The 137,618-nt window shown below is 41.0% G+C and overlaps 2 protein-coding genes and 1 long non-coding RNA gene across 7 annotated transcripts; 2 read left to right on the top strand and 1 right to left on the bottom strand.

The window, feature by feature from the left end:
• The first annotated feature begins 2,831 nt into the window (after positions 1–2,831).
• Positions 2,832–4,561, top strand: MYF5 (myogenic factor 5). Its single transcript, XM_040062499.1, has 3 exons — positions 2,832–3,432; positions 3,924–3,999; positions 4,142–4,561. The coding sequence occupies exons 1-3, from the start codon at positions 2,926–2,928 to the stop codon at positions 4,333–4,335; spliced, it is 777 nt and encodes a 258-aa protein (XP_039918433.1). The 5' UTR covers positions 2,832–2,925; the 3' UTR covers positions 4,336–4,561.
• Positions 4,562–24,405: 19,844 nt separating this feature from the next.
• On the bottom strand, positions 24,406–79,606 carry LIN7A (lin-7 homolog A, crumbs cell polarity complex component). 3 transcript variants are annotated; one of them, XM_058420373.1, is made up of 6 exons: positions 79,480–79,606; positions 54,109–54,227; positions 35,087–35,158; positions 32,513–32,722; positions 28,036–28,244; positions 24,406–26,495 (listed from the first exon to the last, which is right to left on the bottom strand). In XM_058420373.1, exons 3-6 carry the CDS (start codon positions 35,144–35,146, stop codon positions 26,453–26,455), a joined length of 522 nt encoding a protein of 173 aa, XP_058276356.1. In that variant the 5' UTR covers positions 35,147–35,158; positions 54,109–54,227; positions 79,480–79,606; the 3' UTR covers positions 24,406–26,452. The 3 variants fall into 3 exon arrangements, with proteins under 3 accessions (XP_058276356.1, XP_039918944.2, XP_039918945.1); XM_040063010.2 differs by lacking the exon at positions 79,480–79,606 and adding an exon at positions 78,767–78,877; XM_040063011.2 differs by lacking the exons at positions 24,406–26,495; positions 79,480–79,606 and adding an exon at positions 78,767–79,046 and having other exon boundaries at positions 28,032–28,244.
• Positions 79,157–109,037, top strand: LOC120752232 (uncharacterized). 3 transcript variants are annotated; one of them, XR_005700643.1, is made up of 4 exons: positions 79,157–79,219; positions 88,202–88,362; positions 107,299–107,450; positions 108,645–109,037. It is a non-coding gene; the product is annotated as an uncharacterized LOC120752232 (long non-coding RNA). The 3 variants fall into 3 exon arrangements; XR_005700644.2 differs by lacking the exons at positions 79,157–79,219; positions 88,202–88,362 and adding an exon at positions 106,984–107,188 and having other exon boundaries at positions 107,329–107,450; XR_005700642.1 differs by lacking the exons at positions 79,157–79,219; positions 88,202–88,362 and having other exon boundaries at positions 107,200–107,450.
• The last annotated feature ends 28,581 nt before the right edge of the window (positions 109,038–137,618 follow it).

Genomic DNA, 137,618 nt, shown 5'->3' on the forward strand with positions numbered 1-137,618 from the left:
CAGCATGAAGTTACACGCTCCCGCCGCCCTGCACGGGGCCCGGGTGTGCGCTCCGGGAGGGCCGGGTGTGCGCTCCGGGAGGGCCGGGCGGGCACAGCGCAAAGGTGCTCCGGAAGGCCGGGGCTGGGGGTGCGCTCGGGGGGATCGCAAACACCTCTCACCCCCTCGGTCCGGTGACTTATGGTTTCGGTAGAATTTTCTTCTCTTAAATAGAAAGGCGTGGGACTTGGGAAAAGATGGCACGCTCTGCAAACGGTGCCCACATGGGATGGAATCCCTCCAGGAATAGGTACGGCGCGGCGATTCCTGAGGAGTGAGGAGGGCTGGGGTGAGGAACACCATTGAAAAACGGATCGTGACACTTCGCCACTTTCTCTCTACCAGCCCACAGGAGCAGACACTGATGCTAAGGCTGTTCCCGCTTTCCAGACTTGAGCCTTCTGAAATGCAGCACTATCCTCCCCCTTCCCCCCACCCCACCCTTCGCCAGCAGCCTCATTAGCCAGCCTTGTAGTTCGTGTTTTCTCCCCCCCCGTCTTAAGTTCCACTTGCCTACTGCATTTTTGAAATTTTGTTTTGAGATCGCTTTACCAGCGGGGCTGGGGGCTCCTTAAGGGATACTAATTACTGATTTTTTTTTTTTCTTTTTTTTTCCCAAGTGACAGGCCCTTCCATGGTTTCTTCTATTTCCCCAAAAATATTCAAGGAAAAAGGAAAGAATTTTTTACAGCTCTTCAAATACTTTTTGGGAAAAGCTCGTTTCTTAGCAGCCCCAGCTCTGATGAGTTAAGAGTCAGATCTGCGAGCTAAAGCTCTGCAAGCCAGGAGAGCGGGACTGAGGGGCTTGGCGTTGTGCGCTGGGAGATCTACAGTGCATGCCTGGAGAGAAACCAAGCATGCATTAGCCCAGAAAGGTGATCGGAACTGCAACCGGCGCTTTAAAAGATAAAGTTTATTTGTGCACGAAGCATAAATATGTAAACAGGTCTATTTTAGCCAGCGCAAACGTGGTAAATGAAATTGTGTGTGTGTGTCTGTGTGTCTGCCTGTGTGCACGCCACAGCCCAAGAGTTCACAGAAGAGTTCAAATTACTGCCGAGCAGAGCCCCTCCTGACTGATGCTGTCTTAGGAAAACAATAGGGAAACTGTCCTATTTCAGATGTGGCCCAACAAACAGCAACCTGCACATCAGAGCGGCAGAAGCCTGAAATTCTGAGCTTTCCCAATCTGTAACTTTATTCCTTTATCAGCTCCCTGCTTTTCATACAGTATTCACTTCAAAGGGGGCTCCCCGTGTTTATGACCCCAAATAAACCAAAGATGTAACCTTCCCCAGCTTTTAGATAATTTTGCATCCTTTCGTAGGAAGACGGGTGCGGTTGCTTTTTAGGAAAAATTTTAGCTTAAGAGTGGAAATCCGCCTCTGGGGACTCGAGAGTGGCGGCAGTGGGGAAACAAGGATGGCCTGCCCCCGGCCCCAGCACAGGCCGGGCTGCTTGTATTTCTCCGCCTTGCCCGTGCGGATCGGAGGGCTTCCCGGAGCATGTCTCTCAGGAGATACTTCCCTACCCGCCTTGCTCACTTGATCAGCGGCTCCGGGAGACAAGCGGCCTGCCGTGCCACCTCCACATTACCTCTTCCTGAAGGGAGGCTAACTGAAAGCGCCTTTTTCTTTGCACACAAACCGGCTCCGTAGCGTCTGAACCGCTGCTGGGTCATTTGCTCTCCGTTTGAGTTAGCCGAGGTCACGTAATTTTATTCCCAGGTAGGGAAGGTTTCCTTTGCCTTCTCATAATATTTTCCTCAGCTACAAAAGCCGCCTGGATGAAACCAAAGAGTTCCTGCGCGTTAGCAAATGCCTGTTAAATGGCTTCATTACCACTCTAATGACCCTTGCACCGCTCCGCTCGGCTACTACTGCGGCTGGGGCTCTGCAAGGCTTTTGTCCCCTTGTGTAAAGTTACTTAGGGATTGCGGGGTTAGAAATTTTACACTTCCAGGAGGGGTTTGTTGCACTGGCAGCTGGGACGCATCTGTAACGGTACAAGTTTGCCTGAAAGCAGAAAATTACCAAACCCAAGGCACTGCTTGGCTGTTGTGTCCCTAGCAGCTCCAGGTCACAAGAGCAGGAGAAAGAATGGGAAGGGGATTTGTCTCGAAGCAAACACATACACTTTTCTTTTGTGAATACCTTTCCTTGTGATCCATCCGACAGCACTAAAATCTGGTTTCCCCCCTCCTTGTCTCTCCTGGCCACAAGAAGCCGTGCATTGTTGTCCCCCAATTGTAAATTTGAGCACAACTGTAATTACTGGACAAAACGCACCTGGAGATAAATAAACACATCTTAAGCCAAAGAAGAAGGTTATAAATTTTCAGGTTAGACCTGGATTACGGGCTGTGGGAAGTAAAGATATGCAAGTAGAGAGTGTCGGTGACCCTCCCGAGGAAATGTGTGATGGGAAACGGGAGATGGGGGCATCGGGACTAGGAATGGCTCTGTAGGAGCCACTGACAAGTGGTCCCTGCGTGCCCACTGCCCCTCTTTCTCTTTCCATACCAAACTGCAAATTCACAGGCTTGGTTGGAAATTCGGAGATCGCAATCAGTTCTTGGGAGGTCGTTCATTAGAAAAGTGACCATCTCTCGGCGCTCCTAAGGAGCGGTGCGGAGCAAATTGTCTCCTGGGGACTGGAGGGGGCTTGCCCAGACAGCTCTCGGCAGGGGCTGTGGTGGGATATGCTAATAAAGACTGGCCGCTGCAGACCAGCCTCCCTTTCCAAGTATATATAAGGGCCCCCCGCATCAGCCGAACGACATTCGGTCTCAGGTCGCTAATTACGGAGGAAATTGCCCCAGCGCGCTGCGGAGCACCTCGCCAGAGCCGGTGGCCGCCGTCCCGCACTGACGCCTCCGCAGCAGGGATGGAGGTGATGGACAGCTGCAAGTTCTCTCCGTCCGAGCTCTTTTATGACAGCTCCTGCCTCTCCTCCCCGGAGGTCGAGTTCTCCGAGGATTTTGAGCCCAGGAATCTGCCTCCTTTCAGCGCCCACGAGACCACCGAGCCGGCCTGCTCCGAGGAAGAGGAGCATGTCCGAGCTCCCACTGGCCACCACCAAGCCGGTCACTGCCTCATGTGGGCTTGCAAAGCCTGCAAAAGAAAATCCACCACTATGGACCGGCGGAAGGCAGCCACCATGAGGGAGAGGAGAAGGCTGAAGAAAGTGAACCAGGCTTTTGAGACCCTGAAGAAATGCACCACTGCCAACCCAAACCAAAGACTCCCCAAAGTAGAAATCCTGAGAAACGCAATCAGATACATCGAAAGCCTCCAGGAGCTCTTGAGGGAACAGGTGGAAAACTACTATCACCTGCCGGGACAGAGTTGCTCCGAACCGACCAGCCCCACTTCCAGCTGCTCCGATGGCATGGTAAGACAGAGGCAGGAGACACAGGGCTGTGGGGACCCCAGGATGGCCCGCGGGCAGGTCCCCCTCGGCCTAACGTCGTGGGACCAGTCCCGTGGGTGTGGGACGGGCCCGAACGCATCCGGACATCGGGAAAAGGCGGGCGGTTTGCCTTAGAACAAGCCCCTTCCCAGATTTTCCGCTGAGCACGCACGGGGGCTTTCCGGGGATGCATGGGGGGCGGCAGCGCTGCTCGAGGGCACCCTGCAGGCGTCCCAGCCCCGAGGTCCCGGCGTCCCCTCCCTCTGCTGCCCTCTTAGCGCGGCCTTAGAGGGGAAAGGCTGGGGACTGGGCGAGATGGGGAAGGCGCTGCCGAGCGCCAGCAGCCTGGCTGGGGGGCGGCTGCTTCTCTCCCTCCCTGCCAGCCTTTATGGCTCTTTCCCTTCTCGGGGAGCGTCCCGCTGGCCCCTGTGCGGGGGCGGCAGGGCCGGCACTCGCCCCTCGCTGTCTTGCAGGCCGACTGTGGCAGCCCCGTTTGGTCGGCGAGAGGCAGCAGCTTCGACGCCGTCTACTGCGCCGAGATGGCCCACGGTAAGCCCGACTCGACCCGGTGCGGCCTGGGGGGGCAGAGACGGGGCCCGGGGACCCCCTCGCCCCCCGAGGCATTTGGGGAAGACAGCGCGGCACCCCGCGGTAACGCGCTGCCCTGTCCCCGTCCCTCCCCTCGGCACAGGGTACGCCGCCGATCAGGGCAGCGCCCTGTCCAGCCTGGACTGCCTCTCCAGCATCGTGGACCGTCTCTCCCCAGCGGAAGAACCAGGGCTGTCCCTCGGCGACGCCGACTCCCTCTCGCCCAGCGCCAGCATCGACTCGGGGCCGGAGACGCCCGGGACGCCGCTGCCCCGACGGACCTACCAGGCGCTATGAGGGGCCGGAGGGCCGGCACTCCGCGCCTGCCGCCGGGGCCGCCTCCTGCAAACGCATCTCGGGCGAGAGAGGCAGCCCCGGAGCCCCTTGGGCCACCGCTTCCCTCTGGGGCTGCAGGCAAAGCGCCCCGCCGGCCCTCGGCCCGCAATCGTCTGCACCCCGGCAGGGCAGGCAGACCCCGGGCTTCGGGACACACCCACTGCCCTGGAATCCCCGCTGCAAATAAAACGTGCTGTGAGAGAGCTGTCTGGCCGACTGGTTCTTTAAATGCATTCCCTGGCATCGGGGAGGGCAGCGAGACTCGGGTGCGGGGCTCCTGCCAGCATCCTTGTAGAGCCCGCATCCAGCCTCGGTCGGCCCTGGGCTCCCGCCTGCGGGGGGCATCTCCCCGCCCCCCCGCCCCCCCCCCATCTCGGCAGTCCCGAGCCTGGACGTGGAGTGCCTTGCCGGGCTGGGGTCTGGGAGCTTGTTTCTCAGTCCACCAGTGTGTATTATTCTGAAGCCACTCATGGAGCGACAAAAATGTGGAAGTTTCGATCGTCTCTCACACTCTATGTCCCGTTATGGGCAGAGTTTCCTTTTTTTTTTTTTTTTTTTTTTTTTTTTTTTTTTTTTTTTTTTTTTTTTTTCCTCCTGCAAAAGTTAAAGTAATATTTCAGTCATATTTTTCTATCCTCTCCTCCCCGCCTTCCCTTTCCATCCACCCCTGCAAAGCTCATGTTTCTTTCACTGGTATGAAGATGGACTGTGTATTCCAGAATTTGACCCTAAAATTGCATGGTGACTCTGCTCTTAAAACGACCGTATGATCTAGCTCTGATGCTGTGCTGGGGAATTTTACTTGTTGCTCTGGCAGAGACAAATTTAGTAAAGTTAGTAAGAATAAACCACATGTATCTGTTTCACAAGCCACGAAGTATATTTCACAATATTCAGAAAGCAATATAGATTTATTTGTTCCTAATAACTTTGGTCTTACCAACCAGGATGCAAATTCATTACTCTACATGGCTCTAGAAATAACAAGGTCAAATCTCCATGTGTTTTCAGATTTAACAAGTATTTCCTTCCAGGCACTAAATTAGGTCTATCTACCATGAAAAATTAACAACTTTTTGCACTCCTCTAGGTATAATTTAAAACTTTCTTAACCAACATTGCCCACTCCCCGGGGGAAATATATATATATTTATATATTTATATATTTATATATTTATATATTTATATATTTATATATTTATATATTTATATATTTATATATTTATATATTTATATATTTATATATTTATATATTTATATATTTATATATTTATATGTGTGTGTGTGTGTATATATGTATGTGTATATATATGTATATGTATATATGTGTGTGTGTATATATATATGAGATGGAGAGATGAGCTCTTACAGTTCATCCAGAAATGTTTCATATGATAAATACTCTAAGTGGGAAGGGATATATACACCTCACTCTTGTGGGATAAGGATGTATTTGCCATTTGTGTTTGTGTTGCTAGCACTCAGTGGCCAAGGGGCCTGGCAGTGGTATTTCACTTCTGATAAATCTTTCACTTGAACCCAGCCCAGCTGAGTCATGTCACCAAAAGTTATCACCTGACTGGCCTTTGGCAGCATCTCTGAACCAAAGATAAAAGAAGCCTTTGGTTAGGGATAGCTCTGTCCCTGTGGCACACTGAGGGTCTCTGTTCCCCCACAAGGGGCCACAGAGTAAGAAGAGGTGGCATTTGCCTTCCTGAGCCTGCAGTGGCAGGTGTGTGTCTGACACAGGGCAAGGCCAGCCCACCCTTTGGGCACATCTTCCCTCAAAATTATTTTCTGGCCTTGCCCATAGGTTTGAGGGAAGTGTTCTTTTCTTGGAGAATATTTCAAGAAGAGTCTTGACCAGAATGGGCTTTCTGTGTATACAAATATGTCTAAACTAATCATGGAGTAGGAGTGTATTTCAACTCGTGAGTTGCAGTCATGCAGAGGTACAAACAAGGAATTCTCACACTCCTGTCATTGCAGATGCTTCAGAAGTATGCAAGTGCCTTAACACAGACATAGTCTTGGCTCTGGGGGATCACTTCCCAAGCCTTCTGTTCACAGGAGTCCCTATGCAAGACCGTGAACGTCACTGGTTTTATTTCCTGGATTCTCACACGCTGCTTCAGTGTTGCAGTGTTCACTCCCTTCAATCAAAATACCATCCCAAGGCTACTTCTTATGCCCTGGATTTAATAGAGTTCAGATGATTTTAAATGATATTTTAAAGTGAGCTAAGCTAGAGAACTTTCAGCATTTCATTCTGCACTGTGCTGACCTTGGCAAGTGATCTCGGACGAAGTATGCAGAGTAACACTAGCAAATCACATGTGGTAATGTACACCTCTCTTTGGCTGGCAGACATTTTAAGAGTTGCAAAAAGGTCAATACTTCTGAGAAGTAGCTTTTCAGAGTGTGAAGAGAAGCATTCCGTCTGTGGGATGTTTGCCCATAGCCTCCTATGTCCTACTACGGTAGTTTAACCTGTAGGTTTTCTATACACATCTGGGAAACAAAAGCTTAATTACAGGACACCTATGAAAAAAGATCCCGTGAGCCAAAAAGTGCAATAATCCTTGTAAGGAAGGGAAGTGAGCACGATGAAACTGCCTTTAGTCTGTGGATTGCAAAGAACAAAAAGGCTGATGCGATATACACCATTCTGCTCAGATTTTACATATTTAATAACAATATTAATAAGTGGAACTGAAAAGAAAGATTTGTATTCTGTATGAAACATGTTCATTTAAGGAAGGCTGTGGCCAGGAACAAATATGAAAGTGATGGTCTTGAAAATCTGAGCTCCAGCTATCCCAACTCGTGTCTGATTGCTTACGGCTCTGGGGCAGCCTGTAGTGGTTTCACAGGCAGGCAGGTGCAGTGATGCCTCATGGTGTCAGAAAAATGAATATAACACAGAGGCTGTGTTACAGCGAATTTTCTGACTATCACTCACTGCAAGGAAGGGCATAATTCTACTTTTTTTTTTTTTTTTTTTTTAGAATACAATTAATGTTGTATTTTACCTCTGAAAACCATGCTTATTTGACTTAAATTATGGCTGAGGGAGGCAGCTGAGTTTTGGTGTTTTTTGTGTGTGAAATCTCTTGTATCTTTTGTTAATAAACCAAACAGAGACCTTGATCTTAGTGAAATACATATTTTGAATTCAGATCAAAGGGGCATTTGTACATCACAAAACTAACATAGAAACCTGGAAAAGATCTCTTAACTATAAACATCAAGACAAAAATCCTGCTTTCTTAATGTTCAAATTTCTTGAGTTGCTTGTGTGGAAAATCACTCATTTTGCCTGTAAGAAAAGTTCAAGCTCTTTCTTTTCCTGTGGTAAGGCTTAAAAGTGATACATTTTTAGTAATTAGTTCTTGGAGGATGAATGGATCTTTATTTGCAGTGCTTGTCTAAATATGCCCAAGAGCACCTCAAAATCACAGCTACATTTCAGCGGAAATTCAGCAACTCTTCTTCCCAGTTCACCCTGCTTGTCAGGAGCAGTCAGACTTTATCATAGCAGGCAGCTCACCTCTCCCCACCCTAAACCTCCTCCCTCACTCCCTTCTTCCCTCCTTGCCTCCTCCTTCTCCACCTTCTCCTCTGCAGAACCCTTGACTGGCTCATAGCTTCTCCCTGCTCCTTTCAGCTGGACCTTGGCGTGCTGGAGGACTCACAGCTGGCCATCTGACTTCCGACCTTTGGCAGATTCTGCATGGGGTATCAGTCTTATAGCTGGCCACGACTGCCTTCCTCGCAACTAAAGGCCTAACGAGCTTGGCCAGCTGGAGACTGGGCTGGAATCCTGCTGGCTGATTTGTCCCTGCCTGAGGGATTGAGGGGTTCACCCCCAAATGTGGAGGGAGTGAGCAGTGTGTCTATGTACTGCTGCCCCAGGGCATTAAGAGCCAGGCTTCTCCTACAGCCAGTTAGATTAGGGGATGACTTAAAAAAGAGACAGCAGAGCTGGTTTTACTCATGCTTTTTTTGAGTTTTCTGTTGAGTATTAGGCTTCATTATTGGCCATTACCCTCACTGCATCTCACAGTGTTCGCAGAGTCCAAGAGATACACCAGACCAGGACTGCACTGAGGGAGATATTCGCCTTCCCAAAGACAGTAACATACATTTTCCCTTTATCCAGCATGTGCCTCACTTTCCTGTCTCCAGGAGGTTATGCATCTTGGACACTTGTAGATATCATAGTAGTACCTGTACTACTACTTTCTCAAAAGTCTCCTGCTTTCCACTCCACTGACCAGCTGAAAGGCAGCATTGATCCATGGAGTATGTTTTCTTCTAGAGCATAAGTAACATTTATGAACTGCCTGGAAATCTGCTGAAAAAATGTTGCTGGCTATGATGCTATGATGGCATGGCTCATCTGTGCCTGAGAAAGGTGATAACTGTGATATATGAGGGTCAGCAAGACCAGAGAGAGACCAGAAAGGTGTTTCAGTATCTGCATTAAATCGGGTGAATTTGGGTCTGATGCTCTTTGAAAAGGTTTCAGGCCTGGAGTAGCAGCAGTGGGAAAAGTGTGCATTTTTTCTCATTATTTCTCTGATCTTCTGTCAATATATGCTTTTGAGCTGATACTATTTTCTGTTTTAAAAATCCATATAACGTGACTTGAAAAAGTAGCTTTAAAAGCATTAAAACCCTTTCCAGCTGGCTGGAGTCAGTCAGTCAGTCATCTGGAAGTGGGTGTCTTTGCTCTGGTCCTCACTGTTGTGGTTCTGTGTCCTTTGGATAGTATCAAGCTGATATCACACTCCCTTCTTCTCTGGGTCTATGCTGTCTTTCTGATCCTAGGACTCCTACGTTTCATTAACATTGTGTCTTGAGCAGCTGGGAGTCCTTCTGGCATTTTTTTCTCAGGTTGTAGATAATGCTGTGAACTCCCAAAAAGGAATAGTTCGGCTGTAAAACTTCTTCAAATGGATGAGCACCCTCCTTTTGGATGCCTGCAGTAGTGAAGACATAAGCAGCACCTAAATAGTAAGATTTGAGCTCATAATCCCTGCATGATTAAATGGGGATTTTTCTGGGCCTTGTCCCGAGTTTAAGCAATCACCCTCCTCTTCCTTGCATGCTCTGTGGGACTGTTCACCTTGTCACAGTGTAATGAGTGAACTCCAGAGAAGTTAGCTCCTGTTGTGCAACTGGCCAAGGAAGACACATTCCATAAAGGTGCTTCATGCAGTGGGAAAGCAGACACCCCTCTCATCTGAAGCTGTTTGATTGCTGGAAATATGGGTGAACTAACACCTGGTCTGGGAGAAAGTGTCTCACATTGGGAATTTGCTTTGAAAAACACACCTGATGACAGGAAAAAAAGGGGTTCCTGCTGAAGCCAGGAAGGTAAGCACAGAAAGCAGGGAGAGCAGTGGTCACATAGATGTATAATGCAGCTACTCAATATGGAGGAAAGGGATGGTGACTCTGGGCAACTGGGAAAAGTTTAATAACTCTAAAATCCCTTATGCTGAGCATGAAATAGAGGATAAACCAAGTAAACAAGGGCTGAGTCAGCTGTATCCTATCAGTGCCTGAAACATACATTTCTCACAGGGTTTCACAAATTTCTCGCGTGTTTATTTCCTAGGTGAAATACAAAATGACTGAACTTTGAAATATAAAATTTGTTATTTCTAAACTTCCTAATAAAAAGGGAAGTGAAAGTCTTTTTAGAAAAGTGCTCATGAAATTAGACTTCTCAAGCAAAAGTGGTCTTCTCTGAGGGGTGTCCTGACCATGTCTGCTTCCCAGAACCCACATCCCCATTGCTCTCTGTTCTGTGGAAGACAAGGACTATGAGAAAAAAAGAAGCATGTATTATTGGTGTATAGTCTTGCTTTAATGCATTCTTTCAATAATACCATGATTACTTTCATTCCTTTTAATAAAGTGAATAGTCCTATTTTTTACTGCTTTTTATTTTCCATTTTTTTCCATCTATATAGAGTTTTATTGTTGATAAGCAAAGTGCTTGTTTACATGAATAAATTTGAGTTCTATTTGGGTTGAATATGTAAAAAACCATCTCTTTATCTTCATGTAAACTCTCCTTTAATCAGAAATAACGTATTACAAAGCACAGCTGGACACCCAGGTTTATTCTTGCTGCAACTCCACTGAAACCCCTGGAGTTTCACCAGGAACAGATTTGGGCCAGAAGGCCTAGAATATAGTTACAATGTATTCATTTGCTCATGCTTCAAAAGTGGACTGTTTATGCGCCAAGCTGTAAAGTTATATTCATGATGACTGAAGCCTGAACAACATTAAAATATCCAGATCCTCTGCTCCAAATCCTCTGGTGTCTGAAACTGTTCCTTTGCTTTCAAAAGGAGGGGTTTACTGCTGCTGAGGGTAAACAAGGGCAGTAAGGGGCACAGCTTTGGTGCTCAAGCTGAAATAAGGACTAGCTTAGCTGGTATAGAAGCTTAACTGTAGTGAGCCTATGTCTCAGGAGCTGTCCCAGCCCCACAGTCTGCCGAGTGCCCTCTGCACCAGCCCAGGCTTCCTGCTCCTGTGGCAGGAGGTTTCCGCTGATCCTTTCAGCTCAGAAACCCTTGCGAGACTTGCTGCCCTGTTCCCAGAGCCCCCTTTTCAGCGGAATTTTTCTTCAAATGAAAAGCACTGTGGAAAATTGCTTTTTATTGCAATTATAATGGATAGAGTGATTCACATAACTTGCAATGTGCTTGAGAGCCAGAGCCCACACTGTTCACACACCGGCATATCAAGTATGATCATATTTTTTTGTTTAATTTGGTCTTGATATCTAGAAGTTGGAGCTTGAAATTGTGCTCATAGTAACTGCAGTGTTGTTTTGATGGTTTTGAATGCAGTTCAGCTCTTACTGAATGGGTAAGATAAGGTAGGTACCTCCTTACCTAGCACAGTAGTTATTGATAGGGAAAAAGTGCAAGGAACTCTTGAAGAATGCTTCCTCTGGAGCCTAATTTTTTTTTAAAAAAACCTTGCCCCTGTGTATAGTTAGAAATTAAGTCAGAGAGAAAATGTTGCTGAACACATGATAAAACCCTCCACATTTTGAAATTTCAGACTCCTTAAAAAGAAATCAGTATGTATAAAATATTGGAGTAAGAAGCAGCAAAGTTTATTTTCACATCCTTTTGAACCAGTAGAAATTCCTGTGCACAGGCATACTTTATATATGCAAGTTTTAGCAAGTTCAAAGCCTAAAAAGGGAGTCCATTTGGGGAAAGGGAGAAAACCAATACAGCAGTGTTACCAAATTCTTTATTTAAAATGACATAGAAGTATTTTGGGGGGGATTGGTCATGTGGTGCTTGACTGAGTCTTCAGCCCCCATATAATTTTTATATTATATGTAATTCTGGTATGTTAGATGTAGATGTCTGTAGTGTCCCAGGCAAAGTCTTTGCCCATAACTTTATCATCATGCTGCTACAGGTGATTTTTTCAGAAAGCTCAGGGCCTTTAGAGATGTTAGAAGCTCTTGGCAAGCAGCATTTCTGCAAGGGGGACATTCTGCATCTTTTAGCTACCTCAATAGCTCTGTTTAATTCTGATATTGAAGGTCACTTGGTTAAAAGCTGTGAGCAACACCTACAACTGTTCTTCCTCTAATTACGGGAAGAAATGTGTCTGGCAAATATTTTGTGGTTTATGAATGCTTTTACGTTCCTGTTTCCTGTTTTCTTCTGAAAAGGAGAAAAGCAGTGTATAATCCAGTTGAAAATGTGGGTTATCTGAAAACTGCCTATGCTGTAAGAATTAGAGTATTTCCCCAATATTAAACAGTCCTCAAAACTTTCTGATGACATGCATGCTCAGACAGGATTTGGCAGGTCAGAGCTGATGTCGGTGCTGTTTGGCATGGCAGACACGCAGACCTGGGCTCTAACTTTGATCTGGAAGTAGGGAGAAGTGCTTCTGGATTCATTTTGATGCTGTAATTCTCTCACTGCAATTAAATAAAATGAAGCACTTGATAAGAGGAAGGGAAAAAAACCTGAATCCATACTGAAAGCATATGCTGTGTGTCTGAGCCAAATGTGACTTAAATAGCCATAGCCTGAAAACTGGAATTTATAAGCATAACACGAATCCAGCAGAAAGTATAACACACAAATACTTATAAAATAAAATAAAATAAAATAAAATAAAATAAAATAAAATAAAATAAAATAAAATAAAAAAATCAGCAGCACCCAAAGATAAGAACACTATAATATATATTCTTTTGGTCTTAATAGAAGTGCCTACCTTCAAGTGACATCCTGCACTTCTGTGAGCTTTTACTCCCTCTGCCTTCTCCAGAGAAGGCTGCTGCAGCTGAGGCCCTTGTGAGTGCAGAAGTTCAAAGCTGAAGAATCCTTCTTCCAGTGAGATTATTCTTTTTGTAAAGCTCTCTGTGTGTGCTGGAACAGCAATTTATGTTGCCACTAATGTGGGACAAAGCATCATTATGCTACTCAGTTGTCACTGGGGAGTATTTGAAAGTGGTAAATCTATTTTGGACCCAGTAGTAGTTCTAATCATTCCAGTCTGAATTTAAAAAAAAAAAAAAAAGAACTACAGGACAAGGGCTGAACTCTGCATCTCTACCCCCGCCCCCTGCCCCCCCCCCCCCATTAAAAAAAAAAAAAATCTGAAATTTAGGGGACAGATTTTCTACAAAATGTAGGATTTTTTAAAAATGCCATTTTTCTAAAATGTTGAAGTACAGAATTTTAAACATATGATAAAAAAAAGTCAACTGTACTATTTAGAACGTTGAAATATACAGGAGTTAGGCACTTTACAAAATCCTATGGCGGACGAAGGCTCAAATTCTCCAAGGGGATTAGATGTTTAAATATAGCTTAGAATCAGAGACTCCAGGTCTGCAAGCTGAGTTAGGGGTCCCCAGTGCCAAGGGCCTTGTCCTTGTAAAGCTGTACAGAACACTGAGAAAAGGGGAAATGTTCAACAGATGGGGAGAGGCACCTGGGCCCCAGTGTAGTCTCTGGGAATACATAGTGTGGAGCAGGGTTCTGCCTAAATAGCATGAATTTGATGAAGAACATGTCTGACTTAAGTGTCTTAATCTGGATTGGAACATATTGTCTTTCCCCAGTCAGGATCAATCTGTCCCTCTTTCTTTCTGTCTGCCTTTTCACCCTGTGCCCAAGCCCTGTGTTTCATGGTCTAAGCAGGGATAAATACTTCATTCACAAAGTAAAAGGGGATGTGCAATTGTTCCTCTTTTATTAACTGGGCTGTCACTTACAGTGCACTCGTGATGTGAGAAGATGAGTTCATGCCCTTTTCTGCCTGTGTCAAAGGGACTGTTTTGATTAGGAGAGAAGACTCTTTCAGGACATGGTGACTCCGGTGCATATTTGAGTTGCATTACTACATGGACTAAACTAGATGGTCCTTCCTTCAGTTTGCATGATGACTTTGGCTTCTCAGACATTTAATTTGCCTCTAAATCAGATTTCTGCTTCCTTTTTCTCCAGGTTTTGGGGTGGATAAGTTGTGTGGCATATGATCCTCTCTTTCTGAAGGGCTCTGTCATCTTTTTGGTCACGTGTCAGAAAGCACAGTTACTACATGGCTAAACTGTCGGTGATTTCCTGCAAAGAACAGCACATTCAGTCTTGTGACAACACCTCTCGTGTGTGCTCAGATGTGATGGAAGCAGTCTGCTTGCACTCATTTTCATGGGCATCCCTTGTAATGTGTATTTTGGTCACAAAGGAGGCATACTTCTCATTGAGCACAAATAGGGAGGGTCAGGACCTTCAGCCCATGCCTCTTCTTCAGAGTGAGTGGATATCCTGGAGCAAGAGCCTTGTAACCACTGGGCTGCTGCAGAAGTTGGATCTTTGTGGGCTGTGAACTGGAGACTCTGTGACTGGAAATTCCATCAGTTCTGCTGTGGTCTGGGTAGAGTATGAGCACTAGTAACAGTGAGGTCCTAATCCACCACAACTGTCTGCTGTGTGACTTGAGTACTTCTTTGGGTATTTCTAAACTTCTTTGCCTTCTAGGGGAGGTCTTCTTGCCAAACCTATTCCTCTTAGGACAAGCTGGAGCTCTAGGACAATTATAACAAGGTTTCTGATAAACATACTGTTTTAACTGCTTAAACATAGTGTCAAAGTATACATACTGGAACAGCAATGTATAAGAACTTACTCTCTGCCTTCATCAAGTATCGGAGGAAGTTTCTTTCCAGTGGTCACTGTGCACTTTAAATAGTTATGTCCAAGAATGATGGTTTGCATATTACTTGTAGCAACTGAGAGCACTGAATGAGAAACAAAGAGAAATCTGTGCTACCTGCAGGTATTTGTAACCTCTGTTGTTGAATTGAATTATGACTCTGCAGGGAAGAAGGTTATTGAATTGAGGGGAAAATGGCAGGACATTTCCTCAGGCACACATCTGGAGCAGGTTGTTGCATTATGTCTCTTATATTTCTGAGAAAATTCAGTTTCAAAGTGCACTGCCTTAAGGACTGCTGAGTAACCTGGGATCTTGCAGGAGATCATAGAGTGTGGGCCTCTTTTTTCCAATGCTCAAGTTGTTCCTGGCTTGAATACCCTCAAAATGAATATGTGTGTGGACAGTGACTCATGAATAATGCTGAAAGATACAGCAATGTCCAGGCAGAACATTTTTGTCCTTCTGCTGCCCCACAGGTGGTAAAATTTTGCATGATTCTTTACATGCTTGTACTGTTCTGTGACCAGCATTTGTCACTTGGTTGCTTTTTTTTTTTTAACCTCCCTAAAATGCTGTGACTTAGAGTGACTTAAAGTGGTGGCAGTCACCCATGTCAGATTCCTGTGATTTTGCACATTAAAGGATGCTAAAGCAGCAAGGTCCATCTCACAGTACATAGGATGCATCTAACTCCTTACCCTGATTCAACCTGCTTATCTCTCCCCTGAAAGGAAAAACTGATCAAAAAGTGTGCTCTGCCTGAATAAACCCATCTACTATTACTAGAGGATGACAAAGAGCCAAGATGCTGTTTATTCCTGTCAGAAGTTGTGATGTGGAGTGGCATCAAAATGCACAAAACCATTTTCCATCTGGGTTTCTGGGGAAATATGGATGCTTTCCTTATGCATTTAAACTGAGATTTTTTTCTGCTGTTTCCCAAGCTTCTTAGTGATAAATGATGCTGATTCTGCTGGTCTACTCAGTCCTAGTGAGGTCACATCTGGAGTCTTGTGTCCAGTTCTGGGCTCCTCAGCACAAGAGGGTCATGGAGCTCCTGGAGCAGGTCAAGCAGAAGGCAACAAACATGATTAAGCGACTGGAGCACCTCTCTTATGATTGATGGGCTGAGGTAGCTGGGTCTGTTCAGTTGAAGTTGTTGATTCCGCATCGTCTGTGTGCTGCGGACATGCACAGACACTCTTCTTTGTCTCATTTACTACCTACCACTTCATACAGTCAGAGCTTGCTTGGCTTCTGTGTGTGATCTCTGGCAGTCACTGTCCTGTGGTAAAACTTTTTGCGCTCGTCAGCTAAAATGTTGCAATCTGCAGCATCTAAAATTTAGACTTCTTATCTAATATATTCTTCTTATAAGTTCCCTCTGTAGTGAATTAAGGAAAAGAGGCATTTCCCATTATTAAAATGAGATGGAAGAGATATAACTACCCGGTATATTTTCTTCAGTGACAAGATGGGAATAGGATGCTCCTACAGACAAACCAAGAAACCACAGTGCTTTCAATGGGGAAGGTGAGACAGTGGTTTTATGTTGCTACACTGGCTGAAGGAGAAACATGTTAAAGCTGAGGTGGGAATTAGGACTGGCAAGGGAGAGGGATGGAGGAGGATCATTAGAAAATTCTTCTGTCTTCACTGAGAAAAAATAAGGTATTATATTGTGTCAGTCACCATTACACAGATGAGGTGAGTCACTTCTTGGAGATAATTTTTCCCTCCATTAGCTGCAGAGAGATAGTAGCTGCAATTAATTGCACCTTCACTGACACTGGCCTCTGGAAATAATGTCAGGTGTTTTGTCTGACTTCTGAGTCACTTCAGCCGCTTCAACAGCAAGTTTTACAGTCGAAGTAACCTGCCAAATCTTCATCTGATTTGACACTTGGAACTATTCTTTGTTTCTCTCCTATTTTTTTCTAGCTCTCAAGATTGTCATTCTCTGACTCTTGGCTTACAGAGCAAATTTGCTTTAAGACTGCATTTATCTCCTTGTAAGCCAGATCACCTGTGTAGTTGAGCTGAATAATTTAATAAAGGCAAGATGACTGCTTCTAAAACATGTTTTGGAGGTATACTAATTGTAATGCAGACAGCTGCAGAGGGTTCATTAGTTCAGCAAAGACTCTGGTTGGAAACTCTTTTGTACCACATGAAAATCCCTTGCATGTCATTTGAGTCAATGACATTTCTCACATACTTGCTCTATGCAGATTTAAATAATCATCCCAGAATTAGCCAGGGATATGGGGAAGAAAGCAGCCTCAGCCACGCTAGCATCAGTGGAAGATTTGTTTACAGATGTCAGGGGATTATTATTTGAAGCAATTGGCGTGTATTTTCACAAAATCTAAATAGATTTTGGCCTTACCTTGCCTTAAAGTCTAAATTTTGCAAACAGTTAGGTAGTCACACCAAACAATTCCAGGATGAGCATAGGTTTCCTGTTACCCTTCCTTGCCTAGGATTGTAACCCTTATCAGAGTCAGGGGGTTTCTAACAGAACTGGAGAATTTGGGTGATGTTAAGCACCATCGTAAGAATAGGAAAACTGAACAGGACATCTGGTACTTAACAAACAGTGAAGGCTGTCAGGACCTGGGTTTGCCTCTGGAGCTTGCTGAAGGTAGGACTATTTTATAATTTTGACTTCTTTCCTCTGTCCTTTCTTCTAAACACTGGTGCTAGTTTTCAGAGGGCTCCTGTATTTGTCAAGCTGGTGCTTCTTGGGGTTATTGCCTTCTCCCAGGCCTTTCAGAGAGGAACCTGCCTGAGAATATAAGGTATGGTATACAAAATTTAGCTCCTAGTTTGTTTTCACTGCTGAAAAAAAGAACTTTTAGATGCCTGCATACTTTGGCTAAATATCAAAAGCCTTGATTAAAGTTGGTGGAGGAAGAGGAAGAAATTATAGGAGTATTTAGAAAGGGAGAAATAAAAATGCCTCTAGAGATAATCCACAGATCGACCTGGAACTAATGATCCAGGATTCTGTTTAGGTGTCCCTCTCAGGAGGGTAATGCCAGGCAGTGGTACAGACTGTTATCATCCTTGAGAAAATCACAGCTACAATGGAAACAAAATTTGGTGGCTATCTTTGGCAAGTCCCTCACTAAAAGCAGAGCAGCTGCTGCATTGGGAGATTCACAGCTTACATTGATTTGTTACAGCACCTGGTTTACATGGCTCACTTCAGCAAAGCATGGACATGTGCTTTATCTATCATTTACTTCAATGTAATGATACTCTTGCCTAGTGTTTGGGACATTTTTTTCATCAGCACATGTATAATCTTCAGCAGCAGCAACAGCAGGTGAAGTGTGATCAGACCCTGTGTGTGGTCCAATAACCATGTTAAGCAATAATTACATTGACCCTAGATATTACCCAGGTAAGAGTATTGCCTTTATTGCCACAATCCTATTGCTACTTCCCATTCTTAGCACAGAGAGTATTCACTCTTGTGGTGTTACTCTACATGTAAATCGAGTTCAGGTCTGAACGATCCACTCACTGTAAAATGTGTGGCAATATGCTGAATGAATTCTGCGTACATCACTTTGTGCAGCTCTTTGACGCTAGGAGAAAAGAAGCCCTCAGCAGTGACAGCAGAATGAACAGCTCTCGGTGCCATGAGCATTGTTTCACACTAGGCGTCTCCCTTGGCGTATTTATTCAGCTGCGAGCTCCACCTCCCATGCCCACTGAACGGAGTCACGCGGAGGTAGGGACACACAGATTCGTACAGCAGGGCTGTAAACCTGATACAGTGCCATACACACAGTGGAGACAAATATTGCTGAAAAGAACCAGTCATCATGCACACTTTAGTCTGTGTTAACCAATGCTTAAACCCCCTTCACATGACCAAGTTTATGTTTAGAGGTACTAAGTCCCAACAGTGAATAGTTTAATTTCTGTTTGTCAACCCTACAGACAAGATAAGGACAACATGCACAAAACCAAAGCCTGAAAGGTGATGCTGGTGTAAGTTCTGCACTTGAAGCATGGTGTTAGAAAATAAATTAATAGTTTGTTACATGTTTGATCCCTGGGACTTTAAGAAAGGCTTTTGCTTTCTCATTGCTTACTGTTGGAAACTAACTTTGAAATGGAATTTCAAAACAAATGAAACACGGGTTCCGGGATGTCTTTTTATAATACACTTTCAGACTGGATGGCTGAAGGAACTTGAATCAGCATTAGGATGCTGCCAGGAGTTAGTTCCACATTTTCACCTGTGAAATTCCAGACAGGCATGGGTCTACATGCCAGATATGATGGATTTTCTTCACCTGTAAACCTCACTTGTTCAGTGTGTGCACAGTCACTCTGACCTACTGCATGTGTGTGAATTCACGGTGTAATGCCTCAAGCAGGTCTAGGTGTCCATTGGTTCCAGACAAGGAGCTAGTTTTTAATCCAGAGGAGGGTATGTGGTTGTTCCACAGTCACTGTCAGCTTTGTCAGTAGAGTGCTTTGTCAGCAGTGAACTAAATGAAAATGAAAATTGTCACCTGATGAAAAAGGGGTGACTCAGGAAAGAGGTGACATTTGTGGCATGTCTGGTTTGGGTTTTTTTGTTTTTTTTTTTTTTTTTTTTCCCAAGGTTTATCTACTGTTGTAGTGCATTAATTTGGTTTATATTGTATTTCATTTTTATATTGGGTTTTGTAATGGTTTCTTCTGTACCACCCTGTTCCCCTGGAAAATGTATCATGAGGTTTGTCCCTGCTCCTTCTCCCCACCCATCCTCCCACACTGGAATGTAATCCAACTCTGTTCCACTCCCACATTATCCCTGCTTGGGTAGTGGCTTATCCCTGCCTCTAGCCCCTTCCCCCCTGGGAAAAAGCCCTGGGACAACGTGGAGATCCCTCTTGCTCTTGGGACTGGAATGGGGACTGGAGTGAGCTCTGGACCCTGTGGGGGCAGGACCCCAGAATAAAGCCGTGATTCCCCCTGGACCAAGGGCAGACTCTTCCCTTTTGCCATCGACGGATGCCTGCTTTCTCTAAAGGAAAAAGGTTCTAGCAGCCCCTGGGATCTTTAAGGCCCTGAAAGGAAAATTCCTTCTGGCTGTGGTTTCTCTCTCAAGCTAGCTGAGGCTAAAACAGAGCACGGGCTCCGGGAGAGAGAGAGCCATATCAATCTACCATTTTTCTACCCCCTCAATATATTTGTTCCCATGTATCCTTGAGGGCTAGTGCAATTATTTCATGTAAGGCAAGGAAGACAGCTGACTATGGTGGCCATGAGAGGGCAGCTAATAGATATGGAGTGCAAGTGAAAAGCAGAGCACTCCAGAAGGTAGACATGGCAAAGCCTAAATGCCATATTTGGCTGAAGAGACTGGAGGTGATCAAAAAGTGTCATGGCTCAGCCAACAGGAAACTCACATGGAAAGAAGGGCAAGGAAATACTGCGGTTGGAATAGCTTTGTGGTGACTTTTGGGGTCTTGTCAAAGGGAATTTGTGAAGCCAAAGGAATGATAGGAGAAAGATCAGTGAAGAAGTACCTCTGAGTTGTTCTCATATGAGTTGCGGCCACTCTTGCCCACCAAATTGTTCATGGCTACCTTAACATACCCAGAATTCTTCCCATGCTGTTTTAGCTAAGCATTTTGTCTTATTCTTTCCAAAAAACCTGTTATAAGAGACATGGTTTATCCTCCCAACATAAAAGATTATATCCAGGTGGGAATGCTTGGCTCCTCCCCCTGGGCGGAGCATCTCACAATGGGCTGATATCATTTTATGAGTCTTACAATGTGTCCTTGATTGCCCATTAAACAGAGATAGCTCCTGGAGGGAATTATCTATGAGTCATGCAGCAGGGCATTGATGGCCCATTAACAGAAGATAGTCTGGAGGAGGGGGCAAGGGAAACACTGCCCAACCTAGTTTCAACAGCTCATGTAGATGGTGATAGAATACATACTTTGGGCGCGTCTTACATTGTAACCTAGGACACAGTTTCTCCCCAAAAATTTAAGTATCTTCCCTTTTCTGTAGTGCTGCATTGGCTACTCTGTGCTTTGTCTTTTATGCTTCTTCGGATTCAACAGAAATGTTACGGAAGTGTATCCCGAGATCCAGTTTTTAATTGGGCCAGTTCACAAGCTAATCTCAGGCTTCCAACTGGTCATAAGTGCAATTTATGTTGGTCTGTTTTAGGATGTCAATTAAAAGATTAGGCAAGATTTACAACTTCAGGCTTAATAGAGTTTTCCTTGAAATGAACATGAATTTGTGTGTCAGTATGTCAAACATACTTACTTGGAGAAAACACGCTTAAGAGTTCTCTCAACTTGAGAGTTGCTGGTGGGGAGAAACTGTGTCCTAGGTTACAATGTAAGATGTGCCCAAAGTATGTATTCTATCACCATCTACATGAGCTGTTGAAACTAGTTTGGGCAGTGTTTCCCTTGCCCCCTCCCTCCTCCAGACTATCTTCTGTTAATGGGCCATCAATGCCCTGCTGCATGACTCATAGATAACTCCCTCCAGGAGCTACCTCTGTTTAATGGGCAATCAAGGACACATTGTAAGACTCATAAAATGATATCAGCCCATTGTGAGATGCTCCGCCCAGGGGGAGGGGCCAAGCATTCCCACCTGGATATAATCTGGGATTTGGGACAGCACAGGCAGCCTTACCCACTGGACTCCCAAAGGACAAGAGTTACCAGACCTTTCTGCAGGAACACTGCTTCAACAAGACCACTTCATCTGGACTACCACCATATTGCCAGGGTGTATTCTGACTCTGTCAGTGATCTTTTGTACTATTGCATTTGTTTTATTTTATCTTACTTTTTTCCCCTCTCCTATTAAATTGTTTTTTCTGACTTGGAGTCTCTCGCTGGTTTTGCCTTCAAGCCAGCACAAACTGTAACAGAACCAATGAAGAAAGTCTCTGTAAGACTGGGATATGTTTGGGTATCACCTTTTTGCAGCACAATCCAGCTTCACACATCTCAGAGAGAGGAAGGAAGAGAAGAGGTAGTCCTCCACTCCATCAGCTCTTTATGATTTTGACAACAGGAACTGCAATTGCTGAATCATATGCTTCTCTTGTGGTTGATGAGTTGACAAGAATGTATGAAAATAACTGTAAGAAAGTAAATTGAAAGCTAATCAGAGATTAAACTCATGTGACTTTTTTTCCTCTTGGATCTTGACTGTTTCTTTTAGTCATCTGCTTTTGTAATCTTTTTAATTAATCCTAGATAGCTGCAGGTTGTAGATTTCAGAACTGGGCAAGTTTTGCTATGACTTTTGTTGTCCCAGATCCCTATGGTGTGTCTTGGTTTGAAAAGACAGGTATCTGCTAGGGAGAGGAGGGGCCTCTCTAGGAATGGGGAATTCCAATCCCTTCCCTCCAAGTTATTATAATTTAGAAGATTAAAAAGATTTTTCAGTCAGAGGTATGGGGAAAGGAATAACAGTTCTTTACCAGCAAGTATAACAAGGCAAACAAACAACAACTACTACAGCATTAATAATAAACAGAACCAGGAACCTTGAGGGGCTTTGTTCCACAAAGCCCGGGGCAGTCTGATCCCTTGGGACCCTGAGAGCACCAAGCTGGAATGGTGGAGAACTCCCAGGCTGGTGGATGGAACGGCAAGGGTCCCCAGCAGGCAGGGGGGTGTCCTGGCAGGCAAAGGCGGGGGTGTCCCAGCAAAGTGAGCAGTGCTGAAGAAGCCGCGATGGCTGGGCAGGGCTGGCCCAGCTCCAGCAGGGCAGGTGAGTAGCTCCGAATTCCTGGGCACTCTGGCAGATGATGGATGGTGGTAGAATTCCCAGGACCGGACACTCTGTTAACAGTGGACTATTCAGGCAGCTAGCCGTTGCCCGACCGTCCTCTCCGAAACCGAGAGCAGAAGAAAACACCCTCAGCTCCCGGAGCCCCCGAGCCTTTCCCTCATCCCCAAACGAAGTGATATACTTCTTTTGTGTGGGTCAAGTACCCTTTAAGCATCAGCATTTAGTCTCTTAGCAACTTATGGGGGGGGGAAATTCTATAGAACTTAACCCCCTACATGGCGGAAGTTCAATGGCTGTCATTTTTGTGCATCTCTATTTGTAACCAGAAATCAAAAGCAATAGTTCATCTTTCTGGTTGTAGGTTTTGAAAAATGCACACATACTGGCCCAGTGTTGGGGGTGGCAGTACAGACTTCTGCTATTAGCAATCACAGGCTAAAGCTTGTTGCAATCAGCTCCTGTATGCACCACAACCAAAGCATTTTGCTAACAATACCTGTGCTGAGTTCTTAAATTTCTTAGAATGGTTCAGAACAGATATCTGTAATGACAGGAACCTCCTTACAAGCCAGAATACGTGCAAGGCCTCTTGGTCATCTTAGCTATGAATGCAGAGATTTAATATTAGGGAATTCAAACATTGGGGACTTTTTATTTATTATTTTGACATTGTGTGAGTGTAGCAGCAACACCCCCTCAAAAGCCACTATTTATTCCAAGCTAGTAGTTTAAGTTGTTTAGTAGTGGCTCTGCTTATGATCTTTTTAACAGAATGCCTTACTCTATTTTAAGCTGTATGTCAGAGACAGGTGCAATGAATCACATTTAATGGATACCTCTAACTCCTGGATTTGGAAACAGTCAGTATAAGCTCCACTGCTTGATTTTGGACAGCTGAAGGTAGAGACAATGAATTTATCAAACATGTATCTAAATCCTTCTGCTTGTTCAGACGGCATTCACTTCATGGACAAGCAGGGTTAATATGGGTCTGCTTGCAAGACTGTTTGAGCACATCCCTAATTCATCCTGACCTTCTCATGGCTAAGCACAAGAAGCCATATGTTTCATCAGATGTGCATTGCAGCAGGCAGCATATTCTTGCAAACTGGCCCAGAATACTCTCAGATTTAGAAATCTGTTTTGTTTTATTGAATGCTAGATATGGAAATGGTCTCACTAATATTTATGGAGGGACAGTACTGCTTCCAGCTAATAATCCACCGCTTACACACGGAAAGGTCTTTAGTACTTCCAGACACTTTTGCATAATTCTGAAATTCAAGCTGGTGAGTTTTTTGCTTCATCAAAGACTATGGAATTCTTCAATACCTTATAAAGTGCCAGTCAGATCAAATATCACAAACAGAAAAACTATGGCTAGCACAGCAGAGCTATCAACTTCACTAAGTAAATGCCACCAACCCTGAATCTCTATTATTATTATTAGATCCCGCATCTGGATCTTTGGTGTGAGCATGATGCAAGAGTGTGTGAACAGTCCTTTGGTTACTGTAATAAAGAGACAAAAAAGGCATCTTGGATCTCCTACCTCAGTTTGCTGCCAGTGCAGAGAAACATGAAGGAGCCCCAAAGGTAAAGATAGGCAATAAAACTCACTGAGTTGACTGAAAGAATATCAATTTAGGGTAGTGTAACAGCAAAGGCCAGAAGACCAAACAGTTAAAATACAATGCACAAATACCTGCAGACCTACATGTGGAAAGGGTTGTCTTCCCTGCACTTCTTCTGGATACTAATTCAGCTGTACAGATGTGGAAGTACCATGTTGACTCAGGACTAAATACATTTAAATCACAAATGAAAATACCGGTTACTAGCAAAACCATATCGTAGACTTAAGGACAGTGGTTATTCTGTGATTAAATAGCTGTATGTTTTTACTGTTCAGTAAAGGGCATGAAAAGCAACAGGAAGTTGTTTTTTCCTGTTTTCACTTCAAAGTCATTAACTGTTCCTACTGTTAAATGTTGGCAAAGACTAGAATGTTAATTTTAATATGTATAAATAATTTATTGAATAATAATAGATGAAAATGAATTTTAAAAGCTTCTCTATATGAATGACAGTCTATTATTGAAATTTATTAATCAGCACATTCCACTCAAATTTTTTGAGGAAGAGGAGGGGAAGAGGTGGAGAGACAGTTTGGAAAAATGCAGTACAGTGGGCTGACTAAATCTGAATACTTGGTCTCTGAAAATGCAGCTATCAGTGTAATTCAAATCATACAGTTATATGCAGTCATAATAACAACTGATATACTGTCAATATTAATAGCAATACCTGTTTGGGAACAGTTTTAAAATAGGTACGTACAATTTTATTAAGTATAAAAAGACACCGTGCAGAGCACAATACAATATATTTCATCTTCAGTTCTGTTAGTTCTCAAACTCCACTGTCTTAATTGATATTGTCACCAATGACCACTGAATATAACTACCTCTCTGCATAAAATGACACTTCTCTAGATGAATTCATGCAGTTTGGTTTTAAAAACACAGTAAATTCCTTCCAATGGCTACTTACACTGATCAAACACTGTCAAAATGTTGGCTAGCCTGCATTTGGTTTCTAACATATGCTATGATACTGCCAATTTCCCTCTGTTTTGTCTTGTCTCTGTTTAAGAAAAGATCCTCCAATATATTAATTGTTTCTGACTTTGCTCAGAAGTTCACAACCAAAGCACTGTTTCTGACCATTTCTACATTCCATTCCTCACATTATTAAACTTTCACTGACATCAGTGGGAATTTTCAACATGCGATGATTGTATGGTTTTCCCCTAATCTCCTTTTCTCCCCCAAGTCTTTTCTAATGAAGCATAAAAGGCATGTAAAAATTATCTCTTTTTTTCAGGATTTGGGGGTCCATTTTCTTATTTACTTGAAAGCAGATGACATTTGTAGCCTTCCAGCTTGGACTATCTTCTTTGGAAAAGCAGACATGTAAACTTAAGAACTTACAGATTTTGCCTGCACATTCCAATTTGGTTTAATAATAATAATAATAAAAAGTCAGAACTCTAATTTAAAATTGATTTAAATGATAATGTGTGAGTCTCAAAAGAAATAACTTACACTTCCTCCTCTCTAAAATATATTAATATTAGACTGAAAAATAAATTACACAATATAGAAATGCAGAGATTATGCTATCTCAGTAATATCTGCCAAACAAAGCTCGGTCTTTTGCTAACATTAGCTTACTACATTTGCAATACATGCTAAGCAAAGACCCTACTTCTCTAATAGGTACATTCAGACAATATATATTTTATGGAGTAAATATATAATATATCCAGTTATAGATTTCTGAATAGTAACTATAATAGATACAAGCCATACCTACATTTAAAAATACCGTTCTAGGCTTCCCTAACTTTACTACTAATAAAATTAAAGTTGACCTAAAACTTTCTCACTCTCTTGATGCATAATAAAATATATGGAAACACCAAGAGTAAAAAGCCAATTGCTTCTACAAATGAAATACTTTATAAATATAGTAAATTGCTATTTCCAGAGGGAAATCTGAAAATTATAAACAGGAAGTTAGGTTAAACCAGCTCTACAATATATAGTACAAAGTGGTTATGAAGTGTGATGTACAAGTCTGATGTCTGTGACAAAATTTTGAACTGATGTTTTTCGGTTTTGGAGATAACTGTAGAGAAAGATCCTGCTCTCAAAAGCAGCCAATCTCAACCTCCTTAAACAAAACTTTTAGTGACTAGAGAAAGCCAACTAGAAATTTGTCAGAGTAAAGAGTGCAAGATGAGATCAAACAATTATTTGGAAGCCCTGGACTTTGCTGTTTCATAGGGTTTACCAATCATGCTGTTCTCATTAGGAACAGAGTCACTGAAGTAAAAGGTATCAGTGACTGCTGTGTGCTGAAAAGCCTCATCATGATGGTACCCTCTCTATGGCTCACTTTAGTCCGGTAATGTATATTCTCCAGATGAATTCTGTTTCATGTTCCCGTAGTTGTTTGCTTTTGCTGGAATACTACAGCTCTGGTTGCTTGATTACTGAACTCTTGATTGAAGCTTCTGCTTTCTTGAGAACAACCTAGAATTAAAGAAACACATTCCTCAGAGTAAGCACAAACAACCAAGGAATTAAGCTGCAGCCTATCTCTGCTGGCCCTTCTCCCCTTTCACTTTAAAATCAGCAAAAATTCCTTACTTGCTAATGAAATTATTTAGGTAACTGAAAAAAAATTAAAAACTTCATGTGTATTTCTGTCTCCTGTAATGGCCTTGTTTTACACAGAAACCCCAAACTTACTTCATGAAATACTAATGTTTATACTTCTTGTCTGAGTTTAGGCCCTGAGGTGGGCTTCAAAACCTTCTCAGGGCCCTTGTTTGAATCAACAGATCTGGAATTCTGGTGGTCACAGGACAGGGTGTTTACAAGGTGAGTGTTTTTCCCTGAATTCCAACAGAGATCAGGGTCAACATTAACAAGGATGAAACCATCACTGGGAGCTTCAGATTTTGACCATTTGGGGACTTTCTGAGTCACTTATTGACTGTTTAGTACACACATACTGTTTTGGAACAAACAGCTATGAGATGAAGGTGTGAATGTAAATCATTGGAATATGCTTCCTACTTGATGTCATTTAGGCAAATGGAGCATATCTGTAAATGTATTCATAGGATTAACTCTCACCGATTTCAGAAAAACTGCATATACAGAGTATCTCTGAACCTCACATGCCACTGAGAGACTTGCAAGCCTTTTGGAAGCTATTGTGATATTGAATGTCAGTCAAGAGTGAATGAAGTATGTCCTACCAAAACTGTATCCAAAAGCAAGCACTTAGAGGCGCCCCGCAGAGTAACCAGAATGAAGTTTGCATTCCTCCATGCAAGGAAGAAGCTTAGAAGACTTTACCTACCACCAGCGAATCTTGATATTTTATTGCAGAGTGGTAACAGACTAGTTGAAAATGCTTTAAAGTATCTAGATCGGGTGGCATGTTCTTATTTGTCATAAATGCTCTGGTTGTTAATATAAAAAAAAAATGTTCCGAGGACTTCTTTCACTTGCAGATAAGGCAGAAGTGCACAGTGGCTTTTGATCTCAGGGTTATTAGTTGGAAACTGGCCCCAGAATTTGCTAGTGCCTTTAACCTCTTTTCAAAATGCATTTTTACTGGAAAAAAACACGTTGAAATGTACCAAAGAATGAGCTCTGCTCTACTTGACTGCAGTAAGTGTTGGCTGGGCCCCAAGGGTCCAGGCCCCTGACTATTCCCCTTGTGGCTCCCTCTATCCTGTCCACAGCCCAGGGCCTCATGTCAGCCCCTAGGGCCATCACCTCCTGCCCCAGCAATGCCCCAGAAGGGCCAGTCTCCAGGTCCCCATAGCCCTGACCTGCCCAGCCATGGGATCCCACTAAACTGGGCCCACCTGTGTGCTCATGTCCCAGCCTGTCTCTAGTCCCAGGCAGGTGCCCAGGCCTGGGGCTGTCCTGCTCCTGTCTGGGACTGAGATGGGCTCTGGCACCAGATGCTGCCCTGACAGACCCCTGGAAGTGCTAGCCCAGGTTGGGTGCTGCCAGCAGACTTTAGGGAAGAACACTGAATCCTCTCACCTACGACATATGGTTTTGCTGTGTAGTTTGCTGCTGCTGCTGCTGCTGAATGAGCAATTGCTGCTGTTGCCGGCGCCGGGCTGTTCTCAGTTTTTCGAAGCGAGCCTCCATCTCCTCCAGCACCTTGGGAGTGTACCGCACCACCAGCTTCACACTGTCCTTGGCTGCCTTCAGCAGCTCCACTGCCTTCTCGTGGTGTTCTCCTTCCACACTCTGGGATCAGGGAGAACAGATGGAATAGTGAAAATGGTGCTTCGATTTAGAGCTGTGTCTTTTTCATATGGAAAGCTTGATAGAGTTTTATGTAGTTTCCACACCTTACATTTTTTAAGTGACCACTAGAAAGAAAGTGTTAAGTAAGACATATACACTGCTGGATATGTATTAATTTTCAAACCCTGATTTCTATGCTAGCATTGCTTGGAACAATAAATTTCCAAAATAGGAAGGTGTCTTGGCTGCTAAATACAGTATTCAATTTCTACCATTAAGTGGACTGAGTAATATGCTGTTTAGGCACAGAAAAAGGGAAAAAATTTCTAATGGTGCATGATTGTCCATGTGTTGTAAGATATATTCAAAAAAATAAAAGTACCTCTTTTTTTTCTGAAAAAAACCCAACAGCCTGAACACCTGCGACCTTCACATGGATTTCAGATCATCAAAAAATAAGTCTTTTTCCTCCCACTTAAAATAAATCAAAGTTTTACTACCTGCTGTGTTTTAAAACTCTTATGTATACCATGCTTTTGGAAGTATAAGTCTCACCTTTAAGAGAAAGTGTACAAAACTTGGCATTGTTTTATATTTCCTTTTTTGGTTGTAAATCATGGTCAGTATGGCATGGCATGGACATTCAGAGGAAATGAAAGGATATTCATTGGTGTCATTTTCGTTTTGGTGTGCAACAGCATGAACTTAGAACCGGCTTTGAATAAACACTGTAACCTCCCAAGCTATATGAAGTAGAAACATTTGCTTGCCTTCAAAATGCTGAATTTCTTATTGACACCAATAAGAAACTGTGATTGTTTTGTAGGGGAATAACAAGATGGTGTGTTTTAATACTTCATTCAACAACCTAGCAAATTGCATTTAATTCATGGTTGTTTGTTTTCTCTCCTGTTTGTCCCCAGCCTTGTTCTTCCAGTTTAGACAGTATTTTCTAATTAGAAATGAAGGGTTTGACTTTGCTGCTATCCAGGTCAATGGAAAACTCCCACTGAACTGAATAGTAATGACACAGAATTAAGCCTAATGCTCTGAGCTACAAGCAAGGACAGGAAAAAAACAAAGGCAAACATAGAGCTGCTAAATACAAATCCTGCTGTCTGAACACACCTCATTCAGATCTTGGCAACCACAGTTTTCAGCTGTTATTAATATGATTGTTATACTTGCTCTTAATGTCTTTACTGCTGCTTGCACTCAAATTTTCAAGGTATTATAAAAACTTTACCTGCTTAATAACAGCTGCACAAGAGAAATAGCAGAGGCCCTAGGCATGGGGAAAATGAGAAGGCAAAGGGAATTGTTTTGATGTTGTAATTCTTCTGCCTCTGCAAACCTCTAAGGCTGTGCTGGTCATTCCTATACAAGGTACTTTGCTGACTGGGTTATGCTGGTGGGGGACATTGGAAGGATCTGACAACCTCATGTTACTTTAGAACTGCCCACCAAAGGGTAAAAATGTTTTGGAAAGCATATATTTACTTAACATATAATTTTTTATTACATATACTTATATACACTTTTTCCTTTCTTTCCATTATTGCATTGGCAGATTGCATCAAAGAGGAAGATGCTAAACACTGTGGAGGTAAGAACAGCTGAAAGAACTGCAGATATTGTGTTGACAAATACCAACCATTACTCTATCCTGGTTCACAGACTTGCCGTAAATCTAAAAGAAAAAACATTCATTTTCCTGAAGACAAAAAAGGAAATCTCTTAGACCACAAGTTGGAAGACTGAGAAGAATATTTCTATTAGGTATCTCTAAACAAATACTTGGTTGACAAATTAGTAATTTAAATCTATTTTCCATTCTTTCTGTATCTGACTCACACAAGGTATCTGACAAATGCAGAATCTGTGCCAGATATCAACAGGCACCTGCAAGTGTTTTTGTCAAGCCATCTGCAGGGCTTACTGCTTTCAATTTCCTTTATTTTTAGGTGATGAGGGACAAAAGTATCTAACAAAATCCCCAGCATAATGAGAAAACACTTTTTTTTAAACATGCAGTGAAACAGCTCAAGGAACACTCTTCCCACTCATGCTGAGATAACAAATCTGGATGCTGAACACACAGCTCTAATTTTATGTTGCTAATTATGAAGTTGGATAACCATCAGTGATTGAGCACAAACAAGTTACAGATATTTCATGTCCCACCACTGAGACGTCTGTTCTATTTATTGAACATACTGTATATTATTTGCTTTTCTCCAGCTGAATTAAGAGAATCACAGAGTGAATTAGTCCAAGGGAATAATGCTAAATTTAGATTTTTTTTTTCTCTCGTCTCTCAAGCTGTCTGCAAACAAATAATCACCTTTATAATTTTTGCCTTTTTACAAATTATATTGTGTGGGATTATTCAGCCCAGGACCGGTTTATGAACAGTTGCTCGTTACTGTGAGATTGGTGAGGCCCTGGAACAGGTTGCCAGAGAATTTGTAGATGTCCCATCCCTGAAGTTCAAAGTCAGGTTGGATAAGGTTCTGAGCAACCTGCTCTAGTGGAAGGTGTTCCTCCCCATGGTTGGAACAAGATCATCTTTAAGGTCCCTTTCAACCCAAACTGTGCTATGATTCTGTGATTATTTCTAAGTATGCAACTTGAATTCAAACTTTGAATTCTGTTGTTTAGACTGTAAATACAAAAATATTTCTCTTGCATCTCTAAATCAACTTTCTCATGTGTCTACGTGCAATTGGGAATTTTGTACTGTTTTTTCTGATGCATTACCTAAACATATATTCTAGAGCATATGCACAAAATTTTTGACTGGAGAATCATAAAAAAGAGGTAACAAGAGGGTCAAATTCAATATATCTTGACATTTGAATGTTCACCACTTTCCTCTCTGGTCTTTGCCTAGATACTGTTAACAGTAAAAGGATTTTTCAAGAACCATCCATCAATTAGTAAACTGAAACTATTTTTGTCTGCCTTTTAAATCACTTGTTGAAAGAAACAACAACAAAATTCTTTGATCAACTTTAAATTGGTGAAGTTCAGGCAACCAGCTTCCTTAAATATTCCATTAATTGCTTTTTCTTTGAAACTAAATAATCTTTTCAGTGGGTCTTTCTTTCCTTTCTCATTGCTATTTGGTACAAGCAAGTTTTCAGAACTAGTATTTCTCTTTTGAGGCCATGATAGTTGATAGAAGAAGTGGTAAAAAATCTGTCTAAAGTGTTACACAAATATTTTGTTACAAGAAAGGGAATAGCTAGTTTTGAGAAAAATAGATGAAAACACAGAAACATTTTTATCATTTATGGCCTTGCAACAAAGAATAAACTTAAGTTTTAAAGTCTTAGATTTCTGACTGGACTCAAAAACTACTACTCTGTGCTTTTGATACATTTAAATACAAGGTCAGATGGAGATTTGCAAGGAAAAAGACTACATGTTCATAAAGGGAAAGGTAAGGTTATATGAATGATTATCCTTATCTTTTCAGTACTTTACATACCTTCGTGAAGGAGAACACACAGCAAAATGAAAGCCAGATTTGACCTGTATAATGGAGTTGGAGCCTTATGTGTCCTCTATTCAAAGCCCTTTTTTTCAGCCCTTTTTTTTACCTCCATATCGACATTCACAGTGAAATTACTACAAAATACCACACCTTGATTTACATGAAAAATGACCATGTAAAAAATTTACCTTTTACCAAGCATACATGCTCCCTGTATGGGAACATTTCTACAGCTGATTTCTCTGACAAAGATATCACAGCTGGATGAATATCACTAAAAGAAATCTAGAAGGTGCCCTCCACTGCAAATCGGTACCAAATATGCTTACCAAATTTCTTTCAATTTTATGTGTTCAAAGGCTTTGAAGATCACAAGACTACACAAGTGCCACTGTGTCATCACTGTGCTTGGAAAGGGCTGTGTGCCTCAAAGGCTATGAAATGAAAGAATGACAGTCTGTTATTAATCTTTTACTGCAAGAGGAATTTACAGAATTATCAGTTAGGGACATAGGTTCCTCATAAATTAGGCAGGTGGTGTGGATTTGAAATGAAGCTCTTTAAGCACTCTCCATTACAACAGAAATTGTAATGGCACAGAATTATTGGTGGAGCTCTGTCTCACTGCACCACAAACGCACACTGAAGGGTCTCTCACAGAACTAATTCTTTTTGTTTCTTGTGGCTGCATTTTAAATCATGATGTTAGAACAGCTGTGAAAAATGAAAATCCAGATGAAAATGAAAGCTTTATCAAATTTCCACATACCACTCCATTAACTGAAAGCAGCTGGTCCCCACGTTTGAGCCCACCATGCCTTTCTGCCACTCCTCCAGGAATGATGCGAGAAATATAGATAGGTGAATTTTGTTCCTTTCCTCCCATGACATTAAAGCCCAAGCCTTCCTCAGTCTTTGGCAGCTCTACCACCCGTGGGTGTGAATGGCCTTCACTTGCAGCAAATGCAGCAACTGTTGCCTGGAAGAAAAAAATGATTGATTTGGCTATTTAGGGGTAACAGTGATAAACACTTTGTTGTTTATTTGCAGGAAGAACTCCTTCCTGTGAAAACATTCCAGTATCTTACTCGGACATTTTCTGATTATCTGAAAATATTTTAAAATCAAGTTCTATGCCAATGTTTTTGAAATAAGGGAGTAAACAGAGGAACAAATATTTTAGGTGACTTTTCAAAGATAATACAGAAAGTTACCAGCAGAGACAGAAGTAGGCAGAAAAAGCCTTACTCTATGGTGGTGCACCCTTATGATCATTTGTACATTTCCTCTTTGCCTTTTCACAGGGAGAAAATTTATTCCTGTGGGATAAGATAATAGGATCTCTAAATGTGTTCCTAGTTGAAATAAAGTGGATGAACTGAATTGTTAACCTTCTACTTTGCTTTCAGAGTCATGGAATTATTTATTTTATATTCTCAAATTGTATTCTTAAATTAAAAGGTTTAATTTATAATATTTTTGAAATCTTGCAAACCAAGTAACTTCTGAAACAGGAATAGGAAGTTCTATTATATAATTCCATCAAAACTTTTATTGAAAATTTTAAACTTAAGATAAGAACAGATACATAAATCAACTAGAAAAATCTAGATTGTTTAACTTATTCGGGCGGGGGGGAGAACAAAAAAAGAAGTAACATACTGTAAAGCTTGCATCCAGGAAAATATTACATTTGTACTTGATTTTTTACTACAAGCATTTTCTTACTTATCAATCTTAATAAATCATTAAATAAACAGTAATAAAAGATTTTATAGTTTGTAAAATGTGTTGGTAGTTCAAAATGCTTGAACAGTTTTGCGTTACACTAATATTTTTGAGCATCCTATAATGCTTACACTTAATAGAAGCTATTGGATGGTGTGACATAATGGATCATTCTCAATTACATGTTTTTGCACATGCAGAAATGCATCATGCATACATATATTATGTCAGACATGAATGCACTAGGTGAATGAAATGCAGACAGCCCAGAAATAACCAGGAAATATTGCGATATTGAAACATTGCTCTGTAACCTGCTGTTCTATATGAGTAAGAAATGAGAATGGGAAACACTAATTGGACTTCTCCCCATTTACTAAATAACACAGCAATAATTTCTATGTTTATGTGTAGTGTAAACAAATCAGGATTTCATATACACACTTCTCTATATAGAACCAAAGATCTTAAAAATTTGCATTGACCATCAGCTTTCAATTACGAGGTTAAAATCAGAAAAATGGCCTACAGAAAAGAAAGTCCTATTTAATGTGGAAAATATGCTGCAAGTTTAGACTATAATAGGATATTTGCTACTATTATAGAGCTTGCTTCCCTAAAATACTCTTAAATAATTTTGTAACACAGTCCCAACCTTCCTCTTCTAATACAGCTTTAAATTAAAATCTAACAACATAAATATTTAATGCTAAGAGATTTTAGTTCCACTAGGACTTCAGGGAGTTTATGTTCAAAGGAATGTGACCATAAAGAAGTCTCTCTAAAAAAAGATTTACGGGTTTGCAAGTTATTTTGCATAAAATCTGCTATACCACATAAAAGACAGTGTTTTGTGCAAAATGATAATGGCAAAAAGGAAGTCATGGTGGATCCCCTTGTTTGGAAGCATCTATTTTTGTGCATCTTATGAAAATATGCTCTTACAGAGCATATTTCATACTGGCATACAGAATGGGTTCTTTCATAGTTGTGTGAATTCCCTTATCATTTCAGTAGCAGCAGTAACATAGCTGTCATTGTCTTAGGATAAAAGAAAGGCAGGTCCACATGGACAAAGAGACAATATACTTTATTAAAAGAGGCAATGTATCAGAAAAAAACCCAGGCTTACATTTAGCTGTGGAGCCAGTAAAATGTTGATCAGGCTGTTTCTGCCACTGTTCATCCTTACCACTTGCTCAGAACCTACAGTTCTCATTAGTTAAAAGGGGAATTTTGATTGTTTAGATTCTACCTCCCAAATAACTGTGTTGTCTCTGAATTAGATATATGGGAAAACAGTCCATTAAAATATTGTTTGTTGCAGGCAGACTGCTATAGAAGAACCAGTAGATTTGCTTTTGCAAAGCAACTTTTCAAAAAACATCATATTCCATAAAATCATTCTCTTTTCTTAAGCTACAGAAGCAGCATAAAGGTTGAAATTTTCCATTATGATTGTTACCTGGGAAGTAGCACTGGTTCTAGACTCTGGGCTGCCACTGATGTCTAAATTTTCTTACAGTGTACACACGAATACCTGAAACACACACGCGCACAGTCAATTACTAGATCACTTTGGTAACACATATTTCAACATCTGTGCATATCCTACCTTTGCAGTGGCCCTGGCTCGGAATTCGGGGCAGCCATTAACAGTTATGGTTTCATGCATGTATTGATACACCTAAAATGTTCATGAAAATAAAATGAAATTAATAATAGAAGCAAAACAAGGAGTTTATATTAACCCAGACAGGTGAATCCCTTTCCATCACTGACCTGACTTTCGTTAATGCTGTATTCATGCAATCACATAGCCAAGTGTCTGCTAAACTTGAGCATGCTTAGGTTAACAGAGCATCATCTGTGTTTCTCACAATACTTTCCCAACTTAACTTCACATCTTCCAGCACAACTCCCATTCTCTAGCAAGTAGTTTCCTAAAACCAGAACAGTTAAGTTCTATGTTATCAAAAATTGGTGTTTCCTGGCAACTGACTTGAATGCAAAAAATCTGAATTGACCTGAGTGGTGTCTCAGCCTCCAACAATGGCTTCTTTGGTCTCTGAACTTTCTTATGAACTAAAAGACTTAGAAAAGTGATGCTGAAAAAATATGTAAGCTGCTCAGCATACAGAAGAAGAATGCTGCTCAGCTGAAGAGTAGAAGTGAAAATAGTTCTGGAGGAAGGTAACAGTACTACCCTCCATCAGCCATAACTAGGAATAGTAAAAAGGGGTTGACAGTCTGGTAGGTCAGGACAGAAATGGCCAATGAGTAAGATTATCCTTTAAAAAGAAATTGTACATACACATAAATTACATAAAATCAACACTGCCAATATATAATAACTTTCTGTAATTTTTTTTTCTGGTATACATTTTTGGCCCAGTTTCCTTGGTCCTTAACTCTCCCTTTTAAACATCTCCAGTAAAGAGAAAGGAAAAGGCTTTGTCTTACATTGCCTTTGTTCTCTGGATTTGTCACACTCTCAGAGGAAAAATAACAACCAAAGTCCTGATACTAGCCAGTTATTTTGAAAGCAAACTTAAAAAATAAAAATATTCATATATAACATACAGACATTTTTTTGGAAGACAAAGGTGAATGCAAACAAACCAAACCTTTTCTTTAACTTTCTTCTAAACCCACAAAACTTTAAAAAACGTTCCTACATGTCACTGATTTACTGTGGGCGTTTTTGTGACCTAATTAATCAGAAATTTTGTCAATTCACGTGCTTTATATCTCAGGCTGCACTCCTCATCAGAGAGAACCGTTGCTGTTAAAGTATTTTAGTTTTTACAGCAATCTCCGTAGGTTCCTTGAGGAGTGCAGAATAAAATGTACTTTCAAAAATATATTTACCTTTCACTCATTTGCTGATGCTTAACAGAAGTGCCAAAATGATATTACCTCTTTGGTAATGTAAACGTTACTTTGGCAGAGAAATACGTAACTGACCTACAAACAATGGCTTGTCCCATTGAAAGTTCCCCATCCCCCTGTCCTGATGACTTGTTATGCAGTACCATGACCATGCATCTCTCTCCACCGAGCCTGTTAATACGAAACTTAACACACTGACAAGCATTTGCTGCAAACATCTAAACAGAATTAAGACTTGTGGTTCATTTCTGACTTCAGTGGACAGACATACTGTCAAGCCCTCTTTAGCAGCAAAATGTTTGGGGATGACTGATCCCCAAACAATTTTTCTTGGGGTATTATACATAAGGAAAAGGCAAAAAAAGGAAAGAATATAACAAATGCGATATATTTCAGAGATAAAAAGCATGACAAACCCTTCCACAATACAGCAAAAGACTGTCTTGACTATTGTCAGCACACACATCATTCTCAAATGGAATTCAAAAAAACCTGGGCCACTGAAGAAAACTGAGACAAGGGGAGTATACTGAAAATCTTCCTGCTTCCTTTGTTCGAAATGAAATCTTGCTTCCATTGGGAACATGGACACTGACCACAGCAGAAATCATGATTTTGCCCTTATTTGTAAACATGTAGGAAAAGGAAGGTCTTTTATAGTCTCCAAAGTATTTCTGGTTTCTTATGTCTTAGTACTTAATGATACCATTATAATAATGGGTTGAGCCTACATGCTCAGCATTATACTGCACAGATCAGTTCTGTGTTTATTGTACTATGTTGTAAGACCTATTATTACAATATAATAATTATATTACTACATTATATAACAATACTGTGTAATTGCAGTAATGAATCATCACATACTTGTTTCTTCAAAACCCATAGTGTACTGAACCACTAATAATGCTGTATCTTCTTCAAGTTTCCCTTCATCTTAAAACATGACAGTAGATTCTACATATTGTTTTTGCTTGCATAGCTTTAAATGCTGTGGCTTGCTAAAATGTCTAAAGGCATATATATTTGAATATTGAACTATTATGACATTAAATGACTTTGAAAACAGGTCACAGTATTTCATATAGGGGAACAGTTACTGAAAGTTCTTTAAAATATTCATGACGAATCACAAAGGTGAGCTGATAATGATACATTTGTGTCATTGTTTGTTATGATTGAAGTCATATAACTTCCTGTTGATTGCATCCTACCGGTATCTAGCTGGTAGACTTTTTAATATCCAGTATCCTGGTAACTAACTTGTATACTGGTGAAAAAAACAGACTCACAAGTGTGTGATTAAATTAGTAAGATAAAAAATAATCCAGCAGCTCAAAAACTTCTGGAAAAATATGATCAACAGTATTATATTGGGTAATCTGTAAATTCTCAATGCTAACAGATTTAAAATGTTCTGCAAAGAGTTATTAGTGATTGTGGTATCTAGAGCACAGTTCCTACCAAAAAGAGTTCTGCATGTCAGATCTCATTGTCTATAAGCAACAGATGCAACCAGTCTGAATATTTGCTTGAGGCATTTATAAATCTAATTATCCCATTTGACTGTTAAATAATGCTTAATGTGAGTTTAAGAATGATAAAACATATACACCCACACAACTTTCTTTTTACTAATTCAGTTTGACAACCAAACACAGAGTAATTGTACCTGTTCCACCAAGCCCCTTAAACTCTTTGTAGGGTTCATATCTAATCAAGGCTCATTTTTGCAATGCACTGAAGTCCGTAAACAAAGATTGTTTGTTTTCCAGTAGCCACTCTAAGACCTTTATCTATGCTGTTCTCAGCACCACCTTAGCCATGATTTTAGCACAACAAATCCATTCTGCTCCCTCTTCTATGTTCAGAGAACACATAAACTGAAAATCTCTTTGTTCTCAAACTGAGTAAGGCGGCATTTAAATCCTCCTAGTACGGAATATAGCTTCTTGTTCAATCCACTGTATGTGACAAGTAATTGAAATGGATTTAAAAAACCTTTTATTTCAATTCCTACTATTATCTGTACATCTGATTATATTTTTGACATAGAGCAATTCTCCTGAATCTAATCATGTCATCCTTTAGACAGCTATATAAGACCTACTGTAGATTTCTTTACTTAAACAAAACATAAGTCAGCATAGAAAAAGACAAAGGCACAGGTTTTAATTTAAAGCATTTGAAAATCTCCCCTCTAGGCTATTTACTGAGAAATATTTTAAAACACTGACCTTTGTCAGCTCCAATATATGAATCATTTTGAAAGACATCATTGTATAGTATGATTGAGATGAAGAAAGAAAATTAACATATCACAGAATCATAGACTGGTTGAGGATGGATGTGACTCTGGAGGTCATCTCATCCAACTGCCTTGCTCAAGCAGGGCCACCTAGAGCCAGTTGCCTAGTACACTAACTAGATGGTTACTATATGTTACAAAAATAACATATCTATTTTTGTGTAGCTTTATATTTTTTTGAGTGTTTGTAAGACTACATGGGTGCTTAGTAGTATTATTTACTGATGGACTCTATAAACAGTCTGATGGTCTAGTGCCTAGGGGAAAGAGCTTCCACAATTCATTAGTAATAGAAATTAAATTACAGGTGAAATGTCAATGTTTCAAGACACAAACCTGAAGCTAGAAGGTAAATGGTAATGTTTCAGATCACTTCTCCCCCCTCAGTGATTTCTACCGAAAACGTGAGTGTCTGTGGTGCTGAATGTTCATTGGGTAAAGGCATGCTGCAGAGAGAGGTTTGTTCACATAGATCTCATTTGTGCTGTGGAGCAAGACATACCCAGCTTTTTTTTCTCTTTCCTGTTAAGCACAGAATACAACACTCCCACCAAGCAATACTCCTGAAAGCACAAATACAGACCTCAGACATTTTTCAGCTTCTTCAGGTAGTCTCCTCAGACATAACCTAAAGTTATTCTCCCACACTACTCAAAGATTACAAAAAGAGTGAGGGAGGTAAATTACAACTAGAAAATTTGAACTTGGAAGTGAATTCTCCTTGTACTGTGTCAGCTCTCACAGCCACAGAGAAATGCACACTTTATTACCTCTCCCAGCAGGAGCTGTAGTGAGTCAGATGCAGCAGGTATTATTGTTATGATGATGGGCCTCATCCTCATGCATTCAGCTGGGAGGCAAAGCAGCCTGTCTAAGATTACTGGAGTGCAGGAAGGGGAACAGCCTTATTATTTTAGGAGCTAGCTGCTTACCAAAAATTACTCCATATGGACTCATAACAAAGCAGCAAGTTATTTAGGGCTCAGATATTTAAGTCAACGCAAAGCTGTAGAAGGTCCAGGAAAAACAGTGAACTTAGCAGCCTGTTTTGTAAAGGTGTCTAGAAGCAGTATTCTGTTTACAACCTGAATGATGCAGCATCTTTTCTGATGAATTCTCTAAGACAGAATTTAATTACACAATTTTATTCCATTAACTTCTGTAGTAGGTACTTAACGATTCATCTCCTGATGAAATATGTAATTCTAAGTACAACTGTACCTACAATAATGATGCTCAAATTTAGGACAAGCTGATCTGGACACCAGAAGGGCAGAGGCAAGAGGCAGAAGTCATTTTACAGCAATGAATAGGTGCTCAGAAACCCCCATAAACACAATCCAAGACAGAGTGCATTGCAATTCAGACCTGTGAAGTAGCAAGCCCAGATACAGTTTTCTGAAATTTCTAAGTGGAGAAGTAACAAAAACATTAGGGGTTTCTTAGCATGAGATGACACATGTAAGTAGTAATAATTAGCTGTGTTTCCACAGTGCCTGCAGTATGACAATAGTAAAAAGACACTTCCTTCAGGAAGTCACAACCTAAGTAAATGACTTAGGTAAATCATAAGTAAGCAGGTAAAAGGGCAAAATTAAGAAACAACCTATAAAAAGACTGATAAATTATGTTTAAAATCTATATTGGCATCATCTGGGTTTAGCCCCTTTGTCATATTTTTCGTTGATTCAAGTGTAGAAAAGAATTGTGTTATCTTTTTTCGAAGACGACTTTCAAGGAAGGGAAGACAAAAGTCTGACAGACAGTACAGAGGGGAGAGTGTGCATGAGAATAACCAGAGCAAAGAGAACGTAATTGGTTTCACTGTGCTTCTGCAGTCATGTCAATGGAACAGTGTACATGTGTGCATCCTCGCAGAACTGATGCTAAGCTATAAGAGAGATTGTTATTTACTTACATCTCAGTACTATGCATCTGCCGTCAACAAGCTGAATCCCTCACTTCCTAATTTCCTTCATATGTTGGAGAGGATGATAAATATTTTACCCTTCTAAGATGTCAAGCAAAAAGAACTATCTTAATCAGTCTTTTACCATGGTGAGAAGAGCAGAAGATGCTTTATTCAGCATAGTTGCTGGCCTCTCTTCTCCCCTCCTCTCCAAATTGGGAGATGACTCCCAGGACTTCAGTCTCCTTCCGCTTTGAGACCCACATTTCATTTCACTTGGTGTGCATGAACCAGTCCTTTGGGGCAGGCCAGGAGAATGCCCAATCTTGTGACTGGGAGAAGTTACAGAGCAAAGAGGCACTGGAGAGCTGCAGATCGCTCCATTGTGGAGAGGTGTGTGAATCCCTTGTTTCTGAGAGCAAATGCCACCTGCATCACAAATTGTTTGTCTCTGCCACTCTACTTTGTTTTCATAATTTTTGACTCTTTCATAATTTTTGGACTCTTTGACTCTGTTTGGCCTTTTTCCTACCCATAACCTCTTGCCTATATTTTCCATTCTTAATCCAACATATTTATGTCTGCAGAAAGGAATGCATTGGTTTGTATGCCTGGACAGACGCCCCTTGAGCTGTGCTTCAGCACTCAATTCAGATCATGCTTCACCACATCAGTGATCAAGGACATCTTAAATGCTACAAAGATTAGGAGGGACTCTGGTAACCTCTTGTACAACATAAAGCATGGAATCTTACCTGGTAATATTTTACACCATTCACAATTTTTGATTGAACTACAGACTTTTCAGAACTCAATCAAAATCTCTGCCCTTTATGGTAGGTTTTCTGAAATTTCAAACAGTATTTGGTTTTCTACAAAATTACTTACAAACAGATCTAATTATGCATCTAAGATGACACCTGACCAGATGATGACATAAAAAAAAGAAAACATGTCAAACACAACCAAAAGTGTGCGTATTAGCAGCATGGAGGTATGCAGTTGACCCAACCACATTTCCTCTTTCATAATTCCTCTTTCTAATTCCTCTTTCATAGTGACTTTTTACATCTAAAATTTTACTCAAGCTGAAAACCAAAGCAGTGGAGCACTTCCATTCAGCCATAAACCTGCGGCAGCTCAATGAAAGTGGAAAATATCTAGCAAAGGTGTGTTAAGTTTTGTATCTCTTGAATATGAGATGGAATTTCTGGCTTTGTGCCTGTGTTCTGCTTTTTAAAAATCACCTCATGTGATAAGCGTGCTTGGGAAAGCACATCTACACCTCTAAGTGCATGCTTTCTCCAGAACTATTTATATACAGAGCTATAGCCTCTTGCTAAGATACTGTACTAAACATTGCCATACACCATAGTCCAGAAGACAATACTTCCTTAGGGTAGTTGGAAGCAGGCTGATTTTCTTTTCTATCAATCTAGTTGGCTCAAAAAATATTAACACTGTGTTAATAGCTACTTTTATCTTTGTTGTAGGTTAGTACAGTTTGGTTTTTTAGTTACAGAAGAATGTAGAATAATTCTCTAGGTCAGGACCTGGGAATTGCTTTAGAAAAGACAGGGACCTATCAGAGGGTTAGCTGGAATATTGGCATCTGTTCTAACCACTGAAAGTTGTTAGCTACGACTTTGGTAAGTACCATATAAAACCCCTTAATTCCTGTAGGTGGGTCCTTTTTCTTCTTTCCTTTGGCCAGAGAGAGACAGGTAACATCGAGTTGGACCTGCTGCTCCCCCCTTTTTGGGGGGAGCTGGCCTGAGGCCTGGCCAGATTCCATCGGCTCCCGGGTGAAGGTGGGGGGAAGGAGAGGTTGCTGTTTTGCAACAGCTACTTTCTTCAGACTTCTCTGGAGCAGGGAGAGATCTCTGCTGGGCTCTGATAAGAGCTATGGGCACCATTTGGGCTGAAGCCACCCCGATTTACACTGAGGAGTGGGCTGAGAAGCATTTATGATCCTGCCTGTTTTTTTGTGATTCCAGACTGCCCGGGTGCTCCAATCTCTGATGTTTCTGTGACTTCTTCCTCCCTCACCAGCGTAGCCTTGAACATCTAACACCACAAGCTACAGAGAGAGAGAGAGAAAGACTCCAAGCAGATTTAACCTTTTCCTGGCAACATGAAGCTTCCAGAGCTTGGCCCTTCTCTGAGAGAGTTAGAAAGGACAGAGTGAACATAAAGAAAAACAGCATGAAGTCAGTAGAGCAAGAGTGAAAAGACTATTGGGACAGAGGGTTAAAGAGTTGGTTGTTCCCTTCTTACTTGAGCCATGGAAATGAACTCTATATTTAGATCATTCCTTTAAATCATGGGAAAGATATGCATTTGGGGAGATGATTGTTTTAATTTGTGTGTGGATTTGAGCAAAGGTGTTTGTGATAGACTAAGTAATAATAATCCTATAAGATGCTTGAACAGAGATAGAGATGAGAAGCTCTCTGTGCCAGTGAAGAAGTGAGAAGATATCTCTGTACCTTGAAATGAAGAATCCTTTGCTTTAGAGTTATTCATCTTTAAAAAGTGACACCCCAGTATGCAGAAGTCTAAGACCCACGACCCATAAGCAGCTTGGGAAACTGCTCCTGGGAGGGTCACAAAGGCAGGTTTCCCCAGGCAGCTGTTTTTGTGATAGTTTAAAACCCACAAGAGAACTGTTCTAAGTTGTCAGTGAGATTCATGACTCTAAGAGATACTCTTCCCCTAAAGAATTAATGAAAGACTATTATCAGATAGTGAAACTGACTGAAAATTACAAGTTTTGTCTCTTTATGTTGTTTTGTAAGAAAGTGAACAGTTTGTAAGGGGAGGGAAGAGTGGTTTTGAAGTTTCATTCTGTTTTAGTTTTTTTCCAACTTTCTTTTTCCTATTCTTTTAGTGTATGTTAATAAACTATTTGTTAATTTTAAGGCTGAGCCTGCTTTATTTTTCTCCTAGTCTCTCTCCCACAGAAAGAGTAAGTACTAAAACTAGAATTTAGTGAACGTGAAACCACTACATAAGTAAATCTAAAAAATTGGGGAAGAGACTATTCTGAATGACTGAAAAGTAAGATAATTTGAGAACTGTCTAAATAGCATTGCTTGTGAGGGACAAACCCCTCACAAAACCACTGCTTGTGGAAGAATGCCATGGATGTGATGTAAACACACCACAACTTCAAGTTTACAATAGATTCTTCTTAAACAAGATTGTTTTAGCAAACAAATCACAAAAGCCCATTTTGTTATAGGACTATGACAGGTATTTGAGTAATCACAACAGAAGCAGAATTAGGCAATCTTATACCCAAGCTCACAGTGTACATACTGTACATAATCAGTCTGCCCCTGAGTGCAAGCTGACAAAAGTTCTTCTTTTGTCAATGTCAACAGGACAAGTCCATAGAAACCTCTGAGTACAGGGAGGTTGAAATGGCTGAAAAGTACCTTTGTGAGGAAGGCACGTGATACATTATTGTTCTTACTGGAAGCACTGACATGTCTGTATTATGTGACTTGTTGCCCACAGCTACTAAATTTCGACAGCTGAATTTGGAAAAGTTGCTTTGTGACAACTAGTCTCTATTAATGAGCTATTTATATCAGACAGAATGTGATCATTCAAGGTTGCTGGCATTCTGAATATTTTTACATGATAAGCTCTCATTAGCCTTTGAGAAGTTACATGTTTACATTGGGAAAACCACTGGTGTCTATCTTCCAAACCAACTTTGCTTCATTTTCACAACTGTTGCAGCAACCCACTCCCATGAAGTAACACTGCATGGGTGCTGCCACATGATGCTATAGGGATGCTAACACATCAAAAAGCACAAACCTGTAAATGAAATTCAATCTTGTTTAACAACTTGAGGAGATGAGACAGTTTTAATTTAATGTTGGCTTTAGCATTTTCATTGAGAATATTCTATTTAAATGTTTCCCTCTTTAGGGGATGGGGGTTATGGAGGAAACTAGGTCAGTTTTACCAAAGTGAAAAAACTGATCCGAATACTGATGCATTACTAAGCTGTCCTTAGGCAGTAGGAAAAAAACCAGCACGGGCCCGAGATATTGTTAAAATAAATTAAGTATAATCACTGCAGAGGTATAATTTAGGGTGAAATACTTTATAAAGGCTCAAGTTAAAGTGGAATTTTTTTTTTTTTTTTTTGGGTGTTTGTGTGTGTGTGTGTGTGTAAAATGGTGGTGTGCACCCTGCTCTGCCAGTATCTGTGGTGGTGCAAGAAAGCTGAGCCAAGTTTTGGTCCCTGAGCTCTTGCCATATGAAGCTGTGTCTGTCCAAGAAACAACCCAACAGGGGTTACAGAATCTCTTTCCTCCCTTATGTGTGAGCAGACCCATGTAGCAGATGTACCCAAAAATGCACACTGTCACATCCTCTGCACATATTGGGTGAGTCAATTGAAACACGCCTGGTATTGCTGTTAGGACACACAAGACCTCTGTGTGCCTCCTCCTTCCAATGCCAATTCTGTCTGGAGTCATCGCTGACACTCTGAAATCAATAGGAAGTTGCTTGACACCCTTTAAAGAATAAGAAAAATACTTTTATTTGCAAGTAAAAATTACTTATATGAGGAACAAGAAAAATATAATTGGATCATTTCATTTATTTCCTGTCTCTTACACACTCTTCTATATTCTGCTCTAAGTCAATGGGAACCGTGATCTGGCTTCTTTAAAACAGTGCTACAGGTGTTGCAGAAACCATATTCCTTGTAATCACTTAACCTTAGCAAAATACAGTCCTAAAAGTCCCTTTTGCTACTTCTACTGAAATATACCAGGATAAAAAGAAATAACCAATGTATGTGATTAGCTGATTCCCATAAGACTACTACAGCTTATAATTTAAAATTCTCTCTTAGACCTCGCTGCCAGTTCAGAAATACTTTTGAGTTCAGAAATACACTAATCATTAATAAACACTAATATCCTCCACTTTATCAGTAAGTCAGTGTATGCTATTGAGGCTGACATATGCAACAGCCATATTCCAAACTTTTAACAGATTTGTCAAAACCTTGCCAAAATGAGCACCTGGATGAAACATGACATCATCATGCAAGCTCATCTCAAATGTTCCTATCAAGCTGAGAAGGCAGGAAGAAGGAAGGAAACTACTGATGCTTCTTGCTTTAAATGACAACAAAATACAGCTAAAATAGAGTTTTTAAGAGTTTTACAATTTCTTTTCTTTTCTGAAGGCACAATTTAAAAAATGGAGATTGAGCAGAATTTCTCAAGAGTCTCATCAGTGACATCAGTTAAGTGGCAGCAGAGGGATACTGAGGCTCCATCAAGGCAAAAACAATGGTGCACTGGCTTCCAACAACCTGTCACTTATTAATATTACTCAGTAGTTAACCTTGCTGCTGACTGTTCTCAAGGGGAAGAAGAAGGCTTGAGATGAACTGCAGCAGAGGCTATTCTGTTTTTTTCTGAAGAATTTAATGTAAACAAATAGGATACTGCAACAACAAACTAAAATTATAATGCGAGCAAACAAAAAAGATGCTGAGATCCACCACATGTTCCACTGAAGTCACCCTCTGTAGCACATGCAACTGCAGCAGTGTGCCAAAATGAGAACATCACCTGAGCACCACTCAAGACAGTTTTAGTAAATATGATGCAGCCCCCCAGATAAACTGTAAGATGAGCAAGATAGTGTGATTGTTTTGATTGTCCTACATTGCAGGACTCTTGAAGCGCTAAAGTATTTATTTACCTGTTGTGAAAGGCACAGTTACACAAGCAGAGCATAAGTATGATTAGATATATAGCCATCAGCCAACTCTAAAAATTGATCTTTAATCAAAACCAGTGGAAGAAAGCACCCATTAAAGACCAATGATACAGTCTGGTCCCAGATTCTAGGGTACTCTATCTGTGAAATCTAGGTACTTAGGTCTATACAGCTAACAAAAAAAGTGACACCAGCAGCTGTTTTAAATCTCCTGCAGTGAACTCATGAAAGTGGTAGGGACTTAGTAATTGCACAGAGACAAAATAATGCCTTCTCTCAGATAATGCTTGGGCAGCTTGGTAAATTCATATACTTGCCATTAATGAAGGCCATCTGCTGAGTTACAAGGTAATAATTTCCAAAAGTTCTTATTCATGCCATCCAGGGCTTGAGAGCAACAGAGTAATCAATCAGTTATGGTAAAGTGGCAAATGAAACGTCATTGTTTTTCAAAATTGGAGTAATTTCTGATTATATTCACACTAAAAAATATCATATATTTTAACACAGTAGGGTAATTAAAAAAAGAAAAAATAAAGTTGTGTGTTCACTGCTAACTTAAGCTTTTCTGCTGAACTTCTGCAATGCCTAATCCAGCATGGTGGCAAGACAAAGAGCAGACAGCTCATCTTTAGAAAACTGATTTTTTATTATCTAATTAACATACATTACAAATCCTTCTCTTAACTCATCATTATGAGTACAGTACCTGCAACCAGGAGGCAAAATCATGTAAAACATGAATACATTACTACTGTGCCATACGAGTCAAGCTAAGTAATATCCTTTCCTATCAGTGATGGAAGTACTCATTTAGTGGAAACATATATCATTATTTTATGTGGCTTTTCATTGCTGGGACAGTGGAAATGAAAAAGGGATGGAAAGGTACAGTAGGAAATTCTTGCAAATGCTACACAGCCACAGAATTCAGATAAACTGAACTGGTTTGGCTGACATTATAATCCACTCCAATATCTAAAAAAAGATAAAAAACCCATTACAATTAACATCCAGAAATACACACTTTATTGAAAAAGTTACAAATAAATCAATGCATAAACATGCAAATATCTGATTGAAATTGGTCAATTGGAACAACTCTGTATTTGCTACTTGCATGAGTCCTACTACTAAAGTAATGGTGCAGTGATTCTGAATAAGCTATTTCGATCACTAGAACAAGTTATAACAAGGTATCAGATTAGCCTAAGGAGAACTCTCCTTCCCAGCCAGTCTAATGAGGCATCATGCTAATACAATCATACTGCTTTTTGTGACCTGAGGTACAAATCTGAGCTGATAAATCTCCATCACTTTACTCCTATATGTTGTCCTATTGCCCTTTTGTTTACTAATTGCCTTATTAGTAAGTCTGACATATCACTTCTGCTCAACCTGACCAACAGTTCATTTTGCATGGGTAAATGTGACAGCAGGGGATCTTTACATGTCAGGCTGCCCACTGAGTCTTAACCAACAGTTCTGTGCTGTGAATTATAACAATAAGTCTTCTCAATACTTTTTTTTTTTTTTTTTTTTTTTTCCCCAAGCTTGCATTTTATAATTTAAGAACTTCAAAAGCTGGCCTTGCCCTGTGGAGATGACAGACTGACCAGAATTGTATTTCTTCTCCTGTAACAAATATGCAACTGCCAGAAAAAACAAAAAACAAGAAAGAAAGAAAGAAAGAAAGAAAGAAAGAAAGAAAGAAAGAAAGAAAGAAAGAAAGAAAGAAAGAAAGAAAGAAAGAAAGAAAGAAAGAAAGAAAGAAAGAAAGAAAGAAAGAAAGAAAGAGACATAAAGAAAGAAATCAAGAATAGACCAGACTCCAACTCCCACATCCCTCCCTCCTCACCATCCCTCCCTCCCTCCCATCACCGAAAAAATCCCTCCCCCCTCCCTCCCTCCCTCCCCCTTCCGCCTTCCCTCCTCCCCTTCCTTCCTTCCTTCCTTCCTTCTCCTTCCTTCCTTCCTTCCTCCTTCCTCCTTCCTTCCTTCTTCCTTCCCTTCCTTCCTTCCTACCTTCTCCTTCCCCCTTCCTTCCTTCTTCCCTTCCTCCTTCCTCCCCTCCCTCCCTTCCCTCCCTCCCTCCCTCCCTCCCTCCCTCCCTCCCCCTCCCTCCCCTCCCTCCCTCCCTCCCTCCCTCTCCCCCTCACCCTACCTCCCTCCAACACGACCCCCCCCAAAACCACCACCACCACCACCACCAAAACAAAACAAAAACAACAAACAAACAAACAAAAAAAACCCCCAACCAACCAACCAACCAACCAAAAACACACCAAAAAACCCCCAAACCTCATAAATACAGGGCAGAATTTGGACTCTGGGGCTTACCTTGATGCCAACTGAGAAAATTTGGCCTGGTACATCTCAATTTTTATAAGGCAGTGAAACACTGCTTTCAGATACTAGGTCAGGGATGTGGAGGAACAACATTATACTCCAAACTGAACAAACAAATGTTAAGGTTCTTGAAACACAATGAAAACAGGTATTCAAATGTAATGTACTCCTACATTAAATTCTTAAATTAATAATTGAATGAGAGAATTAATGAGGATTTTTGTCTGAGTCCAGATAATACCCAGATAGTTACATTCAGTACAGCCCTGTAAAAATGGAGTATACCACCACACTGGGACGTCTGAAGTGGATGAACGTCCAAGGGTTCCAGCCATCCTTCTGCTGTCACACATGGTATCACAGTATAATGATAAGCACAGTACGATCAGATTCAGTTTTCACCACCAAGCAGCCTTTTTCTGGACCCTTAATATTTGCAAAGACATACATCAGGGTTAATAATAGAAAGTGTGAGTGGGCAGCTTGAGGAAATGACCAGATAAGAACACATTGCAAATCAGCAGCACTGGGATTCTGGGCATTCAGATTGTTAAGGTATGGAAATGAAAATTATTAATTAAAGGAAATCATCCCAATATACTGACTAGGCTTATTAAATGATCCTACCCAATACATAATGAAGCCATGTTCTTAATACTATACAACATAAGCAAATATATCTCTAAAGTAACTAGGGAGAGTCAGGACCTCATTAAAAATATGACTTCTGCCATTGCCATTTTTATGCCTATTAGTCAACAGGGGTCTTTAAATGTCCAGGGCGCTATGTTTATGTTTTCTAGCAAGCTTAAAAAAGTTTTAAACTACTGAGGTGGGAACTGAACTATTTTCAAAGACAACATGCTTTCCCAATGATTAATTTCATACAAGATGGACAAGATTAGAGTAGTTTGTGTTGACTGATCCTCCTTTGTCAGTGACTGAATCCTACAGAATTGTTTTTCTGTGATGACGTGATATTCTGCTTGGAGTCATAACAATATAAAATAATGGTTTCTTTCGTGTGTCTGGTTGCCATACCACATTTTTATTTGATTAATTTTGGCATTGATTCATAGGTATTTCCTAGTCAGATCTTATTTCAAATAATATCCACACAGAAAAACTTTAGATTTAACCTTGAAATGGAAAATTGAGTAGCAAAGGCAAGCTGGGAGAAAAACAAAATACACATGAATATTATATATTTAACACACAGAAACAGAAATCAGGGAATCAGCCTTAAAGAATACTTTGCTCACCAGGAGATGAAAGTGGTTATCAAACTGTATTGTTATTCTCCTGCTGCTTTACCACCAATTATCAATTTTAGCAGTAAATGAAATTCACAGAAACTGTTAAGGCATGTCACATTTTCTTGTTGATGATCCACTGTGTTTTGCTCAGCTTTTTATTCTATCATCTGTGCCCACCGGTCTTTAGGCTTTTTTGCCAGACCAGAAACTCACCTTATCTTACAGTTCTTACAACTTCCGTTTGCTGACCTATAACAATTAAAAGTAACTTTATCAATTAGGTTGTCTCCATAGCTCAATTATGCATTCACTTTCACAGCCTGTCATTTATTCCAGTAACCCCCTGGAAATCAGATGACTATAACATAGCAACAGCTTTAAATAAACAGCAAAAACATTTAGAAGGGTAAAGGACTTAATGGTATAATGGACAAGATTTGTGCAAGTTTTATCAGATGACAAAGCTATAGAAAGCTAATTAATCTTCATGTAGCTAGGGAGCTTATAAAATAAGTTATTTTAAAACATAATTAATTTATTTTTTCCAAACTGACTTTTAGTGTGATCAGACTTTGGCTAACTTGTTTTCTGGTGTAGGGGTATTCAGGTGAAAAGGAATTATTGAGGCCATTATACACTTCAATTATTTCCATTATTTTCAGAGCTAATCCATATTCCTGCCTAGTGCCAGACAGAATATTTTAGTAGGTGACACTTATATTTAGCTAAGTGAGAACAATTAATCACCATTTCCTAACATAGCATCCTTGAAAAATGCTAAAGTACTTCTATTTAAATTTCATTCACTTAGTCACTTAAAAAAAAAAATTATTTCTACAGAATATTAGTGTAGGGATTAGAAATTTGATTTACTAAGTAGATTCCCATAAATACAATTAATTACAGCCATTAAGTAGTGTTACAGTGTGTTAATTTGGTTTATATTGTGTTTCATCTTCTATTGGGTTCTGTAATGTTTTTCTATTATATCCCCTGTTCAAACTGTATCACATGGTTTGTCCCTGCTCGGCCGCGCCCATCCCCCCACTGGAATATAATCCAACTCTGTCACTCCCACCTTATCCCTGATTGGGTAGTGGCTTGTCCCTGCCTCTAGGCCCTTCCCCCCTGGGAAAAATCCCTGGGAGAGGGAGGGGTGGTCTCTTTCACCTGGGAACGGGAACGAGGAAGGCCCTAGCTACTGGCTCTGGAATTGCTAAGGGGCTGGAACCCAAATAAAGCCTTGATTTTCCCCCGGAAAGAGCAGACTCTCTTTCCTTTTGCCATCGACGGTCATCTGGGTCTCTCAAAAGAACTCCCACAAGGTAGATTTCTACACATTAGATTGGAATGTATGTCATCTAATAACATATCTCATACTTTTAAAGGCTAATAGGTCATAGAAGTAACCTCCTGTTTCTGTAGTTAAAGAATTCCTACTTGTAGAAGGGACAAGTCACATTTAGTCAGTACAATGCATGTAGTGTTCCATCTTTGATCCTTTCACCTATACTCAGCCCAATGCTGAGTTTCTCTGGGACTTATTTTAACAACCAAACTCACTGGAGTGTTAAGTTTCCATAATTTCATAGACTGGAAAGTGAAAATTTTTATTTTCCAAAGTTTCTCAGTTATGGTTTTTATAGGAAAATAGTCAGCCTTAATCTCTTTTACTAGATTTTCAGATGAAAGAAAATAAGGCTCAGATCTTACACTATAGAATGAACATAGCACACTGCAGATCTGAATATCTGCATATATAAAAAAAGCAGTCTCTTTCAGAATTTGCATACTAACACAAAGCCTACCTCCTCATCCCATTTTGATTACTCCTACCTACAGCTCACACCCAGTCTGCTTCACTCCCACTTTTCTCATTATTTCCAACTGACTGCCATGCATTCTCTTATAATGTCAGCAACTTTTCTCCTCTAGTCTGTGTGGGGGCTAATAAAGAAAATTAAAATCTAGTCACCACACTCTCACATCTTGCACTAAGATAAGCACTTGGACAGAGCATTTGTAGTGAAATTTCTGTCTAGCCTTAGCTATCTCAAACACACTCAGAAAAATCTGTGCCGTTCAGAAAACTCCAGTGTACATGAAGGACATACAAGAAGGGGCATCCCGAATTAATGACACAACACAGCTCAGATACCCTCCCAGCCTCTGTTGCAGTGCTTAGAGATGGCTAACAATGTAATGTGACCAAAATATTCCAGACTTTTTTTTTTAATACAAAACCAATTATTTTCTATGTTTTTCAACAGCTCTTCAACTGGTAGGAAAAAAGAGAGTTATAGTCTAAATATTTGCCAAGGACTTAATGTAACTGAAAAGAGAAGTCACACGTTGAACAACCTTAAGTACTCACAATGTATATACGCCAATCTTCTCACTCTTCCTAAATGAAAAGATTTATTATTGAGACTTCTGTATTTGAAGATTTTTTTCTAAAAAAAAAGATTCACATGCATAGCAGTGAATGGTACAATTTTTTTGGGCATAGAAATTTTGTTTTGTTGCTAGCAATATATTAGAAGGATGGGTTATACACATTCTTAATAAGAAACACATTATCTTTGTTTATGAAATTTGAAAAACTGTTTATTCATCATCACTCAATTCTTGTGTAACAACTAGTTCCAGTCACATGCAGGTTTGTCTTTACACAATACTCTGTAAAGTCTTTTTGTGCCACTGAGATGATTTTGCCAAGATCTACTTTCAGTTGAACTGAGAATGCATTTTTCTAAGCCAGCTTCCTAGTTCTTAAATTCTGTGTTTGCTTCTGCTAAAATTGTTTTCCAGAGACTAATATAAATTTGTTAAGATTTCACTGACAATGCTGCAAAGATTCAAAGTTGCCTTTAACAAATGAAGTACCAGGCTCTGCTGTCTGAAGAAAACCCCAAACAATCACACAACTTTTCTATGCTCTGTGGATGCTTAAAGAAACATTTAGTTTGGTTAAACGAAAGGACTAGTCAGAATATCAGCTTTTAAGGGCACACAATGCCATTATTTATTGTCAGAGAACACTATTCCCTTTAAAAAGTCTTGAGAACTGCAATTTAATTAGGTGGAAGCCTCTCTCTGATTCTCACATTGAAGAATATATTCCATAAAACAAAGAGTGTGTTCCATTTTGCTTATCACACTAATGTCTGTTAATCTCTTTTTTCCTTTCAGCCACTCAATCAATCTGCTGCTGTTGCCTAGTTATCAGGAGCTCAATTTTGCTACCATTGAGGGAACATTATATTCCCCATTGATTTTAGCAGTGGAGGATTATTTCCAGGCAGCAGACAGATAAACAGAAGTTCTTACAGGTTTTCTACTAAAAAGATGTTGCCTTCATTAGGGCATTTAGAGCTGCTTCTGTTCGGCAGGCTAAGAGTCTCCTTGGTTTAGTAAGTAAAATATCTGACACAATGTTGTATTAAACCATGTTTTCTTTCTAATAAACTTCCAAGAGAAGCGTTTGTTTAACTGCTTTAAAGGTACTGCTTGTGTCCATGTAGAAGTGCAGTGCATTTTCTCTAGCTTGACTCCAAGAAAACAATTACTATTTATCTACTCTGGGGCAGAGCTTAGGAAGGCCCTGACCACAGCTGGCAGTGGAATGATCACAGTTCTTAGCTGTATGACAAGGATTTCTGATATGAGAAGCAAAGCCCACTGGGATCCAATCACTGACTTCCAAGGTAAGATTCCTGTCAGATCAGTTAACTTCAGCTTTGCCTCTTTTGGTTATCACTGCATTCTGATGTCATCAGCACCTCCCTATTACACACCTGAGCTCAAAGGACAGGTATTCAAACTTGTACTGACCCAAACTAGCACGACCCCATATCCCAGCCCAGTGCTGTACAGGTTACCACAGACCCTCAAACAACGCAAGCAGCATACTAAAGTACTAATTAATCATCCTTTCTCCTCAGCAAGGCTAACTGCCTCAGCCTCGATGTCTTGCTGACCCAACTGTTCTGTCTCTGCTTTTCAGTAACTTCAACATTCTGCACAGTAGCAGGCAGGTACAGACATATCTCACATCCATCATCCTTTATACAACGTAGCACCGAAAGGCAAATACGCTTCTCTTTATAGATGAGGCATGTTAGTCTGAGAAATAACTATAAATCTCAAATTCATACCTCTCTGATAGCTGTACAAAACTCACTCTGCAGCACCTTCTTTAGAGACTGTAGCTTGTGTACTGGTACTTCTCCAGATTCCTGCAGTTTCTCCAGTAACTCGATTGCTCTTGCAACATCTGAGTGGGGAAAACAAAAGGGATACGGATCAGTATAAACAGTGACTAATAGAGGACTAAAAATGGGCATGCTGACTTCCATTTTAAATTTAAAATCAGCTTTACCACCACATACCGTATTAATCTTGTGTAATACCAGACTTTTCTAGGCAACAACACTGCTGTTGAGAGATCCAAATCCTAAAGTATGGACAAACCATGCATTTACGTGTACAACATATAGAGAGAGGTTCAGCGCTAGCAGGAAACACTCTTTGGAACAAAGATACAAGTTCAAAGCGGCTAATCTGTACTAGAACTAAAATACTTCTTACTTTCTGCACAAGAGAAAATGGCACAAGAAAATCATAGGGTTTACTTTCAGAAAAACTGAAAAAACGAAACTGTCTTTATGTAAGCACCCTCAGGATGACAATGCCCAAGAAAAAAATATTTGATCTTTTCTTCTTAAAAATCTACAGATCATCTAATAAAGTTTTCTAGAGGCAGGTAAGGTCGGCTTTGGAAGACGGGAAGTCTACTAGAGAAGAGTAAATGTAAGGTTCTTGTCTAGCTCTCCAAAGACCTGATCTACTACACAAAATCCTTATGACCCATAGAAATACATGGAGAAGTACATGAAACAGTATTTTTGGTGGACTGACTTCTCCTTAAGCACCTGCATATTGTCAAGAGAAAGATGAAAGTGTCTCCAAAGAGCAGTCCAGAGGGCTCAAGCCATATTGAATGGTGAGTGGGATTCTGGTCCAGCTGAAAAGTACCAGTAACTTTACTCAGATTTTTTCTCTTTAACACTAGTTCCTAATTTACACAGCTATTACTAAAATACATTAAAAAAAGCCCACACCAACCCATTAGATGCCCAACAATCCTTTATGGCTGGGGACACAGAGGTGCAAGAAACAGTGTCTGATCTTATGAAGAGTAGCCTAGTCAAGCAAGGGACACACTGTCTTACATTAGGAGTGAGCTGAGCAAAACATATCCTGGTCAGTCTTCAGGATGACAGTTTAAACAGAGGGGATTTTAACCTCTGCCACTTAATGGCTGCCTTCCCGCTTTTCCTTTAAGTTTCCTGGTAGAGTTGAACCTGGCAATGCTGCCATCTTGACTTTGTGGCCATTTTCACATCTTGTATCTTTTGCAGAGCCACTCTGTAACACCACTCTGCTAAACATAGGTCTGTACTCCAGCGAAGAAATTAAAAAATGGATAGTATTAAATGATAAAACAGCATTTGAGGCATTTTAATTCTGTGTTTTAAATGCATAAAAAAACCCCCACCTCTCCCTTCCACCACACAACTCCAGAATTACTACAACATCTAGAAGCAACCTTATATAATTCTCCTTTCCAGTGACAAAGATCATACTGTTCATGACTGGGAGATTATGCTAATTGACACAGTTCTTACAATCCTTGTCTTGTAACTGAGCTATACTGACCAGATGTCTGATGCAACAAAGACATGAGAAATCTGGAAATAAAAAGAGACATGACAGTGGATGAGCTGCAATAGGAAAAAAATCATAAAAATAAATTCGAGTTTATAAGAAAAAAATTATTATTCACTGCATCAATGTTAGGAAAAAGAGAAGATGACATCTCAAAAAATTTACAATTTAATTAAGAGAGGCAGGCAACTAGTATCTACCTTCGAAGATTAACAAATACCTAAACAATTCTCAAGCTTTTTTAGAGGCATCTGCCAAAAGACAGTTCAAATCATGAGAAGAAGCATGGCAAAAAGCACAGTGTTTCTTTCAGAAGGATAGTTCCACTTAGTGGGCTGCATGGCAGAGCAGTCTTGGAACTCATAAACTTTCAGATGAAACTGACCTGACCCTGCATCCAACATCTGCATGTGAGCTTTTGCTCCAAGCAGCACTTCAGCTGTTACTGGGCTCCCAGGCCATGTTCCCAGATCACAGCTGTATCAAGCAAGATCCCTCTAAAACACATACTGAAGTGATGACCAGAAAGCTAAAAGGAGATCTGGGATAATAAGGCCATGGAAATCAAGAAAAAAATAGATTCTAGAGAGAAGAATATGACTGATAAGAGCTAATACATCAAAGAAGATGGTTTTAAGATGTTTTAATGAATAATAAAACACCCTGTGATACTGTCCTGCACGTGTGACACTATCCCTGTGTGTGTGACACTGTCCTGTGTGTGTGGCAATGTCCCTGTGTGTGACACTTTTAGCAAGAACCATTTCAAAAGAGCACAAAAGAATGACAAAACATTAAGTATCATAGAATTACAGAATCATTAAGGTTGGAAATGTAATATGAAAGCCTAACAAAATGTTTGATGTTCTCAGTAATAATAATGTTGTTACAATGAATTTTTTAACAAAGCTATTGAATGATTTGCCTTAGAATTTTTCTTCATCTGCCACACAAGACTTGTAGCTAGTTAAGTACAAAATCCTAGTTATTACTACTAGTACTCCCTAGTTATTACTACTAGTTGGTGCAAACTGATATATCAGACAGCACAAAGCAATTGTCTGAGTTATTCTGAAGAAGCTTCAACAGCCTACCATAATAGATTAGATAAAGTCTCTGTAATTCGTGTTGTACACAATAGCCATTGACATAATCTAAATCAGACTTGGGTCTTATCCAATCCAGTTCAGGTAAGTTTTGAACTGTTTTCACTTCTCACCAGCTACAGCTGTAAAAGGTAATGTCACAGATGGCAGACTGGTTGCTATTTTGCAGTTGTTTTGAAATGTCATCACCACACCTGAAAGTTCTCGGAAACAGCACATTTCTATAACCCTAAAATAAATTCTACTAAGTGAGAAATTTGTACTGATTGGAAGGAAACATAAAAACCTTTAGGCACATTAATCAATCTAAGAGAGTTAAGTACAGGTCTAAATATTTCCCTAGGGCATAGGTTGGACTCTAGTTTAACCACTCTTAAATTGATGAGTGTTACAATACAAATGATAAATTCATCTTCTGGCTGAAAAGTCTAGCATGGGTGTTTACTATGTAGTCTCATAGGAAAAACTGGGCACTAAGTTGTCATTTGCCAATACTAGATTACTTAACTTTCTGACTCAGAAGTGATTGGAGGAGAACAAAAGCAGAATATTCCCAAAGCATTCTGATTTTTTGCACCTCTAAATTCATCCAGTATGCTAAAATATATGAATGCTGATGCCCAAGTTCTTGCTTTGATTTATTATTCACCTATCCATTAACAATAAGCAGTCTTCTTTCTCTTGTCACTACTAGGCCCGTAGATCACTCAGTTTGGCAATGACTTGTGGGATATTGCTCACAGAAGAGAGAAGAGTATATAAATTACAGAAAGAAAATGAGGAATATGTTCAGGACCAAAGCTCTTGATTATGAGCTGATGCTTTGTCAGGAGTAAAATACAACAGTTTGCACAAAACAGATGACTTTGAGCAGGCTAAAAATGTAAAAAAAGTGAGTGAATAAAATATGACCTCATGAAATAGGCTGTATTTCTTTCCATTAATAACTTTGAAAGGGAATCTTTAGGACAGGTTAAAAAGTGAAATTTAGCAGTGCACAAGAGCTTAAGTGATGCACAGGCTATTTCCTGATGGTTCTCTCAAGGTGAGCTCCAGCTAAAACTGGACTAAGTGCTTGCTCAAAGAAGTGATATGACTGGTAATGAGTAACACTTTAAAGTTACATTAAATAAAACATACAGGGAATCTGCTCCTGTTGATGTCAATTAGAGAGCACTGTCATATGTTTGACAAATACTGCTAAGACAATTTTCTTGTCTCAAATCTACCTTTGATTACAAATCTGTAGTGGATTATGTAACCTAGAAATGTGTATTCTATTTCATCTGTTGAAGGCTGGTTTTTTGGGAGATGTTTTGTCTTTCTCTTGCTCCTCCAGGGGGGAAGTAGGAGGATGCCTCCTGATAATGGCCCAGCCATTAAATCCAGGTGGGGCAGTGTTTCTTATCTCTTTCACCACCCCTCCATCCTCCAGGGGGACATCTTCTGATAATGGGCCATTAGGGCCCACCAATGACGTGACACATTCCATCATCCCACTGTGAGCTGCTCCACACAGTGGGGGAGGAGCCAACTGTTCTTAGCTAGATAAAAACTCGGACTGAAGGACACAAGGGATCCTGTTTTTCCACTGGATTCCTGGAGGAAGACTGGACCCATCACACCACCACTGGATTTTCTACAGGACTATCTCTAATCCACAGAACCACATCTGTTACTCCAGGAGGGCTTATCTGGACTGCTTCCAACACCCTGACCACCAGGGTGCCAGGTTGTATGCCTGACTCTGTCAGCGTATTTTCCAGGATCCTTGTTTGCGTCCTTGCTTGGTGTTTTTTGTTTGTTTGTTTGTTTGTTTTTGTTTGTTTGTTTTTGTACTACTACATTTATATTTTCCTTTTTATTTTTAATACTTCTAGTAAAGAACTGTTACTCCTATTTCCCATATCTTTGCCTGAAAGCCCCTAATTGCAAAATTACACTAATTGGAGGGAAGGGAGTTTACATTCTCTATTCCAAGGGAGGCTCTAGTTTCCCCTGGCAGACAACTGTCTTTCAAAACCAAGACAAAATCTAACTAGTTTTGCTTGCAAATGCTATTACCAAGGATTTGTTCTTAAATACCATTTTCTTACATACTTGTGAAAAGAGCAAATGGATGAAAAGAGTGTGTGTGTGTACTACATGGATATATGTTTAAAAAAATACTGGAATTATGTTAAAATGAGTTAAGTTCTATTTAAATGAAATATCCTTACTTTTTTTCTCTGTGTATTTCCTTTGTCCTCTCTTGAAGCAAAGATACTGATTTTTGAAAAGGATTGTTTTGCCTAGTCTCAAACATTTTTCAAAATATGAACTTCATTACACTAACATGAAACTTGTGCTGATGTGGTTATCATCATTTCCCCCATTCATATCCCACAAACTGGTAGGAATTGACTGATGATGTAAGTAGAAATTATTCCTTTGTATTCTATGATACATACATCTTTTAAAAGGAATATGCCCCTTATTAAATCCAACTCTCAGCACACTTAATTTTTTTTTCCTCATAGATATGCAGAATTCCTCTCTCTCCCATTCTGTTTAACATTCATTTCTCTTCTTCTCATCTTCATGCTTGCCTACAGCCTTTCAGGAAATAATACTCTTTCAGTGTGGTGGGTCACATTATCAGTGGAACACAGAGAAGGCAGAGGGCTGTGGGTGGGTGGAATGTATTTTATCAAGTGCACTCATCAGAAGAAAAGCATGACTCTCAGAAAAAAAAAAAAAATCCTCATTTCAAGTGTTCCTTCTGTATTTTCATTTGAATGACGTTCCACTTGCACTGCTAGCAGGACACAAGCAGATTACTATACAAACCCTTGGATAAACCACTAGAAGTAGCAGGATACCATACTGCAATACAAGTGGAACACTGTATATACATCATGTACACATATAGATATACAGCTGGGTGCAGTTGAAGAAAAAGGTCATCTGGCTTAGTTATCTCTTTTGTTGTGTTATATATGGTTTTCACTTGCTGCCTTTTATTCAAGTGAGCCCTTTAGACTGATCTGTTTTATTTGCTAGACATTTAAAAAGCAAATGCTTTTTTTTTTAAAAAAAAAAACAAAACACAGTTTTTACAACTTGAAACCAAATTATGAATCCACAGAATGAATCTTGGCTGGTCTGAACTTGGTGCTCTTTCACATTACCACTAAAATTGAGTAGACCAGGCTTCAGCATTCTCTGAAAGTTGTCGGGGCTGAGGTTTTACTCTGGTAGATTTTGTACAGGGTTTATGTTTGTTTCAGTTTAGCCAGGTTGAAAATTATTGGGAAAAATATAGCTAATTATTTTAGCATGCTAAATGTGTACCATTTAATACCTGAGTGACTCTTGAAAAAAGAAGGTGCGCACGTGTTTTATACTGCAAAATGATCTACCAAGGTAAGTGTCTATTTAACCTTCCTTTTTTTTGTGCTAGTCTATGAGAGAATTGGTCTGCAATCTTTAAAATAAATATATTATCCTCTGACTTAAGAGAATATTAGGCAGTTAAGAGTGGCTGCAATGCGATGTAATATCAGTTTGGGTCAAAACAGTGATCACACAGAAACACAGTGTTTCTTTACTCCGGTAAGTACTCTAGAATTAAGTAGTTGGGTTGTTCCCAAAACCAAAATATGGTGACCTCTTGTATTATCAAGGTGTTAGAGAACAGGTTTCTCATCTTCTTGAAGGTCTTTCTATGCCTCATTCCTGTTAATTCTGGAGATACGCTGACTACTAGGAAAAGTAAATGTGCTGCATAAACACCAGCCTTTGATACCTCTATGAAGTAAAACATCACTACGAATTGACAGCAAGAATACTCAGTAAGTCTCTAAAATATTCACTAGCTTCACCATGGCACTACAGAATAACAGTCCTGGAAATTTACAAGTTCTGTTCTGTTGTGCCTGAAGACCTTTAATCAGGCTGAAGGTGAAGAATTTGCATGATGTGACAGGTTCCTGTAATTGCCAGTAGTTCTTCATTCCTCTAATACCTGCATTCCGGTTTAGTTATTCCTTTAAGCTCATGAGAATACATTCCAGAATCCTTAATGTTATTCTGTCAACTTTTTATCGTAATTCCACAGGCTTACACAGGATGATTTATTATATTTAGCAATCTTCTCCAAACACTATCTAATGACAGCAGGTAATCAATGGTTGGGAAATCAAAATTCAGTGGTGATTAGGAAAGTTCATTCATAATTCATAGCCAACAGTCCTAGTACATTGCATCAACATATTTATGTGACTTCATGGTTAAAATACCAGCTTTGGAAAAATTTCAGTGTCTTTCTCTGGAAAATGTTCTGTATTACTAGAGTTCTGCTGTCAGCCACTGGTTTATACAACATGGCAAGTCGTATTCTTGCAATACCAGACTGTCCAATATGCTTCCATTCATCTTTTTGGTACCTCACTATCAGCACAGTGCTCTCCTAAATTCAGATGTCCTTCCATTAACCTAATATATTTTAGTAGTCTAATCTGGAGAGTTCAGAAATGTTGAGGGAAAGAGCAGCCTTTTTTCTCATTTAAATTGGTATGTTTGTCTTGCTCCAAATTTCATGCTAATCAGTAAGCGTAAAGATGTACTCACCATTGTAAATCACACTTGATGTACAGGGAGCAATGAGCTAAAACTGTTACAAAACAGCAATGTTATTTAACACTTCATAGTATGCATCTGTAAGGTGTATTCAAATTAATAAGAATAAGCAAGATTAGGCATGAATAACACTACCAATGCTTTCACACTGGTTTAGATGATACGGGTAGCAGTTGTAGGTTTAATGCATTGTCACTTTACAGTCCTGTGGTTGAACTTCCTATGAATACATTAAAAATAACAAAGAACAACCATGCAGAGCGCTCTCATGACTCATCTTGTGCTGAGGGTTTCAGCTGCCACACTTTTGATGTAGACATGGACAGCTCAGTGGCTCACCCTCAACTGTTGTTTCAGTCAATGAGGAAGAACAGACACTTTGAGGCTACAATTCATCTGACCTACTTCACATGAAATGAATCATACTCTGTAGTGCCTTGTCCCTTTGCTGACTATAAAGGAAGACTAGATTATTACCTCAGATGTAAATGCCTGCATCCTACATATCAGACATCTACATCAGTATGATGAAACCCACTCTTACTTCCAGATATACAGAGAAAGACTCATGCAAATTTATCTCCATGCAGTCCAGGAGACATCATACCTCAAAAGACTTACACTTGACAAGAGAAGTGTCATTATAAGGCAGGCCAGTGTGGTTTTGATTTAAAGCTTTTTAAAATGCCTTAACTAATTATTTTATGGATTTCTTTCTTCTTCTCAACGTATGAGAAAAAATCAGGAACTCATGAGCTTTAACTGAGTGTATGCCCCTCTGTCTCCTTTTGCCTGATATGAGATGACTGCCCTCAACAGTCCAGTTAATGGTATATCCCCATGAGTTTCTAATTACATTCCCCCAATGCCTGGGGCAGGCTCATTTTCTCTGGCTACTCATCAGACTTTGTTTTAGCCTAGATGTTTGAGCTGCACTCAGATTCTGTTTGGCTCTAGCTTCTCAGGCACACCAGAGGCATCCAAGTTCTCTGCTTCAGTCCATTTCTCAGACACAGAGCCTGTGACACAACTGTTGCACAGCCCAGGACCAGTGTTATATACCATGAGTTTTTCCAGCAACTTTGGCAGCAGCACCTGAACAAGACAGGCTGGTCTGAGATGTTTTGCAAAATAACTTACAGAAAGGACATGGTTTATTTGCAGGGAAAGCAGTACCATCTGTGATCACAGACAGCAAGCTGTCTTGAGACCCCTCAATACAACATCCTCAACACCACAAAAGCCATTCAGTGCTCTCTTCAGATATTTCAATCACTTTGGCTGGTTTGGGCAAAACCGGAAATGCTGGCATTTCAGGAAAACTCCCCCTGAATACTCTGCTTAGCTCATTCAAATATAACATTCAAAAAGTTCCCTTAAATGAACAAAATATGCTCTCTGTGTTCTCTGAACCTTATGATGTTGAGTGTCTTAAGTAATCTTGCCCCGCTTCTTACTCTACTAAGTTTTGACTAGTGATTTCTGTTCTTATCCTCAGCTGAGGATTTTTGTAACCTTAACCTAGCGTGAAGGCCAACTGTGAGTACTATTTCCTTTACTTTGGTCAATCTTCTTAGCATATTCATTACAGTACATAGATAGAAGAAGTACCAATTTTTTCCTTGCAGCCTTCACTGAACTAATGCAAGTCACAGAATCATCTTTGTCAGCAATTTCGGATTTGATTTGCTTGTGCATGGGTGAGATTGATCTGTAGAGTATCTAGAAATATTAAGATTTCAACAGTTACTTAGAGAAAGTGTCACAGTACTGTCACATTTCCAGTGCTGATTTTTAAATAAATAATAATGAATCATAGAACAGTAAAGCAAAAATTAATGGATAATTCAGGATAATTTCAATAAGATGAGTTTCACTGGCTTAATTCAAGGCCTGAAGAGCAATAGTGCAACTTAAATTTTCAAAGATGAGCATTGAAAATTAACCTTAAAGCCTAATAATTTTTAAGCACTGATATAATCTTTCCTCTTCCAAATTATTAGTTTCATTGCAATTTCTAAAGCAATCAGGATGAGGAGGTGCACAAAAACAAGTTTGAAAATTTTCACCAGAAGATTTTGCCATTTATGAGAAAGATGAAGTTACAGCTACAACAAATATTTACATTTAACATCACCCACTTCTTTGTACAGAAGACACCGAACATAGCACCAGTATAAAAACAAGATACCAAATTATCCTTTAAGAGAAAATATCAAAACATAAAGCTGAAAATGCAATGAACAGATCATTGAAAATGATGGTATTTTCTAATGCAGTACTTACAACAAAATCTCATTATTTTTTCCCCCTAAATTAGCTGTAGAGAAGAGAGAAAGGAAGGTAAAATTCCTTTTTTAAAAGGCAAAATTTCTTCCCTTTGTATGTAGTTTTTACTTTATAATATTTCATCATACTGCTCTTTATGATCATAACTATGATTTACAGTTAGCCACTCACTGATGAATAGAACCGTTGAGACATGATTTTGATCTTTTCTTTTTGACTAGGTACAGTTGGCTACAAATATGTTACAAAAAGACAACAGTTTTGGGGTTTTTTTTAAAGTTTATTTTGAATTCAAATAAGTATATATTATTTATATGAGGATTATACAAGCATTTATGATTTAACACTCATTTCTTGCAGGAAGCAGAGTACTGTGTAGTTTCTGACTTTGTGTTATTTAAATACTCAATCCTTCTGAAAGTATTTATTTTAAAAATAGAGATTGCAGGTGTTTAAAGCAGTTATTTACCTACACAGGTTTTAATTTAATAAAACTAGGTAGAAACACTAATTAATGTAGGGGTTTTAGTGTAAACACTAATTAATGTAGGGGTTTTAGTGTTAATATTTTTGTGGGAGGGAGAGATTAGGAGAAAAATAAACAAAGCAGGCTTAAGCTTAAAAATGAACAAAACCCCATAGTTTTATTAACATATATTAAAAGACTGAGAAAAGAAAAAAAAAGTTGAGAAACAAGAAAAACTTAGACTAAATGAAACTTCAAAAACACACTTCTTTCTTCTTACAAACTATTAACTTTCTGATTGAACAACATAGAAAGACACAACTTAGGATTTTCAGTCAGTTTCACTACTTAGACATAACTACACATTATTTTAGGAGAAGAGTCCTTCTAAGATCTTTTATGAAGATGTTGCTACAAGACAAAAGGGTCTTACACATCTGCTGCCACCCAGAGTTTTCGCAGACTGTGATGTTCTATCTGCAGAGCTTCTCAGTTTATCTGGGGTATTATTTACAAACACTTCTTCTGATCTAAAATTATCATTGTCTCAAAAGGCTGAGACCTCCTTTTTGACTCAGGAGCGGGGGTTTTAAAGTTCTCAAATAAGTCTCTATTACACCAGTCCTTAATTTTGATTAGAATAGCATTCTACCCAAATAATATGAAGATGCTGCAGCTGCACAGAACAGTTCATTTCTTCATAATTTACCCTAGAAGAGTCCGGTTAAAAATGTCCACTTCTTCAATCCTATTCCAATATTATCAGTTCTTTCACTTCTCATCTAACTGACTTCATGCAGTGTCTGTTCCATGTACTTTCTGTTTTCTTCTTTCTCTCAAGGAAGAATTGTGCTTTAAAAGTTCCATATTGCTAAGAAAGGGTTAAATTTTTTGCCCGGGCTTGCAAAAGCCACCGTGCACGCGCTGGGCTGGCTGGTAGAAGAAACCAGCAAATGCAATTTTTTCCACCCCTCGGTCTCATCCAGGGCGGTCCAGCTCGGAGCTATCACTAACCTCATGGCCGATCACCGAAGCAAGAGAGTGAGCCGTCAGCTGCAGAAAAGTTTTAAATGTTCCTTCCAACATCGCACTGACAGTTCTCATTGGTCAACTTAGCTGTCAATATCCCAGCCTGCTTTCTGATAGGTCCTTGTCCTCCTCCCCCCAACCTACGCCATGGTTAGGGCAAGGAAAAACATTTTACATTTCTCTATATCTAGAAAACAAAACTGTGCTAACCTAGATAACAGGACATGTGAAATTATGTTCTGTCTGACTTCTTGAAACTGTGAAATAACAAAAAAATATCCTTTGAAGGAAAGGTATAACTTGCTGAGAAATTCGGTATGGTGAATACACCCAGTCTTAATGAATTAAGTCCCTACAAGTTGAACTATGTGAAAACAAGGAAACTGCCTGCTGCCTTCTGTAGCAATAAATATCAGGTAAAGTGATGCCTTGAAAACTTCACCAGCCTCTCTGTCTCTTGATCACATTGCTTGGTCTTGTTGGATCAGTTCTGCATCAGCAGACACCACTCACAATGCTGGCATGAAGCTCCTTTAAACAGCAAACAAAAGCACTCTGGACACTTGGCTGTAATGGCAAATGTAAATACTTTAGAGGTTCTGCTCCCAGATTAAAAATAAAATAAAGGGTTGATACAGTAACATAACCTGAGGACTCGGATAGAATATTTACTGTTGTAAATAACCTCAAGTCAGTGAAATACTTGAAAATTTGACTAAACTAGAAGCAGAAAACTGAAATTATTACAAGGAATAAGCTAGCATGAACATAAAAAAACCAAAACAGAAAACAGAAGTAAAAACAACACACTTTTTCTCTTAGCTAAAATCCATTCTCTTGCTCCCTTGCCTAAGCAAAATCAAGTATTTATACACACTATGCAAGCATCACAAAACAAAACTATTGGCCATATGGGCAACCTCATGCCTTTGCCACACTGCTACTTCAAGAGTGATTTTAGTCTGCATCACAGAGATTTTTGCTGACAGGGAAGAAGACAGGAAGAGGGGGAACAAAAAAGGACCCAACAGGTGTCTCACAAAGGGAGGTAGGGTTAACTTAGGAATGCTGATTCTCCTTCACAACAGGCGCTGTATTTGAGCCAAAGCAGTAACTCTCACTTTTTTCCTGCTCATATGTCATTACTAGAGTCTCCCGCTGCCACCCCTCAGTTCTTATTTCTCCAGCTAATCTTAGCCTTAAATCTCTTCATGTGATTACCAGAAAGATGAAAAAGGTGGCTGTGGGCTACTGGCAAGTGTACATAGTGGCAATACAAATTGTCACTTGAAGTCTAGAATCAAAATTTTATCTTCTATTTTTCTACATGGTATGAGAGTCTAATGAGATAACAGTGAAAATATGTAATTTGTGCAAAACAACAGCTGCAACACAATTAATTACATACATACTAAAGTTTAGCATTTTATTTGTAGGTTTAGGTAATGAGAGTTAATATTCTGTCTTAAATTTTAGCAGATTTAACAACACTGCTTTTTGCAGATTGAATCCCTCTGGTTCTTGGTAACATCCTAGTCATTTCTCAGGAGAGGAAAAAAATCCTGTTCTTTCAAAGTGTGTAGGTGAAAACTGGCAACAGCAAGAAGAAAGTGATATATATAAAATCCTTTGTTAATAAATCACTGCAAAACGAGGTAGTACACATTCGCTGCTGGCAGATTTCAACAACCGATCACTGTTAGCTTTCAACTTTGAAACAAATATGATCGAAGAAAGCTGTGACTGTTGCATTGCTGCAGCAAGTTACAAACAAAACCTTGAAACAGAAAACCCATGTGAAACAGAGGGCTCACTGTCACCTTTGCAGTTCTGTTGCTTGGTGTCCTATATGTTGAATGATCCCAAGATTCGAAACAGGAGTACTAATACTCCTCTCAGGTTGCAGCTTGATTTTCCAAGGTATCTACCTAAGATGTGAGAGGCACATACTTTCACATAGTTGTACCAGTAGGACGCAAAAGGTGATGTATAGGAACCCCATAGCTATTACTATCATGTTACAAGTCTGTCAGGCTAGAGAGAAGATCAGACATACAATCATCAATTTTTCCAAAGACTGCTTCATAGATTTGAAAGACACCACACTCTCTCAAATTTCTCTGGTCTGTCCCTGTATAACAAATAACAGCTATATTATCTTCTTGCTACAGTGCTGATTCAGTAAGTACTGTTTCACAAAAACACAGCTGCCAAGTCTATTGAAAACTGAAGAGATGGTGACATACCCATTTCTGAGGGCTAGGACTGCTGCTGATGGCAAACAGTTATCCACCTAATCTGCTTCAAGTACATCCTTCCCCAATGCTTAACTGATTGTAGAGGAATTGATTCCTTAAAATCTAGGAGATTTACTTTTTCAGAAGACATACTTAAAATAGAAAATTAAAGAGCTAGTGGATGTGGAGGATTAGTGATTAAACATGGGCTTTTACTAAAAAGAACTAGTAAAATGTAACTTTGGTTCAGGAGAAATAAATTAAGAGCCTATTTTCAGTGAAACTCTTTCTTCTACAATTATCCCTGTTTGAATGGAAACAAAATCAATGCTTTGATGCTGTGTATTCATGGATTCATTGTTTCATCTTCTAAAAAATAAAGAACAATCATCCTCTGATCTCTTCTTGACATATGGCATTCTAATCAAGATTTTTTAATCTCTTTTTTCTAATCAAGATTTTTAAATCTCTTTTTTCTGATAATTATTAGTAAAGTAGCAGTAGGGTAATAACACATTACGAGAAGCTATGTGCATTTCCTGGTAGCTTAGCTAAGCTGCATTTGAGAAATTTGAAGTTTATTTAACCACTTCCTTTTGGACACTGGTAAAACAAGTTCTCAAATATATACATACATCTCCCTCTTTATTTAATATCTCTAAGATCCAAGCTTGTGGTTTATACTCAGGAAAACACTGTTATTATATGTAAATATGTGCATATGTAAAAATTACCAATCAAATCTTCTCATCTGAATACAGATTTAGCAGTAGAATGTTTCTCATTGTCCTAGGTTACAATGTAAGATGTGCCCAAAGTATGTATTCTATCACCATCTACATGAGCTGTTGAAACTAAGGTTGGGCAGTGTTTCTCTCGCCCTCTCCCTCCAGACTATCTTCTGTTAATGGACCATCAATGCCCTGCTGCATGATGCATAGGTAACTCCCTCCGGGAGCTATCTCTGTTTAATGGGCAATCAAGGACCCATTGCAAGACTGATAAAATGATATCAGCCCATTGTGAGATGCTCCACCCAGGGGGAGGAGCCAAGCATTCCTACCTGGATATAATCTGGGATTTGGGACAGCACAGGCAGCCTTACCCACTGGACTCCCAGAGGACAAGAGCTACCAGACCTTTCTGCGGGAACACTGTTTCAACAAGACCACTTCATCCGGACTACTACCACCACGTTGCCAGGGTGTATTCTGACTCTGTCAGTGATCTTTTTTACTACTGCATGTGTTTTATTTTATCTTACATTTTTTTCTCTCCTATTAAATTGTTTTTTCTGACTTGGAGTCTCTCGCTGGTTTTGCCTTCAAGCCAGCACACTCATTCCAAGGCTGATTCTTCAGCAAATGTCTCAAAAGAAAATTAAGTTGACTGAGATTAACTTTTCAAATGCCTGGATTTATACATACATGTACAGTTCACAGCACATTAGTAAATATTACTTTTAAAAATGTCAAAAATGCATCACATAAAACAAGTGTTTTGTGCCTTTTCATATGATGGAAGGCAGACTTACAAATTTAGTTATGTGTTTCAAAACACTATCTGACTTAGCTTGGTCTCCTCTTAAATCCTTTGTCATTATTTATGCTTCTAACGAGTAACTGGAATTAATCATTTTACTTAATTCATATTTCAAATTCTACTGCATTACCTTCAAGAACAGTATTTTATATTCAAATAACACAGGTCAGACAAAATATTGCACTTATATTTTTTACACGTGCATGATGTTCGGCTGTGTTAGGAGAAATGGTCATGTACATGTCCTGAAACAGTGAACTCAAAGGACAATCTTCTGCAAAAAGCTGATGACTTCATTTGTTACATTTTTCAAAAAACTTTATTTCTGGTAACATCATCAGAGAAGTCCAACAAAAGCAGTAGGATGGAATTAAGAAAATTGTTTATTTACAATTACATGAGAAGATTAATATCTTTTCCTGAAGTTATAAAAATGTCTCTCAGACATCAGGGTGAAACTGAAATATATGCGACCTAGCATAGGGATGTTATTTAGAAAATAAATTCTTCATTTTCAACAGTATCTCTAAATAGAGAGTATACACTTACAACATAGGAATAGTATCCCTCATGCCTTCTAATCACTAATATTCTTGCAATCTGTGGCAAATGGTGAATCCTGCAACTGTGCAGGCTCTTGTCATAGCAGGTGCTCTTAGAGGGGTCAAAACCAGGATACATTGGAGTTCAACGTATCATTTTCCTCTAGGAGGATAAATCCAGGTAGACTAAAATGATTAATTCTCTGTTACAATGTCTAAAGAACATTTTCATCCAGGGAGAACAGGAAGAATTCAAGGTCCCTGCACTGCCATTGGTTTTGCAGGTGCCTTGCAAACCTGTCCTGACAGCACATCCATCTTCTGCAGAGTCTGTCTTCTAATTAGTTACATGTTTCTGAAGAAAAAATGACCGAGAATTTAGGGTTTTCTCCCTCTACACTTCACAAAGGTGACTTAAAAGCAGCCCTGAATTTTGTAGAAGATGTTTCAAAAGATCTGTCTCCATACAGGTCCAGCTCCCAATTTCCATGTCACCATGCATCACCCTGGGCTGAAGGACAAGGCCCTATCTACAACGGGAAGCCCAGCCTAAAAGATGTGCTCCTGTGGGTGCCCAGCTGCCTCAGGCATATCCCACATTGCACAGAGCTTCCATCTGTCCCAGAACCTCTTCAGGTGGGGATTTTACAGAGACATTTAAGCTGGACATGTGTTAAATTTTAAACCCATGCATTTTTACACCACTCATGAACGTCAGAGGTGACATGTGTTTGTTTCCATGACATGACAGAGGGTATTTGCTTCCATTCTTACTCTAGAATTCCAGGTGGCACAGCTGAACTAACTAGATTAACTCATCTAGCTAACCAAAGCTTCGATGGCACAGATCCTCATAAAGCATCCCAGTCAACACCCACAAACCACTGTCTCAATCCACTTACCTTAAACCATCCTTTCAGAAAAATGTATTTTTTAAAAAATCAAATATATGGTAACATATTGATATAAAAACCCCAAAATATTTTAGCTGGAAACTAGAATTGTCACTTTTTTTCCCCTGTCCCTACAAACAATAGCCTTTTTTTTCTTGAAGGAATGAATTTGGTTATTTATACATCCATCAAGAGGAGAAATGTTAGACTTGAAGTGTGTGGCACTTGGAGAAGGATTTTTCAATTTTAGCATGCTAGGCTGAAGAGCAAGAGAAGACATCCCCATGACAGACAGGCAGCCAGGCGGGCAACAACACATCACTTAGCACTGCTCCACAGGGCTTCACCCTGTGCGAAACAGATCTGGGTTTATGCTGCTCCCCTGTCAAGGACTGTATTTCACACTTGATGAATCTGATTTTCTCTTCCTGATGAGTAGTTTTATCTTTTTCTCCAAGATAATATACATTATAATAATATATGCACAGTCTAATGCAATTTATGTTGGATACAATTTCTGTTTTATACATATATGTGGGCACAGATGTGGAAAAAATTCCCAATTATGTAGGCTATGAGAAGAAAAATGACAAGAAGAGATGAAGAGAAAGGAAATAAGAGTATTCTAGCAAGTACCCATGTATATTAATGGTCAGGTGCCATCTACTACCACATCTGAAGTTTGTCTAACAGCTGATGGCAATTCCAAACCCACTGATATTATTATTTATTGTCACTGAATACGGTGCTTTATAATGGATCTTCAGGAAGTTTTGGGACACCTACTCCACTAGAAAAATATTTGCTTGAATAAGTAAAAAAAACAGAACTCAGTTATACATTACAGCCAAACAGCAAGAAATCTTTCCATTTCCAGGGATGTATTTGAAATCAAGAGAAATTTGTTCACAAATAACCAATAGCTAGGACCTTGTAATGAAACTTCACAGGGATTAACATATCAGCACTGTAAATTCAGTCTATTCAAATTTCTTCTTTTACCCTCAGTCACATTATGAAGTGAAACCATCAGTGACATGAATAGTAACTACACAGGGAAAAACATAGTAGGACATGGATTATTAACAAAGGCAGTTGAAAACCCCCCTTCATATGAAAAGATATTCCCTTGTTCTTGATCAGAAGGTAATCTTTGTATACGTTAATTGTGTATCTTCAAAAACAAAACCACACCCTTTTAAAGCTGCCATTTTCATGATCCCATTCAGAGGAACTAGGACGGAGATTTTGCAGCAGTTTGAGAAAAATACATGGTCAGTTTTCTTTTGGAGCAGATTTTCACCTTGCAAGGAAGAATACAAGCAAATTTTGAACTAAGAGAGTTGTGGGAGATTAGGGACAGGCGGTCGGAAGATATCGCGCTGTACAGGCAGACAGAACCCCTCCCTCAACTCTTAGTTGGTTAGTGTCCTTGATAAGGTAAGCAATACCTAACATGTAACGTAAGCAGACGGATGTGATGTAGCAAACAGAGGTTTTATAACTCCATGTAACCAGTTAATAAACGCCATTAGCCATCCACCACACTGGTGTCTGTGAGCTAATGGACCGAGCAGCCTGGGTGTGGCTGCCGTGTCGTTCCTGAACCAGGTCGCTACACCTCAGCGGAGGTAGCAAGTGGTGCCGAAAACCCGGGAGTCGCCCGGGAGAACGGGAGTCGCCTGGACGGGTGAACGACGGCCGAGCGGCTGGTCCAGCTCGGCGGGAGGGACGCCTCCGGACCCACGCAGAGGATGGAAGCTCTCGTGAAGGTCGTTTCTCAGATTCATAAGCAGTGGGGAATTGATTGTAAAGCAAAAGATTTTACCCTCGCAGTGACGAGGCTTTTGCAACTTAGTATTATTGATCGTCCGGTGGATATCCTCCACCCAGATGTTTGGGATCAATGTACTAAAGCTCTTGCCGAAGACACAATGTCTTCCAGCTCAGGGAAAAATCTTAAAGCATGGGGAAGGGTCGTAAAATCTTTACAGAAGGCGTTGCAGGAACAAGACACCTGCAGAGCTGCGCGAAATTGTTTAAAGGTTTCCCCCCAATTAGGTATCGCAGCAGCAACGCAAACTTTCTCAGAGGGAACTGTTGTTGAGAATTTTCAGAATGTAAAAGAATGTACTCTGAATGTTAGTGATAATGCTCAGAGTGTTGATGAAGTCGGTTTGGCTGAATGTATGGGCTCGGGCTCAGAAGGTCAAGAGCTTGCTTCGAGGCCCCCGGGCTCAAGGCCGCTCACTGAAGAGATAAAACAGATGCAGTCATTTTACAACGGTCTAGCTGAAGAAGCTAGGAATGCTGAAAAAGCGGGGGAGGGACCTCCACCGTATGCGCCTCAAGATAGCGCTGAAAACAAAGAGAGCTCGTTTGCTAATGCGGGGGCGCGCAAGCAGAAAAAGGGAAGAGAGCGCAAAGAGAGAGCTGAAGCCAATCTTTGCCAAAAAGCGCGTTTTTCTAAGGCAAGAAGCTCCCACAGCAGGAGGCGGGGGGAGCGCAGGTGCAGGAGGCCCAGGGGGAAGGAGTGGCTCAGCCCTGAGGGAAAGGGGCGGGGGCCAAGAGGGAAGGAGCGGCCCAGCCCTGAGGGAAAGGGGCCGGGTCGGAGCCCGACCAAAATGCTCCAGAGCCCGGAAGCAGCCAGTCAGTCGACTTCCGGCTCTGAACCGGACTCTAGCTGGGACTGGGACAGCCAGTCCTCTGCTGCCGGCTCTGACTCCGGCTCTGACAAAGAAGAAGTAACAGTATATAAAATCAGTAACAACAATGTTTCTACTTGGGCTGAGGGGAAGTCAGAACAAACTCCCCTCACAGACTGGAAGAAGACAAAAATGGCATGCTTTAAATGCAGCCAGGCATTTAAATTGGGCAAACGTGCAAATTATTAGACTCCCACCTTCAGTGCCCCAGTCATTCAAACCCTATCAGAATCTCGCAGCACGCAGACAAAAGAGGGAAGCCACATCTGGCACCTCCTCCTCATCCCGTCCTTTAGCTATCTACCAAAAACCTAAGTCAGATCCTTACAATCTGTTTCTTAGTGTGTTAAATGCTACCTTTTTGTCATTGAACCAATCCAATCCGAACTTTACAAATTCATGCTGGTTATGTTATAATGCAGAACCTCCTTTTTATGAGGGTGTCGCCCTTGATGCTCCTTTTGAATACTCTGCAGCAAACAATCCACACAACTGTAAGTGGGACACACCCCGGAGAGAAATTACCCTGAGTCAAGTCACAGGCCGAGGCAAATGCTTTGGCAGTGTAACCGTAGCAAAGCAGATGGGAAATATCTGTACTGAGTTCATCCAACGTAGCCAAAAGTGGGCAGCTCCGTTCCTATCAGGAATGTGGGTCTGTCAACAAATCGGAATAACTCCCTGTGTGTACCTTAGTAAATTCAATAACCTTGCTGACTTTTGTGTCCAAGTTCTGATTGTTCCTAGAGTCCTGTATCACCAAGAAGAAGAAATGTATCACTTTTTAGAAGAAACCATCCTGCTCCGCAAAAGAGAAGTAATGACAGGTATAACCATTGCAATGCTCCTTGGCCTAGGAGCCACTGGCACAGCCACAGGTGTTTCAGCTCTCGTGACCCAACATCAAAGACTTTCTCAGCTGCAAATGACAATTGACGAAGACTTACTGAGAATTGAAAAATCCATCTCCTCTCTGGAAAGATCTATCTCCTCGCTTTTGGAAGTTGTCTTGCAAAACAGGCGAGGACTGGACCTCTTGCTTATGCAGCAAGGAGGCCTGTGTGCTGCCTTGAGAGAAGAATGCTGTTTTTATGCAGACCACACCGGAGTCGTGCGAGACTCCATGGCCGAACTGAGAGAAAGACTGGCCCAGAGAAAGAGAGAGAGAGAGGCCCAACAAGGATGGTTCGAGTCATGGTTCAATCAGTCCCCATGGCTAGCCACCCTTGTTCCCACATTAATAGGCCCTCTCACCATGATACTCCTGACATTGATTTTTGGGCCTTGCATTTTGAACAAGTTAGTGTCGTTTGTTAGAAGACGTTTAAACAAAGTTGACATCCTATTTGTCGAACGCATGCAATTATCGTGAAGTGTGTTTGTTACTAACATTTTATATTATTTTTGTATCCTATTATACTAACTTTAACAGCTTTTGTATTTTTATGACATTTATACTTTTATAACATTTATACTTTTATACTTTTATACTTTTTTATTTAGTCATGAGAGGGGGGGGAAATGTGGGAGATTAGGGACAGGCGGTCGGAAGATATCGCGCTGTACGGGCAGACAGAACCCCTCCCTCAACTCTTAGTTGGTTAGTGTCCTTGATAAGGTAAGAAATACCTAACATGTAACGTAAGCAGACGGATGTGATGTAGCAAACAGAGGTTTTATAACTCCATGTAACCAGTTAATAAACGCCATTAGCCGTCCACCACACTGGTGTCTGTGAGCTAATGGACCGAGCAGCCTGGGTGTGGCTGCCATGTCATTCCTGAACCAGGTCGCTACACCTCAGCGGAGGTAGCAGAGAGTGTTTATGAAAAACATGTCAGACATTTAGTCAAATAAAAAAGTTCAGATAGAGAGGAACATATATAATGCATAACTAGAAAGATACCTCCTTCAATCTTCAGGCCTCCATATGACCACTCCTTAAAGGTGTGCCAAGGGAAGCACAGAAATCTATTCCCTTCTAACATATTTCCAGGAGAGTAATGGTACTTGTAGAAAATGCTTTCATCAGACTGTGCTCAAACAGTCTGTGTCCAACCCACAATAAGCTTGCTTTAATTTCTCATTGCTTAGAACGTGTACCTGCAGTACACAGGAACTCACAGGAGGTCTTCACATAACCATGAGGAGGCTAAACTGGCTGGGGGAGATGACACTGCACTTGCAGAAAAACAGAACATTGCTGCTGGATCTGTATGCAGCATTTGAGACAATGTCAGGCTGGTGAGGTGCTGACAGTCACCGGACAGCCGAAGAACCTGGGATTAGAGGAGGAAATTGGGTTGCTGAAGAGTGAAAATGGATAAAGATTAAGGGCAACACACAGAGAAATGGAGTTAACTGCAGCAGGGCTTTGAGAAGAGCAAGGCAACAGAAGGCAGATTGTGAGGGAAATCTGGGGCTCTGGATAATGAAGAGAAAGGCAGCTACTGTTCATGGGGTAATGGGGTAGGCTGAAGCAATGGCTCTGTGGAAGACAAAGGCAGTAAGATGTGATGAGAGGTATGCCAATACAAAAAAAGACTATTGGAAAATGCCAACTAACTGCAACCGGAGTTGTCTGTAACCAGTGTCAACAAAATTCTTATTGAAGATATACCTGGAGAAGAAGTGAAAAGTAACTGCATAGGTGTTTTTAAATATTTATCTTTTGGATTGAAGTGACCATTTAGGGTTTTTTAATGGAGGTAAACTAAGCTGGGAATGTACTTCAAAATCCATAACCTTGAACATAAAACAAAATTTAAAAAAAAAAAAATCCCAAATTTGCTTTTTTTTTGCTTGTCATTTTATTGAAGACATTACTGTAACTTTATCCCAACCTGAAACAAGCTATAGCTCCTTACACCTTGAAGGTTTAAGCTTTCAATCTGCCTGGAAAATTCCACCAGTTAGCTCTGATGGACACTAGGGATTACTGATGGGGTGCCCTCGGAAGTGGTACCACTCCTTTCTACAATGCCTTAGGTTTCCTTCCTGAAACAGTTGCTGATTTCTTCCCCTCTGCCCAACAGAGCACCACGCAAAGGTCAGGCAAAAGCCTTAGAGATTAAATTGCCAGTGACTGAAATTTTCATTATTTTGTGAACTTGTTCTACATATTAAAGAGCCCTAACGGAACCTGCACACATTTGTGCAGGCAGAAAGGCACATGATGGAATTAAGGAAATTAATTCCTGTGCTTTGGACTGAAGTAATCTTCCAGAATATAACTGGCTTTCAATCATTTACACACCCCATGCCCTTCACCTTTAAATGGTAATTCATTTTACCATACAGGTTTCGAATGCCATTTACATGAGGCTTTAAGTAAGCTCCCATCTACGTACTAGAATACAGTCAATATATTTTGTCCAGGAGGAGACCATGTCAGAGTGTAATTCAGATTTCTAACATATATATCTTATGATGTTTTACCATGTCAGTGACCAGAACAAGGAAAAATGCAGAACACATCCTGGACAGAGATCAGAAAGCAATTCCCCCAGAAAAACAAGGGTAATAATACCACCTCCCCTGAAACTCTCCCTATTTTCTTGCTGTGCTGAGCTCCCTGTGGGACATGGTGAAATGGATATGAGGATACAAGACTTTTCAGTGCTATGCCTAGATCGCAGCAGAGAAGCGCAAGGCATAGTGACAGTAAACATGGCTCATCTGCTTTAACCAAAGCAACAGGAATCTAAAAAAACTCACTATGTAGAACTTTCCCTCTCCCAAGACTGTGAAAGAAAAACTACAGAGGAAATATTTGGAAGCACTGGCTCGGTCTAGTTGCTTCTGCAGTTGCTTCAGCCCATCCTCTACAGGTGACACAGCAGCATATTACAAGTGATGAACTGTACCCCTCTGACAAAATGGCTTTCTGCAGGCCAGATGTGCTGTTTAAATCTATTTCCTCTTGCCTGTGTTTTTGTTTTGCACATCACATCCTATCATTCTGTGATGTTTTATCTCACTCACACTAATACCAGCCATGGCTGACAACCAGGGAGACTGTAATATTGGCATGTCTGCCAAATGGTTAGGCATATCCTGGACACAAACAGATGCTTATATTTAAATTAGGACTAATTTGCATTTTTGTGTATTGTGGAATTTTTACAAATTTTTTACATAGTTTTACAAAAGGGGATGTATAATTCTGAAATAGTAGTATTCCTTCGAAAAGTCAGGTTTCCTAAAGGATTGCCATCTGTTCAACCCTTTGCCAGAAAGTAGATTTGTCATGCTTACTAAAAACAGTATTAGGGTGAAACTGCAGATTACAGAGTGGATTTCTGAGCAGTTTAATTTAAAGTGCAGCCTAACATTTTGCTATTTCAGTAAAAAGAACTTCAGCTTCTCCCTTTCTACTAATGCTGGAATCTAAGCCCAGCAAATGGTCCTTGAAGTACTCTGTGGGCTGCTGTGCCCTCCACTAGGTTCTTGAAAAGGTGCCTACCTCTCCTTTATCATTTTGAAACTGAGTTTGTGTTTAATTTGCATAGGATTCACAGGAAAAAAAAAGTCTCCATCTTACTTCAACAACCTATCTTCACCCTTTGGGAAAAAAAACCACAAACAAAAAATCAAACATTTAAGACAGCAAGGCACTGGCCTCAATTATGCTTTCAAGAGTAAAAGACTTATAGGGACTGGGAGCCTCTTGGAGCCTCTGGATTCAAGTAAGGAAGAAGGACACCTTGGCAATTCAGAATGCCGTACTGGGAGGTGATGGACCACCACCCGATGGAGCGGCAGGAGCAAAGTCGCTCTCCCTTGTAACCCACAGAAATCTAATGAGGTTTCTGGTGAACCGTGTTATGGGAACAACTGCACTGCAAGGGAGAGAGGTTCAATTTTTACAGCCTGAAGGCAAAAGTTGGACTGTAAACTTCAGGATTTCAGCACCCTCTTACACTACCTATACAAGGTTGCTGACACAAGCCTCAAGGCTACCCAAACAACAACGCTCTCCCTTCCCGGACCGAGCAGCTCTCTACGGGAACACGCAGAATCGTCCTTCTGCATGCAAACGGATAAGTTGCAGTCACGGATCCATTCCCCGCACATCCCCGCGCAAGTCCCCAAAACGCCGCAGTGTGCCGGCAAACGACGCTCTCGTCGAGAGGTTCGGGCTCCCGACTCGTTGCCGGAACGGCGCTGCCCCGCCACCGAGCATCCCCCGCCGAGCCACCTGGGGGGGTGGCGACGCGGGGCCTCGGCGCCGATCCACGGCGGGGGGCGCCACGCGGGAGCCCCGCAGGGCGGAGACGGCGGAGCGTAACCGAGGAGCATCTCCACACCGGAGCGCTGACCGCCGCGGCACCGTCCTGCGCCCGCGTCCTGCGCCCGCGGCACCGCCGCGCTGCCGGCGGAGGGATATCTGCCCCATCCCGGCCTCTGCCCCCACAAAGTTTTATCCCCTCCGCTTCAGACCTCTACCTTCTCCCGCCGCCCACCTGAGCCCCGCGGGGAGGCGCGTCCCCGCTGCCCGCCACCACCGCCAGCCCCGGGCACTGCGGAGCCGGAGCGCCGCCATGGCAGCGCCCGCCGCGCTGGAGCTGCGGGGGAGACCCGGCGCTTGCCGCGGTGGCCCCCGGGCAGGGCGGCCGGGGAGGCGCAGCCGGGGAGCGGCGGCAGCCGCGCTTACCTCTGTCCAACATGAGAGGCTGGACCGCCGTCAGTGTCGCCATGTCTGCGGCGGGGCTGGAGCCGGAGTGACGCGCGGCTCCGGCACCGGCCTGGAGCGCGGGGAAGGGCGGGGAGGAGGCTGGCAGGGAGAGGGGGCGGAGGAGAAGGGTGGCTCCGTGGGAGGAGGAGGCGAGTGGGGCGGAGAAGGTGCCCAAGGGTGGGCGGCTCATCGCGCACGGGCCGCCGCGATGCTGCGGGCGCAGAGCGGCCCGGCGCGGCCCGGCGCGGGCTGCCGGCATCGCTGCGCTGTCGGAGCCGAGCTTGGCGAGCGGCCCCCGCCTCACCGCGCTCGCCTTTCGGCAGAGACCAGGAAGCGTGGAGATCGCAGCAGCCGGGCCGTGCGCGGGGGGCGGTTCGCTGCCGGTCCCGCCGCCCCGGGGTGCCGCAGCCGCCGGCGGAGGAAGAGAGAGGGGTGAGGGCGGGAGCTCCGCAGCGCCGCGGGGCGGGGAGGACCGGTGGGGCCGAATCCGGCGGCCCGGCCTCGCCGCGGGCGGTGGGCCGGACCGGGCCTGGGCAGCGGCATGGGGAGCGGTGTGCCTGGGTGAGGCCCTGCTCCGAAGGCTGTCTGCGGAGGGGGGTGCGGGTGGGAAGGAAATCGGTGTGTGGAGCCGGGAGAAGCGGTTCCTGGCGTTGTGCAGGGGGATGGATTAAGGGACATATGGTGTAGCCAACCTTTTAGATGGACCAAGGCATCGGCCTCATCCGTCCAGCCATCACTTCTTTGATAGGTGCTATGTGCGGCCGGCCATCCTTAAGGAAGCCAGCACGCACAGCAGCTCTCCACCGCGAGGAGTTTGTCACAGACGCAGCTCCTGTAGGTCAGCTGCAGCTTGTATGAACACGGAGGCCTCTCTTAAAGACCTTCCACAAAGGTGGAATTTCACTGAGTCCTGCGAGGTTTGTCGGCCGCCTTCTGGTTTTTCTACGTTTATCGTCCACAAGAAGAGAAAGGAACATGGTCAACCGCCATCCAAGAAAAGTGTGGTAGTGTAGCAGAGGTCCACTGAGTTTCTGCTGCCTTCTCTTTGGTGGATAATGGTGTAGAGAAATAAATGAGTGAAGAATGGTGTATTTTTTAACTATTTCCCTGTGTAGCACCTGTGCACCTTAGGCTCGTTAGGAATGCTGGGATAAAGGGCAAGATGGTATTCTTCTCCTCCCCCACTCTTTTTTTCACAGAGAACTTGAAAGTACAGCAGTTCAAGGCTGCATATGAATAAAAGGTTTCAGCTGCAAGAGTATTTAGGCACTAGTATAGAGCATTAGGGAAACTGTGGAAAAATTGCCATTAAATTTTTCAAAACAGATTAAAAATACATTTTGCTGTTTTAAAATTAGAGGAGTTTAAAAAATGTATATATGAACCACTCACTTCTGATAAACTGAATTCAGGCCAAATTTATTTAATTAAAAATAATCATTAGTGTATTTGGTTATCTTGGCAAGAAAATGTTTCAATTAGCTAAAATATCAAAAGCTGAGAAATAGTTCCTGGTAAATAGTTTTTAAAATCAAAATTAACATCAGGATTGTTATTATGCAAATTTTATGTACTTGCGTAGCAACTGGGTTGACGTAAAGTGTAATAGATCCTCTTAAAGTAGTCACATTATTCATATTAGATTCATAGTCCCAAATGGAGAAGAAATAAACATTTGGAGCTATAACAATCTAATGTGGCAACATTCAAACTGTTATGACATTTAAAAAAACTTGATTAAAGATACAGAACTGTGTTCAAATAAAATTAAGAGCAAGATGCCAATAAATTAGCCTACCGAGTTGCTTTCCATATTGGACTTCATAACCCTCAGACTGGCTTTCTTAGAGTGCTATCTTGCAAACACATTTTGAAGCAAAATGCTATCTAACAGTAACTTCTCTGCCGATAAATATGTAGCATTAATGCCAAGAGCAGGGTGCCTATGGAAAGCAATAAAGTTCTTCTGGAGGGTTATTTTTTATCTGCTGCTGGTCAGGTTTTGTGTGCTTCAGGGACATGGATAAGAGAGTTGAATAGAAGTATTACTGCACTCAAGAAAGATGAAAAGCAGCATTTGCTGAAATTAAACATTTTCTAATCAGCATTAGAAATACAGTTAGTATATATGTTAGTTCCCAAGTATATGTATCGTATATGTATAGTTAGTTATATGTATGTTATGCTATGTTAGTATATGTATAGTTAGTTCCCAAGAATGTTAAAGACCTAGATGAGGAATACTTTAAGCGGCTGAACCTTTGCAGAAAATTGCAGAAGTACAGCTGAAATTAGCAACTGGAGAAAAGAGGTGGAATGAGGCAGTAGCTCTTGCTCTGCTAATTCTCAGGAGTAATGGAGGACACTAATAGTGAAAGTTAGTAGTCAAAAAAAAAAAAAAAGTACCAGCCAGCCTGCTGTCATGGAAGATATATCTTTTTGGACAGAAACAGCAGGTCTGACACTGAGTCTTTTTGTTTCCTTGGGCTGTATAGGAGGTTTTGGTTCAATATTGCATGCTGTTTACTGAACCGATGAAATTTGACTGAATTAACACATTTTGTATCTGCTGTGTGGACTATAAATGAACAGTTGTCTAACAGTCAGTGGTCAAGTGCCAGTGAACAAGGCTGTTGCTAGTATGCTGCCTGTAGATTTTTTGTGGCTAAACAAAATTTGAGCAAAATTTAGCTTTTTTTTTCAAATACCCAAAATATGGTCATAAAGGCTTCTATGGTTATGCTTTTAGATAACACAGATTTGATAATACAAAATCAAAAAATTGCCTGAAAGTGGGTAAACCATGAAAGATGGTGGCCAGAGAAGCTGAGTAAGGACCTGGGCAACCTGTTCTTCCTGTGACACTAGCCTGGCTTTAAGCAAGAGGTTAGACTGTATATTTTTCAGATCCTTTTCAGCATAAATAATTCTATGATTCTCTAGTAAACTGTTTAAATTACTAAAAAGACTTATCTAAATAGCTGGATTCAATTGTTAGATTTTAAAAAATAATGCATTTTAATCCTGCTGCAAGTAAACAATGTAGAATGCAATGGTTAATTCAGGACTGGAGAATGTTTTTGGTAGGGATATTCTTATGTTGCCCATTCAGTGTAAGTTCTTTTTGGGATGTTGCCAAAAGGACAACACAGTCCTTGAATATATAAATGAAGAATGGCAAACACAAATAGGGAAATGATCTTTCTTCTGTATGTAGCATCATAAAGCAACTGACTGGAATACTGTGTCCAGATGTGATGTTTGCCTTTCAAGATAGAAAATCAGTTTTGACATGAGGTTGAAGGACCTTAAACAAAGTTTGTCGAAGAAGAGAGATAAGAAGGAAATTAATCACTGTATGTGTGAAGAGGCACAATATTGGAGGGATTTAAAGTCTTTAAATTTATAGTCTTATGACATAAAGTCATTCCCATGACTGGAAGTTTAATGAACACAACCTTGAGTAAGCTGTGATGTTCTAGCTATTAGGTAATAGGGATCAGTTACTTGTGATTGCTTGAAATCTTAACAAAAATCAGAGGTCTTTATAAATGGCTTGCTTTGATCTAACTTCTAAAGAAAATACAATGGCGATGGTATTCAGGAGGTTAGATGAGATAATGAGTATGATCTTTACTTTCGTGAATGTTATGACCCTTTGTCTTCCCTCAAGAATTGATGCTACATGGGCCAAAGAATTATTTCTATGCAGCACAGTGCAGTGCAATGTGGAAAAACCCAGCACCACTCTGAATGCACTCAGTGGCTGCCAGAGTCGCACATCTAAGCTTTGCATGGGATAATTCATAGAATCATGCAATGATTTTGTATTGTAAAGGGCCTTAAAAATTATCTAGTTCCACTTGCCTGCCATGGTGAGGGTAATCTTCCAGTAAAACAGGTTGTTTAAAGCTCCATCCACCCTAGTCTTGAACACTTCCAGAGATGGAGCATCCACATTTCTGGGCAACTTTTTCCAGTGTCTGACTATCCTCATAGTGACAAAATTTTTTCTAATATCTAATCTAAACCTTCCCTTTTTCAGTTTGTGCCTTGCACTTCAGCACATCTAAAAGCAAAGATTGCAAGAGTGTTGTAATGTGTTGTGGATACTCAGAAGACTGAGGATTTTTGTCATCACTCAATTTGCTTTCTGAGTAGCGTTTTGTGTTTAAAGGGGAAAGAAACCTTCCATTTTAAAAAATTCCATAGGTTATTTTCCATGCACTTTCCATGACAGAACTTGTTATTTGAGAAATTCGATGGCTTAACAACAGTTTGTTTATTGGGCAAAGACCTGCATTGGCTACTCATAAGAAATGTGATTTAGTGCTTTCTGAGAGCTATACACGTTTCTCACAAGTACAGTTCATTTTGTCCCAGGAAAGCCATGTCATCTCAAATAACAAACACTTCAGGTGAGCTGGATGCACAGCTACCATGGACGCACAGCTATGTATAGTTCAGTATTTTTCTACTGTACTACCCTGTACCTGCAGGACTCATTTTACATTCTAATACTGTGTAATGGATTACTTTTTGTAGATTGTGCAATTACTGGTTGTTTGTTTTTTTGTTTTTTTTTTTCCCCAAACACTGAAATCAATTTGGCCTTTTTTTTCCCCAGTTTTGCTAAAGATTTAATTGAAGTTGACAACAGGGAGAACAGGGTCAAGCCGTGCCAAAATTCACCTTGGGCTACGTTGAAATTCAGGTGGAGGGTCTGCTTTTTCTGGTGGGTTTCCACTTAGGATCTATAGAATCCTGTAAGTGGACATAGCCTCTTAAAAAATTATTACTGCAAAAGCTAAGAGAAGCAAACCTGCTGCTGGTAGGCCTACATTTGCTAAGTTGGAGAAAGTGGGTTGTGCCTTGGTGTGCCATGGTCTCCCCTTTCTTTTAGGCAGGAAAGCAATTTAAAAGCAGTTATAAATCAGACCTTCAATCTATTATTACCTTTGGATACACATGAAATCTGAAACCTGAATCCCTTTTTTACTCCAGTGTTACTTATTTTGTCTGTTTTTAGAAGGAGATTATGACTTTGTCAGTAATGAGGACCTTTGAAAAAAGTGCAAATTATCGTTTGTGCAACTGCAGACATCTTCAGTTAGTTAGTTTAATGCAAATAAAAGCTTCACTTGCAAGCACTGTAGCAATAGTGAAAACATGCCCATAGTGAATGAATTCACATAGGCTTTTTAGTTATTTGAACAACCAAGCTAAAGTATTGATTTGCTCTCCTCAGAGACCAGCACAATGAATTATTCACCTATGCTCTTTGTCCAGTCTGTTAATATAAATTTTGGATAGAATTTTTGGATCAATGTGATTTCTTAACAAGAAGCTTTTGAATGGGAAAATCCTCAATCCAACAAATAAATAGACTTGTCCAAAGAAATATGTTTATTGATTGTGTTTCACTAGGTTTCTCACTGTTTCCTTCAAAACCTCCCTATATATGGAATGACAGATAAAGAATATGTGGTTGTGAAATAGATACTTACCTTTAAAAAATGTAAAACTACAGAACATGTAATTTTAAAAAATTTTAGAATTATCAGTGATTTATAGTGATAGTTACCAGAAGGTGCATAGTCAACTATGAAGTAAGAAAAAAAAGGAAGTGCAAAGACAAACTACACTTGCACAAAATTGCCACAGCTAATTAATTTGGGAGCATGAACAGTGCAACAGATAACATTATGTATCATAGATATTATCTATCATATATTATATCTGTCTTGTATTTCCTGAAACTTAATCCTGTGTTAATTTTCTTGGGAGATCAGTGACATTATGATATGCATATGAAAATGGGTGGGACATTGATTGCAAGGAGATATTGTAATTAAGACTGATTTTAGTATACTCTATAAGTACCTTTTTGAAGTTATAAAAATTAAAATATGTTTAAGAAGCCCTTTTGGGATCTAGAGTGCATTTTCATATTTTAATTGGGAAGTGCAGAAAAGCAAGCTGCTTCCAAAGATGATGCACGTACAGCCATATGAGTTTGGAGAGGTTTAGGCTGGATATCAGGAAAAAGATTTTCACCCAGAAGGTGGTTGGAACAGGCTGGAACAGCCTCCCCAGGGCAGTGGTCACAGCACCAAGGCTGATAGAGTTCAAGAAGTGTTTGGCAACACTCTGGGGTACATGTGTGACTCTTGGGGTGTCCTGTGCAGGGCCAGAGTTGGACTCGGTGGTCCTGAAAGGTCCCTTCCACCTCAGCACATTCTATGATTCATTCTACTGCTCACTTGCCAAGTTGCTCTTGTTCCTTCATCTGCATCCCAGAGGCAAAAACAGCTTCAGGACCTGGGTGGGTTTTAGATGCATACAGATGCTGATGCAACTGTGTGTAGTCCCAGTAAACTTGTTTGCCTAGAGGCAGTTTGAAGTCTTAGTTCCTGAGCTAGAGAGTCTGCAAGACTAGTCTGGCAAACATCTGGGCAACTCTATCTTTACTGTCATTGCAGTCAATTACTGTGAGAACATGTGCCTGAGTCAGTTCAGAATCTAATTAAATGACATATACAATATTTTCTTCCTGGAAGGCCTTCAGAAAAGTATGTATGCATTTAAGGTTCTTGACTAATTTTTTTGAGAACTTACTTTTAATATTCAGAAGAACACTTCCTCTTGGCAGTACACTACAGCCTTGGAGAGGGATTTTTCACAAGGGCATGTCATGACAGGACAAGGGAGAATGGCTTCAGCCCAAAGGAAGGCAAGTTTAGAGTAGCTATATGGAAGAATTTCTTTACTTTGAAGGTGGTGAGCCACTGGCAATGGTTGCCCTGAAAAGCTGTAGCTGCTCCATCCCTAAGAGTGTTCAAGGCCAGGCTAGGTGGGGTTTTGAGCAATCTGATCTAGTAGGAGGTGTCCCTGCCCATGCCAGGGGGGTGGGGGTGGGAACCAGATGAAATAAAGGTCCCTTTCAACTCATACTGTTCCATAATTCTATGATTCTATACTAACTAACAATATTATCCAACACATGCTGTTCATCTGCTCACAGCCCTGATAACATAATTCTGTGAAGATGAATTTACTCTTCATTCACATTCAAAGCCATCAGCTTTGCTTTCAAGTTGACCCACGTTCTTTTCTAGGCCGGAGACCAAATAAATTCTCAGTTTTTTTCACTGTAATGACTGCAGCACTGTAAAACATTTATAATCTAACTTTTAAAAGAAAAACTATTTGAAGAAATAGACAGTACTGTTGGGGTTAACACACAGGTCATAGGGGTCTTCTACCCTGGTTTCTCCACAGCCACTGATGATGAACAAGGCTCATCTTTGCAGTATTTTTGTCACATCAGCAGCTGTCATCAAACAATGAGCCTCCAGTTTTTCTCCAGATCTGTTTTAGTGCCTGCCCTGATGGTATAGATTCTTGGCTATCTCACCGAGGCAGTGCTGCAATAAACCTGTAAGTGCTTCATACTGAAACTCTGTTTGATGATCCCATCTCTCTGCACTGATGCAAGAAACCACTTTTTGTTGCATGGCTTTGCCTAGCCAAGCAAATTCCCTTCAAGGACACACCCTTAATCATGCCTGACAAGCAGCCCTTGGAGGCAGTGACTCTGAGCATAGTGGCTGCTGGGTAGTTGCCAGCTTGGTCCTGATAATTGATGTGAGGGTGTGGACATAGTGACCAGCTCAGGTTTTACCTTGTGATCTGTTCCCTGCAGAGGCATGGCAGTGTAAGAGTATCCCCAGCCAAGGCCTTTTGCTTTACCATAGAGTGAGGTGGTAGGGTGAGGGAGAAAAATCATCAGAAAAAAAACATGTCCTGGCTAGATTCTGCTTAGCTTAGTTTTTCTGAGTCCAGCTTTCTCCTTGGATTTCAGTAATACTTTTTTTTTTTTTTTTTTTTACAATGCCTATCTGTACCCTGGCCTGTATATGCACTTCATGTACTGAATTGTCCTAGATGCATTGAGGAAATGCACTAAGGGGTTGATTGCGTCTTATATTATGCTAAGGTAACTGAGTCTACTTCTGCAGGTCCAGTCATGAAGGTAATAAAATTAGCTAAAAAATCAGTGAAGATACAGCACTGATTTTATGGTAGGGGAATGGATCCTCACAATCCACAAAATTATTATTCTGAGGAAAGGCAGAAGTACTGCTGATCTTTATTGTCACCTTTCTTTACAGGGAAAATTTCATACACTGAGAACAAGCCTTTTAAATCTTGCTCTTGTCCAGCACCTTTCCTGCAGTTACACCTGCATTTTACTCACCCTCACCAGTGTAATACTTTTAAGTTTTTCTATCCAGGATCCTCTCTACTAGATATACCCACTGAATTTTTTGGTAACTGCCAGTGAGTACTGGAGGTGCACTGTTGAAATCATGTCAGGATAAGGTCCCATATACAGTAACATGCAGCTACAAGAATCCTGGACCAGCCTAATACCATTATTAGTAGTATTAATACTAAGGCCTATCACCACAGTTCCTCCTATTGTCTTGATAGCTGTTCTTTTTATCACTTGATGATATCTTACATGCTAGGAGAGACAGAGGGACTTGATAAGTCTGAGTGATCAGAATAAGTTTGGGTCCAGAAACTTTACCTCCTGTCTCCAGATCTGGTTTGACTGTGCCAGCTAGGGAATGTCCCCTGATTCTCCCCACTGCTTTGAGTTACTAACCAGAATGGAGCATGAGATCCGTACAATGTCTGTCCTTATAAAGACTGAACTAAATTAGCTTTGCTGAAGCCAAGAGGACTCCATAAGATTGAAAATTTCTGTGTCACATACTCCACTGCTGTGTGTAAAACTGGCATGGACAGTCAGCCAACTCAGAAACTCAGCAAGAGAAGGGCACTGATACTAGCAGACTGTGGGATTGGAATTTGCTTAACTTGTCATTTTTTCTTTTACTCTCTCCCTGCAAAAGGTCTCAATTTGCAGTTAATGATTGTTTTTTTTTTTTCCTCCTGAACTGAAACTAAGCAAACTATTTTGAACTTGAGTTCTCTGGCAGCAAGGGAAACTCTTTAGCTCATAGATGGGCCAGTGAGGGTTTTAAAATATGTTTTCTTTTTCCCCCTCCAGAGATACCTGTGGATCCTTAGTGAAACCACTACACCATGCAAAAGAAAACCCACGTCTGTTTTCCTAGGCTGTGAAGGATTTCAAAACTGTCTTCCTGTAAAACTACTGAACTTGCCTGTACTCTGGGATATTTCCAAGAGAACATGACAATTATGAACGACTATTATTATTTAAGAAATGCAGGGGATTTAAGGATCTTGATTCACATTGTTCTGCTCATTCAGGATTAGAAATATAAGTTATGGAGATGAAAAGATCTTCTCCTCTATATCCAGACCTTGCAACACCATCCCTCATCAATTATTTGTGCTTTACATTTTCATTCTGTGCAGGTTTTGGATGAGAAGCTTTTCCCCAAACACACTACTCATCTTCCAGGCTAACAATGTAGAAGCAGAGCTGACTTTATGCTCAGTCAACTTAGGCAACAAAACAAAGAAAGGAGACCATAGCATATCAGGATGGCTGCCTGAACTCCATGGTCATGCTGAAGGTGAGTGTTCATGCTTGCAGGGAACACTGCCATGCAGTGAGAGACAGCAGTCCTAACTGGGCTCTGACATCTCCTATCTGTGCTGTATGGCAAAATGCTGTCTGCTGGCAGGGTAGTTCCTTCAGTATTTGCTTTGCTGGAAAGCTGGCTGAAACTTTGTTGGGTACAGGGTTTGGGCTTCCAATCCCTATCTTGCACTTGATTGATCTGAGACCTCATTGAACTTGTCCAGGTCTCACTAGGAAGATTAAGGCCATTTCTTCCATTTACTTTTGAGCAACGAAGTCAGGTGAACACCAAGCAATTTTTCAAGAGAAGATTGCATGTTCTTGTTTCCTGAAGGAGCAATTTCATGTGTCTGTGTTGATTTGACAGTTGGAGCAAGTTAAGTCAAGGGAGAGTGATAAAGCTATTCAAGACCCCAGGATCCCCAGATGGCTCAGCCAACAAACTCCCATATAAACACTATCCAGATTTATGGTTGGACTCAATAATGTTAAAGGTCTTTTTCAACCTGAATGATTCTTGACCCTCTATGATGGTCTCTCTAGAGACTGACGTGAAAGTTCGATTCCCTCCCTCTAGTTTCTTTCATGGTCATGCTATTATTCCTTGCTTCCTGCACTTCAGTTAAAATACCATGTTTGATACACCTAGAGGACCCAACACTATTGTTCTTAATACCTGTGCTGTTTTTTCTGATAAAAGCTAAAGGCTGTTAACATCCATAAATCTACTACCACACATTCAGTGGAGTATTTAAGTGATTTTTGTGCTGTGAGACTGGTCTGCTAAGGGACTTTCTTATTAAGTGCAGAGAATGCTTTTTAACTGTGTTTCTATGGAATTCAATCCCTGAGAAAGTAAATCTAAAACTACTTTCAGTGATACAAGCCAGAATTGAATCTTCATGTACAAGAAATGAGTTGCAGTGAGCCATGAAGCATATTTTAGGATCCAGTGCTGCCAGATACTGAGTTGTACTAATTCCCTGAAAAGCTGAGTAGGGTAATGCCTCTGTGGAGAACTCTCAGGCTTTTGAACTTGCATTATTTGAAACTAATTCTCTTGTTCCCTCATAAAAGTGCTAAGTGTGTGGAGTGCAGCAAAAGAAAGTACAATGGACATTATTTTCCAGGCTTGCTAAACAAAACAGCATTGTGGAAAAGTGAAGAGGAACAGTTAATCTTTATGCTGAGCATAGCAAGAACTATTTGAAACATAATTTATCAATTGTATTCATTCATTTTCAGGGTTAACGTTATTATTCATGGATTAGATTATCATCCACAAGGACAGAAGAACTGAAGAAATCCATGAGACTAGGAAAATCAAAGATGTGTTTTGCCCATCAGTGTGTTGATAAATACTTCAATACGGAAATAGTCAATACTCTAGGGTAAAGTGAAACTACAAGTGTTGAGAACTAAAGCTTCCATCACCAGCTGTTAGGCATTTTAAAGGCATTACTTCATTTTCCACTAACCACAAAACAAATTGTAGCTGGCACAGGAAGGCATTCTAGCTTTGCATCACTAAGAATTCAAAAAAGAGAAAAATGATTGTTTTCTTCAGACCAAAATGAATGCTGTGGAGTGTGTTTAAGACAAAGTTCAATTATCAAAAAAACTGGAATTTAAATATTTCTACCATTGCAATATCAGGAAACTTCAGGCATTAAATGATATTCATTAGGCGTTTGGTTTCATTCATATCAAACAACATAAACAAAGATGGGCACGTTCCAGATTTTAGATGTAGCAATTTAAAAGAGAAAGTGTTCTCACACCCATTTTTATGAAGACAACTTTCCTAATATAGTCTAGTAATTTCAGGGAGTGAGATTATAAACCAGATAGAAAACTGGCCTTGTTGCTTAGATTTGGGCAGAATATAATTATTGTAAAGCTTTAGAGAACAGATGGCCAGAGATTACAGAACTGATAAATACCAGCTTTCTGCTTTGGACTGGTTGGTGTTAGGCCTAGAGGTCATATTCCAGCTGCTCTGAGTTCTCCTGCAATGTCTGAATGTAGCAGGACTGTCAACCTGGTTTTTCTGAGTTTTTTAAAGCCTTTTGATTGTTCATAAGATGGAGTCAGACTTTTCAGCTTCTCTACAATATTAGTAGCAGTTTTTGCCTTTTCTCACACATGTTACATAAACAAATCCTTTGTTTTTCATTCTCTGTCCTTTGTTTGCATATTTCTAACCTGAAAACAATTGTAACTGACAGTTGGTCTGGCCATTCGGCTGGGAGGTGATAACTCCAGAAGCCAATCCACAGCCAGACCCAAAAATGTATAAAAAGTAAGAAATAAACAGGCAGAGGGGCTCTCGGCCCTGGCTCAGCCTTGGGCTCTCTCGGAGGAACATCTCTGCCCTGCAAATATCTCGTCTCCATGTGGTTGCTTTGTGTGTCGCGACCACAGCAGGACTGTTCAGCCTCTCAGGACTTCCTATAAGGACCCATCCCAGGTCACCCAGCAATCCAATGGGGTACCAGAGCTATCTGATTACCTGGGAACACTACTGCACAGGGCTTCAGCTCATCACTAGCAAAGGAACGAAACAGCTGTACCAAGATGAATTTTGCTACCTTTGGGCCTTTGTTTCTATTGGTTATCTTGACTGTTGGCATCACTGTGTCAATAATAGATCATGCTTGATTACAACCTTCTGATTACTCTTTTTTTTTTCTCCTGAAAAATATTTAAGGGTCAAGACAGTGAATGAATCCAGAAGGGTTGTTTTTTTGGTTTTTTTTTTTAAATTTTGGGTGCAGACAGACTAAAAGTATGGCAGGAGCGATCAATAGTGGAGGTTGTTTCAATGGAAGAAAATTCTTCAGAACTACGTCCTTTCCTTTTAGTCCGCCCCAGATACAGTGGAGCTTCAGCTTGGCCAACTGCTGCAATATTTCAGGCTGTCAGACTTTGGGATATTGTTGGGAAGGATGAAACTAGAAAGCCTTATAAATATGACTGCTTAGATTTTGAGAACATGAAACTTGTAAGTGAAATAGAATTGAAAGCAAGTTTCGATGTCTGAGATGTCCTAGTTACTGAATGTCTGGAAAACAGTGGTATGGCCAGCTGAAGGTAATCCTCCCTTGATTTAACAATGCCCTTCTCTTTACTGAAAATCCAAAGTTCAGAGCAGACCCTGCTAGCTTGGCAAGAAGGGTTCAAAGAGTAACTCTTAGAGTTTAAAGTGTAACACATAGGGTAATGTAATGATTCTTATAGGCTGTATGTAAATGTTATAGGATTTGTATCTTGTACTAGATTGGTTAGTGTAAATTAGAATATTCAGTATGGAAAAGGATTTAATGTATTGTAACGGGAACTTCACTCTCTTCTTCGCTCTGCTTCTCTGCTCTTCTCTGCTCTTCTCTGCTCTTCTCTGCTCTTCTCTTTCTCTCTGCTCTCTACTATGCTATTAGCTCCTCTTCTTCACTGACTTTGCCCCCTTAGTTCTCTCCTAGCTCTCTTTCTCTCAACGGGCCTGCTTTGAGCTGTGTCTGGCAGCTCTCAGCAGGGCCTCTTCACTCACGACCTATGCAATAAACCACATGCTGTAAGACCAGCCTTGACTCCAGAGATCTCTTGTCACCACCTGTCCCATCCGGCCACCCCAGGAGATCCTACAGATATATCAAAAAAATATGAATTATACACCTAGCTTATGGGAAACAAGGAATGTCTATGTGAACTACTATGTGTTTCATCCTGTCAGCACTCTGACAAGGTTCTGCAAATGTGGGATTGCTTGGGGAAAAGTTGAGCAAAAACTTAAGAATATTTGGAAGCAAAGGGATCATTCAGGGTTTATTCTGAAAGTGTGTAATTTCTGATGCCCCCCAGAGAAAAAAAAGAGAAGTATCTTATGACCTGTTACAGCAAAAATTGCAAGGAAATGCTTGTGGGTCTTTCTCTAATTACCTTGGGAGTGCCCGTTAGCAATACATGTATTCGCAATCTTGGGCAGTAGCAGACTGACATGCACCTTTAAAGCATATTTGGTGTTTGTAGCCTTTTAGCACTGGATGACATCTTCTAACATGCAGCTTGCGATAGCAGCTACCTGAATTGGTGTGTTTTCTCTCATGCTGTTATTTCCCAAAGGCAAGAGAGATTAATCAAAATCAGAAATTTAAGTCACTGCTCCCTTTAACCACTTACAGGATTAGAAAAGACAGCAACAAAGGCATCAATTATTAAACCATAATTTACCTTATTGTGTCCAGAATAGCTAACTTCAAAGAAAATGCCATTTATTTTTCAGTACCACACAGCATAATTTATACATTGCATTTGAAATCTGTGAACTTCAGTGATAAGTTAACATAAATATTCAGCATTTGAGTCAGGAATCCCAGCAAAGGAACAAACTCTTTGTCCTTATCTTTCACTGCCTGTAATCATTTCTCCTTGCTAAGTGAGTGGCTGTTGCTATTCTTGGTAATAGGCAGAGCAGTCTGTGAGGCTGACTGTCAGTAAAATTACATGAATTATATTATCACCTCTCCCTTTCTTACAGATTACTTCATCATTTGTATCTTAGTTTTGAATGTTGTTATTAGGCCTGATGTACTTTTGTTCTCCAGATCTTGAAGAAAAGAGTATTTTTTACTTTGGCACTCTATATAAGTGTCTTCTCCCTTAACATAGGGAGATTATGAAAAATTCTTTGAAATATATTTGTATAAGTAAGAGAAGTTATTTCTTGAAAAAGTTACTACTTTTCTTCTTTTTAGCATGACTGTGCATTGCTGCAGTTTTTCTTTCTTCCAGTTATTCACCCCTTCACAACCTCAAATTGTCTGAATCTGATCCCAATTCATTGCATCTGATTTACTGAATAGGTGCTCAAAGTCCCACCAAATTATTACACTCCTAATCTTTTTGTGGGAAAAAAAAGGGAGGACCTGATAGGTGAAGTTAAGAAGAACTTATCTGTTCATATAATCGAAGTCTAAACAGTTTTATCAGTGAGGTGTCAGTATCCAAAGTCTTTTCATAGGATGACCATGATACTGATGTTAATGGCTTTTTTTTCACTTCAGGGCTCATTGACTTAATCTGCAATGTGGTATCACATCTGGGTTTGCAATATACGTTGTGGTATACATATGCTGGATATACCTGAGTTTTGTGAAGCTTTATGCACGTTTTGTACAGCTCCCAAGGTTACATTCATTCAATCAGTAGCTGACTGCTGGAGAGTTTTTATTGCCCTGGGCCACCAGCATCATCCTCTGCCCATACTCTCAATGCTGCTGTCACCTCATGATTGTATTCCTACACTCTTCATAATTTTAATAGAAAACTAGTTCATCCACTATGGTAACTATTTGTTGCTATCATCTATTAGTTACAGAAACATATGAAAAATATATGAGAATATTTTATTTCATGTTAAATTTATTAAAACTAATACTGTATTTCATTTTTACTGCTTATCAACTTTTCCTTAGCTTTCAATATGACTTACTTTCAGGATCCAAGTTACTCCTTTTCCTTTTTTAGTCAGTTCTGGAGGTTTGGTAGCTTTACCTTTTCTGTATTCATTGTGCTTAGGTCCTTCTAAGTCCTGATTGGCAATTTAGTTCTTGTTATGAAAGAGCAAAACATCATCTCCTCATTGGTCCTATTTCCATTATTTCCTCATAACGAGTAGGGGTATTTGTGGCCATGCACCGCCACAGGTATTAATTATCCTGGTGATTTTAATATTTTGTATTTCAAATGAATGCTTCATTGAACTCCATGAATTCCATTACCAAAGCATTTAAGTTTTAAAAGTAAGGGAAGTAGTAATATAAAACCTCTGTATGCTGCATCCATTTAACATTCAGATCCAGCCTGATCATGTCCTGTCAGAGTTTATTATAATAGTGAAAGAAAGTGGCTTTTTAAAAGTTATTTTATTGATATAATCAAGGCAAAGTAACAAACATCTGACTAGAAGTGTTTTGATAACAGGGAATTTTCTGAGAAGAGCATGAGTGCTATGTATACTTGCAAGGACCTGAATAAATTGCTAGTAAGATTGTCTTCTCTTGGATATATCCAAATTTTGTGTTCCACCAGACATTTACCACTTATAAAACTAAGGTAATAAAGAACATCAGTTCACCACTGAGAAGCTGAAGCAGTATGTATTGAAAAAGAATATATAAACAGCTGTTTTCTGAAATATATAAAAATCCAGTTTTACCCATTGCTATATTTACTGACACATTGCCAATGAAATTTTATCTTATTGATCTAAATGTGATAAGAACTAGTAAAGTATTTTTGAGGGTTCCAAAGATACCTCTCAGCTTAGGTGTTTGCAGATGACACGAAGATCTTGAAATCCCTGACTCATCATTTGAGGATGGTCACATTCAAGTACATATGACCATTTTCCTGGGCATTTATTTAATGACAAGGGTCCTCAAAGAAAAAAAATCCCCAAAGTTGGGGTTTTTTGAGATCACTTTCTTCCTGAGAATTGCATAAAGCTCACAGGTTTGGTAGTTGTTTGTGGGAAGTGTTAAACTTTCCTTTTACACAAGATCTATGTTATTTTGCTCAATTTTTAACGTTAATCTTGATACCCTTTAAAAATTGTGTCCAAGAATTACTAAGAGTAATGCAAGTGAAAAAGAAAAAGACATTCAAACTCAAGTTAGTACACAATTTTACAGATCAGCAGAAAAAAAATCTTGCATGTCTCTTGAAGACCCTTCCTTGAAGTTCAAGAAGCATGGTTAAAAAGAAACAGGTGCTGCAGAATGGATGTACCTGCAAATGATTTAAGTAGTTACTAGCATGAATCTTCTCTAAAATTAGGAAATCCAAGAGGTACATATCAGGAAAAATGTCTTTAGAGAAGAAGAGAGGAGACAAGGGAAATTATATGCATGGCTGGCGTGACCACTGGGTAGGAAAATAAAATTACTTCTCCAGAGGGGAAGAGATTTACAAGTACCATAGCTGTCTGTCAGATGAGAACCTAATAGTGTAAATGAAAGTTCAAACAGTGAAAAGTACAGCATTGAATTATTTAACAAAAACTGGTAACACAGAGCCAGCTGAGACTCTGCATGAAACAATATTAAAGGTAACATAGCTGGGGCTTTCTGAATATTTCTTTCCTGTAGGAAACATAGATGTGTACATACAGACAGATGCATGGAATTGCTGAATATACCATACAGTCTGTTTTATTAAATTAATTGCTGTTATTATATTTAGTACAGTAATTGAAAAAGCAATTTGGAAATGCTGGTCCTGAGATGTGGAAGTAGCAAAACACCTTCAGAAAATGATGGTGTATGTTTGATATGAGCACGTTTCTCCTCTATTCAGCAATGGTGAGGACACAAATTGGAATGTTGTGTCCAGTTCTGGGCTTCCCAGTAGGAAAGACATAGGATATACTGGAGACAGTGCAGTGAAGGGTCACTGTGATTAAAAGACTAGAGCACCTTTCCTACAAGGGAGAGGCTGAGGCTGTTCAGCCTGAATAAAAGGCAGGTCAAGGGAAGCTGTTCACAACGGAAAGATGTAAAGAGGTGAAACCAGAGGTTTTTTCATTGATTTCTGGTGACAAGATCAGAGGCAAGCTGAAACACAGGAGGTTCCCTCTGAACATCAGGAAACAGTCCTTTACTGTGAGCAGCCCAGAGGGGTGGTGTAGTCTCCATCCTTGGAGATACTCAAAAGCCATCTGGAGATGGTCCTGGGCATCCAGCTCTAGGTGGCCCTGACTGAGCACGGTGCTGGATCAGGTGTCTCCCCTGTGTCCCTTCCAACTTCAACAGCCAGTGATTCCAGTTAAGTATAGGTATAAGTGCATATCTGTTTTGCATATATTCCCCTGTAGACTGTGTTATTAGAACTGATAGTGACAGTTTGACTAGTTTTGCACTGCTGAGGACAGAAAGGGCACTCTAGGGAAGACAGGCATCACAACTGGTAGTCATTAATTATGAAGAGAATTAAGTGTAATTTAATGCATACACTAGGAATGTTTTGAAGGACATTTACCTGTGATAACATGAGAGAGCAAGTAAGAGGAGAGATATTTTTAACTTTCTAAACAAGACAAATCAAAAAATTATATTAGACAATAATAAAATCATTGCATTAGAAGACATCTGTTTGAAAAAAAATGATTCTTCATACAGCCAACTGTCTTACTGATTTGTCATCTAACCTTTAAATAACTAGAAAATTATATTTTCAGCTGTAGGTTTCTGAAGTCCATAAGGCCCTCGGAAACCTGGTAATTTTCCTGAACTGTGAAAGAGACACACCTACCCATCTGTCTTATTAACATGCATTTGCATACATTTGTCTTACCTTGTGCTGAGGTTTCACTCTGTTGAAGTAGCAAAGGGTCAAAACCAACTGTATTTTGGAAGAAAGATTTTAAAGTTGGTCTCGCAACTCAGTTAAATTCTCTCAGCTTCTGAGAAATAGGTTCAGCCTGATCCCAAAAGCTCCATTTCAACCTTTTGATTAGCAGAGCTTGAGAGCACCTCTTGGCTGGCAAATTAAGCCACCATGGATCAAACTTTGCATTCTGACTCATAAAGGCTCTTTGCACGTATCACTAGTAAGCTTTGGAATAAATCCTTCCTTCAGTGTTTTTTTGTTTTGTTTTGTTTTTTGTGCAACATTTTTTTTATCCCAATAAGGATTTAACATACTAAGACAATCTGTACACAGAATCAGTTGTTGATGGGGATCGTTTCTTATGGGACACAGCTATTTTGCTATATCTGGTCAGCACTAGAAAGGTTAGTTTTCAACATCTGGGTTTTTTCCATTTGTGGTACAGGACAACTTCAAATCTGCTGACCTGATTAGTGCCGAGAGACCTGAATACTGCACAGCAGACTTGTGCCATGGGCAACACTATTTATGGCACGTAGTGTTTAGAAATTTAACAGCATCAAACACAATAAAATAATAGTGCACACAATTAAAGGTGAATGCTGTATGACTGAAAGATTGGCAGACGTAATTGAATACAGGCAAATTCCTGCCTGCTTCATTATTTTCTATCCAACTTTTAAATCATATGTAAAAACTATGTTTCTTCTTAAAAACATTCCTCTTCATTGTAAATCCAACGGGATTTCAAGTTCTGGGTAACATTCTCTGGGTAACAGTTCTATAGATAAACAGTATAATTTATTTAATGGAGGGAGAGTAAAGTAGTAAATGAAAAAAAAAAAAGCTACTCTTGAAAATGGTTTTGTGTAGGGAGTTATGAATTTAATTAATTTCCTGTCACGATTTTATTTTTGTAGTAGTCATTTTTACTCATCAATGAGTGGCTCAAGATGAATAGCTGAAACAATTTAAATGAGAACCTTAGAGTGGTGGAAATTTCAATTGTACATTGTAGAAGAATTAGTGAGCAAGAGTTCACTAAAAGTGCTATTTTGACACACAATGACTTTGAATTCAGGATAGTCAGGTTTTCTTATGTAGTAAGTGACTTGTTCTAAAGCAAAAACTAGAGAAAAATCACATGGAGGTGGTAGTTCAGTACCAGCTTTTGATGCTGTAATTCTTTATGTAAATTGTCTTTGCTGACCTCTGTGGTCAGGAAGATGGGGTTGTGGTTTATCACAAGTGGTGATGTGAGCCAAGGGAGAAGAAAAAATGGAACACACTGGCAAAAAAGAATGACATAAACTCCCACTTAGAGCACCCTAATCATCCTGTTTGAGAGGCTTTTAATAATAGATGTGTCAGGTGGACAGGTGCTAATAATAGGACCCTAGACCACCCCAGTCATACTGGACCTAAGTGTGCGCTGGCAAACTAAATAAAAGGGAGCAGGAAAGCAGCCCTGTCTTCTCATCCTCCAGGAGAGACAAAGAAGTTTCCCACAACTTGCTCAGAGGTTCTTCTGATCTTCATTTCCCGTATTGCTTGTATTCAGCCTTTCTTTTTATGGGTTCCTACTTCACAATCACAGTATTTTTAAAATATAACTGACAATTTTAAAATTCTCATCATAGAAAAAAAAAAACCAAACTAAGTATTTTTGTTTACATTTTATTTTTTCTTCAAATTCAAAAGCCATAGTATATTTCTTGTCTCTTTTTTTTTTTTTTTAGAGTACCCCTTATGCTTTTACTTTATATTTTCTCAAGCCTACTTATTGTTCACTGCTTTCAAGATCTGTGTTCATGTTGGCATTGAACAGCAAAGCATGACAGAATTTATTATATGATCTGTTCATGCTGTTTCCTTAAACTTTTCTGTCCTTTGCATCCCCAGTTAATGGGAGAGCAAAGGCTTCTGTTTCTCTACTAGAAGTGCAACCTGGTTGCTGTTGCACCAAACAGGGGTTGCTTCGTCTAGCTCCAGACCCTGTGCAGTGGTAGGAGCGGGGAACTCCTTGGTCAAACCTCAGGAGATGCCAAACCTTAGGAGGTGAGGCTAAGAGCTCCTGCTTCCTTTTGGTGCCAACTAGGACATAGATTAAAGATGAGCGGAGACGCTTCTTCCAAGATAAATCCAACAAGTTTATTACAGGAGGGAATCCGAAGACAAAAAGCCCTGAACATAGCAATGAAGGGGATTATAACAAGGGGGGGGGGGTGGGGGGGGGTGTGGTGTAGCAGGGGTGGATACAAACAAACAACCAATGGGGCACAACCATGGGAGGAGGAAGGGGAGGAGAACACAGATTGGGAACCAATAGATTCATAGGGTAGGAGGGACTATATCTGTGAGCCCAATAGAACATCGAAGGAGGGTTAATGAACAGGGAAAATTCTGGACAGAGGGGCAGGGATCACAGTGATGGGTGGGGAAGGTTCGCAGATAATGGGCAGGGTTTGGATGATGGGCAGGGAAGGTGCTGGAAAGGGAGGAGGAGTATGGACTTATAAGGAAGCATAGGGAAGGACACAAACTCCAGGGGTAAACCATCAGCATAAAGAACATGGGGAAAACAGAATGAACCAATTTTCGAAATACAACACCTGGTGATGCTCAGACATAGCAGTAGTCTAAGTAGTAGTCAGACATGGCACTACTTTGCTATTTGCTTTCCCAAATAATATGTTGACCTTTCTTGGTTCACAGAAACCAAGAGAGAAAGACCCAGGGAGAATAGGTAGTGAGTATGATCCTGAGAGTAGGCAAAGTTGGCCTTTTGTGACAGGCTGGGTTCTCTTCATATGCCATGCCTAGAATAGAGATCAACTCCTTAAAATTGTGAAAGTGAAGGGACTATCTCATCTCAGTGAAGATCTGGTTCTGAGGTAAAGAAGGTGTTTTTATCACTCGCTATTCTGCAGTAGCCGTTTTGGTGCTGGTGCTTCTTGAATATAAATGTAAGAACACTAGCTTACATGCGTTTCTTAAGGAATAGAGGTACTCCCCTTGTAATGTGTGATCATTCATACAGTATGGGCTACATCATCTGAAACTGCTGTAGACATGTTGCACCCAAGACCTTAGGTTATGAGACTCAAAACAGAACTCAGTTAAATGGAAAAGCACAAAAACACAAAGCAAAAGGGATTAGAGGTTACTAAAAGATGACTAACAATGGTTAGCTAATTGATTTGTGACAATGCAAAATGGGGAAATCTGTGAAACAAAATTCTTTTTGATGTTCAGTTTAAGATATAAAACCAGAGAAGAAATCCTTTACTTGAGAAATCCATTTTCACTGAAGGAATGCAGCAATTTTGTGCTTACTGGCCATCTCTGCAACAGAATTCATGAAATTGTTTGGAAAACTGATAGGTTAACATGCAGATAACTTTGCACTGAGACAGAATTTTTAAATTAGCTCCATATTTGCAGTCATAGAAATAAAGTGAAAATCCATTAAATCTGTTATCAGAAGAAGTAAAAAAATAAGATGGAGGGTATTTTTTGATAGTAATTTGGGCCCTTCTGAACTCACAGCACTACTAGTAGAAAATGGATTAGAATGGTAATTGCTATCCTTGAAAATTATCCAAAACAGATATTTGAAGCACAACAGAAAGATATATTGTCACTATCTGAGGAAAACTCTGGCATATGACATTCCTTTGTGTAGCCTTCCCCACGAGACTAGACGCCACCGAAGGTAAAGGAAGAGTCTTGACTCTCTGACTTCGGTGGGATAGTTCTGCTTTTATTCTTATGTCCTGCTCAGCTTTGGAGGCCTTCCCGATGGAGAGCCGAGGCCAGAGAGTGCTGGCCCCTCCCCCGCCGTGGGTTTTTCCCCCAGGGGGCAGGGCCATAGGCGAGACCCAGAGGCTTCGCCCAATCAGTGATAGAATAGGATTAGGTTACATCTCAGTGAGGGGGGTGGGCACTGCTGGGCAGGGACAGATAGAAAAGAACATTACAAATATAAACCCAAGGAATGCATTACAGCATCTTTGTGCCCTCTAATCTGTATGATGAAAGATTCTTGTAATTTGAAATAAAGTCATGAAAATTACTGGAACAGTGGAACAAGAAATTTCATTCAAAATTTTAATTTTTCTCCATTTATGTATATTTTTAGCCTCATAAGGAATTTATGATCTGTGGTGCTCCTTTCTTAGGAACTGCCAGACCCATAAGAAAGGAAATACTGTGTCTGAACACAGCAACTTTTATTAGTTCAGGAATCTGTGTAACTATCATTCTTTTGGAGCTTTGCACTCTGAAACAAGCTTCAGAAGTCCTTGATATTAAATAACTTGATGGGTCTAGGTCATTAAAAGGTCTTCTGGTTGGGATAGATGCACTCAGCTGTTTGGGAGCAGAAAAAAATGTGTCTAAATCATTGTAGATTTGCCTAGAAAAATGGATGAATAAACATTTCTTGCAAGGTAGTAGGGTATCTAACACTTAGCAGCAGTGCAGCTTCTCACTTTAGTATATTAACAATAAATACTATGTTTTGTTCCTCATGGTTGTACTTCCTATCTAGGCTGATGTCATAATGGTACCTTGGATTGAAAATATTCCCTGAACAACTGAAGAAAGGGAGGTTTGCTGCCCTGAATGGGCACTGCTTAAAATGTTTCTCTTACACATGCAGGCTGAGGAGCAGGCACAATTGAGCTTAATGAGAGTCTTTCTATGAGTATACTCTACAAGATGAAAAGAAATGTGTAAGGGAAATTTTAGGAACTAGTAGGCACTTTGCTGATGGCCTTCTCGAGCTTCTCATCTCTGCATCACCTACAGAGTTCCATTTTCCTTTCTTGCTTCAATGAGAGAACAGAAGGGTCTTGATTGAGTTATAAAACCTTGTGGCTCTACATCTGTGTGGCAGGGCTTGAGGGCTTTAAAAGATAATGTTAGCTTGGGTGCTTGAAGTGGAAATACCAATTGTTTCATTTTCTTTTAACTTCAAAATAAATGAATGTCATTTAGTCAGTTCCCTTTCAACACTCCTTATATCATTACTACATCATATAATCATCTGTGAAAAGACTGAGTTTCTTTTTGATTTGTATTGTCATGTTTGAAATTCTTTCTTTCAGACAGGGAATGAAAATTCAGTACTTTCTTGTTTGTTTGTTTTGCAGAAACTTGCTTTCCTGATAATCTTCTAGCATGGTGCCAGAGATCACCTATGGGTTATTTTAGTGCTGTGAATATATTCCGTTGTTTGAGTATTGGTAAAATAAACTAAGAGAATATAGAAACAGTACAATGAAGTAACTCAGCTTACTGTGTTTTTAAGTGAAAGATACTATTCTGGCCTTGAATGTTATTATTAAAAGTACCTCATTTGTATGAGTTGCCACTTTTGCATAAATCCCACAACAGTGATAACAAATGCATTAGACTTTTGACTTATTAAAGAAATATGGGTATTGATCTAGTATCGATACCCAACTGTGATGGACAAAAACTCTCTAACAGTTTAAAGTTAGAAAGTGTATGTCTATTATGGCCGGGCAGCACGGCGGGATATTTTCCTAATTCGCACTGCGAAATTCACAGGTAATTACAAAGCCTTTTATTTACAAAAGTGTTGAATACCCAAAATACAAATGCATATTCATACCCCTGTCACCTCCCATTTCTCGCTTCGTATGCTAATTGGCAAAAAGGCTATTAAGCATGTGAACTTTGTTTCCTAAAATGAGTTGGGGGTCTATTCTGCGGAGGGGTTACCCAAAATGAGGAAGTAAGATGAGTCTTCCTCATCCTGATCTTTCTACCTTTTCAATGCATTCATGACAAATGAATCTTTGGTAGAACTTACAGTTTCCTATGTTCAATGGGTCCTTTAAACAGGAAATCTGCAGCTATCTTATGTCCTATTTACCACATTTTGTTTTTCATTACAAGTACAGCTACATAAACATAAAGTTGACAAGCAATGAGTTACTAAATCCGGGGTAGCTTATCTAAGATCTGGCTTCTGTTAACTACGAACAAAGATTACCTATCTAATTCAGCAACTTATTATCTTAACTTTCCTAAAAATCCTTAGTTCCTCAAAATTAATGTCTCACTTACATTTCAGCCTCCACCCCACATTAGCTACCAAAATTCTTTTTTGAGTTTGTGCTACTGCTTCTGTCTAAACATTCCCTTCATTCACTCTGTACTTGATACCTTCATGCTGAAACAAACTAAAGTTGTTCATGGAAGGCCTCCATAGGCGAAATCAAAATAGATTTTGAAGGAGAAAATCTGTTACAGCTCTATTTTCTCTTTTTCCAGCTCAGAAGATCTACAAGAAATACCTGATGGTGCTATTACAGATGTCTATCCAAAACAGCCTATCTTGCTTCTCCTGCTTTTCTGCTGCATAATTTTGTTTTTTTACTGACTGTTTTTCACATGGGCAACAGTGACACTGAGGATGCAAAATGTTTTCTGCTTTAAAGCCTGATTGCATGTAATGATTTTGTGACTCATTAGCTCTTGAGTTGTAATTTTCTATTTCTGGTTTCTAAGCAAAGAAGAATCTTGTCAGTCTGGGTTGAAGCAGCTCAATTATTTTTGAGAGAAGAAAAGTGCTTCTAGTTTTCAACAGATGCTGCTGGGGAGAGACTAATGTCCTATCACAGTGTGTGTATGATAACTGTATAAGACAGTTTAAAATACAGACATAAGCTTTCTTTTGGGGTTCTTTAACAAAACTGGACATACACACCTGAGGAGTACTACAGCTGAGAGGTATGTGAAGCAAAGTGAACAATGAAATATCTGGTTCCCCAGCTAACTATAATTTCATTATGCTGCTCTATGGAGCTGGATGAAAGGGTTCCTTATGTTGTTACTATTGTGTGTAACAGAAAGAGCTTTCAGATCACAAGTAGTAAGCAGCCCTTTTGTTGCTAAATTTTTCATTAGTCGTGGAGATAATGATGATGTGTAGGAGTGTAGATGAGCAGAACTGAAATGAAGTATCAAAAAACTGTCTATGAAAGAACATGTGAAATGTCATAGGACTTTTTCTATCCTGGAAAAAATTGTTCTTATAAAGGGGAGAGAATAAAATGGATCCTTATTAGGATATATGTTTTCTTTAATTTTCATGTCTGTTATGTATCTTTATTATCTGAGAATGTATATGGAAACATCTAAGTAACTGACTTACACTATCCATTCTCTTCTACAATTCTAACAACTTTCTTTTCTCTTTGAATTATACAATCCACATCTTTTTAGTAGTTTTTTATATGGCACTCTGCATTAATTTCTAATATCTTTTGATGCTGTTTATATTGCAGGTGAAGGTGTATGATTTAACTTAATGCCGTTTCATTCCTAGGGGTTTTTTTTATTATTATTTTCTATAAGTTTTTAAACATGTACATACAATACATGCTGGCCTTGTTTCCTGATTCTACTAGTATTAAAGATATGCTGCAGGACCCTTACTACTAGACTCAAGCAACTAAACAAACAAAGAAACAGCTATTCCGTTCCTTATTTCACATTGCAATGGATTGTAGAAATGCACATGCTACTTTTCCATTTTATGTTTGTTTTTGACATCTTTTTCAGCAGCAGAATGGCTGACACACATATTTACACCAAATAAGAACAAACTTTAAACCTGTTTCTGCACTGTTTATTCTCTCAGCAGAACTACAGAATTTGCTGTACAAATACACATTTCCTCTGTTTGACATAAAGATTTGCTTTGTATTTGGCAAAATTACAGAGATGTAATTTCTTCTGAATTTATTTATTATGGTATCTAACAGCCTTTGAGTGCTAAACAGAGAACCTGTATTCTGAACCTGAAAAAGAAATAACATTTGCAATTTTCTTACCAGGACTGATTGCTTTTATATGCAGTGTATACATTCTTAGACTCCTGAAAAGACAGAAAGTTAATGAAGCTTGAGATATTAAGAAAGCAAGTGAATTCTTTCTTAGTCCAGCTGAATACTTATTTTGATTTCTTTTTTGGTCACCAAAAAAAAAAAAAAAAAAAAAAAAAAAAAAAAAAAAAAAAATTCTGAATCCTTTACCCTATTGCAATAAAAACACTGGGCAAAAGTGATGAATTAAAAAAGTGATTTTTTTTTTTTTTTCAGACAGGGAAGACCATCCTATATATGTGTCTGTTGCTATAAAGGCATTGTAGGTAAAGGTGATGCCTCTGTTTCCTAGATTATGCTTACTTACCTAGATTTATGAATAAAAACATTATGAATTGAAGGCTATGACAGATTTTGAATAGTTGGCCTGGGTGCTGTCATGAAGTATTGTTTTGATAAAATTAGGGGAAAAGTCTGAAATCAACAGTACAAAACTCATTATCTTTCATTATATTTGGAGTCTTGCAGAAGACCTTGTATTTGAGGAGCTAGATCTTAGCCAGGCCATGTTTGCTGTGTGTGGGGTCCTGTGTTTAAGCATGAGCAACTGCTGTAAGGAAATCTGCTGGAGTGGCCCATATGGCTCTGTTCTACATGCTGGGGATGTTATGGCAGAGATAACAGTCCAGCCTGTCAGGAGAAGATGGATGGCTTTACCTGTTACACAAAATCAAGGCATTACAGCATAGAAAGAAGAAACATACCCACAGATGGGATCTGCAGAGTGTGCTGGAGGACAATCCATCTATGGTCTGTTTGATGCTGTATGTGCTTCCCAGTACCTGGTGGGATGCAAGATTTACTTGCTATCTATATTACTCTCTGTATTCTATCTTATTAAACCAGCAATGTTAGCGAGACATTTTTGTTAGGCCTTTTCCACTAGATCCACCAAAAACACATTCACTCCCTTTCTGCCTTCCCCACACGTGGTGCAGAACATTCACATTTGTATCGTATGGACTCTCTAAAATGAAATTGTACTTTAAAATGGGGAATTGAAAATAATTGACCAAGTACTCTACAAAAGAATCAGACTATGAATTACTGTATGATACTGATTCAGGGAAGTGAAAAAAGGACAGTGAAGATAAAAATTTGGTGCTGCTTGATACAGGGAAGTAGTTATCTTTTCATAGAAAGGCCATCAAATGTTTGTGAAAAAAATGCAACCAAACCAAAACAACAAATCAACTCCCTTGTCCCTCTGCCAAAACCCACCACCACCACCACCTATATTTCAGCACAGTGGAATTGTTAGGAAACTTGAAAATGAGACTAACAAAAACCAAGAGGGTCAATTTTTGATGATGAGTATTTAGAAGTCATCAGTGACTCAGAAGGAATTAACCACTGCAGCTCTATTCCAGAGAAATTTTTAGAAGATATTGAACCTGGAAAATATTTCTGCTATGCTGTTCTCATAAAACTAGGCAAAAAAACATAAATACTAAAAAATGAGAAACACAAATAGGGCATCTTGCTATTTTTTTCTGATGACCTTAAATAAAACTTTTCACACAATCATTTCTGCAAGAAAGAACATGGACTGTGTGCAGCATAGGAGTTTGTAACTGGGGCAAATAAGTCACCATCAGAACATAATATACAAGAATTAGAAAAAAAAAATTATATGACTGAGTAGAAATGAAGTACAGCATTTTGATGTCAATTTGCATTGCTTTTCCTTTTTTTAATTATTGAGAAAATCTTTGAGAAAATTTAATATTTAATAGTTGAGAAAATATATAATTTCAATATTTCTTTTCTTCTAAGTCTTTCTGGATAATGGAGTATATTTTAGAAATAAGCCAGGGCCTATTTTTAAAATTTTGATTTGGTTTCTTCTTTAATGGTGCATTACATCAAAAATAGCCAGTGCCTTACATTAAAATGGCAATACTTTTGAAAAAGTGATTATACTGTTAACTTTAGAGAAAAATAACTACCTTTTCAGGGCTTGAGTTTTGATAATTTTGTGTATAAGTGGCAGCAATATCAAAACAGCAAATTACTCCATCGGTAGAAACACTTCAAGAATTCCAAATAAGAAAAGCTGTGTCTCAAAAGTTTTTATTCTTTTTAAATTAATTTAAAAATAATTAAAGATGTGTAGTTTGTTGACACTTCTTATTTCAAAGTTAGGGTTTATGGTATATAAATGAAAATCTTAAATAATGCCTGGTCTTAGCAATAGCTTCATTTTTTGATAAGGAGAATGCTGATTATACTTGTACTGATTTGGTATATATAATGCTAGTATAAAGTATGTGAATGTTTCAAATTGGAATGGAGTGGTGCATTTTTTATATAGTTAAAATGTTGTAAACTAATTTTCATAGAAGCTTGTATATGACAATTAAAAAAAAAATAAATCTACATCCACACAACATTTGCTTTTAGAAGGAGCTACCTCAGATCCCTCCCTGTATCCTGATTACCCTACATAGCAAGGATTTGAAGGGCTTCTGTCAGCAAGGATGTTTCTATTCCCCTCTGTCCACTGAGCATGTATCCTTTTCTTGATTCTTACGCTGAGCCAAATCTATTTATTTCACAGATTTGAAAATAAACTCCATGGATCATTATTGGTGTAGGATGATCCTATACATCTTTTGTAGGCAAGACCCTCCTTGACACCAATGAGCAAGACCAAAATCACAGGTGACCCACCTGTGTGTCCTACATGCATCTACAAGTAGATCAAGTGCAGCTCCTATTTGGCAGTGGCACCGTGCTAACTGGGAAACTGCTGAATACTTGGAACTCCCAGGTGAGCATCCAACAGCTGATATTGGTTGCCACTGTTCAGTTCTGTCCCAGTCCTTGGAAGAGTCCTAAGTTCTGTGGTACTCACTCATGTGCAACTCAGCTCTCCTCAGATCACCATTACACAAAATATGCATTTAAAGATTAATTGACCACAATTTATTTGGTTTGTGGTTCAGAAAAGGTCAAACATTCATTAGAAGTGCTCGCATTAAAATTTTCATGGGAATTGATAATTTTTAATTGAGATAATGCAGTGTATTGCTCTAAAATTATGCAGGATGCTCAAAGGAAAAAAAAAAAAAAAAGTGGAGATCTAATTTGGTGAGAAATGCACGGTAATATCTCACTTCCACACTGGCAGAAATCTATGAAGCAGTATCCTTTATGGTGATAGTGCTTTGGCCATAAAAGTGATCCAGAGGGGGAATGCATTAATAGTTTCGACAATTAATAATGAGAGGTATAAAGTGGAGCTCTCATGGTTAGCAGAGTGTACCCTTAGAACTGTTGGGGAAGTGAGATAGTGCTTTAAAAAGTATTCAGCTTCTAACTTAGGTCCAAGAGACAAAAGATTATGATCTCTGGCTCCTCATGTTATGGAAAAAGATTTTTGCAGCTATGGGATCCACAGAAGTTCTGTGTTTATTACAAGGAATCATCTTATTTTTAGGTATCATGTCCAAAGTAGAAAGCGATATTACTTTTTGTAGATGGGTTTTGCATTTCTTCTACTTGGATTAAATGATATCTTGCAGATACTAGCCAAAAGCAAACTTGATTACAAAAATATTCTCCTGGCCATGTCACTTCATCAGGGCTTTTTTTTAGGAATAATAAATGTTTGAAAGATAGCCTACAAAATGTCATGTGGAAAAAAACCCAGCAGCAAATGATTTAATGTTAGTGAAATTATTGCCATGATTGGCTATAAAACTATCTTAATATAACATTCAGTTTTGCAGTTAAGCATTTTCCTCACAAATAGAAATCAAATTGCATCAGCTTAGATACTAAAATCATAGGTTGCAACAAAAAAATGTTTCTACAAAAGAGCTTTTTGAAGTTTTCTTTCTTTTTATTTCAAAATGTGTTTCAGTCAAAAGATATTTCTGATTATGGTAATTTTCATTGTGGTTGGACAGATTTTTGTGATACATGCTGAAAAATGACTAAATTTCTTCTGTGTTCTTTGCAGGAAGGAGAGTCAGATGTGCTGCCTCTGCCTTTTGTTCATTTCTGCACAGCATTCACTGAGTTTCTCTTCTGCACCAGTCCAACTCAACATATTCAATTGTCTGTTCTTTTAATTATTGACTTCTTTAGCTTTAGCTGCCTGATTTTTCAGAAAGAAAATCGGTTTCTCATTTCTTTGACACTTTCTTTTGTTCTTCCATCAGAACTAGAAGGTGTCAACATACCTGGTTGTTACATCATTATCAACACTAGGGCAGCTATCAAATGCTCTGATATTGAAGAGGACACTGGTTGATACAAAAACAGGCTAGTATTAGTAAATGAGAGGAGTGTAGATAATAAATTTAAATTACAGGAAAAAAATGCCTTTATTAATAAAAATTCTTTTAAAGAACTGCACTGAAATATGACTTTTATTTACTACTGTCATGACTCATGTTAAAAAAATACAAAAAAAAAAAAAACAGGGGAAAATGCACACTTTAAAATTAACAACTGGATTTTTTTTTTTTTGTCAACCAGAAAGGTATTTCTTAAGCAATCAGAAAGCAGCTCAGTACTGTGTGCCCTCTTACATTGTGCATTTGTCCAGTGACTGAGCACCAGCTGGCCAGGGATGCATCCAGCTGCAAGGCCTTGGGCAGCACTTCTGTTGTGTTAAAAAGAGAAGGTAGGGTGGTACCACAAAACCAGACTTTACAGATTTTATTTTATCATTTTATGCAGAGCGACTGTCTGAAGTTCAAAACTTCTGTAACATGTCCACCAAGAAATTGAGCGTGGTGTGTTCTATGACAATTTCTGGAATTTCACATGACAGACTAGACATTGGGCAGACAGTTAGGATTCCCTTCAGATCACGATACAGCAGAAGAAATGCTCCAAGATGCACTCAATGCATTGATGATGCTACCAAAGTAATGTTTGGGATCAGGTTAAAAGGAACTCCAAATTTTATTAAAAAAAAAAAAAAAAAAAAAAAAAAAAAAAAAAAAAAAAAAAAAAGGTGTGTTTTAGCCACTAAGGGACTCAGCACCATCCTTTTTCATTCTATATATCTATTTCTATTGTGCCCCATCATTTAATATTTTAAATATACTCTCTATTGCCCAAGACAGGTTGTTCTAGAAACTATTGCAATAATGCATTTCTCTTTGGAATATCTATATTTATAGCCCTGCACACATCTTATGGCTGGTTTCCCTATAATTAAAGCACTTAAAATTACAGTTATGTTTATAATTTATTTTGTGACTTGTAAATAACCATTCATCATCTGTTAAAACTCCCTGATTCCCAGGCGAGAAATAGGAAAAAATTTTGGAGTGAAGCTTTGAAGTGAAGGAGAAGGCAGTGTTCTTGTGACACCCACGATATTCTGACTGTTTTTTCCTTACTGTTAATACAGATGTTTCTGAGGAAAGCAATTTGCCATCTATCTCGTGATTGAATCTTCTTACTCAGTTTTTTTTTGCTGAATGCATTAAATGTATGTAGAAACCAAAACCAGTTAAAATGGCAACTGAGAAGTCATTTGTCATTGCAGTTATCTCTAAGTTGTCTGCATTGTTGTGAGTAGTGTAGAAGGAGGAAAATTGTATATCAGAAAGCACAAAGATAGAAAGCAAAGCAGCCAGGGGTGTCTTTACTTTTAGCACAATTTTTTTCAAACAGTCTTGATGTTAATGGCCCATGGTAACTTATGGAAGTGGCAAAGAAACTCAGGATGTTGAAACCTGCACATACAGGACACATTGATTCCCCATGCTGCTGCACAGAAGCAATTGCTAATAACTCAGATTTTACCAATTGATCTTCCAGGGGAGATAACTGTCAAGACTGCATTCTTTAGAGGAAGAGGTTAAAGCACAGAGTTTAAATTTCTTGCTAGAAGGTCAACAGTAAACCTTGGTCTCTTGAGTCTGTTTATTATACTGCTGGTGTTGCCATGCCTCTTCTAGAGTTCTCCAGAGGCTTAGCACAGTGTAGGAATCCATGATAAAGTAATTAGATATAAGCCTGGTAACGAAAAACCCTTTTCAGGTGTTCATCTCACACAGTTCTTTTCATAACCACTTTCAAGGATGCTAAGGGACCCTGGGGATCAAACTCTTTTTTGCCTATGGAGGGGAAGTACCAGAAACTCAAAAGTAAGGCAGATGCATGACATTCCTCTGTTGATGGTTATTGGATTGAGAGCAACATCATAAGAGTATTTCATTTGGTGGATTCTCTGGTCCTGGACTAATTTTGTGTGGTCATATAAAGCAATCCTGCAGTGGCATTACATGGAAGTAGCACCCACACTGTCAGCTTTCCTCCTAGAAAACAGGTATTCTCTTCTGAAACCATCTCCTCACAGAGATACTAACCTTTTTCAGAGGACTATGAATGGATCACTATACAAATGCTTGGATTCAGGCTGTAAAATACACAAAACTCCGACAAAGTCTCCAGCACAAGGAGTAGAGGATAAAACCCTCAATGTTGTGCTTTTCTGTGGCTAAACTTTGGCTTTGGCATCTCTGGGATATCTTTACCCATGGATCAACATGAGCTGTTTCAGATCTACTTAAAATGGTATGTGAAGGATTATACAAGACATATATCATTACTTAAACTGATTACCTCTATATTCATTAATGTAAGTTATTTTTATTGGATCAGTATAATGACAATGTGGAGTAAAGGCCTTTCTCTGCAACCTCTAGACATATAAATAGACAAACCTTTAAAGGTGAAAAGTAACACACTATATCTTGTATCAGACTCAAGTAATAGCCAAGACTCCCATTTCTATTTCCAGGCATTTCATGGCATTGTTTTTTGATATACACAATGCCAGCCTATCTGTGCAAGGGAGGAAGAAGTATTTGGTAACCCAGGGCAAGGGATAGGATAGTCTCAATCTTAACATGTTTTACCACAGGATTAGGCAATTACAAACCGCCTTTGGAAATAAGAAGTCAGGTGATGACATCAACAGATGGTGGATGAGAATACTGTATATGTGATTTCATTCTCCTTTTTTTTTTTTTTTTCAAGATTTTGAGTCAAAAGGAAATAGAAGAAAGTGAAGGGAATTTAAGAACAGGTGAAGGTACAGCATGCACTGTGAAGCTTTCTGTTGAGCCATCAGTGGAGACAAACTTTACATTTCAAAGACAGCAGGATGAGAGGCCTGATTAATAGAGCAGAAAGTGAAACAAATATTTTTGAGCCTTCAGTAATACAGGATCAAAGGATTTTTTGTGGTAACATATTTAATGTACTTCAGAAGACAATTGCAGGATACTCTGTGTGGCACTACTGAGAGCAGAGAAGACTTCAGGAATCCTACAGATCAGAGATAGAAAATAGAAAAAGAAAAAAATGTCAAGAAATTTCAAAAACCTTGCAGATGGGTGAGAAGAGGAATTAAATAAGAAATACAAAATATGTGTGTAAATAAGTAGATTTCAGTTTTGTGGCAAATTGGACGTTCTAATTTCATTTTTTTTAGCAAAAAAAGTTATTGAGCTCTGTGACAACACAATTAGATAAAACATTGTTAAGATTAATTATAAAGTTAGTACTGCTAGGAACAATAATGTATTTTACTAAAAAGACACAGCTAAGTGAAATCTTTGTTTTCCTGAATATAAGCAATTGAAGCAAATTATAGGATTATGCATCCAATTCAAAAAGGAATGTGGCAGGATTGAATTTCATTGTGGCAGTTGTCCATTTTCACCATGACAAAACAGCTGAATTTTCTGAAAGCCAGAATGTGAAATAGAAGAGCCTGCTAATACATGAGTCATTAAATATAAAAAGATTCAGGTTAGATTGTGCTTTGTTGAAATGCTTAGCTACAGCATTGGTTCATTTAGAAAGATATCAGGTAAGGAGATACTCTACAACAAGGAATAAATGTATCCTATTAAAAAATGAGGCACATCATGGGAGGACTGTCATCACAGGTTTGGATAATTTGTTTTAGCTAGAGGCTCACATTAATATGCAGGCACTTTTTTTTTTTCTTCTTTTAACAGAGCTCTTGAAGCTCATTAAATCTTTTCCTGCACTAAGAGCACTCAGCCATGAATAATCTAAGGAGTAAACAGAATACTATTATAAATAAACAAGCGTCCATTACAAGAAGTAGTAAATTTAAAAATTATTAAAAAGCAACAGCAAAGCACAAACACCCTCTTATGCACATACAGCTATCATATAAGCTGTTTTTCTTGTGAAGGATTCATTACAACATGAATCTTAGAAATGAGTGAAATAAATAACTCAGCCTGATTAATGAGCTACCATGAATCATCTCTAGATCACAAGTTCAAAAACAAAAAAGAGGATTTGTTTTTGCTTTGTGCCTTATTTAATTATGAGATTCAAAATGCATGAGACCATGCAAAAAAAGGTGTAAAAATGCTGCAAAAAAAAAGGTGTAAAAATTCTAACAGGCGTTGTTCACATTTTTACAGGGTTTTTGAGAGTTCAAGTTCAAGAGAATATCTAAACATACATCCCTCTGTTTAAAAGTCCTCAAGCTTAATTGACTGAAGTGCTATAGGGAACCTAACCTAAGGGATATATGGGTTTAAAAAATATTTTTAAATATTTAAAATTGTCTGAATCAATTCTTAGGCAGATGAGGCACTTTAAGCCGGCACCCTGAACCTTGTCTTTTTAAAGGCTGGAGGAACACTGCAGGTGTAATTTGCAAAGTGAGCTAAGTATCTTTAGGACTGTGTCTCATACACATGAATGTGGGTTTTTTGTAGGCAAGTCAGCAGGTGAGAAATGGCTTTTCCCCTTCTCTCTTCTGTGAATTTTCCATTAAGCAAAATCAAAAACTCATCTTTCAAGCTCAAAAGAGTTCTATCCCTAAGAATATCAAGGCACACAAAAATACCAGAAATCCTGTGGGGACTAACTCAAAAACAAAAAGGAAGCATAGAGAAGGTAGAAGGAAAGACAGGTAACATGGTGGGAATACAGAAACATTGTCCAAGCATCCAACGGATGAATTTTGGAAAGATATAACACAAATGCAATTGAATCTGGCTAAGGATGTCAAAAACAACAAGAAGGGCTTCAAGCGAGAAAAGGAAGAGTAGGGAAATTATGGATCCATTGCTCAAAGACCCAGGGGACCTAGATACACAGGGCATGGAAAGGCAAAGATACTAAATGTTCTATTTGTCTCAGTCTTTACTAGCAAGACTGTCCATCAGCAATCCCAGGTTTCAGACACCAAGAGTCTGGTGCAAGGAAGGTGTACCCTTAGTGGAAGAGGATCAGGTCAGAGAATCCTTATGGAAACTGGACGTACATAAATTCATGGGACCTGATGGGATGAATCCACAAGTGCTGAGGGAGATTCCTAATGTCATCATGATTCCACTCTTGAAAATCTTTGATCAGTCACGGCAATTGGGGGAAATGCCCAAGGACTGCCAGAAAGCAAATGCCACTTATATATTCAAAAAGTGTAAGAAAGAGTACCCAGGAAACTTCAGGCTGGTCAGTCTCACCTCCACCTCAGGGAAGGATGGAGCCTTGTTCTTCGGTAGTGGTGCCCAGGGGCAATGGACACAAACTGTAACACAGGTAGTTTCAAACATTACAAAATGTTTCTTTACTGTGAAGATGATTGAGCACTAGCTCATAGCTGGAGATACTTAAAAAGTAGTCTGGACTCCAGGTGGGCCAGCTTGTGCAGAAGGTTCGGACTAGTTCCCCTTCAGAGGTCCATTCCAAACTCAATAATTTTCCAATTTTTTGAAATTATCCTGAGAGTTAATCTTGGAGTGCAAACCCAGCTCCTATCTCCAAGACACTGTCGTACCTCTGGACAACAAAATGAGGCGTCTTCTTCCTCCTGTCCTGACTCCCCTTTGTACTGCACAGGTTAGCAATGGCAACTAGGAGAGAGGAAGTATGGGCTGGAGATGCTTATTTCTAAAGTTTGTGACAAAGGATGAAAATTTGAGTTAGGATAGCTTGAAGTTATAATAGAATTTGCTTTTCTTTTTTTCTTTTTTTTTTTTTTTTTTTGTTTTAAGTTACACTGCCTGTTTCTCTTGATATAAAAGTGCAGAAAGAAACCAAAATTAGATTGAAAATATTTGTGGAAATGTCATAATGAAGGAATTCTTCCTTTGGTAAGAGACAAACAAGTTAGTAAGAAAATTAGTACTTGTGATTTTGCCACTTGTTTTTACTCTCTATATTCCATCCCTTTCTTTTCCTCATTAAAACATGCATTTGCAAAATGTTTATAGTCCTAGTGGTAACTTTGAAAAAATTCTAAAAGCCTTAAAAATGTATGCAGAAAATATTCAGCATATGAAGATGAAAATCATCATTGAAATTAATGGAATTTTCATTAGCCTTTTTACTGAGGACTAAGACTGATGATAACGATTGTTTTTCAGCCATTTAATTTAGACAGCCCTGCTGCTTGAACTGGCACTACAGGTATTGAGAGAGAAATCAGAGGGGATTGGTCTTAATCCTAACACATCCTGATCAGACAGCTGGAAATAAATTTACTGGTTGATATTGAGATATTTTGTTCTTATGTTTGGAGGTCCTAAAAAAAATAAGACTGTTACTACTAGAAAAACTTTTTTGAGAAGTATTTGTTTCTCTAATTAATTTATTTTAAAATAATTTAGTTCTTTAAATTTATTCTTATCTTTTACTATCCTTTGTGTTTAGTCAGGCTGTTGCATTACTAGAATGTAAAAAATGTATATGATCGGAATGTTTTCCTATACATGGGGATTCTTGGATGTAAAGATTTTTAAGATGGGTAATGCCCCATAATAAACTAGATGGTGATGGAACAAAAAATCTTATGATAGTTGTCTGAAAAAGTTAACCTATTTAAGCCATGCTGTTAGCTTTGGAAGGAGACTTGAATTGATAATCCATCATTTTTCCTAGTGTTCAGAATTCTTGATTACCCAAAATAGAAACTAATGGCTGATCAAATAAGACTTGGAAAATATCCACAAATAATTTCATAATCTTTATAGCAAGATCTTTTTTACAATTTACAAAGTAGTTCAGGTTGGTCAGTGATTGTGTAGTTCACAGGGCCTAGATTTTTATATAATTATTAATATAATTATTGTATGTATAATTATTAATAATGAACCTCATTATATTTGGCTACGGTGTAGTTAGTAAGAAGAAACAGATTTTTTTTTCCTATTTTATTCATGGTGTTTTATCTATTGTTTTTATCTCTTAGTCTGTTAGTGCCAGAATGAGAGGGTCTTAGCTTCTGATTTCTACATTTATCTATTACCTAACTAAAAGGAAAGAAGACAAAGAGCAAGCCATAAATGGTGTAAAGAGTGGAGAAATATTGTTATAGGATCCTGTGAATTTATTTCTTTCATTAAATATGTTATCTATCAAAAAAAATGGGTCAGCTTTTTGGGAATTGAATTTTACAGAAGATTCCATCTGGCTTTTCCAATTGTTAAAAGGAAGGATGCATTTTTACTTTTTTGTTTGAAATACCATAGCGTTCCACAGAGAGAGAGGCATCCTTCAGGGTGGCTTTTTACAAAAAGACTTTTTTAAAATATCAAAGAATTAACTGCATATAAAAATAATTTTCAGCTGTTAATGAGGGCATGCAAATTTTTTTATGAGATGAAACCCAAATCTATTTGAAAAGTAAAGGCTCAGCTTTTACTTGAGAATTTGCTTATATTCACAATGAGATGTAGAACCTGGACATTGGTTTTGCTAGCATAATACCCAGAGGCCAGGAAATCAGACTTTGGAGTTTAGTTTCTAGAGATCATTATACAATTTAAATAGCTCTTTGGGGTTTAGCACCCAATAAAACAATGTTTGGGTGTAGTCCATAATATTTGGTTCTAAAATGATAACAAATTCCCAGGCTCATATTGGATGATTAAGCTGTCCTCTGTAATGAATATCTAAACATTTCACACAAGTATTCATTAATTCAGTCTTGAATTCAGGCTGTGGTAACAACTACATGGCTCTCTCACTAGAGAGATGTATCTTCAAAATAAATGGGAAATTTAGCCTCTGCTATTAAATGACACAATAAAATATCATTTGTTAGATATTTCCAAATAAACACACTGAATAACTGAGGAAAACACAGGTGAATGTCCTATAGGTTTATAAGTAACCCAGATACTCCAGTGAACAGAAGTATTGAGTATAAGCCCCCTAGAGCTATTCTGGAAAAAGAAATCCTGGAGATTCAATTTTGTACTCTACCTGAAACACATACACAGAAGTCATTCACTCCTTTCCCATAAAAGAAGTGAGCAAATATTTGAACATGCAGTGTGCATGTTGAAATTCCTTCCTCTGACCATTAAAATCAGAACCACATATCTACTTTAAAATTCAGGGTGCTTGGAAAAGAAAAATAGGACAGCAACGGTAAGGCAAATTACCAGGTTTCAATTTGGTATACCTGCCTCATTGACATCCACTTCAATGACACTGTTTTAACAGAGAAATTTGTTTTCCTGTCTTTTTCCAGTTCCATAGAGCTCCCAGATGTTATCATGATGGTAGAAGGTTCTTCACTGCATTTGACATTCAATTTCTCCTTGATCTGTGAAAAGTTAGGTTAGTCTCCATGAATCTGCTGTACTGCCAGATTGTGAACTGGCAAAAATAACTACTGCGACTCTAAATTAATTTAAAAAATAGTATATTGGGGGTGGGCGTGTAGCCTCTGCCCTATTATAATCAAGGAATGTTTTGTCTAAATTTAGTGAGTCTAAAATTTTACCTTGCAAACTAAAATTACTATAGGAATTTCATTCTGGCATTGGATTTCCAAGGGTGAGGTGGCTCTCCCTCCCAGATCCCTGATCCGTTTTAGCCTTGCCTACCTTGAGACAGAAACTACGTCAACGGGAATATTCCCTTCAGGGTCCCAAAGATGCCAGGGGCTGCAAAGCTTTTCCCTTAGAGAGAGCAGGCGTCCGTCGACGCCAAAAGGAAAGAGTCTGGCCTTGGTCCTGAGGTAATCGAGGCTTTATTCTTGGGTCCGGCCCCACCAGAGTCCAGAACACAGACCGGTCCCCGTCCCCATTCTGGTCTCAAGAGAGAGACTGGAAAAACACAGCTAGTACATCTTTAAAGCTCTGACACGGAAAGAGAGCAAGTCGATATAAGCCCATATGCTCTGCTTGATGCAAACGTGGAAAACACACACCGTAAGTTCAGAATCTCAATAAGAACTCATAGTAGCATGAAAGTTGCACTAGTACAGAGTCTCCTTGCTGGAACACGAGAAAACTCACATGAGCTTTCCACTGAGAAAACAGATGATAAGAAGCACACTAAGCGAGAGCTTGAGTGCGCTGCTGTTCTACAAAGCAGAGCCTGTTCAGCTTAACAGCTTCTAACAGCGAAACAGAGCAAGCAGAGAGCAGCATACATGCTGCACTTGTTGCAAACATGGAAAACAGGCACCCTAGCACCAGAATCTCAGAAATCACTGATAGAAGCAGAGAAATGCTGCAGGAGCTTGTGTGCTTTGTAGAACAAGTGAAAAGCACACATATGCTGTGCAGAGTGCAAACCGCTGAAAAGAAGCACGCACAGCGAGTGCTGTGCGCGCTGTGCTCGCAAAGCAGAGCCTGTTCAGCTTAACAGCTTCTAACAGCGAAACAGAGCAAGCAGAGAGCAGCATACATGCTGCACTTGTTGCAAACATGGAAAACAGGCACCCTAGCACCAGAATCTCAGAAATCACTGATAGAAGCAGAGAAATGCTGCAGGAGCTTGTGTGCTTTGTAGAACAAGTGAAAAGCACACATATGCTGTGCAGAGTGCAAACCGCTGAAAAGAAGCACGCACAGCGAGTGCTGTGCGCGCTGTGCTCGCAAAGCAGAGCCTGTTCAGCTTAACAGCTTCTAACAGCGAAACAGAGCAAGCAGAGAGCAGCATACATGCTGCACTTGTTGCAAACATGGAAAACAGGCACCCTAGCACCAGAATCTCAGAAATCACTGATAGAAGCAGAGAAATGCTGCAGGAGCTTGTGTGCTTTGTAGAACAAGTGAAAAGCACACATATGCTGTGCAGAGTGCAAACCGCTGAAAAGAAGCACGCACAGCGAGTGCTGTGCGCGCTGTGCTCGCAAAGCAGAGCCTGTTCAGCTTAACAGCTTCTAACAGCGAAACAGAGCAAGCAGAGAGCAGCATACATGCTGCACTTGTTGCAAACATGGAAAACAGGCACCCTAGCACCAGAATCTCAGAAATCACTGATAGAAGCAGAGAAATGCTGCAGGAGCTTGTGTGCTTTGTAGAACAAGTGAAAAACACACATATGCTGTGCAGAGTGCAAACCGCTGAAAAGAAGCACGCACAGCGAGTGCTGTGCGCGCTGTGCTCGCAAAGCAGAGCCTGTTCAGCTTAACAGCTTCTAACAGCGAAACAGAGCAAGCAGAGAGCAGCATACATGCTGCACTTGTTGCAAACATGGAAAACAGGCACCCTAGCACCAGAATCTCAGAAATCACTGATAGAAGCAGAGAAATGCTGCAGGAGCTTGTGTGCTTTGTAGAACAAGTGAAAAGCACACCTATGCTGTGCAGAGTGCAAACCGCTGAAAAGAAGCACGCACAGCGAGTGCTGTGCGCGCTGTGCTCGCAAAGCAGAGCCTGTTCAGCTTAACAGCTTCTAACAGCGAAACAGAGCAAGCAGAGAGCAGCATACATGCTGCACTTGTTGCAAACATGGAAAACAGGCACCCTAGCACCAGAATCTCAGAAATCACTGATAGAAGCAGAGAAATGCTGCAGGAGCTTGTGTGCTTTGTAGAACAAGTGAAAAACACACATATGCTGTGCAGAGTGCAAACCGCTGAAAAGAAGCACGCACAGCGAGTGCTGTGCGCGCTGTGCTCGCAAAGCAGAGCCTGTTCAGCTTAACAGCTTCTAACAGCGAAACAGAGCAAGCAGAGAGCAGCATACATGCTGCACTTGTTGCAAACATGGAAAACAGGCACCCTAGCACCAGAATCTCAGAAATCACTGATAGAAGCAGAGAAATGCTGCAGGAGCTTGTGTGCTTTGTAGAACAAGTGAAAAGCACACATATGCTGTGCAGAGTGCAAACCGCTGAAAAGAAGCACGCACAGCGAGTGCTGTGCGCGCTGTGCTCGCAAAGCAGAGCCTGTTCAGCTTAACAGCTTCTAACAGCGAAACAGAGCAAGCAGAGAGCAGCATACATGCTGCACTTGTTGCAAACATGGAAAACAGGCACCCTAGCACCAGAATCTCAGAAATCACTGATAGAAGCAGAGAAATGCTGCAGGAGCTTGTGTGCTTTGTAGAACAAGTGAAAAACACACATATGCTGTGCAGAGTGCAAACCGCTGAAAAGAAGCACGCACAGCGAGTGCTGTGCGCGCTGTGCTCGCAAAGCAGAGCCTGTTCAGCTTAACAGCTTCTAACAGCGAAACAGAGCAAGCAGAGAGCAGCATACATGCTGCACTTGTTGCAAACATGGAAAACAGGCACCCTAGCACCAGAATCTCAGAAATCACTGATAGAAGCAGAGAAATGCTGCAGGAGCTTGTGTGCTTTGTAGAACAAGTGAAAAGCACACATATGCTGTGCAGAGTGCAAACCGCTGAAAAGAAGCACGCACAGCGAGTGCTGTGCGCGCTGTGCTCGCAAAGCAGAGCCTGTTCAGCTTAACAGCTTCTAACAGCGAAACAGAGCAAGCAGAGAGCAGCATACATGCTGCACTTGTTGCAAACATGGAAAACAGGCACCCTAGCACCAGAATCTCAGAAATCACTGATAGAAGCAGAGAAATGCTGCAGGAGCTTGTGTGCTTTGTAGAACAAGTGAAAAGCACACATATGCTGTGCAGAGTGCAAACCGCTGAAAAGAAGCACGCACAGCGAGTGCTGTGCGCGCTGTGCTCGCAAAGCAGAGCCTGTTCAGCTTAACAGCTTCTAACAGCGAAACAGAGCAAGCAGAGAGCAGCATACATGCTGCACTTGTTGCAAACATGGAAAACAGGCACCCTAGCACCAGAATCTCAGAAATCACTGATAGAAGCAGAGAAATGCTGCAGGAGCTTGTGTGCTTTGTAGAACAAGTGAAAAACACACATATGCTGTGCAGAGTGCAAACCGCTGAAAAGAAGCACGCACAGCGAGTGCTGTGCGCGCTGTGCTCGCAAAGCAGAGCCTGTTCAGCTTAACAGCTTCTAACAGCGAAACAGAGCAAGCAGAGAGCAGCATACATGCTGCACTTGTTGCAAACATGGAAAACAGGCACCCTAGCACCAGAATCTCAGAAATCACTGATAGAAGCAGAGAAATGCTGCAGGAGCTTGTGTGCTTTGTAGAACAAGTGAAAAGCACACATATGCTGTGCAGAGTGCAAACCGCTGAAAAGAAGCACGCACAGCGAGTGCTGTGCGCGCTGTGCTCGCAAAGCAGAGCCTGTTCAGCTTAACAGCTTCTAACAGCGAAACAGAGCAAGCAGAGAGCAGCATACATGCTGCACTTGTTGCAAACATGGAAAACAGGCACCCTAGCACCAGAATCTCAGAAATCACTGATAGAAGCAGAGAAATGCTGCAGGAGCTTGTGTGCTTTGTAGAACAAGTGAAAAGCACACATATGCTGTGCAGAGTGCAAACCGCTGAAAAGAAGCACGCACAGCGAGTGCTGTGCGCGCTGTGCTCGCAAAGCAGAGCCTGTTCAGCTTAACAGCTTCTAACAGCGAAACAGAGCAAGCAGAGAGCAGCATACATGCTGCACTTGTTGCAAACATGGAAAACAGGCACCCTAGCACCAGAATCTCAGAAATCACTGATAGAAGCAGAGAAATGCTGCAGGAGCTTGTGTGCTTTGTAGAACAAGTGAAAAGCACACATATGCTGTGCAGAGTGCAAACCGCTGAAAAGAAGCACGCACAGCGAGTGCTGTGCGCGCTGTGCTCGCAAAGCAGAGCCTGTTCAGCTTAACAGCTTCTAACAGCGAAACAGAGCAAGCAGAGAGCAGCATACATGCTGCACTTGTTGCAAACATGGAAAACAGGCACCCTAGCACCAGAATCTCAGAAATCACTGATAGAAGCAGAGAAATGCTGCAGGAGCTTGTGTGCTTTGTAGAACAAGTGAAAAAGCACACATATGCTGTGCAGAGTGCAAACCGCTGAAAAGAAGCACGCACAGCGAGTGCTGTGCGCGCTGTGCTCGCAAAGCAGAGCCTGTTCAGCTTAACAGCTTCTAACAGCGAAACAGAGCAAGCAGAGAGCAGCATACATGCTGCACTTGTTGCAAACATGGAAAACAGGCACCCTAGCACCAGAATCTCAGAAATCACTGATAGAAGCAGAGAAATGCTGCAGGAGCTTGTGTGCTTTGTAGAACAAGTGAAAAAACACACCTATGCTGTGCAGAGTGCAAACCGCTGAAAAGAAGCACGCACAGCGAGTGCTGTGCGCGCTGTGCTCGCAAAGCAGAGCCTGTTCAGCTTAACAGCTTCTAACAGCGAAACAGAGCAAGCAGAGAGCAGCATACATGCTGCACTTGTTGCAAACATGGAAAACAGGCACCCTAGCACCAGAATCTCAGAAATCACTGATAGAAGCAGAGAAATGCTGCAGGAGCTTGTGTGCTTTGTAGAACAAGTGAAAAGCACACATATGCTGTGCAGAGTGCAAACCGCTGAAAAGAAGCACGCACAGCGAGTGCTGTGCGCGCTGTGCTCGCAAAGCAGAGCCTGTTCAGCTTAACAGCTTCTAACAGCGAAACAGAGCAAGCAGAGAGCAGCATACATGCTGCACTTGTTGCAAACATGGAAAACAGGCACCCTAGCACCAGAATCTCAGAAATCACTGATAGAAGCAGAGAAATGCTGCAGGAGCTTGTGTGCTTTGTAGAACAAGTGAAAAGCACACATATGCTGTGCAGAGTGCAAACCGCTGAAAAGAAGCACGCACAGCGAGTGCTGTGCGCGCTGTGCTCGCAAAGCAGAGCCTGTTCAGCTTAACAGCTTCTAACAGCGAAACAGAGCAAGCAGAGAGCAGCATACATGCTGCACTTGTTGCAAACATGGAAAACAGGCACCCTAGCACCAGAATCTCAGAAATCACTGATAGAAGCAGAGAAATGCTGCAGGAGCTTGTGTGCTTTGTAGAACAAGTGAAAAGCACACATATGCTGTGCAGAGTGCAAACCGCTGAAAAGAAGCACGCACAGCGAGTGCTGTGCGCGCTGTGCTCGCAAAGCAGAGCCTGTTCAGCTTAACAGCTTCTAACAGCGAAACAGAGCAAGCAGAGAGCAGCATACATGCTGCACTTGTTGCAAACATGGAAAACAGGCACCCTAGCACCAGAATCTCAGAAATCACTGATAGAAGCAGAGAAATGCTGCAGGAGCTTGTGTGCTTTGTAGAACAAGTGAAAAGCACACATATGCTGTGCAGAGTGCAAACCGCTGAAAAGAAGCACGCACAGCGAGTGCTGTGCGCGCTGTGCTCGCAAAGCAGAGCCTGTTCAGCTTAACAGCTTCTAACAGCGAAACAGAGCAAGCAGAGAGCAGCATACATGCTGCACTTGTTGCAAACATGGAAAACAGGCACCCTAGCACCAGAATCTCAGAAATCACTGATAGAAGCAGAGAAATGCTGCAGGAGCTTGTGTGCTTTGTAGAACAAGTGAAAAGCACACATATGCTGTGCAGAGTGCAAACCGCTGAAAAGAAGCACGCACAGCGAGTGCTGTGCGCGCTGTGCTCGCAAAGCAGAGCCTGTTCAGCTTAACAGCTTCTAACAGCGAAACAGAGCAAGCAGAGAGCAGCATACATGCTGCACTTGTTGCAAACATGGAAAACAGGCACCCTAGCACCAGAATCTCAGAAATCACTGATAGAAGCAGAGAAATGCTGCAGGAGCTTGTGTGCTTTGTAGAACAAGTGAAAAGCACACATATGCTGTGCAGAGTGCAAACCGCTGAAAAGAAGCACGCACAGCGAGTGCTGTGCGCGCTGTGCTCGCAAAGCAGAGCCTGTTCAGCTTAACAGCTTCTAACAGCGAAACAGAGCAAGCAGAGAGCAGCATACATGCTGCACTTGTTGCAAACATGGAAAACAGGCACCCTAGCACCAGAATCTCAGAAATCACTGATAGAAGCAGAGAAATGCTGCAGGAGCTTGTGTGCTTTGTAGAACAAGTGAAAAGCACACATATGCTGTGCAGAGTGCAAACCGCTGAAAAGAAGCACGCACAGCGAGTGCTGTGCGCGCTGTGCTCGCAAAGCAGAGCCTGTTCAGCTTAACAGCTTCTAACAGCGAAACAGAGCAAGCAGAGAGCAGCATACATGCTGCACTTGTTGCAAACATGGAAAACAGGCACCCTAGCACCAGAATCTCAGAAATCACTGATAGAAGCAGAGAAATGCTGCAGGAGCTTGTGTGCTTTGTAGAACAAGTGAAAAGCACACATATGCTGTGCAGAGTGCAAACCGCTGAAAAGAAGCACGCACAGCGAGTGCTGTGCGCGCTGTGCTCGCAAAGCAGAGCCTGTTCAGCTTAACAGCTTCTAACAGCGAAACAGAGCAAGCAGAGAGCAGCATACATGCTGCACTTGTTGCAAACATGGAAAACAGGCACCCTAGCACCAGAATCTCAGAAATCACTGATAGAAGCAGAGAAATGCTGCAGGAGCTTGTGTGCTTTGTAGAACAAGTGAAAAGCACACATATGCTGTGCAGAGTGCAAACCGCTGAAAAGAAGCACGCACAGCGAGTGCTGTGCGCGCTGTGCTCGCAAAGCAGAGCCTGTTCAGCTTAACAGCTTCTAACAGCGAAACAGAGCAAGCAGAGAGCAGCATACATGCTGCACTTGTTGCAAACATGGAAAACAGGCACCCTAGCACCAGAATCTCAGAAATCACTGATAGAAGCAGAGAAATGCTGCAGGAGCTTGTGTGCTTTGTAGAACAAGTGAAAAGCACACATATGCTGTGCAGAGTGCAAACCGCTGAAAAGAAGCACGCACAGCGAGTGCTGTGCGCGCTGTGCTCGCAAAGCAGAGCCTGTTCAGCTTAACAGCTTCTAACAGCGAAACAGAGCAAGCAGAGAGCAGCATACATGCTGCACTTGTTGCAAACATGGAAAACAGGCACCCTAGCACCAGAATCTCAGAAATCACTGATAGAAGCAGAGAAATGCTGCAGGAGCTTGTGTGCTTTGTAGAACAAGTGAAAAGCACACATATGCTGTGCAGAGTGCAAACCGCTGAAAAGAAGCACGCACAGCGAGTGCTGTGCGCGCTGTGCTCGCAAAGCAGAGCCTGTTCAGCTTAACAGCTTCTAACAGCGAAACAGAGCAAGCAGAGAGCAGCATACATGCTGCACTTGTTGCAAACATGGAAAACAGGCACCCTAGCACCAGAATCTCAGAAATCACTGATAGAAGCAGAGAAATGCTGCAGGAGCTTGTGTGCTTTGTAGAACAAGTGAAAAGCACACATATGCTGTGCAGAGTGCAAACCGCTGAAAAGAAGCACGCACAGCGAGTGCTGTGCGCGCTGTGCTCGCAAAGCAGAGCCTGTTCAGCTTAACAGCTTCTAACAGCGAAACAGAGCAAGCAGAGAGCAGCATACATGCTGCACTTGTTGCAAACATGGAAAACAGGCACCCTAGCACCAGAATCTCAGAAATCACTGATAGAAGCAGAGAAATGCTGCAGGAGCTTGTGTGCTTTGTAGAACAAGTGAAAAAACACACATATGCTGTGCAGAGTGCAAACCGCTGAAAAGAAGCACGCACAGCGAGTGCTGTGCGCGCTGTGCTCGCAAAGCAGAGCCTGTTCAGCTTAACAGCTTCTAACAGCGAAACAGAGCAAGCAGAGAGCAGCATACATGCTGCACTTGTTGCAAACATGGAAAACAGGCACCCTAGCACCAGAATCTCAGAAATCACTGATAGAAGCAGAGAAATGCTGCAGGAGCTTGTGTGCTTTGTAGAACAAGTGAAAAGCACACATATGCTGTGCAGAGTGCAAACCGCTGAAAAGAAGCACGCACAGCGAGTGCTGTGCGCGCTGTGCTCGCAAAGCAGAGCCTGTTCAGCTTAACAGCTTCTAACAGCGAAACAGAGCAAGCAGAGAGCAGCATACATGCTGCACTTGTTGCAAACATGGAAAACAGGCACCCTAGCACCAGAATCTCAGAAATCACTGATAGAAGCAGAGAAATGCTGCAGGAGCTTGTGTGCTTTGTAGAACAAGTGAAAAGCACACATATGCTGTGCAGAGTGCAAACCGCTGAAAAGAAGCACGCACAGCGAGTGCTGTGCGCGCTGTGCTCGCAAAGCAGAGCCTGTTCAGCTTAACAGCTTCTAACAGCGAAACAGAGCAAGCAGAGAGCAGCATACATGCTGCACTTGTTGCAAACATGGAAAACAGGCACCCTAGCACCAGAATCTCAGAAATCACTGATAGAAGCAGAGAAATGCTGCAGGAGCTTGTGTGCTTTGTAGAACAAGTGAAAAGCACACATATGCTGTGCAGAGTGCAAACCGCTGAAAAGAAGCACGCACAGCGAGTGCTGTGCGCGCTGTGCTCGCAAAGCAGAGCCTGTTCAGCTTAACAGCTTCTAACAGCGAAACAGAGCAAGCAGAGAGCAGCATACATGCTGCACTTGTTGCAAACATGGAAAACAGGCACCCTAGCACCAGAATCTCAGAAATCACTGATAGAAGCAGAGAAATGCTGCAGGAGCTTGTGTGCTTTGTAGAACAAGTGAAAAGCACACATATGCTGTGCAGAGTGCAAACCGCTGAAAAGAAGCACGCACAGCGAGTGCTGTGCGCGCTGTGCTCGCAAAGCAGAGCCTGTTCAGCTTAACAGCTTCTAACAGCGAAACAGAGCAAGCAGAGAGCAGCATACATGCTGCACTTGTTGCAAACATGGAAAACAGGCACCCTAGCACCAGAATCTCAGAAATCACTGATAGAAGCAGAGAAATGCTGCAGGAGCTTGTGTGCTTTGTAGAACAAGTGAAAAGCACACATATGCTGTGCAGAGTGCAAACCGCTGAAAAGAAGCACGCACAGCGAGTGCTGTGCGCGCTGTGCTCGCAAAGCAGAGCCTGTTCAGCTTAACAGCTTCTAACAGCGAAACAGAGCAAGCAGAGAGCAGCATACATGCTGCACTTGTTGCAAACATGGAAAACAGGCACCCTAGCACCAGAATCTCAGAAATCACTGATAGAAGCAGAGAAATGCTGCAGGAGCTTGTGTGCTTTGTAGAACAAGTGAAAAGCACACCTATGCTGTGCAGAGTGCAAACCGCTGAAAAGAAGCACGCACAGCGAGTGCTGTGCGCGCTGTGCTCGCAAAGCAGAGCCTGTTCAGCTTAACAGCTTCTAACAGCGAAACAGAGCAAGCAGAGAGCAGCATACATGCTGCACTTGTTGCAAACATGGAAAACAGGCACCCTAGCACCAGAATCTCAGAAATCACTGATAGAAGCAGAGAAATGCTGCAGGAGCTTGTGTGCTTTGTAGAACAAGTGAAAAGCACACATATGCTGTGCAGAGTGCAAACCGCTGAAAAGAAGCACGCACAGCGAGTGCTGTGCGCGCTGTGCTCGCAAAGCAGAGCCTGTTCAGCTTAACAGCTTCTAACAGCGAAACAGAGCAAGCAGAGAGCAGCATACATGCTGCACTTGTTGCAAACATGGAAAACAGGCACCCTAGCACCAGAATCTCAGAAATCACTGATAGAAGCAGAGAAATGCTGCAGGAGCTTGTGTGCTTTGTAGAACAAGTGAAAAGCACACATATGCTGTGCAGAGTGCAAACCGCTGAAAAGAAGCACGCACAGCGAGTGCTGTGCGCGCTGTGCTCGCAAAGCAGAGCCTGTTCAGCTTAACAGCTTCTAACAGCGAAACAGAGCAAGCAGAGAGCAGCATACATGCTGCACTTGTTGCAAACATGGAAAACAGGCACCCTAGCACCAGAATCTCAGAAATCACTGATAGAAGCAGAGAAATGCTGCAGGAGCTTGTGTGCTTTGTAGAACAAGTGAAAAGCACACATATGCTGTGCAGAGTGCAAACCGCTGAAAAGAAGCACGCACAGCGAGTGCTGTGCGCGCTGTGCTCGCAAAGCAGAGCCTGTTCAGCTTAACAGCTTCTAACAGCGAAACAGAGCAAGCAGAGAGCAGCATACATGCTGCACTTGTTGCAAACATGGAAAACAGGCACCCTAGCACCAGAATCTCAGAAATCACTGATAGAAGCAGAGAAATGCTGCAGGAGCTTGTGTGCTTTGTAGAACAAGTGAAAAGCACACATATGCTGTGCAGAGTGCAAACCGCTGAAAAGAAGCACGCACAGCGAGTGCTGTGCGCGCTGTGCTCGCAAAGCAGAGCCTGTTCAGCTTAACAGCTTCTAACAGCGAAACAGAGCAAGCAGAGAGCAGCATACATGCTGCACTTGTTGCAAACATGGAAAACAGGCACCCTAGCACCAGAATCTCAGAAATCACTGATAGAAGCAGAGAAATGCTGCAGGAGCTTGTGTGCTTTGTAGAACAAGTGAAAAGCACACATATGCTGTGCAGAGTGCAAACCGCTGAAAAGAAGCACGCACAGCGAGTGCTGTGCGCGCTGTGCTCGCAAAGCAGAGCCTGTTCAGCTTAACAGCTTCTAACAGCGAAACAGAGCAAGCAGAGAGCAGCATACATGCTGCACTTGTTGCAAACATGGAAAACAGGCACCCTAGCACCAGAATCTCAGAAATCACTGATAGAAGCAGAGAAATGCTGCAGGAGCTTGTGTGCTTTGTAGAACAAGTGAAAAGCACACATATGCTGTGCAGAGTGCAAACCGCTGAAAAGAAGCACGCACAGCGAGTGCTGTGCGCGCTGTGCTCGCAAAGCAGAGCCTGTTCAGCTTAACAGCTTCTAACAGCGAAACAGAGCAAGCAGAGAGCAGCATACATGCTGCACTTGTTGCAAACATGGAAAACAGGCACCCTAGCACCAGAATCTCAGAAATCACTGATAGAAGCAGAGAAATGCTGCAGGAGCTTGTGTGCTTTGTAGAACAAGTGAAAAGCACACATATGCTGTGCAGAGTGCAAACCGCTGAAAAGAAGCACGCACAGCGAGTGCTGTGCGCGCTGTGCTCGCAAAGCAGAGCCTGTTCAGCTTAACAGCTTCTAACAGCGAAACAGAGCAAGCAGAGAGCAGCATACATGCTGCACTTGTTGCAAACATGGAAAACAGGCACCCTAGCACCAGAATCTCAGAAATCACTGATAGAAGCAGAGAAATGCTGCAGGAGCTTGTGTGCTTTGTAGAACAAGTGAAAAGCACACATATGCTGTGCAGAGTGCAAACCGCTGAAAAGAAGCACGCACAGCGAGTGCTGTGCGCGCTGTGCTCGCAAAGCAGAGCCTGTTCAGCTTAACAGCTTCTAACAGCGAAACAGAGCAAGCAGAGAGCAGCATACATGCTGCACTTGTTGCAAACATGGAAAACAGGCACCCTAGCACCAGAATCTCAGAAATCACTGATAGAAGCAGAGAAATGCTGCAGGAGCTTGTGTGCTTTGTAGAACAAGTGAAAAGCACACATATGCTGTGCAGAGTGCAAACCGCTGAAAAGAAGCACGCACAGCGAGTGCTGTGCGCGCTGTGCTCGCAAAGCAGAGCCTGTTCAGCTTAACAGCTTCTAACAGCGAAACAGAGCAAGCAGAGAGCAGCATACATGCTGCACTTGTTGCAAACATGGAAAACAGGCACCCTAGCACCAGAATCTCAGAAATCACTGATAGAAGCAGAGAAATGCTGCAGGAGCTTGTGTGCTTTGTAGAACAAGTGAAAAGCACACATATGCTGTGCAGAGTGCAAACCGCTGAAAAGAAGCACGCACAGCGAGTGCTGTGCGCGCTGTGCTCGCAAAGCAGAGCCTGTTCAGCTTAACAGCTTCTAACAGCGAAACAGAGCAAGCAGAGAGCAGCATACATGCTGCACTTGTTGCAAACATGGAAAACAGGCACCCTAGCACCAGAATCTCAGAAATCACTGATAGAAGCAGAGAAATGCTGCAGGAGCTTGTGTGCTTTGTAGAACAAGTGAAAAGCACACATATGCTGTGCAGAGTGCAAACCGCTGAAAAGAAGCACGCACAGCGAGTGCTGTGCGCGCTGTGCTCGCAAAGCAGAGCCTGTTCAGCTTAACAGCTTCTAACAGCGAAACAGAGCAAGCAGAGAGCAGCATACATGCTGCACTTGTTGCAAACATGGAAAACAGGCACCCTAGCACCAGAATCTCAGAAATCACTGATAGAAGCAGAGAAATGCTGCAGGAGCTTGTGTGCTTTGTAGAACAAGTGAAAAGCACACATATGCTGTGCAGAGTGCAAACCGCTGAAAAGAAGCACGCACAGCGAGTGCTGTGCGCGCTGTGCTCGCAAAGCAGAGCCTGTTCAGCTTAACAGCTTCTAACAGCGAAACAGAGCAAGCAGAGAGCAGCATACATGCTGCACTTGTTGCAAACATGGAAAACAGGCACCCTAGCACCAGAATCTCAGAAATCACTGATAGAAGCAGAGAAATGCTGCAGGAGCTTGTGTGCTTTGTAGAACAAGTGAAAAGCACACATATGCTGTGCAGAGTGCAAACCGCTGAAAAGAAGCACGCACAGCGAGTGCTGTGCGCGCTGTGCTCGCAAAGCAGAGCCTGTTCAGCTTAACAGCTTCTAACAGCGAAACAGAGCAAGCAGAGAGCAGCATACATGCTGCACTTGTTGCAAACATGGAAAACAGGCACCCTAGCACCAGAATCTCAGAAATCACTGATAGAAGCAGAGAAATGCTGCAGGAGCTTGTGTGCTTTGTAGAACAAGTGAAAAGCACACATATGCTGTGCAGAGTGCAAACCGCTGAAAAGAAGCACGCACAGCGAGTGCTGTGCGCGCTGTGCTCGCAAAGCAGAGCCTGTTCAGCTTAACAGCTTCTAACAGCGAAACAGAGCAAGCAGAGAGCAGCATACATGCTGCACTTGTTGCAAACATGGAAAACAGGCACCCTAGCACCAGAATCTCAGAAATCACTGATAGAAGCAGAGAAATGCTGCAGGAGCTTGTGTGCTTTGTAGAACAAGTGAAAAGCACACATATGCTGTGCAGAGTGCAAACCGCTGAAAAGAAGCACGCACAGCGAGTGCTGTGCGCGCTGTGCTCGCAAAGCAGAGCCTGTTCAGCTTAACAGCTTCTAACAGCGAAACAGAGCAAGCAGAGAGCAGCATACATGCTGCACTTGTTGCAAACATGGAAAACAGGCACCCTAGCACCAGAATCTCAGAAATCACTGATAGAAGCAGAGAAATGCTGCAGGAGCTTGTGTGCTTTGTAGAACAAGTGAAAAGCACACATATGCTGTGCAGAGTGCAAACCGCTGAAAAGAAGCACGCACAGCGAGTGCTGTGCGCGCTGTGCTCGCAAAGCAGAGCCTGTTCAGCTTAACAGCTTCTAACAGCGAAACAGAGCAAGCAGAGAGCAGCATACATGCTGCACTTGTTGCAAACATGGAAAACAGGCACCCTAGCACCAGAATCTCAGAAATCACTGATAGAAGCAGAGAAATGCTGCAGGAGCTTGTGTGCTTTGTAGAACAAGTGAAAAGCACACATATGCTGTGCAGAGTGCAAACCGCTGAAAAGAAGCACGCACAGCGAGTGCTGTGCGCGCTGTGCTCGCAAAGCAGAGCCTGTTCAGCTTAACAGCTTCTAACAGCGAAACAGAGCAAGCAGAGAGCAGCATACATGCTGCACTTGTTGCAAACATGGAAAACAGGCACCCTAGCACCAGAATCTCAGAAATCACTGATAGAAGCAGAGAAATGCTGCAGGAGCTTGTGTGCTTTGTAGAACAAGTGAAAAGCACACATATGCTGTGCAGAGTGCAAACCGCTGAAAAGAAGCACGCACAGCGAGTGCTGTGCGCGCTGTGCTCGCAAAGCAGAGCCTGTTCAGCTTAACAGCTTCTAACAGCGAAACAGAGCAAGCAGAGAGCAGCATACATGCTGCACTTGTTGCAAACATGGAAAACAGGCACCCTAGCACCAGAATCTCAGAAATCACTGATAGAAGCAGAGAAATGCTGCAGGAGCTTGTGTGCTTTGTAGAACAAGTGAAAAGCACACATATGCTGTGCAGAGTGCAAACCGCTGAAAAGAAGCACGCACAGCGAGTGCTGTGCGCGCTGTGCTCGCAAAGCAGAGCCTGTTCAGCTTAACAGCTTCTAACAGCGAAACAGAGCAAGCAGAGAGCAGCATACATGCTGCACTTGTTGCAAACATGGAAAACAGGCACCCTAGCACCAGAATCTCAGAAATCACTGATAGAAGCAGAGAAATGCTGCAGGAGCTTGTGTGCTTTGTAGAACAAGTGAAAAGCACACATATGCTGTGCAGAGTGCAAACCGCTGAAAAGAAGCACGCACAGCGAGTGCTGTGCGCGCTGTGCTCGCAAAGCAGAGCCTGTTCAGCTTAACAGCTTCTAACAGCGAAACAGAGCAAGCAGAGAGCAGCATACATGCTGCACTTGTTGCAAACATGGAAAACAGGCACCCTAGCACCAGAATCTCAGAAATCACTGATAGAAGCAGAGAAATGCTGCAGGAGCTTGTGTGCTTTGTAGAACAAGTGAAAAAGAAGCACGCACAGCGAGTGCTGTGCGCGCTGTGCTCGCAAAGCAGAGCCTGTTCAGCTTAACAGCTTCTAACAGCGAAACAGAGCAAGCAGAGAGCAGCATACATGCTGCACTTGTTGCAAACATGGAAAACAGGCACCCTAGCACCAGAATCTCAGAAATCACTGATAGAAGCAGAGAAATGCTGCAGGAGCTTGTGTGCTTTGTAGAACAAGTGAAAAGCACACATATGCTGTGCAGAGTGCAAACCGCTGAAAAGAAGCACGCACAGCGAGTGCTGTGCGCGCTGTGCTCGCAAAGCAGAGCCTGTTCAGCTTAACAGCTTCTAACAGCGAAACAGAGCAAGCAGAGAGCAGCATACATGCTGCACTTGTTGCAAACATGGAAAACAGGCACCCTAGCACCAGAATCTCAGAAATCACTGATAGAAGCAGAGAAATGCTGCAGGAGCTTGTGTGCTTTGTAGAACAAGTGAAAAGCACACATATGCTGTGCAGAGTGCAAACCGCTGAAAAGAAGCACGCACAGCGAGTGCTGTGCGCGCTGTGCTCGCAAAGCAGAGCCTGTTCAGCTTAACAGCTTCTAACAGCGAAACAGAGCAAGCAGAGAGCAGCATACATGCTGCACTTGTTGCAAACATGGAAAACAGGCACCCTAGCACCAGAATCTCAGAAATCACTGATAGAAGCAGAGAAATGCTGCAGGAGCTTGTGTGCTTTGTAGAACAAGTGAAAAGCACACATATGCTGTGCAGAGTGCAAACCGCTGAAAAGAAGCACGCACAGCGAGTGCTGTGCGCGCTGTGCTCGCAAAGCAGAGCCTGTTCAGCTTAACAGCTTCTAACAGCGAAACAGAGCAAGCAGAGAGCAGCATACATGCTGCACTTGTTGCAAACATGGAAAACAGGCACCCTAGCACCAGAATCTCAGAAATCACTGATAGAAGCAGAGAAATGCTGCAGGAGCTTGTGTGCTTTGTAGAACAAGTGAAAAGCACACATATGCTGTGCAGAGTGCAAACCGCTGAAAAGAAGCACGCACAGCGAGTGCTGTGCGCGCTGTGCTCGCAAAGCAGAGCCTGTTCAGCTTAACAGCTTCTAACAGCGAAACAGAGCAAGCAGAGAGCAGCATACATGCTGCACTTGTTGCAAACATGGAAAACAGGCACCCTAGCACCAGAATCTCAGAAATCACTGATAGAAGCAGAGAAATGCTGCAGGAGCTTGTGTGCTTTGTAGAACAAGTGAAAAGCACACATATGCTGTGCAGAGTGCAAACCGCTGAAAAGAAGCACGCACAGCGAGTGCTGTGCGCGCTGTGCTCGCAAAGCAGAGCCTGTTCAGCTTAACAGCTTCTAACAGCGAAACAGAGCAAGCAGAGAGCAGCATACATGCTGCACTTGTTGCAAACATGGAAAACAGGCACCCTAGCACCAGAATCTCAGAAATCACTGATAGAAGCAGAGAAATGCTGCAGGAGCTTGTGTGCTTTGTAGAACAAGTGAAAAGCACACATATGCTGTGCAGAGTGCAAACCGCTGAAAAGAAGCACGCACAGCGAGTGCTGTGCGCGCTGTGCTCGCAAAGCAGAGCCTGTTCAGCTTAACAGCTTCTAACAGCGAAACAGAGCAAGCAGAGAGCAGCATACATGCTGCACTTGTTGCAAACATGGAAAACAGGCACCCTAGCACCAGAATCTCAGAAATCACTGATAGAAGCAGAGAAATGCTGCAGGAGCTTGTGTGCTTTGTAGAACAAGTGAAAAGCACACATATGCTGTGCAGAGTGCAAACCGCTGAAAAGAAGCACGCACAGCGAGTGCTGTGCGCGCTGTGCTCGCAAAGCAGAGCCTGTTCAGCTTAACAGCTTCTAACAGCGAAACAGAGCAAGCAGAGAGCAGCATACATGCTGCACTTGTTGCAAACATGGAAAACAGGCACCCTAGCACCAGAATCTCAGAAATCACTGATAGAAGCAGAGAAATGCTGCAGGAGCTTGTGTGCTTTGTAGAACAAGTGAAAAGCACACATATGCTGTGCAGAGTGCAAACCGCTGAAAAGAAGCACGCACAGCGAGTGCTGTGCGCGCTGTGCTCGCAAAGCAGAGCCTGTTCAGCTTAACAGCTTCTAACAGCGAAACAGAGCAAGCAGAGAGCAGCATACATGCTGCACTTGTTGCAAACATGGAAAACAGGCACCCTAGCACCAGAATCTCAGAAATCACTGATAGAAGCAGAGAAATGCTGCAGGAGCTTGTGTGCTTTGTAGAACAAGTGAAAAGCACACATATGCTGTGCAGAGTGCAAACCGCTGAAAAGAAGCACGCACAGCGAGTGCTGTGCGCGCTGTGCTCGCAAAGCAGAGCCTGTTCAGCTTAACAGCTTCTAACAGCGAAACAGAGCAAGCAGAGAGCAGCATACATGCTGCACTTGTTGCAAACATGGAAAACAGGCACCCTAGCACCAGAATCTCAGAAATCACTGATAGAAGCAGAGAAATGCTGCAGGAGCTTGTGTGCTTTGTAGAACAAGTGAAAAGCACACATATGCTGTGCAGAGTGCAAACCGCTGAAAAGAAGCACGCACAGCGAGTGCTGTGCGCGCTGTGCTCGCAAAGCAGAGCCTGTTCAGCTTAACAGCTTCTAACAGCGAAACAGAGCAAGCAGAGAGCAGCATACATGCTGCACTTGTTGCAAACATGGAAAACAGGCACCCTAGCACCAGAATCTCAGAAATCACTGATAGAAGCAGAGAAATGCTGCAGGAGCTTGTGTGCTTTGTAGAACAAGTGAAAAGCACACATATGCTGTGCAGAGTGCAAACCGCTGAAAAGAAGCACGCACAGCGAGTGCTGTGCGCGCTGTGCTCGCAAAGCAGAGCCTGTTCAGCTTAACAGCTTCTAACAGCGAAACAGAGCAAGCAGAGAGCAGCATACATGCTGCACTTGTTGCAAACATGGAAAACAGGCACCCTAGCACCAGAATCTCAGAAATCACTGATAGAAGCAGAGAAATGCTGCAGGAGCTTGTGTGCTTTGTAGAACAAGTGAAAAGCACACATATGCTGTGCAGAGTGCAAACCGCTGAAAAGAAGCACGCACAGCGAGTGCTGTGCGCGCTGTGCTCGCAAAGCAGAGCCTGTTCAGCTTAACAGCTTCTAACAGCGAAACAGAGCAAGCAGAGAGCAGCATACATGCTGCACTTGTTGCAAACATGGAAAACAGGCACCCTAGCACCAGAATCTCAGAAATCACTGATAGAAGCAGAGAAATGCTGCAGGAGCTTGTGTGCTTTGTAGAACAAGTGAAAAGCACACATATGCTGTGCAGAGTGCAAACCGCTGAAAAGAAGCACGCACAGCGAGTGCTGTGCGCGCTGTGCTCGCAAAGCAGAGCCTGTTCAGCTTAACAGCTTCTAACAGCGAAACAGAGCAAGCAGAGAGCAGCATACATGCTGCACTTGTTGCAAACATGGAAAACAGGCACCCTAGCACCAGAATCTCAGAAATCACTGATAGAAGCAGAGAAATGCTGCAGGAGCTTGTGTGCTTTGTAGAACAAGTGAAAAGCACACATATGCTGTGCAGAGTGCAAACCGCTGAAAAGAAGCACGCACAGCGAGTGCTGTGCGCGCTGTGCTCGCAAAGCAGAGCCTGTTCAGCTTAACAGCTTCTAACAGCGAAACAGAGCAAGCAGAGAGCAGCATACATGCTGCACTTGTTGCAAACATGGAAAACAGGCACCCTAGCACCAGAATCTCAGAAATCACTGATAGAAGCAGAGAAATGCTGCAGGAGCTTGTGTGCTTTGTAGAACAAGTGAAAAGCACACATATGCTGTGCAGAGTGCAAACCGCTGAAAAGAAGCACGCACAGCGAGTGCTGTGCGCGCTGTGCTCGCAAAGCAGAGCCTGTTCAGCTTAACAGCTTCTAACAGCGAAACAGAGCAAGCAGAGAGCAGCATACATGCTGCACTTGTTGCAAACATGGAAAACAGGCACCCTAGCACCAGAATCTCAGAAATCACTGATAGAAGCAGAGAAATGCTGCAGGAGCTTGTGTGCTTTGTAGAACAAGTGAAAAGCACACATATGCTGTGCAGAGTGCAAACCGCTGAAAAGAAGCACGCACAGCGAGTGCTGTGCGCGCTGTGCTCGCAAAGCAGAGCCTGTTCAGCTTAACAGCTTCTAACAGCGAAACAGAGCAAGCAGAGAGCAGCATACATGCTGCACTTGTTGCAAACATGGAAAACAGGCACCCTAGCACCAGAATCTCAGAAATCACTGATAGAAGCAGAGAAATGCTGCAGGAGCTTGTGTGCTTTGTAGAACAAGTGAAAAGCACACATATGCTGTGCAGAGTGCAAACCGCTGAAAAGAAGCACGCACAGCGAGTGCTGTGCGCGCTGTGCTCGCAAAGCAGAGCCTGTTCAGCTTAACAGCTTCTAACAGCGAAACAGAGCAAGCAGAGAGCAGCATACATGCTGCACTTGTTGCAAACATGGAAAACAGGCACCCTAGCACCAGAATCTCAGAAATCACTGATAGAAGCAGAGAAATGCTGCAGGAGCTTGTGTGCTTTGTAGAACAAGTGAAAAGCACACATATGCTGTGCAGAGTGCAAACCGCTGAAAAGAAGCACGCACAGCGAGTGCTGTGCGCGCTGTGCTCGCAAAGCAGAGCCTGTTCAGCTTAACAGCTTCTAACAGCGAAACAGAGCAAGCAGAGAGCAGCATACATGCTGCACTTGTTGCAAACATGGAAAACAGGCACCCTAGCACCAGAATCTCAGAAATCACTGATAGAAGCAGAGAAATGCTGCAGGAGCTTGTGTGCTTTGTAGAACAAGTGAAAAGCACACATATGCTGTGCAGAGTGCAAACCGCTGAAAAGAAGCACGCACAGCGAGTGCTGTGCGCGCTGTGCTCGCAAAGCAGAGCCTGTTCAGCTTAACAGCTTCTAACAGCGAAACAGAGCAAGCAGAGAGCAGCATACATGCTGCACTTGTTGCAAACATGGAAAACAGGCACCCTAGCACCAGAATCTCAGAAATCACTGATAGAAGCAGAGAAATGCTGCAGGAGCTTGTGTGCTTTGTAGAACAAGTGAAAAGCACACATATGCTGTGCAGAGTGCAAACCGCTGAAAAGAAGCACGCACAGCGAGTGCTGTGCGCGCTGTGCTCGCAAAGCAGAGCCTGTTCAGCTTAACAGCTTCTAACAGCGAAACAGAGCAAGCAGAGAGCAGCATACATGCTGCACTTGTTGCAAACATGGA

The sequence above is a fragment of the Hirundo rustica genome, chromosome 4, assembly GCF_015227805.2.
Source record: "Hirundo rustica isolate bHirRus1 chromosome 4, bHirRus1.pri.v3, whole genome shotgun sequence".
Lineage (NCBI taxonomy): Eukaryota > Metazoa > Chordata > Aves > Passeriformes > Hirundinidae > Hirundo > Hirundo rustica.

Coding starts and splice junctions, on each gene's coding strand:
- MYF5 (XM_040062499.1), top strand. CDS start 2,926: ATGGAGGTGATGGACAGCTGCAAGTTCTCTCCGTCCGAGCTCTTTTAT. Junction 3,433..3,923: donor CCAGCTGCTCCGATGGCATG/GTAAGACAGAGG, acceptor GCTGTCTTGCAG/GCCGACTGTGGCAGCCCCGT. Junction 4,000..4,141: donor CTGCGCCGAGATGGCCCACG/GTAAGCCCGACT, acceptor CCCTCGGCACAG/GGTACGCCGCCGATCAGGGC.
- LIN7A (XM_040063011.2), bottom strand. CDS start 79,046: ATGCCGGCAGCCCGCGCCGGGCCGCGCCGGGCCGCTCTGCGCCCGCAG. Junction 54,228..78,766: donor GCCTCTCATGTTGGACAGAG/GTAAGCGCGGCT, acceptor TTCCCCACTCAG/ATGTTGCAAGAGCAATCGAG. Junction 35,159..54,108: donor TTTGTACAGCTATCAGAGAG/GTATGAATTTGA, acceptor TGAACATTTTAG/GTGTATCAATACATGCATGA.